The following is a 122,345-nucleotide window of genomic DNA, read 5'->3' on the forward strand; positions in this document are numbered from 1 at the left end:
CAGTGATTCATGCGTAATACTGTGCTGCAAAATCTATCATGTAAAACAATGGAAGCAACCTGAGATGCTACCTGATGTTCAAAATTGAGTATGAGTGTGTGTAAAGAGTTGAGATTGTGTGAGCAGCTCTGGTCTGGATCTGGCAGCGTTGTGTGAAATTCCTGACTGAAGTGAGAGGACATTAGAGGCCCGTCCTCAGAAGAAAGAAGGAGATGCTCTTAGCTGACATCAGTTAGAGGAGCTGTAAATAAATACTTAAACAAGAATAACAGAAAAGATCTTTACTTACTGGGTAGTGTTGCTGTCTTCTCATAGTGTCTGTTTAACGTGGCGTGCGGTTAGGCAGCTGAAGAGATTGTAGTTGGTTAGCTGGGTTAGCTTTTAGCCTTTTCAGCTGCTCCTGAGAAGGCTCTGTCCATATCCGTATTCCACACGCTGTATAAATGGGACTAGAGCATAGCGGGGGACAAAGCACTATTATACTTGATACATATTATACTTACCCATGTTCTCAGAAGAAATGTGAAATGAGCATGTAGTGCAGAGGTCTACAAATCTTTGGAAATCTAGGGCCAGTTTCCCAGGCCAGTGTAAAAGGTATGCCTAAACTGTGCGCTGGGGAGAAAGTAACTGGTAAAGCTACTACCACATTCCTTTGTCAGAGGTCTTGCTATGATACATACAGTAAATATGTGCAGTTTAAACACAAGCCTTAAAGGCTTGGCACACAGAGAGAGGCAGAGGGAGCATTTATCACCGTCTGGAAAGTGATTGTTCAGCCCAAAATCTAGTTTACCCAGTGTCCTTCCCATAGTGTAGTGTAGTTTACAAGCAATGTAAGTTTATATTTCACCTGTTAGCATTGTGCTAACCGTTTGCCTCAGATTGTGTGGAGGTGTATAAGGGAATTCCTTATAGATTTGCTTATGTGGACACTGTATGAGTCTTTGTTTTATATATATATATATATATATATATATATATATATATATATATATATATATATATATATATATATATATGGACTAAAGCTCATTTCAAAGCTTAAAATGAGAAGTAGCAGTCCACAGAAGACTATGAATTAACCATACCTTTGTATTTACGTGTTCATTTTTATATACATTAAGTTAGATACCATATATTACACTTAATGTACACTACAGTTGCAAAAAAACAAAAAAAACAATAAGTGAACCCATTGGAATTACCAGGATTTCTGCTTTGATTACTAATCAGATATGTGGTCTGAGGGAAATAAGGAAAACTGTAGACAAACACAATCTAACTAAAACTTAAATAACACACAAGCAGCTGCACATCTTTTATTGAGCACACTAAGCAAACATTCATATTGCAGGCTAGAAAACGTAAGTGAATCTCTGTGTTCATGTCTTGTCCAAGGTTCAGTTACAGAGTTTTAATTGGAAGTGTGGGTTTCACAGGTGTTTTGCTCATTAAACAAGGGCTCACAAAGCCTGGTTACTGACAAATCTGCTCTTCCCCAGATAGACTGTTTAGTGTGAATCATGCCTCGATGCAAACAACTTTCGGAAGACCTCAGAGAACGTGTTGTAGAGGCGCGAGAATTTGGAAAACCCTACAAAACCATTCCTAAAAAACTACACAAAGGCAAATGGCTACAAATGGAAAAACAGGACTATTGCTCCTATCTCTCAAAGAGTGTAGAAACCCAAGTTATATCTTGAATTTCTCTTGCATATGCTCTATAAACCGCTTGCATGCTTTAGGCCTGGATTCACAGCAGTTTACTGTATATATACGCTCTGTTTTCCAGCTAAAATTAAAGATCCCGAGCTGGCTTGGAGTGGAAATGTATAGATTTATAGCATAAACCAAATAGTATAAGCGTCTTTATAACAGGCCAGTTTTCAAAATGTAGCATATCTATATTCAGCTTAAACATTTTCTAGAAATTATCCAGTGTCTGGTTACAATGCTGAAGCTGTCGTTAAAGGAATACTCCAGTATTATTCAACAGCATGTATTCAGCAAGCTTAGGTTTTGAACTCAGATTCATGTTGTAATAATATGAGCAAGAAATGATAATACACAGCAAAATTTCAGTAAGAATATGGACCAAGACACAATACAAAGTACAATATAGCACTCCCTCATGCACTACACTGAATAAGAGTGCGTGGCAAAAATATCAAAATGTATCATACAATTAATAAGAAATTCTTAGGGACATCTTATATTGTGTCTTTTTGCATATTTGTCAGATAATTTAAATCTTTAAACTTCAAGTTCAAGACAAACATGAAAATGACCACTTAATTACTCAACTGACCCCTTAACCCAGAAAGGCTTATTACACACTATGGTGTATTATTTAGTAACTACTGAGACTTCTGTATAAACAAGTCGGGCTGATCTTTGGTATTAGAATTTTGGACACACACTTTCGGCCCATTGGCGGTCCATAGGCTGTTTAAGGGGATCAGATTTAGTTGATGAACGAAATGTATCTAGGCACACCCTGTGGTTTGACTGTTGGCAGCCCTGTACATGGAATGGATGGAATTTGAATGGAACCTTTTCAGCAATGTGAAGTAAAGCTAAAAGTCTCAACAAACAGCACACCATAATTAGAAATTCAAACAGAAGTCACAAAAAGATGGAGAAAATGGAGAAAATGTCATTTAAACCATTGTTGAATCTCCCCCAATGATCTGGCTGACCAAAATTCCTTCAAGTCGAAAAGTGTCGAAAAGAAACCAGGCGAACGCTAAGCACATCTTAGGGCTCTTTTCCACTACAGGACCAAATGGTTACTAAGGCCTCGCCATACTGCGAACCCATTAGACTGATTACTGGTTCTTTTCCCATTGCCAGATGGCATTTCGTAATAATTATGGGACAGCTTTGTTCCTTAGTCTTCCGCGACAACTACAAGGCCAATATAGTTAGCTAACACTAGCTAACTTACTGAACCTAAATGTATAAATCACACTCGTCTCAATCCATGTCAAGAACGCCCTTTTATAGATGTAATATTTTGATAATGATGGAATGCACTTGATTGACGTAAGGTTTTCAGCAATGTTGGACAAGGCCCATAGCTGTATGCTAAACTTTATTATGCTACAGTGCACTAAAGTGTACTTGTCGCCACACTAATGAAAAGCCACCACGGCAACTGTGGTAGTCTTTTGGCAAGAGGTATGTTTGCAGGAGTAAAGGTAAGGCATTGAACTTTAACAACACTGTACCAACTGTTAAGCATGGTGGTGGTAGCACCACGCTTTGGGGCTACCAGTGGGAAGCATGGCTGCCGGTCACTGCTAGATTGAGAGAGGGTCCACCACCCAAAAATATCCAGGCAAGAGCTCTGCGGTTTGAAACAGAGCACTAATGAAGCGCTGACAGATGTCAAACACAAACTATGCATCTACAAATGTCAGTTTTCCATGGAACGCTGCGTTCAGACGTCTGACAAGGTCACAATTATCCGAGAAGACAAAACCCAGACAGCCAGCATGAGCTTCACAACATCTCACTAAGGTGTTGTCTTTATGTTACCGTGGCAATATGCTGCCATAGTTTTCCAGAGTCCTTCACACAACAGTCTCCAGATCTTTGGAAGACTGGGAGCTGGAGCAATCTTCAGGTAGAAAGGACAGGGATGGGTCCTTCTCCATTTCCTCATCCTCTTCTCTAAGTCCAGCAACATTTCCCCCATTCAGATCGTACAGTACGCCTGTGCTGTCGGCTCGTCTCCAGATCAGCCCGGGCTGAGGAATTGTGGGTAATGTAGTTTCAGTGTCATTGGGTATGTACCCTGGTAGGTTAGCTACTGGTGGGCAATGGGCTTGACCTCTGACACCCAAGGCCCCACCTCCGAGGGCTAGGGCCTTAGTGCCGCTGACACTCAGGCAGACGCTCTGGGTGGTGGTGTGGGACATCATGCCACCGTAGTAACAGCTCCCACCCCCGGCGCTGCTGGTGACGCGAGCCTTCTGCTTGAGATCCAGGGCAAGGCTCCGCCTTAGCCAGGCCTTCTTTACCTCCGCCTGCACCTAAATTGGGATTTGTTCCAGTGCATTGAAAAATTCGTTTTTAAGAAACAAATCAATAAATACGGTATTCAGTCTTGCGCTACAACTACTAGGCTAATGTAGCTAGCGGAACCCATAATTCATCTGTTAGCATCGTGTAACCTGCATACATAAATCACACTAGTCTCAAACTGTGCCAAGGAGGCAATTTTATAGCTGTAGTATCCTAATACATTTAGGAATTCACTTAAACATGTTTGAACCTCATATTTGAAGGTCCACGCAAGTTAGCACCATGCTAACTGATAGCTATAGCCGTGGTCTGGCATGTAAGACAATATACAGTTATAAACACAGTCCAGAACAGCTGTTACACATCAGCTTTTAACAAAGAAAACCGAGTTCGCTTTTTATGTTTTAGCCTAACACTAATGCTAGTTTCCAGTAAGTAAGTTGACCGTGCAAACGTCATGGCAGCAATGTTGAATGAGCCTGGTGTCCATCATGCTAGCGCTGCAGTAAAGATGTTGGATGAGGCTTGTAGCCAGCTCAAGTATGCTAAACTTTATAAAAATACAGTGCACTAAAGTGTAAGCACAAATATCTTAGTAGCAGATCTCATGCATGCCAAGACTGGGCTAGAAAATAATAATAATAATAATAATAATAATAATAATAATAATAATTACTACCAATAAAGAAACTAACCTCTCCGTTGCAGAAACAGTAAATGAAGGCCACAAAAAAGCCCTGGATAGAGGAGAAAGAACACAGTAAAGCTTTCAAAGACAAAATACAACAGTACTGTTTCATATAGTTCACCACAAACGTTCTGGGTTCCTGGGAAAAGTAATTCCCACCCTCAACTTAATAACTGGTGGTTTAGCAGCAACAATTGTGGAGCAGTTTTCTCCAGCGTTCCATCATTTTGACTCTCTCCTTTTTACCAGAATAAATGACAAACAGGATTTTCTGAGCAAAATGGTTCTGCCAATTATGGCAAGGTCATTCAGGCCCTGAAGGAAAGACAGTGTAGCATCCTCACATCGCCACACTACTACAACTATGTTCGGCTTTTGGTATGATCATCTTATCTTAACTGGAGCTCCCTCTACTGTACCACAGCTGTGTACAGTATTCTCTACCTGAACGCTAAGCTGCTGTACTCATTACTTGCACTGTACACTTTGTTTACATGACCTATGTGATGCTATTTACAAACTCCAGAGCTGGTCTACCTCAACATACAGCACCTGAACTGCTGTTTGTAGCTAATATTTGTATTGACTATTGTACTTTGTCTTGTGTTTTGTCAATTGTCCTTGCACTACTGTCGCACATGTCCCCTTATCAATTACTGCACCAGAGACGTAGGGATGCTCATACCAGGTAACATGGTAGGGGGACACGTCGCTCCTTGTAGTCTCTCCACTGGCATTCCACAAGGCTTGGTTCCACAAGGCTCCTCTTCTTTTCTCACTCTATACTAGCTCTCCTGGTAAAGTGATATCCTCTCATGGATTCTCTTACCACTGTTATGCCGATGACATTCAACTCATCCCACCGTCTGACACACAGGTCTCCACCCGCATCTCAGCATGTCTCGCTGACGTCTCTTCTTGGATGGCGGCTCACCACCTCAATCCAACCCCAGCAAGACGGATCTGCTGTACATCCCGGGAACTGCTGGACGTAAAAACGATCTTGCCAATCTCCTTTGAGAACTCACTGGTCACTCCTTCTACAGAAGCTTGAAGTCTTGGTGTAGTCATGGATGATCAGTTATTGTTCTCAGGTCATGTTGCAAATGTACTCTAGAGAGTCGTCTAGGTACTTGTTCAGTCTCTCGTCACTTCAAGACTTGACTACTGCAACTCTCTTCTGGCTGGTCTCCCTCTGCGCACCATCAGGCCCCTGCAACTTATCCAGAATGCAGCGGCACGGGTTGTCGTCAATGTTCCTAAATTCAGCCATGTTACTCCACTGCTGCGTTCTCTTCACTGGCTTCCTGTAGCTGCTGCCCGCATCAGATTCAAAACCCTGACGCTGGCCTACAAAGCCAAGAACGGACCAGCCCCTCAGTAGTTGATGGCAATGGTCAAAAGCCGATCTGAACCAAGAGCCCTTCGAGCTTCAAGTATGGCTCGGCTCGACCCGCTATCACTCAAAATCCATGGAAGACAAGTGTCCAGGCTTTTTCTGTCCTGGCACCAAAGTGGTGGAACGAGCTTCCCCTGGGTGTCCGAACGGCAGAGTCGCTCATTGTTTTTGAACGCAGACTGAAGACTCACCTCTTCAGAGAATACTTGAGCTAATAGCAGAGTGGTTATCTTATTGACTTGTGTTTAGTAGTGTCTTAACTTAGAGGTATCTTTGAATTTTAGTCTATTCAAACTAGCTGAGGTTATTCTTAAGTAAATAGCAAAGCACTTTTGTAAATTGCTCTGGATAAGAGCGTCTGCTAAATGCCTTAAATGTAATGTAAATGTAGACTACGTATTGGAAAATACCCAGAAAGGTGCTAATTTACTTGTGTTAACATAAAGGGGTGGTTACCTGCAAACTGTTGAAGAACATCTCGTAGTGCATCTGGACCTGCCATAACAACCCAGTGACTTCAGTATAAGGCAGAGCCATGAAGACCATGTAGTGGACGCCAAAAAGGGGCATCAGCACTAGAGTGGACTTTAGGAGCTTCCTGTGAGCCAAGAAGAGCAAACACAGCACAACTCAATGCCATTCTGAATCTGAGGCTGGCTTTACATAATGAAACTTTATTGTAGCTTCAGACATTTTAGACAGAGACACCGTTAAACTTCACTGCCGGTGAATCGGCTACTATAAAGGCTCCAGTAGTTTCCTGTAAACTTGACTGGGAATAGTGGGAATAGTAAGAGACAATGGAACTAAATGAGACAATACTTGTGTTAATTGCAGAGTTTGATGTTATTAGAGGGGGATGAGGATGTGCAAGGATGCCGACCTGTACTGCTGTCTTGGGTCTAGTTTCCCTGTGTTAGTTTCCCACAGCTTAGATGCTAAAACCCTGATGATGTTAAGGAAGAGAAAAAAGTTTACCTAGAGGGAGAAAAAACAAGAGAATAAGATATCATAATAAAAAAACAGATGACTGACACTACCTTTCCACTTTATTGGAAACCCCTAACCCTACTGGTGTACAGTTAGAAACGATGGCCAGCGAGCTAAAGCACAACGTACAGATTTCTTATGAAGCAGCCCCTGAATGGAAGCACAAGGTAGAGATTTCTAATAAAGTGGCCAGTGAGTAGAGGCACAAAGTAGGCATTCCTAACAAAGTGGCCAGCAAGTGGATTCACAAAATAGATGTTTCTAATAAAGTGGCCAGTGGAAGTGATTAGTGGGTGAGCTTGAATATGGATATGGTTGGGTTTTCTACTGAAGTGGCCAGTGAGTGAAATCACAAGGTAGGTGTTTCTAATAAAGTGGCCAGTGAGTGAAAGCAAGCACATGGTAGGCATTTCTAATATAGTGGCCAGTGAGAAGCCTGTGAGCCATAATGTAAGAAGAAAGGACTTTCTTACAACAATGGCTGCCAGGATGGGAACTTGATAGATCCATTTCAGGTTTCCTGCGCTGATATCCCAACATCTGAAAAAACAACGTTAAGGGAGAGACAGGATGAATACAGTAGAGTATAGTACAGTATGTGTGTAGGTGTGATGTGTCTATGTGTGTGTAAGCATTAATTCAGAACCTACTGTGTATCAGCAAGTGAGGCTCGGACGCTGACCCAAACTGACACAAACACCGCAGGGACGCCTATAGTGGAGAAATATGGACAAAAACACCTTTACTGTTCCTTTAGAGTTGATGGACAGGTCCAAACTCCTTGGTACCACCGCCTCACATTAAAGTGATAGTTTGGGAGGGTATCAGTCACACACAGTTCCTCCCTCACCCCAAATGTAGTTAATAAGACCTAATACATTTGGTGTCTGAAGGTTGCTGGTTGGCTGCAATAGGCCTACATGTTCACCTCAACGTTAAGGTTAAGGTTGTTTAGTCATCTCTAATAGATAAGCATAATTATTGTGCTGAGATGGAAAGTGGTTCCTCACCCCAGCCTATGATGGTCAGAGCCCACAGGTAGTTCTTATCAGACAGGAAGGCCATGAAGATCAGACTGTGCAGGTACAGCCCCTCCACCAGAATCCAGTAGTGATTAGTGGCCAGAAAGTATAGGAAGAAGGTCACAGCCAGCTTACAGCCCACCTGAACCCAAAATATGTGGATTATGTGGATATGTGGTTACATTGGACAGTACATAGAAACAGTGGTCAGCACTACATTACACAATGAATGTACCTACAGATTCATCAGATCGGGTTGGTCAATTTCTTTAGTATGCATACATGTAGAGCAGGCTTCTTCAGTTCTGCTCCTGGAGGCCGGGTGTCCAACACAGTCTTGGGCTTTCCCGGCTCAAATAAACCAACTAAGCTTGGAAACTAACCTGGTGTTGAACCAGATATGTCTAAGCAGGATGAAATTGAAGAAACCTGGGCTACAGTGTCGGCATGTGTGTGTTCTGCATATACACTGTATGGACAAAAGTACTGGGACACCTGCTTCTGTTCCTGCTAACTGCCTGTACTGTCCAGGGAAGGTTTTTCATTAAATTCTACTGTAGCATTGCTGTGAAAATTTGATTGCATAGAAAATCGGGAAGTTGGTTGATCACCATCCTACTACATCCCCAAATCATCCCAAAAGAATTGGATGGAGCGCCAGCCATCATTCCAAAGAACACTGCTCTACAGTACAGGGGGCTTTATACCCCTCTAGCCCACACCTGGCATTAGGTGGCACAGTGCCAATAGGTTCTTGTTTATCTGCTCTTAATAGAGAGTCCTATTCTTTTGGCAGTGCTTCGCTACAAGGACTAAACAAGCTAGGAACATGGCACATCTGTGTCAGCAATTAAAGTGCAACTGAAAGTAACTGAATGCATTCATTATAATAGGGTGTCCACAAACATTTGAGCAGTATTTAGTTGTAAATACAAGTAGGAGCTAGAATTATGTCATAAGATGTATGTACCATCGGAGGTCTGGAATCCACCGGCCCATACTCTGCCTTGGCTTCCTCTGCAATGGTGTAGAGTACTGCGTCTTTCACAAAGATACTGACCGCTCGACATATGAAGGAAGTGAAGAGATGGGTGTGGATGTAGTTGCGAGTACAGTGTAGACGTCTAAACAGAGAGAGAGACTGTGTTGATTACTAACCACCAATACGATGGCTTGACCCAAGTGAGTTCAGTCCAGCATGTGGTGACCGGCCAAGTCATTTATTTAAAGTGAATTTTTTATTGGTCTAATTTAAAAAACAAGATTTTCAGCCTAAACGTGTTTTGTTCAGTTTCTCCAAGAGCAAATGGTGGCAGTGGTGGCTCAGCGGTTAGAGCGCCGGGATATCGATAACAGGGTTGTGGGTTCGATTCCCGGGCTCGGCAAGCTGCCACTGTTGGGCCCTTGAGCAAGGCCCTTTACCCTCTCTGCTCCCCGGGCGCTGGAGTTGGCTGCCCACCGCTCTGGGTGTGTGTGTGTACTCACTGCCCCTAACACGTGTGTGTGTGTGAGTGTGTGTTCACTACCAGATGGGTTAAATGCGGAGGACACATTTCGCTGTACAGTCCACACTGTACAGTGACGAATACGTGCACCTTTAAATAACATTCCCCAAGAAGAAACTCAGAAAGTGTTGTATACAAGAACTCTTTTAGACAAGGTAGGAATTCTTTGAATCCTGGATCATGCTGCCTGCCATCAGCAGTCGGAGTCAGAGAGAGCACAACTGGCCTGGCTCTCAGGGGGTGGGTTGATGGCACTTCCTCTTCACATCACTCCTAGTGTGATGTTTGTCAGCACAGGCGTCGGTTAGTTGTATTAGAGCTGGGGTAGGAGCTGCGCTTTTCTACAGAGCGTGCCGGTAGATGGTGGGGCCTTGACCTGGAGCCACCACTTACACAGAAAATGTATTTGAGTATTTGGTTTTGGTCATGTTGGTCATGCTGGTTGTCCAACCTGCCAATGCTAGTCATGCTGGTCAACTAGCTTAGTCAAGTTGATCATGCTTGTAGACCAGCAAAATCATACCCTATGTTGGTCAAGAGTTAGGCTAAAGGCTGTTGTACATACCTTTGTACTAAAACGTAGTGTGTGATACTGTACTGTGGTGAGTATATAATAATATGGCTAAACAGTGTTCTATTCAGTGCTTTTAACACTGGTAGCTACCTTAGCCATCATGCTAATTGCAAAGTTAGCTCCAAGCTACGCACAGCTCCTCACAGAGACCTAGCTGTTCTGCACTGTTTTCATGTGACTGGATTGTGCAGTACCGTGCTCATGCCAATATCCAGTTATCAAGTATTATTACTTTCTCTGTGCTTTTACAGTTTATGTTTGGTGGCAAAAGATAACTCCAGTCAAGCCCATTTCATTAGGCAATGTGAACTGGAAATGACTACCCTGCTAAAAAAAAAAAAAGCATAGCCAGCTCAAGCTTAGCTCTTGACCAGAATAAGGTACATTTTGTTTGAGTTTGATGATTTAGCTGGACAAGACAACATTCTATATAATCAGTATGATCATGCGTGACCATGCTGGTTGACCAACATGACCAGCAAGACCAAGCTGGTCTTATATTCCATAAGCTGGTATGTTTTCCTCAGGATGACCAGTTTTTCAACCACCTTAAACACCTATGACCAGCTTGGGCCATCTAAAACCAGCTACCAGCCCTGAGCTGAATATTTCAGCAGGGTAGTTTTGTGGTAGTTTAGGGTAGTTTTGTCTTGACGCTATCTCACTTGGCACAAGGCATTAGTCATATCATATTACTGGACAAGCTGCTTTTATGACAGTCAGTAAAGTAGAAGGATGAATTTTATATACGTACTTGAAGTAGCAGAGGATGAACACAGCCACCAGTAGAGAGGCCAGGGAAATGGAGTAGCCCGTAGTGTACATCATGTGAAGTCGCTTAAACACCTCCTGAGAACAAAAAGCGTAAGAAATAATGAAGTTTCTGGATTGGGTTGACACTGCTCTCTCTGGAAGGTCCTCCCTCTCCCCCATTACTTAGTGCGGTGCTAGCCATCATGGACATCTTTTAGCTAAGGTAATAAAACTGGAGTTAGTGTTCTCCTTCAAGCATGTTGAGCTGTTAAAAGAGTTCAAGAAAAGAAGCATTACACCATTGCGACAGCCCACAGCAGCTAGGCTTGTCCTTTCTGGCCTCACACAGAATTTTTTCAATTATCCAAGTCCTGGCAAATAGCATTACTGTCCTCTCTGGATCATCTCAGTGTCCAGTCGGAACGGTGTGCAGATACCTCGCAGAAGAGATTGTGGTAGCGTCTCATAAGGTTAGCTTTTAGCTTAGCACCGACTTACTTCAGCGTGGCCTACTCTTCTTGGCCAGGTGTCACCTGTCAGGTGTAGCCCGCCCTTATCTGAGTGGTGCTTTACCCATTTGATCGAGCATTCACTTTTAGCCTTTTTTTCCATGTTCCCATGTTCCTGTGTAAAAATGTGTTTATGTTTATGCAAACACACACACACACAAACACACACCTTTACCTCCTCCTGGCTGCCATGGTTGGAATGTAGGTAAGTCGTACACTCTGTGTAATTGGCCCAGGTTCGATTAATGATGGGCACCTGCTCCCAGTTCCCTGACACGTCACAGTTACGGTACGCATAACCTGATCCACAGAAACAACACAAATAAATGACCAGTGGGGCATTTGTTTCTATTTAAATGCGGGAACCACAATGTAAAACAATGTGGTGCCAGTCTTCTTTCATTAACACTCAGTTCACTACGCTTAATTAAGCTAATACATGAGGTGGAGAACAAAGAGTTGTATGAGCCTTCCTCAGAATTTCAATGCAGCAGTGCTGGCTCATAGATCAGTTTAAATATCAATAATAAAACTGTGGCATAATCAGAACAATGTTCTCCAGGTTAGGCTAAACTATGGGATCCTTGTACTGGTACCAGTTCCACACAGTATAGCATCTTACAGGCTTCAAATGTGTATGTTTAATTTAGAATGGCTGAATGAAACAGGGGCTACTTAAAGCAACATACTTTAAGTAGCCCCTGATTACAGGACATAGCAGTATGAACCTCGATGGTTGAAGTCATAAATGTAGTCAGGGCAAAGCACAGCCACCAGCTGACCAGGTTTCCCTCTGGGCCAACAAATAATCCCGTCCCACTCTGGCACACAGTCATTTTCTGCAAAACAAGATTTAAAACTAATTTTAAACAGTTTTTCTTGTATAGAATGTTTCTGATAGACAACAAAGTACTTATCAAAGTACTTATTCCCCTATATTTAGCGATTTCGAAAGTAAATTAAATGTTACTTAAACATCTTCAGTTTATCTGAAAAACTATATAAAAAGCCAAAATTCACCAATATTAGCTTTATGTTAACATATCAGGCAAATCCCATTATCAGGGCTAGCATGGCTAGCATGTAAAGAAAACCTACTATGGAAGGAAATTAATTTTATTTTAATCAATTCACATACCTTATATATTTATAGATTTTCATATACATATTATATATCATACATTTTAATATAAATATATATAAACAATAAAACAACATCAGATCATTAATGGGAGTCACTCTTGCATCGCAGCATGATTAAGTCATAAAGCAGCCCTGTTAGACACTCTGTACAAATCCTCACATAGGGTACATGCGGCCTTCACAGTAAAAAAAGCGTCCACAGAGACCTACAACTCCCATAGATCCACCTGAACATAAAGCTATCAGCCCCCAAAAGTTATAACAAAACGAGATCAATAAATCTTGCGTTCGTGCGCTGAACAACGGGATCAATGTGGCACCTACGCGCACAGCGTACGAGGTTAATCCAGAAAAGATATGGCTACAGATCTTAATCAATACATGCCCTGCAGTTTCATTTCCTGTATTTATGGACGCACAGTTGGATCCAGGAAATTGGATCAGCAGGGCTTTGGAAAAAGCAGGAAGCTCCTGGTGCTCAATCAGCCCAGCTCAATGTTGGCAGGGTTAATGGATGTTGTGACGCGTAAACGAATTTCACTAACGAGTAGAAACACCTTTTAGAGGATGGTCAAGGTCAGGATCTCACTGATCACTGATGATCTATCAACGTTTCCCTTTTCAACGTAGTCCAGCACTACTACTGGCTACTGAAACATAGCTAGCTAATGTGTTAGATTGAAAGACTATAAAGCACAGCTTTGGTTTCAGATATTGTACATTTAGAATGTACTTGATGAGGTTTGATTGAGAAGATTAGATGTTGCTATCTAGCATGTTGGCTAGTATGTTGGATTGGAGCTAATATATTAGCTTGTGTCTAAAGCTTCAGCTCAAGCAACTTGGTGGTTCGATTTTTTTATTTCATCTTTCAAGCCTTTAAGTTTTTAGTAATAATTATTTAATACACACACTACTATTGGACAACAGGAGGCCTCCAAAGATGCTTGCTTCCAGAGGTCTCACAACACCATGAACCACTGAACACCACACAAATAATACCTGGCAAACGGCAATCCTGTGGTCATAAACTAACCAGAGATCAATGGCTTAGAGGGAGGGTGATGATATAGTGACCTGCAAATTAGGAGGAGCTACTAAAGTGATCAGTGACTAGCAGTACAAAGTAGGAGTTTCTAATAAAGTGTACATTGAGTGGAATGTAGGGTTTACCAATAAAGTGGACAGTGGGTGGACTGTAGGTGTTTCTAATAAAGTGGACAACATTCAATACTGCTCAACATTCACTGCTCTCTATAAAAGTCTCTCAGAACTAACTTTCTCTTTTTACCTTCTCCGAGTAACTGGCCACCCAGCTCAACCTGCTGGAAGATTGCCCGCTGAGGTCCCCTCTACCTGCGTCTAACCAGCTGCCACCTACCAGTCCAACCAGCAACTGGGGGTCTTTGATCCTTCATGTCTTGCATTATTTCTTCTTTCTTCTTTGTCTCTGTCTTTTATTAATTACTAATTATGTAAAGCTGCTTTGTGACGACAACAGTTGTAAAAAGCGCTATACAAATAAATCTGACTTGACTTGACTTGACAGATAGTGGGAGGTAGGGGTTTCTAATTAAGTGGACAGTGAGTGGAAGGTAAGGGTAATAAAGTGGGCATTGAATACAATAAAAACTCCAGGTTATTGTCCACATACCTTGTACCAAGCCCTGCTGGGAGCGGATGCTCCTCTCACACTTCGCACGTGCTCCAATCAGGAGGAAGATTTGCTCATCTCGAGTGATGACATCATCAGAGTCTATCTATAAGGGCAGCAAGAGAAAATTATACATACTTTAAATGACCTAATGAATGTCCACCAGGATGTGCATTGTACAACGAGTGCTAGTAATGTTTGTATTGGCCTAGGAATCAGTTCCAACAAGAACTGATTCTCCAATTGCAAGCATTTGGGATTCAATGGTCGATTCTATCGTTACCCCACCAGAGCTATTACACTGCTTGAATATCATGGTGCTATGCATGTAGCCTTAGGGGCTCCCTGACACACACAAAGTACATATAATATCCTGGAAATTGGAATTCTGTTCATCAAGATGGAGTAAAACTACTGATTTATTGATGTCTTTTATGAGTTATAATAGAATACAAATAAAAGAAACACTTGAAGAGTTGAATAATATAATAAGTACATATTTTAATGACACATTTTCTGAATATAGCAACTGTTACTGTTACAGATTAGACAAAATTACCAAAAGTATCAGATAAGAAAAAATAAAGTTACATCTTTTTTTCAGGGATTGTTGCTTGGTGCTACCACCCTGAAATTAGTGACATCTGGCACAGTGGAGTCCTTTTTGTCTGCTTCTTTGAGATGCTAACTGATTTCAAAAATGGCAGGCACTACCATTTGGGTGTACATTCAAACTAATTTTGCACATTCAAAGTCATTTTCTTTAATGAACATCTAGCAGAGGCTACCTCTTCTAGCTGACAAATCAAAACAAGAGCAAACCACTTCCACACTGGATGCTGATGGGGAGTCGTAATTTTCTGCATAAGATCTTTTCTCCTTAGTGGACAATGTGCCAACATGTTAGTTGATCAGAGAAGTATATTTTTTTATACTGGACCTGCTAACAATTGCTAGAATAGGTCTGACTTTAATTGCAGTAAATCCTCAGCAAAAAAAAAAAAAAACTGGCAACAAAATGCATGTGTTTCGGAGTTAGTAATTTACATTCTTACTTGCCAATATGAGCAAAACCATCACAGTCTACAGCCCTGTTAAAAGGACTGACTTTTTAGCCTGTACGTTTTCCTTCTGGGATGGAACACAACATACCTGAACAGTTATTTTGGTATTCAAAAATACAAGTACAGATACCTGGGTACCAGCACCATACTGGGAAATGCTGTATATAGCAATGCTACTGCTGAAAACCTTCGCTTGCCTACCCCTACCCTTTTATTGGGGAGGCCATTTGTCTCTAGAGACAAGTCTGGCGCACTCTTCTATGCGCTTGAGCTGCTGCCTCCAGCTGTTGTGAAATAGTTGCACCGCGCTGCGATATGTGGCGATCCGTCTTTAACCTTTTGCCTGGGACACTCCTTGTCCCTCTCCCATTGCTGCTTGGCCCAGGGTGTCTTCCTTGCGGCCCGAGGTGGAGGGGGCAAACACAAGAGGCTTTGTGCCGCAAATACATTTCACAACCACTGAGCAAAAGTAGCGGAGAGGCAACTGCCTCAAACACACGCTGGTCATTTGGCGATGGCTGCTGGAAAGAGTGGGAGGCGTGTGTGATTGTTAGATTGTTAGCACGAAAGAAAAGCTGTGCATGAAAACATCCTTTTTTTACTGTAAGAGGGGAAAAACATGTTTTTATGAAACGCAATCCGCACTGCAGAAAGCAGTGGCTGGAAATGCTATTAGTATTGCCTGAGACAATTTCAAGGAAGTTTTTGCCATCCAGCCCTTTATTTCTGCCAAGCAGTTAATCAAAGCAGCGGGTGGGAGTCCAGCTGAATGTTTAGTAATATATGTCAATTTGGATATCATCGGCATAGCACTGGAACTACAGGCTGTGCTGTTTAATGATACTGGCCAGTAGTAGCATAAATATAATAAACAGTAATGGGCCAAGAAATGAGCCCAGGGGAACACCATGTAAAAGGTAAGATGGGTCAGACCTAAACCTGCCAAAGAAGACAAATTGCTAAACCATGCCAACACTGTACCAGTGATACCAATCAAGTGTCGGCACAGTAAAATACACTTAGCATGGCCGCCAGGATTAAATGTGAGGTATTAGTGTAATTCCAAAATTCAGCAAAAACACAGCAACAACTTTTCCAGAAACTCAACAAAAGAACCCAGGCCAACATTGAAGGAACTGCAGGCCTCTTTTGCCTCAGATAAGGTTAACGGTCATGATTGAACTTCATTAGAAGCAGACTGGGCAAAAATAGTATCCATGGCAAAAGATAAGATAAGATAAGATAAGATAATCCTTTCTTAGTCCCACATTGGGAAAATTCACAGTTCATAATTCATTGCAAGATACTCAGATGCAAAATGTAGATAAATTACCAATATATACCCAATATAAATAATAAAAGTCAAAAACTCTGAGGAAAAAACATTATTTACCGATAATTGCAAACTGACCCTTAATTTCACATGCATGTGTGTGGGGGGCGTAGGGGTACCACTAGGTACAAAGCTTTGTCTCATATTTGCCAAAACCCTATGCAAACCACAATAATGTTCTGTAGACTGAAGAGTTGAAAGAAGTCAAGTCAAGTCAAGTCAAGTCAAATTTATTTGTATAGCGCTTTTTACAACTGTTGTCGTCACAAAGCAGCTTTACATAATTAGTACTTAATAAAGAACAGAGACAGAGAAGAAAGAAGGAATAACATGAAGCGTCAAAGACCCCCGTGAGCAAGCCAACGGCGACAGTGGCAAGGAAAAACTCCCTCAGAGCTGGAGGAAGAAACCTTGGGAGGAACCAAGGCTCACAAGGGGGACCCATCCTCCTCTGGCCAGACTGTTTTAAACATTAATGATAAAAATTACCAAAGCAGATACAACAGAAAGTTAATAGTGGCAATATTAATAGTGTCAGACAGGCACGAGTCCATCTAGGTTTCAGCATGGCCACCAAACAGGCAGCAGCAGCTGGCGGGTGAGCCATGGGTGGTGGCGGGTTGGGGGGGACCCGCTGGCCGGACTGGTAGGTGGCAGCTGGTTAGATGCAGGTAGAGGGGACCTCAGCGGGCAATCTTCCTGCAGATCGGGCTGGGTGGCCATTTACTCGGGGAAGGTAAAGAGAGAGAAGTTAGTTCTAAGAGGAATTTTATGGAGTGCAAAGAAAGTTGAGAATCAGCATCTGGGTATGTCTGACGACTCCGGCAGGTCTGATTATCACAGCATAATTAAAAGGAGAGAGCCAGAAGGTAACACGGACACGGGCGTACCCTGAGAACACCAGCATCTATCTGCTCCACCGTCAACAAACCTGAGTGATCGCGTGTAAGCAGCGAGACGACAGCTCCAGCATCTCAGTGTACTACAATTCCCTGGGTCCGCGAACCCCTGGACCTGCAGCCCTTATCTAAGAAACATTAATTACCAAAAGCTAAACTAAACATATAAGTTTTCAGCTTAGATTTAAAGATTGAGACTGTGTCTGAGTCCCGAACATTATCTGGAAGGTTATTCCAGAGCTGGGGGGCTTTATAAGAAAAGGCTCTTCCCCCTGCTGAGGTTTTCAGAATTTTGGGAACGCGTAAGAGGCCAGCACCCTGAGATCTAAGTAGTCTTGATGGTTCGTAATATACAATAAGATCCTGCAGGTACTCAGGAGCGAGGCCATGTAGGGCTTTATATGTTAATAAAAGAATTTTGTATTCAATACGGAATTTAACTGGGAGCCAATGAAGTGCTGATAGAAGAAGGACATCATACCAATAGTCAAAAACTGCCAGACGGTGCCTGAGTGCTCTGCAAGGTAAGTCGAGTCATGAGGCCGTGATCTGAAGCATAGTTGGGTTAGGCAGCAAAGCAATGATCCAAGACAAAAGCGCAAGTCCAGGTGTCTAAGTGTTGGAGCGGCCTTGTAAATGTTCTCCCTTGAATCCTAATGAGAAGCTGTGGCAAGACCATAAACTAGCGCTGGACGATATGACAATACAGATCAGTATGAGGGTTAATTGAACATTTTACCGATTTACGATTATGATTAATGAATAATTACATAAGCTGCTGAAGTTGCTTAGCTGGCTCAGTGTTTGAGTTCTTCTCCATGTTGCTTTCATGCTGCTTCCATGCTGCACACTGGATGTGTACATGAACAAACACTGTGGGGCAAGTACCAACAAGCAAAAGCAACGTATTAACAGAATTTAAAAATATATATATTCAACATGGGTAAGGTTATGTCGATAAGGTTCTGAATGTCAGTTTCAATTACATTTTCAATTAACTGCCCAGTCCTATCATAAACAAGCAGTTCATGCTCAAAAGCTTTGCAATGTGGCTGAATTACAGCAATTTTGTGGGCCAAAATTCCACAACAGAGAGCCTGTGTACACCTTGCATTAACATGCGTTTTTGGTAATAGGATCACAAGCATCTGGTTGCCGTTGCTTTTTCTTAAATTGGCATCTGTAATATATAATAATATGATCTAGGGAGATTATAATGCATCATAATGCATAACTAAACATTAAATAATCCTCTGCTGTGGGGATGATGTAATAGGTTATAGATTAAACAGCAAAATCAATCAGGAGGTGTCATAATGAGCTTGTGTCTTAACTCGCTTTGGCCTTCCAATCTTCTTCATGATCGAATGATTTTCTGCTCCACTGAACAGAGACCAGTATTTGTAGTAAGGGCAGGAGAACACCCTCTTCCAATTAACATGTACCATTATCAAGCACGGAAAGCCATCAGCTCACAACACCTAACACTGAGCCAGTCCACAGGACAAATAGCCTCCAACAGTTCCATGCTAACCCAATACCAGACCTGCACAACCTGAAACTCTTTATGGAAATAATGAAATTGCAACACATTATCAGCAGAAAATATTATATCGGATATCAGAAGGGAAAAATATTTAATCATGTCCAATCCCTGTAACCATGGGTGCACTAGTAAGAGCAGTCTGTGAGTGATGTGTAGACATATGCTGGTAAGTGTAGTTAGTAAATGAAGTGTAGAAGTGCAGTGGTTAGTGCAGTAAATGTTGTGTAGAAGTGTGCTGGTTAGTGAAGTGAGTGAGTGGAGTGTAGAAGTGCAGTGGTTAGTGCAGTAAATGTTGTGTAGAAGTGTGCTGGTTAGTGAAGTGAGTGAGTGGAGTGTAGAAGTGCAGTGGTTAGTGCAGTAAATGTTGTGTAGAAGTGTGCTGGTTAGTGAAAGTGTAGAAGTGTTCTGGAAGTATGGATGAATAGAAGTTGGAAGGTCTTAGAGTTACAAAATGATTTCAAAGACTTTAGAAATTCACCAGTCTACAGTGAGGCAAACAGTTGACAAATCGAGACAATTTGGGACCGTTCATGAGTCTACAGTCTGTAACACCTTGAACAAGCAGGGTGTCTATGGCAGGACACCACGAAGAAAGCCACTGCTTACTAAAAAAGTGCTGCACGCTAATTTGCAAAAGAGCACATCGCTACTCCACAATGGTACTGGAAAAATGTTTTGTGGACCGGTCAAACTAAGATTTAACTATTTGGAATGAACATGCAGTGCTGCATCTGGTGTAAAAATGGCACTACACGTCACCATTTAAATTTCATGCTAACCTTAAAGTATGGTGGAGGGTAAAAAGGGTACATCATGAATTGGGCCTGCTTTGCTGCACCAGGGTCTGGCCAGCTTACAATCATTGACGGGGAAATTAATTCCCAAGTGTATCAAAGAAATCTATAGGATAACTTGAGGGTCTCTGTATGTCAGCTAAAGCTCTGTAGAAGTTGGGTGATGCAACAGGACAATGACCCTGAAGCCAGTCCACACCGAATGGCTTGTGAAAAATAAAATGCCTTTTGGATTGGCCTAGTCAGAGCCCAGATCTCAGCCCTACAAAAATGCAAGGGATTGACTTGAAGAAGCAGTTTAAAGCAGTTTTGCCAGGAAGAATGGGCTAAAATTCCTCCTAAACGATGTGTAGGTCTGATCCACAGCTACAGAAAGCACTTGGTTGAGGTCATTGTGGCCAAGCTAATAATTCCAAGGGTTTACTTACTTCTCCCACTACCACTTTAAATGTTGAATGAGCATGTTCACTATGTTCAAAATACCTGCAAGATCATATTTTTTTTTATTATTATATTAGGTGCAATATATTTGTCAATACACTTGACACATTTTATGACAAATTAATGCAGAAAACCATAAACTTCCAAAGGGTTCACATACTTTTTCCTCCCACTGTAGTTCAGATAGACAGGATATCTCATCCAATGGCTCTAATGGAGAAACACCTTATCAACCGATTATAATGCCCTGATCAGTACATCATGGGGATGTGAGGAAAGGCCATGGTGCGGAATTTCTGTTGAAACCAAAACGTTTGAAGAAGAGTAATTTTGAATGCATTTGTATTTCCTTGCCAATAAATAAAGTCAATGAAAACATAGATAATATTAATAAGAAAACTGTGGCAAGCTGTTTTTTTGGTCATATTCTGCACACTTCTGAGCTTTATTGGCAAGTTTCTAAGCAACAGTAAAGGTGCATGTGGTATATTTAGAAAGAAATCTGATTACTGAGTGACTCATGTAGACTTCCTTTTGTCACTATCAGATTATTGAAGCACTTGTAAATGTGTTGAACAGATTATTGCCAAAATCTGATTTGCTGCAGTTATCAGATCATGATGTGAATGTAAATCCAAATTATTCACTGCTTTCTAAAGCCACATTTTGCCAGAGCTGTTGTTCCAGAAATTTCCACCTCCCTAAAACATACATTGTTATGAGGAGGGCAGCGTGAGAAAAAACACAAGGAACATTAGGAAGAACCATGACTCGAAATGGCGAGAGCATGAAGCTAAATAACTGAGAGGAAATAGACCCAGACAGAAGCAAGAACCACTGAGAGCAACCAAGACTCAAAAGGAGAACCTACATGGAAACATGAGAAAGAACCACTGAGAGGAACCAAGATTCAAATAGAGAGAGTCTTAAGAAAAACAACAGAGAGGAGAACCTCTATAAGGGCATGAAGAAGAATAACAGATAAGAGCTAAGAACCTTAGGAACGAAACAATGAGAGGAACCTAGAGTCAGAGAAAGAACCTCTGTGAAACATGAGGAACAAAGTTTTTTTTTTTTTTTTCTTCTCTAAAATTTGTACTTTGGAGATTTTGAGTGACAGTGACTATATGTAGGAAATTAACTTTCATTATATCTACAAAAAACACTTAAAAAGACTTATTGCCTGTAAACTACAGCCTACAACACATAATTTAATGGATTTTGTCCCAGATAAAGCATTTTCTGGGAACTACTAAAACTTTTACTTTCCCTTCCCAATTCAGTTCCAGTTCAGGCTCTGGATCCAGTGTGTGTTTGCTGAACTGACTATTTAGGCCAGTATTTGTTTGCGTGCAGATCAGGGTCCACACTCCACCTGCCTCCCAGGTATTGACCTCTTGTAGTAACTTTGCCAGGTCTGCTAGACAAGTTGAGGGCTGGTTGGGTTGGGACTTGGCGCTAAAGCAGGGGTTCTTAAATATGCATCCTGCAGGTCCACATAACAAATTCCCACTGGGTCGAAGGTCCATATATGACAAATGAGCTATATAAACTCAATGCATTCCAGTACAAAACAAAACAAAACTGACCAAAGAATAGTCCTCAACTACACTATATGGCCAATATGTGACACGCTTTTGTAGGAGTAACTGTCTCTACTGTGCAGGGAAGACGGCTTTCTATTAGATTTCAGAACATTGCTGTGCAGATTTAATTGCATCCAGCAACAAGATTTAGTGTTAGTGAGGTCAGGATGTTGGATGATCACCACTACACTTCATTCCCAACTCCTCAACTCATCCCAGTTCCACAATTCAACTGCTGTTTCATTTTTGCCCTTTATAGCCCACACCTAGCATTAGGCATGGTGACAATATGTTCATGAAGTTTATCCACTCCAGAAAGTCCTATTTTATTGGCAGTACTCTACAGGGACTAGATAAGCTGTCTGTGCATTTGCACATCTGTGTCCGCAATGGGAGCAACTTAAAGTTGCTTAATGCATTCCATAGAAGGGGTGTCCACAAACATTTGGACATGTAGTGTACCTGCAAAAAAAAAGCTGCGATTCAGAGGGAGAAATGCCAACATGTTGGAAACAAAGGGTGAAAAGGCCAAACGGAGACACTGCAGCAAGTCATCATTTGTGATGTGTGCACTGCTGTGTTTCAATGTAGTAGTGATTTAAGCTGGTTACTATGTGTGGATCTTACGTCCGTGTGCTGTGGGTGACAGTAGTAGTTGCATGATTGGTCTCATAGCAGTGCTACACGTTACCACTTTTTACCAGCCTTGGTTTCATTGCAGATTAAGCTCATGGGCTGAATGTAGATGCCTCAAAGTTAATAATTTCCAAAGTTCAAGTCTGGACCCAAACCCAGAGTCATATTGAGTACCCCTGCACTACAGTAATAGGGCTAGATGTCTGATCATGGTGCAAGCACAAGTTTTCAAAATTTAAAGGGACTGTCAATAAAGTCTAGTCTGGTTGTAATCATGAAGAAACAGGAGCACCAATCCCAGTACTAGCTTTCACTGATTTCCATCCAGTAGATCAGTCACTCTGCATGAATTGAGACTGCTAGTTAATTTTCAAGTAAACGACTTGAAAATCATAAAAAACAGAGCAAATGGGTTATAACCATTACCAGATACAACAGATGCAAAACCAATAGGTTGAAATATGTTTGGTTGTAAGTTCATAAAGGTGGGCAGTACTGCCAAAAGCTTGGATAAGGTGGAACTGACATTAACGCACCAGTACTCTTGTTTGGCCTGAACCTTTTGACTTTTCAGCTTGGTCCAAACCAAAATAGCAGGTGTGAAAGGTGAAAGCATGGTCTGGACCATGGTTCAGTTTGTTTGCAGTGTGAAAACACTGGATTTTTGGATGGTTCAGACTTTCAGACCAATGACAGGAAGTTGAGGATGGCTATCGTCACCCATTATTCAAAAGAAAAAGAAAAAGAACCAGTGTTCCCATCGCATGCACTAGCATCATGCAGCAGTATTGACGCAACAGATTTGTCTGGAATAAACGCCCAGTGTGTAAATATATAGTGCCGGGAATCAATGGGAAAGATGTTTGAAGTTTCACACAAAGGTACAAAGAAGTCAAGTTTCTCTTTTTGAGAACTGATTAATTCTCTGTAGAACGTTAAATTAAAAATTCTGTAAATGATTTGTTTTTCCACTGAATTTAAAAAAGGATATTTGACATTCATTTTGTGTTTTTTGTTTGGCAGCCATTGCTGCACTCATTTGACATTTTTCTTTACTTGTTTCTACCTGGAGAGCATTGCAGGTTTTTAGTCTATTAAAAGATTTACCCCAAAAATCATAAAGACAAATAATTCTGTACTAATAAAATGTATTATTAATAGTACTATAGTACTATACTATTAGTACTATTAATACTACATTATTATAGTATTAGTACAGATATAAACCTTTATATCTTTATGACTAGCTGCATGTTGCATTACTAATAATAAGTGATCAATATTGTTATCTTACCACAAAAAGAAAGCAGACAAATACTTTATTTACTGTATACTGTAGTTACTCAAAAATATCACAATGACCAGCCAGTTAATTCCCAGCTATGAGCTTGTTTAGACTTCTTTTATAATAATAATAGAATAAATGATTCTAAAATAGCCACTCTAATAGCCACTTAAGCCACTTGAAGCCTTATCCAGATTAAAAACGACTCACCAGTGCCTTCGCGGTCATTAATATACTGCAAAGCACAAACGTCACAGATGCTTCCACCACCATGCTTTCCATGCGGAATCTTCAGACACTGCAGATCTGCCCCCAAAAAGTCCACTAAGCCTCGGCCAATCCTCTACACCTCAGTTCAGCATGCTGTTGTGGTTTCCTCAAGCCATTGAGAGGTACTCGGCACCCCTGAAGCTGTTACTGCCACTTTTTTTTCTCATATCCACAGTCAAAATGGTCAGGTCAAACGCATTCATTGCTCCTTTAATGCAGCAATTGACAGCAAAGCAGGGAGGGTCTTCTGCTGGTGCTCTCAATATGAATGTAAACAGCAATGTAAAGTCACACTGATTCTAAAGAGGTGTTTATCCATTACCAATGATCCGCCTTCTTCAGAGGTGGAAAGGTCTTAGAGCTGGTCTTCTCCTTCCCACTTGAGTGGCTCTGCTGGTGGATGAGTGTGTGTAGTGTGACTGTTCAGGCTGGAGAGGGGGATAAATCTCACGCCAAAAAAAAGGATGGACCTTTGGACTCTGTTAACTCCTTGCTGCCTGACAAAGACAGCTCTTGATCTCTCCTCCTCTGCCTTCTCCTCCTCGTCCTACCAGGGATCTCCATGACTACAGCACAAATATAGATATTTATAGAAATAAATAAGCCACAACCTTCTAATAAAACTAATGAGACAATAAAGTCTAAGAGATTTCTGTGAGGGAGCTTTCAGAGGCATTAACTCCAGCCATGACTATTAAACTCCATCTTCTTCACATACCCACATTACCCAACACTGATCCCACCATTGCCTGTCACTGTCCCAACTTTACCCAACATTGTGCCCACTAAATACCTACATTACCCCCACTTTGTCTTACATACCCACATATCTTTGTCCCCACCTCAACTCCACATAACCCAACACTGCCATGTTAACCAACAAGGTCCCCTACCCACCACATACAATGCCCCATTCCCAATGCCCCATTCCCTTACCCATAGCTACATTCCTCAGCACTGCCTCCACTCCATACCCACATTACCAAACACTGTCCCCTACCCATCCTTACATTACCAAACACTGTCCCCTACCCATTCTTACCTTACCAAACACTGTCCCCCACCACTCCTCACTTCAATAGCAAACACTCTCCCCCACTTATCCTCAGATTATCAAACAGAGTCCCCTACCCTTCCAGATTAGCCAACACTGTCCCCTACCTACTCAACATTATCGAACACTGTCCTCACCCAACCTCATAAAACCCAACACTGTCTCCTATCCATCCTTCATTACCCAACACTGTCCCCGACCCATTCTCACATTACCCAACACCGTCCTCACCTAGTTCCCGCCCAACATCCACATTGCCAACACTGTCCCACACCTTTGCCACATCTCCATCTCTGCTCCATATCCACCAAAACAGATTTACTGCTGTAAAGAAAATGTCCTTTCATTACCATTTCCACAGGAATAGTGTAAATTTACTGATATTACCACTCGGAAAAGAAGGCACTTAACCCTATACCCCACTAATTACCAAAACAATCCATGGTGTCACTGCTATCCCCATACCAGGGCAGCTTTCAGTCTGTTGCTGCATAGTTTGTCAGCACCCCTCAACCCCATTCATCATCGGAAAAGGTCCACCATAGGACCACTACTGACCATATACCATTTGAGCAGTGGACCATTCCCAGCACAGCAGTGACACTGGCATGGCAGTGTGTGCAGTTTTTTTTCCCACATTAGTGTCAGATCTAGGCTCAGAGTGGTCTACCGTCTAAAAATAACTAACCACTGATGACGAGTACAGGAAACTCATGGAAAAATACGTCTCAGGCCGCACATATGATAATATGTTCCAGGTATGTATGATGAAGTGTCCAATAAAGACACTCTTAAAACAAGCCTAGCCATACCACGTGCACTGGGTCCAGAGGGTTATACATACATATTCCATTACAGATTACTAATTACCTGTTCAAAAATGGACCTGTAACATGTCATTTTAAAAACACTCAATAAAACTCAATAAAAACTCCACAGATAAATTCACATGAAACATTTCTGTCCTAAAAATCTGTATTTATAAAACTTTATAAAGTGGAATGATTTTATTCCAGATATTCTGGAGGATTTTCATTGGTCCATTGATCATGAAATGTTCAAATATCCAGCTGAAAACAAGCAGCTTAAACCAGCATGAATTCCATGTTCATCTAAAGTGGTCTAAAGTGGTTTATGCTGGTCTGCTGCTGGTCTGGTTTGCTGGTGTATGCTGGTTTTGTCAATCAGGCCAGTGTAAAAGGCAGCTGGCTTTTTAAATTATGTAAGAAAGTAAAAAAGTCAAAATGGAGGATTTGAGAAGGGTTCATTCTGTCAGTGAGAATCTAGAAGATTTAGCTTACAGGTTATTGTAATTAATTTAATTAATTTATTAGTACTAAAATATCACACACCTGCACACTCAATCAACCCCAGAAAGAAAGATTTAGACAACAGCGCATCCAGCAGTCAGCTAATCATACAGCAGTGCTAACTTGTGTACATGGATTCAAAGGCCATTTTCTTCATATTCTGCTTGTAATCACTTGGGTGATTTTTTTTTTTTTTTGGTTGGTATCCTGACTAAATAGCTAACGCCTTTATCCAAACAAGCCTCTAAGGTGTCCTTTGGCTTCTGTATTTGACTAAGTTTGTTTGTCACAGATTTGAACAACAGCGCCACCACACTTGAAAAACTGTGAAAACTCCTTTTCCACAGGATATGATAGAATATTTACCCACATGTGGATTCGCATGGGATTAATGTCAACTGAGCTTGTTTTTATGGCTTGTTTTACAGAATGATTAGGATTTAAATAAAAAAATACAAAAAGTGATTCCTTACCACCTAATTTACCTTATATTTACCCTAATACAGTTATTTACACTATCCAAATATCTTTCCCATTCTACTGTTGGGAGCATTCTCTGATATGATGCTATTAGCTTATCCAAAAATCCTACCTCCAGGTTCATTTCGGCAGCTATGCCTATACACTATGCTTTGAGAAGTTAGCACAAATCTGCCGAATACCAATATTGTTACTGACGCCGGAGCGCACAGTCCGACGTACTGAAATCACTGAGAACCTCTGGTAATGATTACATTAAGACACGACAACCATATTCACCATCGGTGTTGAATACAGATGGAATTTGGCCTCCACCTTAAACCCATCTGTGCAGTGAACACACACAGAGTATTTGAGCACATATGAGCACATATGTCTGGCACGGTGGGCAGTCATTGCTGTGGCTCATGGTAAGAAGGGAACATGAAGAACCTTGCTCAAGGGCCTGACAGTGGCAGCTTGCTGAGCCCAGGTATCAAACCCACAACCCTGTCCTCAATACCTCGGTGTTCTAACTACTGGGCCCCACTGCCCCACCTCCCCATGGAAAACCGATCCTATCCGAATAGGGCTTTTGATAAGAATACATCTGCCTCCTTTGGCGTGTTCTTCACTTGACTAGGTGTTGGGAAGACATTTTTCCTTCACCAACAAAAGAATGCTGCCATTATCTACTTTAGTCTTCTTCCGTGGTCTTCAGCATCAACTCACCTCAAGCAGCAATGAGAACCAAACCATTTAAACTACAGCTTAGTCAGAATTGAATACAGAAAGTATAAGAAATAGAATTTCATAGAGAGTCTCTAACCGTACACCTACAAAAGTACACCTATGTGGTAGGTGAAGCTGTTCAAAAATGTTGTCAATGAACGTAACAATGGAATAAATGAATGCCACAGCTAATGAGAGAATTCTTAGGCCCATTCTGTGTTGCATCTTCATATATTATACCAGTATGGAGTTTTAGACAGTTAGGCTGAGGGTGTGCAATTGTCGAAAGCTTGCTCCACTGGTGGGCAAGTCATCACACTGGGTTTTCCAAGAAATAAGAACACTGTGAAACACAAAGTCACTGTGATTATTGTGTTTTTATTTACAACTCAAAGATGTACAGATCCTCCCATCCCAGCCCCCCAACCATTCCCTGTCAATACTTCCTGACAAACAACAGTAGAAAGCCACCCCCAACCCCCAACAACAATCAACAGCAAAGTCATCTAAATGAACACTCTGTGCTCCATTTTTCCAGGGCACACCACATGCAGAAGGGACCACAGTGTCACATTTTCATCTCCAGAACATCAAGCCTACATTTTTAGCAAAAGGGTGCTTTGACTTCTTGACAACAGTAGAACACTTTTTGGTGCTATATACAACCATCGACTGAAGGGTTTCCACCAATGCAAGTAACTCTTTACCCAAGTTAAGAAACATCAAAGCATCCAAAGGGTTGTCTAAGTTGCCACGATTACACCAATCAGCTGTAAGTTGCAACTGATCTATATGCATCTCTATGTACCTGTATCTACATGCGACACAATCCATTTCTTGTAAATAATTATTTGGTCTTGTCTCGGGATGATCCAAGAGGGCCAAATATTCTGGAAGATCCAAAAGTTTTTAAATTCAAAAAAGAATCAAATGAATTACACACAGACACACACACACACACACACACACACACACACTCAGCAGCAGTGTTTCTGGAAAAAGTGAACAATGTCCAGAGGCCTTTTAATTTATGGCATTTAAAAAAAAAAATTAAGATTGGCATGAAAATAAAAAATGTTCTGTACAATTTATTTTAAATAAATGTTTTAAATTAGTAAAACAGTACATGTAAAAATAAACCTTAAACAGTTGTAAAAGTAATTGTAAAAATTACAGATCTCTTTAATTCGACTTTTTAGAGGGAGATAACATACGACAAAATTACATTAAGCATATGTTCTCTTGGCAATTTGACTGGTAAGAATGGCTTTATAGATCTGTACATCTGATATCACTAGTAAACAAATATATAGTTATCTGAAATAGAATTTGTATGAGGACATATTGTTTTGAGATCCTAAATGTGAGTTTTCACAAGTAAAAAATACTATTATACCGGGTTATACCGGTGGCATTTAGGCTAAATCAGTTTGTCATAGCAAATGCTAGTGCTAATTCAAAACATCTCAAACTTTTACTAGCTAGCTAGTTGTATTAAACTTAAGCAATATGTTTAAGATTTCAGATATTACAATTTCAACTAGGAAAATCTGGATTACAGAGATCCTGAAATTGAGTTTTCACAGTTACTGTAATTTTAGGTACCGGCTTGCTATAGAAAGACTTTTATTTTGATGACCGTTATTAGAGCGCAAGGGGTGTCCCCTTGCAGAGGGCTCGGGTTGGAGGTGTGTAAAGCAGCCTAGTTTAGAGCTTCGGCTGCAAATGTAGTGCAACATTTCGTAAGTAGAGGCAAATATTAACGCAGATAATGCAGAAAACAGTGTGATTCAGGTGCTGACCTGCAGTAGAGAACCGATAAATCTTATAGCTAGCTAGCTTAAGCAATCGCTACTGATTTAACGCTTGGATGCTGTAAAATAGAGAAAACCAATCGAAGCTGATTCGTTAATATATAGCCCTACCGTTCTACTGAGTTTGTACTGCTGTTTTGTTTAAATGACTGTTACGGAATTATCATTTATCGGTCAGTTTTTAAACCTTTTTTCCTCTCCTATTTCCACTCAAGGGCATGGCAGCGGCGTTGCGGGCTTTCCTGTCCGGGTTCGCGCGTCAACTGGCGCCGGAGGTTCTGTGTTCGGGAACGCGCCGCGTCCCCCACACCCGCGCGCTCCATGTGTGCCCGCCGCTGTGCGCAGGTCACAACAAGTGGTCCAAAGTGAAGGACATCAAAATTCCTAAGGATGCAGCTCGAGGGCGAACCATCGCTAAGTTCACGATGATGATCAGGGTGGCCGTGAAAGGTGACAGGGTTAACAGGGTTAATATACTGCTGTTGGCTTTATATACTGCTGTGGGGCATAGAAACTATTGAGTACCACTAAAGCAGCTGTGCTTTACTTCCCCTCTGGTCATCATAGAGCAGGCTGCATAGGCTGTCCCTTCAAGAATATTGACAATATTGTCAGTGTTGTATATGCGCTCGTTCCTGTTGTGATGACTTCTGTAGCTAACTTCTCTTTTGCTGCCTGTGTTTTATTGTTTAGAGGGAGGATCTGACCCCAAGTTTAACATTGCGTTGGCACAGATTATAGAGCAGTGCAAAAGCAAAAGTATACCCAAGACCACCATAGAGGCTGCAATCAAAGGAGCGGTAAGGATTAGCGTGTTTGTTCATGTTCACTTAGAAATAAATGGACTACTGTATAGAATGGTCCAACATTGACCTGTGAGGACGTTTGATTTGACCTGCCAAAAGACTCAAGCCTGGTGCACACTACATGATTTGTAGCCCCATTTTAACCCTCAATGTTGTCCAGAAAAAAAAAATTCTATTGGAGATGATGTCCTGGTCGGGAGGCGAATAGGAAGCGATCATTGCACAGTTCCTCTGGTAGTGTGAGAGCAGTCACTAGCCAATCCCATACCTTCTGATCAAGCTCCCAAGCTGATCAGTGGCCCTCCGCCATTGAAAACTAGCAAAGAGAGCAGACTCATCCTGTATGCCATTGACTCCAGAAATGGAAGCTAGAGCTCGGATCTTTGGATTTTGGATCAATAGATTATAGGTAGTCCATGCCTATTTAGTTTATATCTTAAGTACATATATTACAGTGCACTAAAAATTTTACCAGACACTGCTACAAAATGGTAGAACCCTAAAGTAGTACACAATATAGTCAATGGGACACGGTTTGGGACTTCTTTTCATGTGTGCGTCATTTGGATACAGAAGACCTGATAAGTGCGAGATGTGCACCCATTTTCAAAATCCAGTAGTGTGTACCAGGCATTACCCTCAGTTCCTTAAGATGACACATTTTTATATACATGTAACTTAATTCCATTTTGAAGGAGAGTAAATATTTTAGCATCAAACCGTTTTCAAAAAAAGAAATTCTAGCCTACAGTTGGTCAGAGGTGTACATACTACATACATACCTGCTTAACCCCCCCAAACACCTCAAATCTTCCCCAGCAAACATACATGCACTCTTTGTGGGCTAATTGTAGACGCTGTAGAGCAGGGGCTAGCCCATTCTAATTCCAAAACAGGCCCAATATGGGTTTTCTGTGGGCAGCCTGAACTTGGGAATGCCCACTGAAATCCCAAGAAACTTGGCCAATGCATTTTTCCAATGGCATGGGGCAAATGCACATTGGCCTGACACTGACTGCCAAGATCACGCCGATGTGCAGTGGTTCAAAGTGGGCTGACCACACAAGGCCAATGGGTTTGGTCTTATGGTAAAACATTACTCCAGACGACTTTTTTTAGTTGCCCGTGTGGTCCACTGGGTCCTTGCCATGATCTTCATGTCAAAGATATGTGCATGTAAACAACTGACCAGAACTGTATGTTCCTTAATGTTTAAAAAGCTCTTAATTTCTCTTCGCTGTTCTTTATAGGACAAGTCAAAGACCTGCGAGCAGTTCCTGTATGAGGCACAAGGACCTGGCGGGTGTATGCTGCTTATTGAGGTTCTGACGGACAATAACACACGGACACACAAGGATATCAAACACGTCCTGATGAAAAATGGGTCAGTCTGGAGTAAGGAGTGATATGGTAGTCCACACTTCTTTTCAAATAACAAACAGCATAGCTCTTACTTGACCTCATAGTAAGGCTACGTTCACATTACCAGGCTGAAGTGACGCAGATCTGATGTTTTCAGGGCTGTGCGAACATGTCAAATCCGATCTTTTCAAATCAGATTTCATGCATGTCTTTTTGGCAATATGCATGGGCCTAACAATGCCATTATCAACTGGCTCTGGCAGCACAGCAAAACAACAGGGGGAGAGAAAAGGCTGATGAGGAAAAAGCTGTGGTGGTGCTTTAATGTGCCTTGCAAAAACCTTGTATCTCCAAAATGTCAACTTTACAGGAGAAGGAACATTGGAGCATTTCTATTGGTCCATTCATTATGAAATTCTGACCCAATGTAGAGAGCAACTGCCGGATTCACATTTTGCCAAAAAGTATAAAATGCAAGGATGCAAATGGAGATAAAAAAGTGTAGCATGACTGCTACAGTATGCTTACCTCCACCCTTCCATCACTGGCAGTAGGGAGATTTCTGTACCTTGGCACAGCAAGAATTGGGATCCCCTCCCCTTTCAGTAGGGGAATAAATAAAAAATGGCACACATGCAATAATTTTAATCAATTATAATAAAATTCACACTTGGTATTTAAAATAAATCCAGTCATATCTAATTTATTATTATGAGATAGTTGTTAGAATATTTTAGGATTAACTTATATGCCTGAACAGTTTTAATTAACTATTGAAATATAACTTCTAATTAAATTGATTTTAACTTTAAAAAGAATTATTAAACAAGCTGAATTATTACACTACCTTTAAATAACATTACTTGTAAATTGTAAAGGAAATGTCTACAAGTAAAAAATCTTAATAGTCTGCAAACTGCTGGATCTGATATATAGTCTACTAGATATTTTGTCTGGATTCATAATGATTTACTGGGCTGAGATTTTTTATTATTTTTTAAATTATTTTTTGTTTCACATTTGCATATTTTCTGTGTTTTAAAAAAAATAGTTCTCAGTCATACCAAAATTTGTAAACTGAGACTTCAAGACACACTGAATCATAATGTAATAGTTGTGAAATCATAGACTGATGACCAGCGGCCAACAATGATGATCATCATAGAGTGCAAGCACCAGTCCAGCCATTGTCCTTTAATGGCTCCATTTGTCCACAGAGGGGTGATGCGTAATGGAGCGCTAAACAATTTCGACAGGAAAAGTGTGGTGATGGCGGACAGAGGTAGCATCTCCACTGAGAGAGCACTGGAGCTGGCGATCGAGTCAGGGGCTGAAGATGTACAGGAGATTGAGGACGAGGAAGCAAAGCCTATTCTACAGGTTCGACAAGCCGACAAACTACTGCTTAGATTAATTATGAAGAAATATAGGGAAAACAGATAAGTGGTGCAGAGGATGTTCCTGTGTTGGATCTTCTATACATGCTATTGTTAGATTGTTATATTGAGATTAGGACTGATGGAGATAATCAGCATTCTTTGTGCACTTGTCTGAATATGACGATACATAGACCTTTATAAAGTGTTGACATTCTTCTCCTCAGTTCATCTGTGACTTAAACTCCACAAAGGCGGTGCGGACGGCACTGGAGGATCTTGGCGTCCACACACTGTCCGCTGGGATGGAGTACATCTCCAACAGACCCACTGCTCTACCGCAGGTGCAGCTGGAGGCCAGCGCTGCACTGCTGGAGGCTCTCAATGACTACCCAGACGTCGTCAGAGTTTGGGACAACATTGAGGCACTGGATTAAAAAGGCAGAAAGAATGAATGCATTGATGGCGCAGACCAGTAAGACTACTGCTGAGTAGGAAATGGACCGTAGCTCACCAGAAGTGTTGATGTGCTCAAACTCTCCTGACATTCGGCAAGGGTATGACGCTGTCTGTGAATTTGTGCAAATAAAGCAATATTTATAATAAAAATGAAAGATGACCATTTTTTTCGGTGAAACTGTCGCTCACATAAAACAAACATATTTAACTGAAATATTAAAATAAGTCAGTCAACCAAGTCATGTTCGTTGCCTGAAATGCACTTATTCAGTTCTGCCTCATATAGCGTTGTAGAACCCTAACCCTGCTACACAATGGACAAAGTACATTGCATAGCTGTGTCTATATTTATGCCCATTTTTGAGATGACCGTAAGCATGCACTTCTAACTGTTAAGAGAAATTCAACCCCTAGCACAGTGCACTAGCTGATAAGCATGGAGATAGTAGCATCATGCATGAGGGCTGCTTTGCTGCCAGTGGAACTGGTACATTGCACAACGTGGATGGAATAATAAAAAAGGCTACCTCAGAATTCCCTAGCATAACATCAAACCACTAGGTTCGAACTTGGATGCAAGGGCGTTCCAACAGGACAGTGCACTCGTGAGTAAAGAAGTGCTATACTTACTTATTTCAGTTATGTCAACCGGGCCCCCAAAACTCATTTGTTGATTCAGTTGGGAAAATATACAATTAATCACAACAACACTGTGGAGTTATTATATTGTGTTAATTGACCTCAAGTTCACTTTACTAAACACAAATGAGCTTTTTTGATTTGTTTTAGTTTTATGTTGATTGCACCTAATGACTGATCCCTAGTTACACTGTAGGTCAACTAAATATGACGCAAGTATCTTTAATTCAACCAGACGTAATTTGTTTGACTTACTTAATCCAACTATGTAAGTTCCACTTAACTGAGTTGTGGTAACATGATTTAATTATATCTAAGATGCAAATAACTAACATTTGTAGAACCCACATGACTCTGCAACAGCTTCTACCCCCAAGCAATCAAACGTCTCCATAACACAAAAGGACTGAGCTGAGAACCCCTCTAACCTCACTCACATACATACTTCATACGCAATCACCTTCACATCCACATTGATGCTTGCACCATGTGCCTACACCAATCAGGTTACTGCTGCCAAATACTGTATTACAAATAAACTGTTCTCTTCTACCTCAACAGGTTACATACCTCCACACCTGATCCCCACCACACCTGATCCCCACCACACATATTAAAGTACTAAATGCTGGGTCAGCGCTCCACTGTCCTGTTTGTTTACAGTGTCTAATGTCTGATTGTATTAATCTTATTTATTATATTGTTGCACCATAGTCCAGAAGGAACGCAATTTCGCTCCAATGTGTACTTGTACTCAGATGGAATGACAATAAAAAGCCTCTTGACTTGATAGCTTACAACACCAAGGCCAAGCAGTCAACCATTCAATATTTCAGTGACCAATGAAATTCGTGACCATAAATGAATTATATTGTATCCACAATAAATAATGTATTGCAATAAAGTATTGCAAACCCACCATACATTTATGTTTGGATAACAAAAAATGTTATTGGTGTCACACCAGCACATTTTCTTTACTCTAATCCCTTTTGTAACAATGTTACATTGACCAGCAATATAGCTTACCGATATTTTAATATCTACATTTACGACCTCGTACTATTGATATTTGGGTGTTTTTTTGTTTTTTGGGTTTTTTTGCGTGTGTATTTTCCATTCAGGGTTTTTTAATGCATTTTTAAAATGCTGATCTTGACCCTATTGAAAATATATGGACCATGCTTTAAAAGAGGGTGTTTCTGTGCCAGGAGAGTAACAAATACAATTTTTCTTTTGTATAAACTTTTAAATAATGGTGAAATAACCCACCACAATTCTGCCAGAAGCTTGTTGATGGATACCAAAGCATAGTAAAGCAAGTGCAGCCTTTCAACAAAAAAGTCCTAGTCATTCCAACCAGTAAGTGGTAGAAAAAAAACACATTCAATGCATTGCCTATGTAGTCAGAAAGGGTTTGCTTCTAAATTCCAAATCAGTCAGTAGTCAGAGGATAATTTCAGCATTTCCGAGATCGAAGACCATTTTCAGAGTCCAACTTTAAAGTTAACTTCTTGCTTGAACGTATAACTTTAATGTGATGTAAACATTGTACGTGGTACATGGTGTTTTCTCCATTGACATTTCAAAAGTTCCATGCTTCCATGCATCAATTACATGTACGTTGTGTGTATTCTGAAGGTCATTCCAGGCGTAGAATCAGGCCACTGTGCTGATCGGACCTATATCCAACCTCTCATAAATGTGATGAACTCATTCAGTCAATACCCTGCTGCATTAACTGTGTTTAATGCAGCCTAGATCTGGTGTGACTGGTTAGATGCCAACTCAAGCTCTTCTTCCCTTCCTTTGTTCACTTACACATTTTAGACTTTTCTGTGTCATATCCAAAAGCGAATCCAATCCAGGATGCACGACAGGCATTGCTTCAACAGATGCAGCAAAGTTAAGTTGGACATTGATCGAGTCTTCATGTCTGTTGTTGGCTGGCTGGGTGGGTTCTGTGGCATTGATTTGTTGGGTGAGTGTCCCCTGTTGTAGTATGTGATTGATCCGATCACAGTAGCAGGGATGCATCTGCGTGAGGGTGACCGCGTCAACACATAGGGGTCGAGTCACAAGGGGGCATCCCAAGTAGATGACTCTGTAGTGCACAAACAAGGAGGACATCTGGCTTCTGTACCATCTGAGGTTGGATCTATAACGGACCACGCTGCTGAAAAACAAGACTGCAGTGGACAAAATTAAGCACTTCTGAGGTAAGAGCAAAACGGTTATGCAACCTGCTTTAGAGCTTTTCGGTTTAGGTCATATGTGAAACCAAACAGCAAGCTGTCCCCTTGGGTGCAGTGTGGCTTTGGGGAACCTACTTAACCTTTATTTTATCTTTCCATGAGTGGATAAGATTAGAACACTTCATTTGCACATGAATTATTAAGATAAACTTGGACCCAATATGATGTCTATTTGTTTTTTTGGGGGAGGGGGTCCAAAGAAATTCTGCCTTTTGCCCTGTGGTTGCAATGGGGAATGGCTTGGTTCCTCAGTGACATTAGGGCAGACTGGAGCCCAGACGTACATTCCAACAAAAGTAAGTGTTTTTCAGAAGATAAAGTTATATATAGCAGCAGCTGGTAGACCTTGCCAAGAAATCATGTCTTCCATCTTTTTCAGTTGTTCAAAGGCTTCTTTTCATCTTTTCCCTTCCCTTCCCTGATCCTTTCCTCCCTCTCCCATGATCATGCAGGCTGGTGTGCTGAGCTCTACGTCCAAATTTGACCAGATGAAGTGCGGGGCTGCCAACCGTTTCCCACAGTTTTCCCTCAACTTCTGCCGTCCCAGGCGGTCTGTCACTGTCTCCGACTCACCCCCCATCATAGAGCTCGCCGCCAAGCCCAAGGTGAAGCAGCGCATGCAGAACATCACAGAGAAGGTCACCCAGGTAGGGTGGCGGGAGACTTGTGGCAGGTGCAGGGAATGTTTACTTTTTGACCACTACAGCTGCGGAATCTAGGTAATTGCTGCCCAACTAGCATGGCGGCCGGCACGTGTACGGCAGTGTGGTCAACACTTGCCAGCGGAAAGATCATTAGGACACAGAGATACGAGGCCTGTGGCAGATGGAAATGGCAGTGCGCCATAAAAACGATCCACAAGCTCAACGCCGCATGTGCCTATGATGTCGGGTCAGGGCCATACTGTTTCCTCTGTGGTCTTGTAGGGGTACATGCAACATGACCTCTGAAACTCCATCTATGTATTCTGCTATTTGACTTGGCATTGGGACTATGCCTGTGACTGTTCAGTGAGTACAACTGTCCTTATTCCTAAAAAATTACACTGACCAGCCATAACTTTAGCACCACCTAGTGCTGCCACAACAGATCTGACCAAATGGACCTCAATCATTAATAAGCCTTAGGTGCCCATGACCTTTTCACTGGTTCACAGGTTGTCCTTTCTTGGACTAGTTTTGGAAGGTACTGACCACTGCATACCAGGAACACCCCTGGGGTCTCCGATTTGTACACTGGCCAATTTTTCCTGCTTTTAACACATCATTACCTTTAAGAACTGACGGTTCACTTGCTGCCTAATATATCCACCCCATGACATATGCCACTGAAGATCAGGATAATCACTGCTTTTCACTTTACCTGTACTAATGTAATGGCTGATCATTTTATACTAGATATATCACTAATCAGACGAAATGTGGTGTGCAATGTCAGAGAACTCTTCTCGATCAGCCAAAACCTTCAGCACATCTGTCTAGGAGCTAAAAGGCCTAAGGCCCCAGTGTACTTCCTGTAGATGATGTTAGCCTGACTTAAGCAAACAAAATGCTGCAAGTCTGATGAAAATAAACTTCAGACGTAACATTGAGGCTTCGTTTATAGTATTATAGCAGCTGAGAGAACTGTTGTTCAGTGTTGTTCTAAAAGGGACTCCTGAGTGAGTCCAAAATGAGTGGATTTATGTTGGCGCTGGTGTTCATAGTCTGCAAGTGTGTTTGTATATTATTGATCTCTTTTATACAGACAACGTGCTGATCGAACCTCTCATGAATGTGATGAACCCTAGATCTGGTGTGACTGGTTAGATGCCAACTCAAGCTCTTCTTCCCTTCCTTTGTTCACTTACACATTTTAGACTTTTCTGTGTCATATCCAAAAGCGAATCCAATCATACTTTAAATATGTATTGACTTTCTGGAGCTAGAACTGCATACAATATTTCAGTACTGTAGACCTTTCTCACAGTCACTGCGTTATCACATTCGAATAGCAGTGCTATCAAATCTGCACCATTTAACAGAGCGCTCCCCAGTTTTCGATCTCCCAGACTCCCACTCAGTCCATGTAAACATTAGCAATGGGAGCACCTGAACAACACAACTAGCTAAGACATCGCATCATACATTGAACTGCTCACCATGAGCCGGCGCTGAGGGGTCTGTTTCTCAAGGGTTTTAACCAAACTTCGCTGAGAACAGCTGGTGTGAATGCTGAATGAATTAATGTTGATCTTTGAGTTTAACATGCTAACATTTAATTACAAATCAACTGCTCAGCTCGCCAGCCAGTCAGGAGAATATAGGAGCACCTGGTTCTGCTTTTAAAGATGTCTTTAATTAAAATGATAGTTTATTCTGCTATGTCATACAGCCAATTTAAATAGGTATCCTATGTTCTTGTGTCCTTGCGAGTTCGTTCTTGCACAGTAAGTCACAGGCGTTCTTCCTATGAACACAAGTCTGTTCTTTGCATTCTTGGTATTGACAAATACCCTAGTTATGGTGGCACTTTACAGTATGCAATCATCTTCTAATAGCCACGACAGCCGTGGCCGTAAAATGTAACGCCACCATCTGCAGTTTTGGAGTGCATGTGCCCATCAATTGCAAGCCCTGTTTTGCTAAACGTGCACTGAAGATTTTACAAGTAATGGATGCTCATGCCCCACCAGTCCCGCTAGCTGCATACTTACATCACACAGAGTTGCCTGTTAAATGTTGATTGTTCAGTAATGTCAAAAACAACTTGCATATGTGGCTTCTGGTTACATACTGTGTATTAATAAATGAACAAAATTCAGGTTTCCAAGTAGCTGCTTTTAGCCTGTGACCCCCGTTTTCCCATTTTTCTCCATAGAGAACAATATGCCTGTTATGATCATGCTAAGCTATGTCACACTGTGATCCCTCTCTGCTCACAGGTGTTGTCTCTGGGCGCAGATGTGCGGCCCGAGTACAAGCTCCAGGCTCCGGACGTCCACAGGTGGATAATGCTGCACTACAGTCCCTTCAAGGCGGTGTGGGACTGGGTCATCCTGCTGCTGGTGCTCTACACGGCCGTCTTCACTCCTTACAGTGCCGCCTTCCTGCTGAATGAGCTGGAGGAAGAGCGCAGGCGTCCCTGCGGCTACACCTGCAACCCGCTCAATGTGGTGGACGCCGTTGTGGACGTCCTGTTTATTGTGGACATCATGATCAACTTCCGCACCACCTACGTCAACCACAACGATGAGGTGGTGACGCATCCAAAGCGCATCGCCATCCACTACATTAAAGGCTGGTTCCTCATTGACATGGTGGCCGCCGTCCCTTTTGACCTGCTCATCTTTAAATCTGGGTCAGATGAGGTGAGCACATTTCAATGATCACCAGATTTGCTTGATCCTTGAGGATGTGTACATAAAACTACAGTTTTTCCTCTTTTAACAGTACTTGAACTTGTCATCTCTTTTTATGCACTCAGACAACAACCACTCTGATTGGCCTTCTGAAGACAGCACGACTGCTGCGGCTGGTCCGTGTGGCCAGGAAGCTAGACCAATACTCTGAGTATGGAGCTGCGGTCCTCGTCTTGCTAATGTGTACATTTGTGCTGATCGCCCACTGGCTGGCATGTATCTGGTATGCTATTGGCCATGTGGAAAGGCCCTACATGAAAACAGGCTGGTTGGATAACCTGGCTGACCAGCTGGGGAAGCACTATAACGACAGTGATGCCAGCTCAGGACCTTCTATTAAGGACAAGTACGTCACCGCACTCTACTTCACCTTCAGCAGCCTGACCAGCGTGGGCTTTGGGAACGTCTCACCGAACACCAACTCTGAAAAGATGTTCTCTATCTGCGTCATGCTTATTGGCTGTAAGTCATCTCTCACCTGTCCAAACACCCTGACAACAATATTATAGTTGCTGTAGAGGGTAGCAGGTCCCCGCAGCAGTTCCCAAGCAAGTCGAACACATCACACTTCACCTGTAAGAGACTTCTAAAAATTACATTCTCCTACCTGTGTAACATGGCTCATGTAGGTCAAAGCCTAGACAAAGCCCATAAATGTAAATAATAATAACCCATACAACATGAAGCAATGCTTTTTCAGAAAACCAATGTACATACAGGGGGGCTGAAGTTTGATTCCTTTGTTTTGCCTTGCTTAGAAGGCTAAATATATAAAAATAATGAAAGCTTATCCCCCAGCAATCTGCATGGATAAATAATCAATGTGAAAGTCCAGTTCCATCATTCTACATTTTTGTTGGTCAGTATAAAGGAACCTGTTTACACCTGGCATTAACATGTGTTTGGTTTTTTGTTTTTTTTTTCAGCAGTGGTATTTCCACTTTCCCCAACGGAATCCAATCACAGAAAACACACTCCCTTTACACCTGGCTTGGATGTGTAAACTCTGAACGTGATCCGATCACTAAAACACACATTAATACCAGGTGTAAACAGACTCAAAAGAAGTTCTGCTGCATGAAGCAACATTGTGTTGTGCTTTCTTTTGTTTTTGTCACTGTTCCCCACCCTTTTAGCCCTTATGTATGCCAGCATATTTGGGAATGTGTCAGCGATCATACAGCGCCTTTATTCTGGAACCGCACGGTACCACACACAGCTGCTGCGAGTGAAAGAGTTCATCCGTTTTCACCAGATACCCGGAGGACTAAGGCAAAGGCTGGAAGAGTACTTCCAGCACGCCTGGACCTACACCAACGGCATTGACATGAACGCAGTAAGAGATTCCTAATCCTAAAGAAACACAAGCAGTATAATTACTTGATCTATCAAAGCATCAGAATGAAAATTAACACTTGGCCTAATGTGTCAGTGGGGTTTCAGTGCTATTTTTGAATTATCTAATGTTATTTTGGAGTCTTGCATAGGCAACAATATTCTGATACTACTTGCAGCTGACTGGCTAATTTAACACACAGGACTCTGGAGCCGATAAACATGGTTTCATTGATTCTACTGGCACCATGCCGAATGCCAGGTGTGGGCTAGTGGGCCAAACCCTCCCAACATTATGCTGTGTGGCAGTGGACCTAACTGTTGGTGAATGATCCAATACTTTTGGGATGAGTTGAGGAATTGGGGATGATTAGGTGGGGTGGTGATCATTCAACATCCTGACCTTGCTAACTCTAGCTCTTGTCACTGAACGCAATCAAATCCGCACAGCAATGCTCCTCTAAAACCTAGTTTAAAGCCATTGTTCATAAATTGTATAAATGGCCAATTTATTGAATTTACAGTGCCTTCTAGAAATGTGAGTTTTTTGCAACCAAATGCAACCAAAAATGGTTCTTCTATTGCCTCACTCAAAGTGTATAAGGAATTACCCAGAGGACACTGGGTAATATTTGGTCTTAACCTGCACATCTACATTCATGCACAGTCACACACACACATGTTGACATGTACAGTCTGGTTTACATACCGTTTAAATCTACAGTACAGTTTGAATTCAAAGCCATGCTGCTCTGAGTCAGAGAGAGCACAAGCAACTCCAGGTGGGTAGATGGCGCTCTTTACCCTCATCACAACAAATAGATGTTGGCTGACGGTTAGTGCAGAGTTTTCCTCAGAGCCTGTCAGCTGTCTGGCAACACCTCATCTGCTGCAGTTTGAAAAGAGTCGGTGGCTGGCTTTGCATGTATCGGAGAAGACGTGTTAGGTCCTTACCCTCTTAGTGTCGGGAGCATTGCTAGTGCAAGGGGGAATTACGAAGTCCCTTAAGGAACCCTTGAGGGTTTATCAATGTGAAACTAAGGAGGAAACCTCAAGTTCCTCAAGGGACTTTTATCACTGTGGGTTAACTGGCAGTACCAAATTGGGAGAAAAAGGGAAAAAAAACTCCAATCTCACCTATGTGACACTATTATAATAATACAAGTAAAATACTACAGAAAAAACACACAAAAATAATCCTGGATTACACATAGGGCCTAGCTCTTCCCTTCACCCAAATTGTAGCCACCCACTACATTGCAAGCTCTTCACAGGGATCATTAGCTAAGCACCTCCCTTCGTCAGTGTTTCAGGGGTCAAATAAACCCATGACCCCTCTGGAAGGCTCAAAAGTGTGGTCTGCCGTCCCAGACCCACTCCCCTCCAAGCTCACTTCACAAAACGATCACTAAACCAACTTCATAACTGTAGGACCACATTGGCCTACCTGGTGACTAGGGCTGTACCTTGCCCCACTGGCACAAATGGTTCGTTCATTGTCTGTTCTAGCAGTTCATTGATGCTAGTGTAGTTCTGCTCCTAAAGAACCAAACCATTCAAAGGAATGAATCATTTAGTGATTCCTTCTTCCACAAATCTTATGTGCTGCTCGCCACTATTTCCATAATGCAGCTAATCTTTTCCTATTTCTGTAGGTTCTGAAGGGTTTTCCTGAATGCCTGCAGGCCGACATCTGTCTGCATCTAAACCGCACCCTGCTGCAGAACTGCAAGGCCTTCAGAGGAGCCAGCAAAGCCTGTCTGAGAGCTCTTGCCATGCACTTCAAAACCACACACTCCCCTCCAGGAGACACCCTCTACCATCACGGCGACATTCTCAACAGCCTGTACTTTATCTCCCGCGGCTCCATTCAGGTGTCCCGCAATGACATGGTACTTGTCGTACTGGGTGAGCATGCAGTCAGGGCGCACATGATTGATTATTCACGACATGCCCAGATCTTTGTGGACACCCCTTCTAATTAATGCTACTTTCAGCTACTTTAAAGTTGCATCCTTTGCTGACTCAGATGTGCAAGTGCACCCAGAGCTGGTCCCTGTAGAAAAGTACTGTCAATGGTATAGGACTCTCTGGAGCAGATAAACATGAACCTATTGGTGCCATGTCTAATGCCAGTCATGGGCTAGAGGAGTATAAAGCCCACAGGAGTATTACATGAATACTGGCCCACAATTCATATTTTAGGCAAATATGTACCAATACTGCTTCCTCTATTAGTAAAGCATGAATTAAATTTTAAATAATTTTCTCCCAATTTGGTACTGCCAAATAACCCACCCATTCATTTCCTGTGCAGACAAGAATGATATCTTGGGTGAGCCCATTAACCTCTATGCTGAGTCTGGCCATTGCAATGCTGACGTGAGGACACTGACCTATTGCGACCTTCACCGTATCCAGAGAGATGACCTTTTGGAGGTGCTGGACATGTACCCAGGCTTTGCTGAATGTTTCTGGAGGAACCTAGAGATTACATTCAACCTTAGAGAAGTAAGCATTCTTTGTAAACCCCTCAAGATGTCAATGGTCCCATATAGCCCCATCTAATATGATATTAAGCTCAGAGTTGTAATGAACTTGTTCTGTGTAACCAGGCAGATCCAGTTGTGCACACAATCCACAATGAGGTTTCTGACTGTGTTTACCATGCCAGCTGTCCACGGCACCGCAGAAACCCGCTGGACAGACGCAACAGGCCAGGTAAGTGCCCAACCTACCACAAAATAACAGTGAAGCTTCACAAGCAACTCCGTACAAAAGTGTCCATCTTTCTTCTTGTTTAACTGGATCAGATGGGATGGATCAGGAGGATTCGTACCCGCTTCAGACGTGCACACTTTTGGGTCATCAATGTTCCTCAGGCCCTCATGCCCACTGGGACGAAATGTGCAGCTGTGATTCCTCCACATCCCAGTCCAGCGAGGAGCTTAAACCACCACTGACCCACAGCCAGATGTGCACGTCTGTGGAAAACCCCAAGGATTACCACCCGCCTGTGGTGCGGTTGATGCCACCCAGCAGCACCTCAGGGGTGGGCATGGAGCCTGGCATGGACAGAGGACACTCAGGTAGGTAATGTAATCGATAGGAGTTGTCCCACTCCTATCCCTGGAGTGTAGCGTTGTGCGCAGTTGATTGCCTGTGTGAGTAACTCTAAAGATATCTAATAACTAAAACATATTTGGACACATTTGGACATACAGCATAAAGTAAGTTGCCTGTCAAGCTTCATTCCTATTCATTCCTGTCGCTCTGGCTATAGGAGCTCATCTCTCAGGACTGTACCATTACTGGCCAGACTGTCAGGCTAATCCATATGCAGAGCGATGCTGTCGTTCCTCGACTGTCCAAGCTTCGTACCATCAGCCGCTGTTTACGGAAGAATGTCCCTCTGAGCTTGAATCCCGACTGGAGTTACTGCAGAGCCAGCTTAACAGGTAATCACTACTTGTGAACCTTTTCAAAATAGAGTCTATGGATTATTGTTGGTTTGCTCTGGTCTGATAAACTTGAAGCGTTTTCCCTTGTTTTGGTTTGTCTTCACTCTGGGAAAAATCCAGTGCACCAAAATGAATCACAACAAATCATGTGAGAACCATGAGTAACTTTGAGCATATTTCTGTGCAGTTTAACATAGAGGAGCAGCAGGGATAGTGTTTGTTTAGAGCTGCAATAATGTTAACACCTGGCTATGGGAGCCATTAAGCTGAAACATGCAGTGTACAACTGATAGCAGAGTCAGTTCGAGGTCAGATCACATGGTCACCACGAACATACTGATCCAGAGTTTGTTTGGGACTTGACGAAGACCACTTTTTCTTAAGGTTCTTGGTGCTGGTGTTTTGGTCCGCATTGGAGTGCAATTCACACCTGCCCAAACGAATTACACCAAGGTGTGAAATGATTTAACTGGACTAAAACTAGATCTGAAATTAGATTCTGTCCAAACCTAGATGTGGACCAAAAAAAGGCTGTCTGAACCCCTCCACCACCAACTGAAGACCTGTCCTGATGACAGCACAGTTTCCTTGTAAAGACCACTGACAGCAGTCATCAGGCTATGCTAAGTTTCCAAATACAAAGTTTCTGCTGTCCTACAGCCCTGGCCCATAGCCATGCTCGGTTTATATGTGAAGGGCTGTCAGAGACCAGGGTTACATCAACTTGCACTTCGTGTACCAGGTATTTAGTTTTTGATTGACTGGTTAGGTGGATTATCAATTCTCAAGTTGACCTACTGGGTTGGGAACTTAATAAGGAAAAGCTTGGCTAAAATTTCCCATTGGGCCCTCATCAATCCATATGTTCTAGGCTGGAGACAAGAATGACTGCAGACATCAATGTAATCCTTCAGCTCCTGCAGAGACAGATTACCCCTGTGCCTCCAGCCTACAGCTCTGTGTCTCCAGCAAACCACACCCCAGACCCTTCCATCTTTTATGGGACCAGTGCACCAATGCTTCACAGTCTGTATCCAACTCCTAATCTTCAACTGGAGGGCAGAACAACTGCCATACAGGTAAATGTCTCGCAAATCATATGTTCTATCAAATTCTTTTCAAATGCACAACACAAGAGTGCTATATTTCAGATATAGATGCACACAATCCTGAGTGTAATATATGAGCTATAGGCCCAACACAGCATTCTAGTTCAAATTTCCTACTTAAAACCTGGACATCCCAGTTCAAACGAAACGCAGCATTAAGTGTTTCCCTGCTTCAACACTCCCAACTTATCAGCCAGTTAACGCTGAAGCGAACAGGTCAAGTGAATCAGGTGCGTCGAAGCAATGAAAACACCCAAATGTGCAGGTCAGACTGCACCACTGCCCTAAAATCCTCAATGAAGCCACAGGTCATGTCCCTTACAACTTTATTCCTTGTGCCCCAGCAGAGTGCAGCCCAGCCGGACTCAAAGTTCAAACCAAAGTCGCAGGATTCCTTGCTATGTGGCATCCAGGAGACACTGGGGTCGAATGAAGACGAGAACCTTCCAGTTAGCTCAGAGACAAATCTGGCTGTGACCTCCATCCACCAGGTGTCTCCCAGTGTGATAGATGCGGTATACCTCCATTCCTCTCTTCGGTTCCCATCGCTGCCCGGCAACTTGGATGCCTCTTCATGTCTGGCAGAAATCCACAAGCATCTATCCGACCCTGTTTTACCGATCAACTAATGGCTGCCTAGAAAACTTCCAAATTTGACCAAATTTGCCATCAGGAACTTATCTTCTAACATCATCACACATCATGACACACTTGAAACCTTAATCAACAGGACCTGACAAGCTTGGAATAGTAATGAACTGAGGTTCTGTCTCTATGTGAGCATTTAGATTTAACCTCTTTGCCAGAAGAAACCATGCCATTAAATATGGTGGACATTTCACCAAAGGAAACCATGTCTATGCTTTGGTTCCACAAGAAGACACCATGACACTGCTGCAGTGCACTTTTTTTCAGAGAAATGCTGTAAAAGTCAGAATTCTCAGGTACATAATGAGTATACTGTCCTTTTTTTACATCCCTGAATGAGGGTGGGTCCCTGGGTGAGATGAACTTGGAAATTGATGTTGAGACTGACCAAGTCAAATCTGTCTTTCTGAGGTAACGCTAATTAGAAACTTTCCCCCCATTCTTATTGAATAATAGTCATGTTAAGGGTGTACGTGCTGAACAGCTCAACTCCCTACGCTCTCCATTAAAGCCACCGCAGATGGGTAGCAGATGCACTGCGCAGTGCCGTTTAGCATCACTTAGCTTAACATAGCAGACGTGGGACAAATCAGGCCAATAATCAACAACAACAACAAAGCCAGGTTCAGGCTGACACTTATTTCTCATCTGCGTACAAGTTCACTGACCTTCCTGAACCTCACTGCATTTGAGGTTAAGATACAAAATAAATGTGTTGTCTCTGATTGGTGGGCTGGTGACCTATAACCATGGTGTCAGAGTGTGAAGGATTATAAGAGTTGTAGGCATTGGGAGGAATAAAAATGTATAAAATGGACGCTGTAGGATATTAACGGGACGCAGAATCAACACTATTCTTGCTTTATTAAAATATTAACTAATGACCATTTCAGCTATATCCTATTTGTGATGTATACAAATAATGTTTCATATAGTTTGTGAAATATCATGTGTAATGAATGATAAATGTACTGTGAATAACAAACTTTATTCATTTTCTCTTTTTTTATATGATCAAAAAACATCTGCTCTCTGTCTTGACTATTTAAAGTCTTGGTCTTGACTCAGACTCCAGCCTTAGTGGTCATGCTCTCGGGCTTGTCTCAGACACAACTACTGAAAGTCTTGATCTTGACTCAGGCTCTGGCCTAGTGGTCTTGACTATAACGCCGCCATTTAAGCTCATCTTAGATTTACCTCATAAATGCTTATTGGACCAGCTACTGCATTGTTTAAATGCATAACAAGCGCTCCATGACGCTACACAGCAAACGTAAGAGAAGCTGAAGCAGATTTACTGAGACTAGGAGTTGACCAGGGTCATTACTGGCATTGCATTAGGAACAGTTCGAAAAAATGCAGTAGGCCTTCCTGTGCTTCGTCCTCACAGCACTGATAGTACCATGTGATGATTTTGGAGGGAGGGGCGTTTGGGGAACAATGAAAAAACAATATAAAGTCCATAATAATCCTAATAATAATAATAATAAAAGCCCTACATCCAGGGTGGTTGCCGTGTGTATGATTACTGTACAAGTCTGTCAGTGGTATAGAGTAGAACTCGGTTGTCTGGAAAGATGGCGCTCCATCTAACTTCAGTACCTGACCCAATGCTGTTGTGGAATGCAATCAGAACCTCACAGCAATGTTCCAACATCGAGTGCAAAGCCTTTCCAGAAGAGTAGAGGATGTTACTGCAGAAAAAGGGGGGGGAGGGGGGCAAATTAAATGCAGTTGATTTAAGAAGAAACTCTTGGCAGGTCATGCCTCTCTAGTTGACATTGCTGTATTTCTCGGGTAGGTGGGTTTACACAGTTGTTAATTTGAGAACCGCTTCTCCTGTGAGGGCTCTTCATAAAAGCAGTTAGCCGGACTAACAGATTAGTGATGCCAGGCGGTCTTACGTGGCGAGTTTAAACGCGAATCTGACGTGTTTGCTAAATGTTCCGTTCCACCTTAAATGTTGCATGCAGTTTACGCCGCAGCTGTGCAGCCGCCAGCATGGAACCGCCGCACTATTTAAGGTGGATCGGAAAATACTAATAAGAAGAAATAAGAAGCGTCGTGTGTTATTAAATGTCTCGTTGAGTCGAAAAGCTAAACCGATTAGTAATACTGCGAGAACATGATTGTGCACGGGATATTATTTAAAAAAAATTAAAACGATTAAATAAGCTGCTCTGGGAGCGTAGTGTTTACGACAGTTGAGATTTGTTTTCGACAGGCCAAAGATATTTTAAGGGTCGCAAGACCAACCACTAGTTCTAAACTTTTTTAATGCTTTGAATGATGAATTCAGTAAATGCTAGCAAATTCCGAATGCAAACATCGCACAACCCCAATTTAAATAAAACTACGAAATAATTCAAAATAATTTATACAATAATTCTAAAAGGCTGAAGATGAAAAGAGAATGGCGTCTACTGCAAGGGAATTGTCCTAAACACACCTCAAGATCCACAATGGACTACAAGATTTCAACAGACAATCCGAAGGTTTTGCCATGGCTCTCACGGTCCCCTGGGTCCCACGACCTAAACATCATTGAAAATCTGTGGCTAGACCTGAAAAGAGCAAAGCAGCAAGACAACCCAGGAAAGGGAGAAATTCAGTGGAGGTGTGAGCTAGTAAGTACTGTCCAGGATCGGGCCCAAAGACCGAAAGTTTTTCATTTAAGACCGTAAACTAGATAAATAAATTAGAGTATTAATATATATATATATATATATATATATATATATATATATATATATAAAAAATTATAGAACTATTCCATTTGTAATGAAAATTTCTTTATTGCTTATTTTTAAAAAGTGTGTGCAGTATATACACCACACACACACACACACACACAGCAAATCAATAATCAGTATAACTGATCCATCATAAACGCCTAAAGTGTGCAGTGTGTGCAGTTATCACCATTGTTTTGCAGCTTGTATAACTTAATAAATGAAGCCTCGCTTAATTAGCTCTTGTCAATAACGTTCACACACACACACGTGTAAACGATCAGTCGTTTTGGGGGGCAATACACTTTCAGAATGAACGGTCGATTGCTGACTGCGGGGGTACCGAGTGGGGCTCACCTCTCCAGGCAGACTTGATAAAGGACCATCGTGCAGGGCTGCTGTCATGCTGCTGCATTTTGCTGCTTTTTAGAATGACCCCATATAAAACGCTGTGGAAGTCCGAGCACCAGCTAAGGGAGTCGTGAATTGCCTGAGCTGAACTGTGGAGCTCAGAGTGGAAACAATGGAAACAAACCCCAGCGGTGGGCTCTGGAGTCTGAAAGTCTAGACTGAGGGATCCAGCACACGGCGCGGACTGCAGCGCTAGTTTTAATGGGGCTCTGAAGCCGCGCGCGAGCTCAGTGTCTGTCTAGCTTGCTGTGACTGAGGAGCCACGCTGTAGTCCTGAACTCACCAGCATGAGCCGATGAGCTCTCAGAACCTGCTATTTACCCAGATATGCTCACCACGGATATCATATTTTGTCTGATCCCCATGCATATCTGATCGATTTATCCATTTCTAGGTGAAATGAATATGAGGATTGTAAAATGTAGGCTATGAGAGAGTGTGAGAGCTGTACTACAAAATTGAACACACCTGAGGCCTAGTAACACTAACGAGTCACATGACATTTTGGAGGGAAAATGACAAGCAGTGCTCAATTTGGACATTTAGGGGTGTGGTCTTTTAGGGGTGTACTCACTTTTGTGATATATATATATATATATATATATATATATATATATATATATATATATATATATATATATATATATATATATATATATATAATAAATACACACACATTTTATTAGACAGGTCTAAAATACAGGTCTAATAAAATGTGTGTGTGTATATATTAGCTTAAATATTAAAATTCCTTAAAAACACATTTCCAAATAGAAAACAAGTCACTTACAACTATCTCATTTCCTAATTCCCTCACAGTGAATGATCTGCTTGTGGACTTTAACAGAGTCTTAGATGATCCACGTTGGACTCAATACACCAACACACCAATATTGAAAAGGTAAAAACATCCTCCATTATTGACCAATACAGTGTTGGATTGTCCGAGTCGCCACAGAAGACGCTTTCATGCTGGCTCTTTACTCTTTATTCACGACGGACAACAGGGTGACAGGACTGGTTTTGTGGCTCATTTCTGTGATCCAGAAGAATGTGCGCTCGGAACTGGCTGGACAGAAGGCTGGTCGTCCCCCGCCCCCTCACTCAGACACAACCCGCCCATTGTTTCGTCTGATATCAGGAAAATTAACATGCACTGGAGTACTACTGGCTTTCTCTCCAGCAACTCAATTCAAGGGGTTGCTCTGTAAATATCAGCGGCGGCTCTACAGTCACGGCCAGTGTTGAAACAAGGCACACATTTAAATATTTGGAGTCATATGCATATTCAACACATTCCTCCTCCAGCCACTGACGTCCACAACTGTCCTGAAGTCAATAATATAAGATGCAGATAAATGTAAAAAAAAAAAAAAAAAAAAGATTGAAAGAGTCCCTGTACAAATTCACAGATTGTAGAGCAAACCTGTATGATCTATACATAAACATATGCAGTATGATGTTCTAATAAAATAATATTCAGAATGAATTGAATAACATCATCCTGAATTAGGTTCTAGTAAAAATAATACCCAGAAAAGTTCATATTCAGAATGAATTTCTAATCAAATTAAAATGCAGGAAAGTTCAAAACTATTAATCCACAGTGTTTTACTAACAGTAACATCCAAAACAATCTTATATAAAAACATTTGCCAGAAAATATCCAGAATGTTATTTTAATGAAGTTAATATCCACAATGAAGTTCTAATAAAATTAGTATCAGAATTAATTTACTAATTTACTAAATAATGTTTAAAAGTTAATATTTAGAATATATTTCTAATACAATAAACACCTAGAATTAATTATAACACAATTATCATCCATAATTTGGTTATATGGTAAACACCCAGAATGAAGTTTCAATAAAAAAAAAACCAAGTTTTATTTATATTCCTACTAGAGGGAAATTCTCATTTGTATCCAAATGAATTTACTAAAATGCATCAGTCAGAATTTATTTTTAATGAATTAATTTAGAATGTAATTTAGAAAATTATATTTTAATCATATTCATATCAAGAACAATCTAATAAAATTGTTAGATTTAGAAACTTTTTTGTCTAAAAGTGAACAAATCCTGAGGCAGAAAATGTACAGAAGAGTATATATGTATATTATTTATTATTATTTTAAATGATTAATAAATTGTTCTTGTTTCCTACTTGTACTTGAATAAATCACCAAAAACATATTGAAATAGTTAGTATTAATAAAAAATATAATTGTACATAACAGCAGTTAAAAATTACAAGTGATTTCAAACTTTTGAACTTTAGTGCAGAATATTGAAACCTTTTCACAGACTGCTGTGTCCTTGCCTCTTTTATTGTGTGAGAAGGTTCAAAGTGACACACAGTGATTGGAGGGTTGGGGGTGGGAGTGACGCATTAGCTAGACACTGAAGTGAAAAGCACATTTTAACAGGAGTCACACGTTGTAATTTGGAACAATGGACCCATTCAAGGGGCGTAAGCTCACTCAGGGGTCACCACCATTCTGATACGAACATTAGATCATGCTCCCAAACACTCGTCGTGAAGTTTCAGTTTGGCTTAAGTTGCAAAGCCAAAATATGAAAGGATGGATAGGTTGAATTAAAGGAATAGTTTTCCAAAAAGTAGTTTATGAGGCCAAGATAGTTGAAAATTATATCCCAACAATTAGCAATTAGTTCTAACTGTATGCCTAAATTAGCACACACTACCTCAAACTGTAATCTCACCATGCACTGCACACTTCATGATTAGTTTAGAGGCTCTCTCTTTATCCCATTGTACCAAAACAACTGAATCCTCAATAACTGGGGTTCAATGGAACCAAATAGCCCAAACCTATATTAAATAAAGGCAAAAAAGGCCATTCCCAGAGCCCAAGCAAGCATCAGCACAATCAGGCCTTATGAGTAAAAAGGTTTAACAGCTGGAATGACTGTTTTAGTGCCTCCTGTCGACACATCCACCAGTTTTTTTCCACCAGACTATTTCAGCATTATGCCATGGCTAAATACATTAAGTTTAGGGGCAGTGAGATGGATGGATGGATTCCCATCCCTGCAATACTGTGTGTGAAATACATCACTGATGTCCAATGAAAAACATGCATCTCCATTTTCCGTTTTTAGTTTTTTCAATCCTCTGAACTCTGTGGCTGCCTTGTACCCTGTGTAAATCATTCTAGATGAATGGACCAATCGAAATGCTCCACACTGACTTGAGTAAACTCTGACTCTAAACATTGACTTGTATTGAAAGTTGCTGTTTTGGAGATCCATGTTTTTCTTTGGACAGCAACAATATATTTAAAAAAATATAAATCAAAAAGTTAGCTGACGAGTACAGTGAAATCTATGAAAAAAATATATATCCAAAGTTGCATAACATTTTGAAAAATCAGAGTAGGCAGAGCCATATGGTTCTTGAGGCATGTTGTGGGAAATGAGACAAGAAATCAGTGGAGGTTTATAAATTCTTCACCAAACTACTACTCACTTTAAGTCCAAAATTCACAGAAGTGGGCAAGACATTCAACAAATCACAAGCCAGATTTATCAGATATGAGGTTTATCCGATATATCAGATTTATCAGATATATCAAACTGTTTTACACAACACTTTCCAATGTTGCACAATGTATAACAAACTTGGAAAAACCATCCCAATGTGCTCATAGTCTGCTCATATAAAATACCACACTTTTGGAAAAAACAAAACAAAAAACAAGACATTACATGGTAACCATTGTCGTGTTTAAGTTAAACAACAAACAAGTGGCCTTACAAAACAAATCCAAACCAAGTCTCTCTTCATACTGACAAATTAAAAGCACCAGACATAAAGAACTTGGTCTTGTGCTAGAGTTTGAGTCCTTAATGTGAAACTAATGTAGTGTACAGAAGCCTCTGGTCAAACATTTCAGAGTGGAAAAAAAGAAAACAGCTGCACAAGAGAGAGATTTTAAAAACAGTTTCAACCTAATCTCTATCTGCCACAGTTGTTAGCATGTAGTCATTTAGTATAAAATGATTGCAATAGAAGCAAATGTGCAAATGCTTAAGCAACTGCCCACTGACCTCTATTATAACTTATAACGTTTTTTTTCTGGCTTCTCCTAAACACCGGAAAATGAGTTAAAAATGACTATCCATTCAATCGTATGGCAGCAGATCAGGTTAAAAAATGCTGGTTTACTTCTTCAACATGCCATTTCACGTTGCTTTTTGGATGCAGCTCCCTCCTCCATCGCTCTCAAAGTCCCCGTCTTGGACGACAAGAGAGTCTCTTATTCATGCATTCCCATAATGGCCCAGCTGCTCCGGCTGTGTCTTTGATTGTGCTGTTAGGTCTTTGCGGATTGTTCCATGTTGCCTGGACATTCTGGGGCTAATGGCTCTATGCTAGCTTTCCGGTTTGGAAGACTTGAACGGCGCAATGTGATTGGATATAGAATAGAGTCAAAGTACATAATTGATCCCAAAGGAAATGCGTTCCCTGACCGGACATTGAACCCGGGCCCTGATTTCTAGTCACTAGACCACTAGGAAGAGGTTGAGGGGAGACATTACGAATAGACAAAGAACTTTAAAATGTAATTTATAAAAAAAGCGCAAAATAATAGTTCCAGTGTCGTTTGGTTTTTACATTCTTGTTCATTTCATTCACGGTGAACGTCTTAAAACATCCATGTTAGCTCGTACCGTTCAATGCTGTCCGTTTCTGTTTCTCTTTGATAGATCAAGCAATTTCTCCAGCTTCAGGCGACAAAATCCCTCCGTGAGAGTTTACATGAAAGGTGGCCACATTGCCTTAGTCCACATAAAAGTTGCTACATCAGATTTTGGGGGTGACTTGTAAGGACATTCTGAAGAAATTGTGAAAAGTTTCCCTGTTGGTTGGAACTTCCATCACCATAAGATAAACGGTAAAGCACCGAAGACGTTCATTCGTTCATTCATCCATTCTTTTAAAAGGATTCATTTATACAGTTACACGCGCACACACACATATACATTCACAGATACATACATACATACACACTCTTAAAATCTCTCAGGTGTATTCCCTCTGGCCACTCCAGGTCTCCGCCAGTCCCAGATATTCAGGGTTTTCTGCCGTCGGGGTGACATAGCCGTTCAGCTGCCTGTGATGTGGAGCACCTTCGCTCGCCGAAGCGCCAACCACCGCCTTGGCCTTAGCCACCAGGTCCAAGTAGTATGGGTTGTCAAATGCCGGTGATACAGGAGAGTTTCCCATGGGCACCAGGTATTCTGGGTTTTCCACGCTGCGCCCCGGCCCGAGGCCGTTAGGGAGGCGTCTTTCACCTGCTTTGCGTGGCAGAGTGCTGGGGCGCTCCGACCTGACCTCCTGATTCACGTACTCTGAAGAGAGAACGGAGACGAACCGTGGTTTAGAATTTGACTGACTTTTTGACTTCATTGTGGTGCACAGTGCTTGGTTACCGATGATTACCATATATCACTCATAGATTCTGGTTAAGCTCTCATAACGTTTCCTACGTCCCACATAAATCAAAGTGTACATCAATTTAAGTTGATCATCTTCATTGTTTTTGAATTTGATTTAGATTTAGATTTAGACCCTGAGTTTTTTTCCTGCCCACCCTAGGTTTGACAGACCACCACTGGCACAGAATCGTTAATGGCACACATTTACTAGTGTGTTACCTTCTTGTTCTCTCCTTTTAATTAGGCTGTTATAGTCAGACCTGCCGGAGTCGTCAGACACTCTGATACTGCTCAACATCCTCTGCTCTCTATAAATCCATTCAGAACCAACTCTTTACTTCTTCGAGTAAATGGTCACCCAGCCTGACATGCTGGAAGACTGCCCGCTGGGGTCCCCTCTACCTACGTCAAACCAGCTGCCACCTACCAGTCCGACCAGCAGCCCCTTGTCAATGACAAGTGTTTAGATATGATGGGCCCAGGACTTCATTAACATGGCTTCTGACTAGCATTACATTAGCGATGCTGGTGTGGCTGGTGGCCGGCATGCTAACACCGCTTGCTATCGATACGAACTTTGACACACACATTAATGCCACAGTATGTCTTGACACCACTTCCCTTTGCAATAATATACCAAGCATGGAGATCAAACATCAGCTTACCTAAGATTACATCTCCTTTCAGCAGCACAGAGACTAATTAGCTTTGAGGCTAAATGTAGGCTTTAGACCATTAGTACCAGAACATGTGCTATAGGCAAACAAGAGGTCCGTCAGTCAGCCACTCACTGAGTGAAATTGCCTCCTCTAGGCTGATCACTTTTATTTGTTTTAGAAACATTATCTTAGTTCTTATTGGCCCATAAAGATAATCAGTACATCTACGGAAAGGATGGAGAAAAAAAAAAAAAAAAAAAAAAAAAGTGAGCTGCTGCTGTGCTATGTTTCAGGGCTGAGGAGTGATTCTCCCTCAGACTTTTTTGCTGGCACCAGACCAAAAAGAAAAAGAAATGTCTTATTCTGGTGTAATTTTACTCCATCAAACTCACTGTCTTTTTACAGTAAATAATGTAAACACTGACAATCACTAGAAAAACTCAGAAGCTGTTATGACAGAATGCCTAGATGACCTCCCCTTACTTAGGGAAAGCATTTAAGGTACAAATAGTTCAGACCTGCTAATACTGTATTAATAACAATACTTCAAAATGACATTAATATGGTCAGGTTTCTTAATAATTATTGTTACAGTTTTATTCCCCAGGGATACACATTTCAAACAGTTGTGTACACATGCTCACCAGGCTGTGTGTGCGTTTTCCGCGGTAGCGTGTGCGACAGGTATCCAGCAGGACCATCCGTCTCCACTTCTCCTTCGATGCCAGTGGGCAAGGTAGGGTCCTTGCTGTAGCGCCCCGGGCTGGAGGGTGGGCCACACTCTTCCGCTCCGCCATCCAGAAACACAGAGTCTGAGTGGCCACCAGCCGAGCGGTGGGAGATGCTCCGGGCCAAAGAGGGGTACATGGACCCGCCCCAAATTCCGTTAGTAGTAGCCCCTACAGGAAGTGTCGGGTATTGGCTCCGCCCCAACGTACTGACGGATGAGTAAATGCTCCGCCCACTCACTGGGCCGTCCACCTCCAGGCCCAGATCTGTGCTCTGAGAGGGTAAGAGAGGGGAGGGTTACAAGCAGATGTTACAAGTTGTTAGCAAACAGATTTAACTGTGGAAAGCTATGGAAAGCATAGCTGTTGTTCACTGCTCAGCATTTGGTTTCAGACCGTTTCCACTGTTGCATTTAAGTTGGACAGGGCTAAACTGGGGCTAAACTGAAACTAATCAGAATGAAAACAGATTGTTTTGGCACAGAGTCATTAATACAGCCCCACCCCCTATAAACTTGTGCCTGACTGAATACCAGAATGAATGAATGAGCATTTAATACAAACACATGCACAGTTGCATGATTACAACCATAGAAACCTAGCCAAAGAATCAGATAGAAGAACAGCAGAAAGGGGCTTACCTTGTGGGAGTGGTGTCTGCTGGGTCCGTTGGTCAAATTCTCGGACTGCGGGTTGAAAAAACCAGGCTGGGGGACCAGATACTCCTCAGCATCCAAAAGCTCCTTCACATTTCCTCCCTCCTCTGCCAGTAGGGTGCGGAAAAACTGGCTGTTGACCGGACTGGAAAGACTCATCTGCTCATCGTTCTAACGGAAGCACATGTGAGAAAAATGAACAGGGTTTCAAACATCTGACCACTACTGTAGCACACCAGAACCTCAATCCAAATGTGGACACTTTTCTGTAGGCTCTACAACTGCATGTGGGAGCTGGAGAAGTTTAGGGCTAAGCCTGGATACCTGGATGACCACATAACGTGGCGGATCTCGTGCCATATAGGTGAAGTCGGTCACCAGGTCCTTAAACTTTGGACGGCTCTCAGGATCAATCATCCAACCTGTTAATAAATCAGATCAATCAACTTTTCAACCCTTTAATTAACAAGGGCAAATATTATTGCAAACAAACAAGGAGAAAAAAAACAAAAAACGACAAGACGACTCACATTTGACCATGATCATGTAGACGTCTATGGTGCAGATGAAGGGTTGAGGGAGCCTCTCTCCGCCCTCCAGCAGCTCTGGGATATCCCGTGCCGGGATGAGGTCATACGGCTTCATGCCAAAGGTCATCAGTTCCCAAACGGTCACTCCTGCGTCGTAAATACACAAGTCACTCAGCTTATTTTAAATGCAAGGGCTTAGGACTGACCACGGTGTAATCTTAAACCCATACAGAAACACTGACACAAACACACACAGATAGCAGGGAAAGGTTTGGATGCCAAGTAGACAAACATGAAAACTGACCATAACTCCACACATCACTCTGGTGAGTGAATCTCCTGTGTAGGATGGACTCCAATGCCATCCATTTAATGGGAACCTATGGAGTATAGTGAATTATGATGAGCAGGTTTGGTTTGTAATAAAATGGCTAAAAGTGCTCCAATTCTGTGGGATTTACGGAAGCATGTTGAGTATGGTCACACACAAACACACACCTTTCCCCCATCAGCGTGGTACTCCGTCTCATCTATGTCCAGGAGCCTGGCCAGACCAAAATCTGTAATCTTTACGTGGTTGGGGCTTTTTACCAGGACATTCCGGGCGGCAAGATCTCTGTGAACCAGTCTAACGTCTTCAAGGTAGCTCATACCCTGAAGATATTAAATTAAACACAGATAATGGTACATAATAAAGTCTGAAAATGATCTGAGGAACTGCATGTAGGTCCACTATTTGGTTTCTTTCTCTTGCTGCTACAGAACCCACATTAGATTCACAGTAGTTACAAAATGACTACTTAAAGGAACAGTTCAGCAAAAAATCTAATGCACATGATCACTGACCCCAGATGCAGTCGATCTGCCAGGACATGTTTGGCTGACTGTTGGTGTGATTTGGTGGGGTTCTTTAGTTTACAGCTGGAAATGCTAGTCTAACATTGCTAACAAATACTGGACAGAATTGAGATTGGTGACAGTCTAAGCCCAGAGTTTGTTAGCAATGTTAGCATGGCCTCTTGTTTTCCAAACTATGTCTAAATACACTACACTGCCAAAGGTATTCACTCACCCATCCAAATCATCGAATTCAGGTGTTTCAATCAATTCCATGGCCACAGGTGTATAAAACCAAGCACCTAGGCATGCTTCTACAAACATTTGTGAAAGAATGGTTTGGTCTCAGGAGCTCAGTCAATTTCCAGCATGGTACTGTGATAGAATGGCAACTGCACAACAAATCAAATTAAAAATTTAGTTGCTACTAAAAAGTCAACTGTCAGTGGTATTATAAAGTGGCAGCGATTGAAAACGACAGCAACTCAGCCACATAAAATGACAGCGGGGCCAGCGAATGCTGAGGCGCATTGTGCGCAGAGGTCACCAATTTTCTGCAGAGTCCGAATACTTTTGGCAATACAGCATATGTTGATCAGCCAAGACTGCACCTGGGTTAAGTGAGGAGTCATGTTCATTGGATTGTTAGCCAAACGTTTCCTAATATTAAGCCTATAGTTAAGGGGGTTGATTACACCATAATGTCAATCTAATACTAATTAGACTAAAGTTCTGTTGTAGATTATACACACATTAAATGTTGGACATTTGAAGCTTAGGAGTGGTCTACACCCACTAACTTTTGTATTGATCACAATCTGACTAAGACTTCGATTCCAATACATATTACAGATGTATAAAGGTTAACAGGATACAGAACTGAATTCTACTTGTTTTTTTAAATTACAAGGAGCTTCTAAACAATTCATAGTGGATACTGAATAATGCACAGATGATACTAAATAGTTGGTAGATGGTACATGATTAATTCATAGTGGATACTATATAATTCATAACAGACACAGAATAATCCATAGTTGATACTGATTCATTCATAGTACATATTTGATACTGAATAACTCAGTGGATAATGAATAATTCATAGTACCTTCTGAATACTGAGTAGTTCATAATCTAGACTATTTACTCATGGCAGTGAACAATAGGCTTTAAAATGAAACAAAACAAAAATAACTCAAAAATTCAAACAGGTTAACTTACTTTCGCAATCTGAACACACCAGTTTAGGAGGTACTGGGAGCCGATGTGGTCCTTGTTTTCGCGGACGTAGTCCAGGAGGCAGCCGTATGGCATCAGCTGAGTGACCAGCTGCACAGTAGATGTCAGGCAGATACCCAGCAAACGACACACATATGGACTAGCTACCCCTGCCATCACATAGGCCTCCTACGTGCAGACACAAACACACACAATGCAAGACAACGCAAGGTGAGAATAGAATAGTCTGTTAGACGTCTGGTTGTTAAATAGCCGATGTTTGCTCAGGCCTGACTCACATCCAGAATCTCCTTGTTGGCTTTAGGGGATGTGTTCTCACGCAAAACTTTGATGGCCACTGGAATCCTCACATTCTCCCCATCAGGAGCCCAGATCCCCTACGGGTGGAAAACACACAAAGTTTGCTTCCACACAAAACACCTTAACCTTCAGAAGCTGCCATTTAAGAGCCTTCACTGACCTTATACACAGTGCCAAATGCGCCGGAGCCCAGCACTCTAAGCTTTTTCAACTCAGTCTCCTTTAGGATGCGCATCTGAGCCTGGTTTGGCATGGCTCCACTCGGGGTCAGTGGCTCCACCAGCTACAGTAAAAATACATGCGTATAAATAAACAAAATGAAAGCAAAAGCTCAGTGACAACAAATCTGTATTCGTTCTGAATCATCGGGTTCTACCAGTATTTATAGGATCTTAGAGGAGGGGCTTCAGGCCTTCCTAAATGTTTGTTACTTCAAAAAATTACTTTGTGCATCAAATCATTTGCTATTTTATTTCCATTTTTAATGTCTAAGTGCCACTGTAAATAACATCATTAACTCAACTGCATATATTTGAAAATGAGGAAAAAAAAAGTTCATATAAATAAAAAGGGGGAAAAGATAAACACACAGTGTCGAATGTTTGAAGGTCCTGTAGTCTTGGTCTTTAGTAAATAAAGACCAAGTAAATTCATTTGTAGGGAGACAAATTTCATTTGTCTTTAGTAAATTCATTTGTAGGGAGATAAAAAAAAAAGCAGGGGACTTTCTGTTGCGTGTTGAATTTTTTTTCATTTTAAAAATACCATCCAGTCCTTCAGCCATACCACTGCTTTTGGAGAACTAGGCGATTTCCATTCAAACAATATTCTTCTACAGGCTAACAGAGAGGCAAAAACATAGACCATTTTTCTTAAAAAAACAAACAAACAAATATGGCCATTTCAGCACTGTGTTGTACAACCATCTTAGACAGTTTTGCTTTACTGTAATAGAACTGCTAAACTGTATTAGATTTGGACGAGTGCAGGATGTTCTTCCATTCACTTTCCTCAAAGATGACCAGATGTTTCCTTACCTAGTTCCTCTACCTAGACATTTTTAAGGGACACAGCTGCGTTTGACATATTTGAGATTTAGGCCCGCAACCTGAACAGTTAGAACCACAACCCTTATGATGCTTTGAGCCTCTGACCTCGTGTTCCTGCAGGATCCTCCTCATGGTTTCCTTCTTCTTCATGTGTTTCTGCCGGCGCAGGTAAAAGACCAGCAGAGCCAGCAGGATGAGGAAGAGGACCACGCCACCCATTGCGGCTGCTATGGTTGTGCCAGGTCTGCAGGGTTAACACGGCAATGACGACATAAACAATGACTGCTTCCATCAGAAAGAACTAGGTTGTACATGCACTAATGTGTTCTTGGTACATCGTGAAGCCTATATGACAGTATTTAAGCTGGAGGATCATACCCAGTTTTCTGGTGAATTGGACACCCTCTGTCATCAAGGGGACAACTGTGAAGAAATCAAACACTTCATAATCAACATAAATTACAACATCTCGGCTGCAAAACACTTAATACGAACAAATGATTATTTTGATAGTCAAGTAACCTGTTGATTATTGAAACAAATAATCGATTATTCATATTATGAATCTCTGAATTCCCAAATGATTCTTATGTGGATATCAGCTACATAATTAAGTCTGAGATTGTTTTATGCATTTGCTAACTAATGATGAAGACAGTAAAGATGAATATCTTAGACGAATACCTTATTCAGAAATTCACTGCTACCTGAAATTGTTACTGTACATTTTAAGGCTGCAAAATGCCTATGCACAGACCATCAGTCATCACCTCCTCCATTTTTTTTTTTTGGACAAAGATCCATTCAGACTACTATCTCTGTGAGAAGCCCTAATGCTGATGCTTACGACAAAGAGCAGTTGTTGGGACAAGGCTGGCAGTATCCGCTCTCATTTCTGAATTTCCACACGGTATGCTGATCCTCTTTCACACCGCTGGGACAGCGCTCCACACACATGTCTCCATCCTGGACATGCAAGCACTCCTTACACTGATCTGCACCCTACAGAATAAAAAAAGCAAATAAGAAAATTCACTACAAACAGGTCGATTACTTGATCTGAAATGATCAAATTACTTATATGATAGATTTTTCTACAGACCGCAACTACCCGCCAAGGGAGCACGATCAATAGTGATGTATATAGCTAAACTGCACGTGCAAAATACATGGCATTTGCGTGAAAAGTGTGTAAAATGTCTTACAGGGCCAATGCAGGAGGCGGAGCCATTAATTGGTTGGCACTCAGGGTGACAGGGAACGCAGGAAGAGTTATCCACGAACTCCCTCATCAAACTACACACACAGAAAGATGAGACTGACATTTTATACAGGCATAGCTGTAGCTTCAGGTGTATTAGTGTGTACTATTTTTAGTGCATTAGGGTCTACGATCATCTAACAGTCATCTACTGTCTACATGGCTGTATGCATTAGAACTAATCTGAAGTCAACCAGATCTGACTATTCATGCTGATCAGGCTCAAAATCTGGGTTCCTCACAGGCAAAACTCCATAATTCTCATAACTGACAATTACACCGCATTCCAAATGATTATGCAAATTATATCTCCTCAGAGAGATCCTTTTTCTTTCCCATATTGCTTGAAACCTGTGGCCTGTGTCCTTCTTAAGTAGTTTTCCTTTAATTGGGCTAACCAGGCTAATTAACACAGGTGTCAGAGACTGCTTTCAGTGATTCATAGATCCCTAAGACACAATACCATCCATAGGTTTAATTGAAAAACAAAAAATATTTGACACTTAAATCAAATGTGCATAATAATTTGGAACGCGGTATGGACTATGATTGTCTTCTTTTGTGTGTACTGAACAACAGAATCTTGTTGGGCTACAATAGGGTCTATTTTTAAATTTCAGCCCTGATAAATAATCTAATCCACAGTCAAAACCTAAACACTACACTAAAGCTGAATCTTAAGTTGATAAGTTGCTCCACATTCGCTAAAGCAGAGATAAATCTGACCAGAAATGTACCAAACGATAAACATAGGACGGCATAAACTTAACATACATGCTATACGTGTTACACATGCTCACCCGCTCCAAACGTTGCACTGCTCCACACACTCTGTGCCCCGCTGATAGGAAATACACGATGCACACTGGCTTGGCCCAGGACCCCAGCAAGCTCCATCTTTGCAAAGGGGGTCACATGTGTGCCCCTCTGCCACTGAAAAATGCATAGTGAGAAAAATCTTATGAAACGGGTGCAACGATTCACAAAATTGATCAATTAATTTGATCTGTTTATTAAAGAACCATTTTATAGAATCTTAAATATCTTCAAATGTAAACTGACTGACCTTCCTGAACTTACATTTACGGCATTTAGCAGACGCTCTTATCCAGAGCGACTTAGAAAGTGCTTTGCTATTTACTCAAGAAAACCTTAGCTAGTTACAATAGACTAATAATTCAAAGATACCTTTAAGCTTAGACATTACTAAACACAAGACAATAAGGTGACCATAGTACTCTATTCGTCCAAGTATTCTCTGAAGAAGTGGGTCTTCAGTCTGCGTTTGAAGACAGCAAGCGACTCGGCTGTTCGGACACCCAGTGGAAGTTCGTTCCACCACTTTGGTGCCAGGACAGAAAAAAGCCTGGACGCTTGTCCAGACGCTTGTCCAGGCAGGTCGAGCTGAGCCGTACTTGAAGCGCAAAGGGCTCTAGGTACGGATCAGCTTTTGACCAATGCCATCAAGTACGGAGGGGCTGCTCCGTTCTTGGCTTTGAAGGCCAGCGTCAGGGTTTTAAATCTGATGCGGGCAGCAGCTACAGGAAGCCAGTGAAGAGAACGCAGCAGTGGAGTGACATGGCTGAATTTAGGGACATTAAAGACGACCCGTGCCGCTGCATTCTGGATGAGTTGCAGGGGCCTGATGGTGCGTAGAGGGAGACCAGCCAGAAGAGAGTTGCAGTAGTCAAGTCTGGAAGTGACGAGAGACTGAACGAGCACCTGGGTGGCCTCTCTAGAGAGGAAGGGTCGAATTCTCCGGATGTTGTACAGGAGAAATCTGCAGGACCGAGTTACGTTTGCAACATGACTTGAGAACAATAACTGATCATCCAGGAACTTTTGCCTACCAGTAACTTTCAAATGCGGAGGTAAAATCATTTTCTTCTGAAAATGCACCTTACTGTTGCAGCTTGTGGATAATGTCTGGTGCCTCAAACACAGTGGCACAGTGGTAAAAACAGAATCGGATGTGGATCAGGCTTAATCTAGCTGATAGCAAATTCATGAAAAAATGCCACAGGTTTTCCCCCGATCCTATTCCACTCTCTGAGGTTGAGCTGTTGCAGGGACAGTTTCCATCTCTCTTACCACAGGCTTGTGGGTCTCGGTTGTTGTTGCTGATGAGGTTGTGCTCTTGGCTGGGGTACAGCAGGCTGGACCAGGGCAGTGAGGTGGTATAACACAACTGAGAGTTGTTGTGGACCAGCACCAAACCACCACTTACACTGCGCAGAGAGCGCAGGCCCAGGGACTTGATCTGCAGAGACTGAACTCCCAGAGAGAATACTCCCCTACAGAGACAGAGTGGGAGAGAATGGTTAATACTGACAATTTCCCTTACGTTTAAGGACACTCCATAAATACCTTTATATTTAAACATATTTGATTTTTATATGAACAATAATAGGAGGTAATAACTAAAAATCTCCAGGGCAAGTCGCACGCACATTGTTCTAGATGTCCTGGTCTTTGACTACATGTTCTCTGACAAAACGTGAGTCTTAACAGCAATGGCACAACCTCCCATGAAAATCAATTCAAACCGGTCTAGTCTCCTTCTGGTGGTAGATTCTGTACTTTGACCTCAACTGCAGCAGCAAGAGCTACCTGTAGATCCTGTGATGACATTTTAGGACTGTTGGAGGACAGCCTGATCAGCCTGATCTGGCAATGTTGGTCAGTTTCATTAAATGATGTGGTCAACAGTCAAATAGCTGATTTCTAACTGTTCTGATATCTTTCTAAACCCCTTCCAAGACTCATCAGCATCTGCAACCTTCTTTCTGAAGGCCTCCGAGAGCTCTGTGGATCTGGCCATGGTGATAGTGACCACTCACTTCGACAATCAAGAGCAAATCAGACTAAATTTCAGAGGTTTAAATAAGTCCGGCTCCTCCAGAATTCTCTTAAACCATGTTCTGATGATCTGCAGCCGATTTGCTGCACCTGGTTCTAATTTTAGGCATTTGAAGTAGTAATATTTATATTTATAGATTTAATACAATTTTTAAAAACATTTCTTTAGTTGTATGTGTTAGGTTATATTACCTGTAAAGATCAAATGTTCATATGTGTCAATATGCTAAAAAAGGTTGTCATGAGTGTCCTCATTTTTTTACATTTTTGTATAAACAACATACAATGTTGAAATATCAATGTTCAGTTTCAGACCTGCTGACCAGATATTATTTGGATATTTTGGAGATGGAGCTTTCCCAGCTTGAGATGAGGGATCCTTTTTCCAAGTTCAGATTGGGGGAAAAAAAAAAAAAAAAAAAAGGCCACCTTTCAAAAATACCCGGCCAGGGCTGGCTCAGAAACTGACCACTAATGAAGTAGGCTACTAGAGAATGACCAACACAACTTATACATCAGCAGGTGAGATACAGTCTTGGAGTGTGCACAAGCAAGATGGCGCAATTTCTAACACAGTGCCTTGAGGGTCTGTGAGGCAAACACCATAACACGATGTTCCGTCATTTCGCCGGAACACTGATGCACTAAACAGAAGGCAGCCACGCAGGCGGTGCAGAAGGGCAATCATTAACTTTAATGACTGGTGAGTCTGATAAGCTGGGCAGAGTTGGACAAACAGACAGACACACAAACATTACAAGCTCAGGACAGGGACAGATAAAAGAAGAGATGAAGAAGAAAAAAAGCTAAAGGAAGGAGGAAGCGGGCTGAGAGACGTATCTGAGAAGAGAAAAGTACAGGGCAGGCTTACTTGTATAGCATTCGTCCTCTGATCACCTTCAGGTTTTCAAACACGCTCAAGTCTGTCAAGTTCTGTGGCCAAGCGTCGATGTACAGGTAGCCTGAGGGAACATACGAACTCAATTAGACTTCTACAGCAAACCCGCTGTCCTATAAAAAGCTAGCTGAACGGCTACGCTACCTGTGATTTCCTCCAGCGTCCTGAACACCTCAAGGTCACGGAGCTGCAGGCTGGACGAGTTGGAAAGCGGGTCGCTGGATAAGGAACAGAGAAGAGAAGACATATGTTCATGTACATGTACATATCATATACTTGAGGTTTTCACAGTTATTAAAATATATTAATTATTACACCAAAAAAAAAAAAATGTATTTATTTATTATTTATTAAATACTTATCCATTTATTTTGCTACTTTGGTAAAGGGCCCAACCCAGACTTTAAAACTGCTTTGTTCCAATAAAATACTTATAATTAAATAAAAACATACATTTCACTTTTTTTTTTTTTAAACAAAACATAACAAGAAAATGTATTTATTAACTTTCACATCCATCCATCCATCTTGTTTGTCCCCAACATTACCATCATTAACAAATTGGTCTGTAATCTCTGTGAGGAATTTATTTTAAGGTTTTAAGTGTCTAAAGTTTGGTGTGCAAAAATCACATCGATCCATGACTTGGCTTGACTTCAAAGTGAAAAAGCAAACAAAAAAGCTGCTTACCTATCACTAGTAACTCAATCACTTTGAATGTGATTCCTTGAGCTTTCTGACTGTTGTTTCTGTACTTCTGGTGGTGGTTTAATGTGGTCTGCACAAGAGTATTTAAAATGCCAGCTAGTTATTAACCCTTTCGCAACTAAGTTCTGTCTCTCCGTAACGATCTGCCCAGAGGGAGTTCTTATTCAGCTGGACATCATCTCGCAGAATGGTGTGAAGAGTCAACAGGCAAGAACTGTGCAGACCAGATCAGATCATGAATCTGGGGCATATTTTAGTAAAGTGGTGACAAGGAACTGCAGTGTCCTGTGTAATCCTTAACATCGTCTGATTGTTGATCGCATATTTTGAATGCAAATCAGCCGAAACTGATACACAGACGATAGATTTTCTTCATTCACCATCTTACAAACATCAACACTGATCGATTTCAGATATGCATACACATATTCCTGTTATTCTCAGAATTTAAAATTGTACTTTTCAGAGATACAAAAACCCCAACTAAAAAGGAGCTTTCAGTTAATACAAAAAAACCCCACCAAAAACTAATAAATAAATAAATGTATGTGTCACACTGATGTCCATAAGCTACCATTATTTGTTAGCCTTACCGCTCTGGTGCCAAACTTCAGAAACGACAGAGTAAATCTGGGGTAATAGGGCGAGTGTGTGTGTGTGAGGGTGATTATCTGAATTATGCTATTCTTCCTGGGGGCAGGTGAGAGTAAGAGCGCATGACCAGCTGAAACTCACCTTTTAAAGGACTGTGGGAGGAAGGCCAGACTGCCGTAGATTTTCTTGCAACCTTCAAACAAGCCGACGTTGGAGGAGTTCACTACCGACACCCCCTGCAGACTTCCCATGCCTAAACCGTAACACACTGACCAAGAGAGACACACACAATCAAAGAAGAACTACATAAATACATGTGTGGTAAAGTCGTCTGTTCATTCTGCTCTGATTTCTTAGATCAGATGATTGCTGTTTTGAGGTAGTTTTGAGTCTATACAGCACCATCCGCTTTTCACTGCTTGACAAGAATGGGTAGCTTGGCTACATTACAAAATCTATTGTTTAGGCTCCAGAATAATTTGGACAAGTGGACAAGTCTTACCTGCACGCCTAACGTGGGCTGAATGTAAATACGTACAGTCTTTACTAACGAACTTAAATTGCTACATATGGAAAGTTTTTTACAGTTGTAGTTTTAAAAGTTTTTTTTTATTTTACTTTATTTTATTTATTTCTCTCCCCATTTTATTCTTGCTGTAACTGCACTTCGTATATTTTTATTTTGTAAAAATAAAAATAAATAAACAACTTATTTAGTAATTGTTCTGAAATTCAATAAATAAGTGAAGTCAATAAAAGAAATGCTGTTTTTTTTTTTAAAATAGCTCAGTAAGCAGGTTTGAACAGTGTTGATATTGGTACCTGTGTTTTTACAGTGCAAATGCAACCAGATAAAGATGAGCACTAAAAGTAAAAATACATAGGGCTAAACCCTTAGATGACCCTTCTACGTCCAATTTGTTAACGTCCGGCATAATCAACTACGGCGACTTATCACGGCAGCCCTATTGGAAACATATTTAATGTTTTCTCATTTGCTTAACCAGCCTGTCAAACCTTTCCTGATCTTCTTACATACTTTTATTCATGTGGACGAACTGTCTTGAAACAGGTTTACCAGAGTCTCAGCTTCACAAAAGAATGTCTGAATTATATAGCTTCTAAACTGTGAGTTAAATAAGATATGTTTGAGTGTCCATTGGTCAGTTTCACACAAGAATCCACCAATTACAGATAAGAGGCAGCTGATAGACACACAAATCCACTAGTTAGACACAGTGAGAAGCAGAGATGAGTGTCTTATCCCGCATTCACAGACTTATTTCTCCGGATGTGAGTCATGTAAGATCTGACAATGTGATGTAAAGGAAAGGACAGAGTCTATAGATTCAGGAAATGGTTTAACCATATTCCTAGGCTGTATTATTGCAAATATACATTAAACATCAAATTTGACATGTTGTTGTTTGTTGGCAAGTGTACAATACAAAGAACCTGTACAATATTTTGAGCACTCTTTCAAATCTACCTACCTTTTGGACATTCCCCTTCGCACGTTTCACACTTCTGCGTCTCTCGTCTATCTGGTAGGACGGTGATGACTTCCTGGTTAGCTTTGGGGCACACCATTGTACACGCCATTTCCATGGCCAGATAGTTATCTACACACACAGACAGAAAGAAAGAGGATTTAGAACTACTCAAATGATCAGTAGCCATGGGCTCCTCTTAGCAGCTCATCACTCTTAAGTGATGTTGGGCAGCACAGACTTCTGTTAGCTGGTGTGGTTGGAGCTTTCCTCAGAGTGTGTCAGCTGCCCAGTAATGCCGAAAACTAGAGACCACCAAAAGAGGAGTTGCTTGCTTCACATCTATAAGAGACCAGTTAAGTCCTTACCCTCCTAGTGTCGGCAGGAGGAGCTCTGAATGTGTGTGTGTTATTTGGCAGTTTTAAATATAGAGCAAAAAGGAAATTCAAACTAAATAAATAAATAAATAAAATTCACTTTGTCTCCCATTGAAAGTTCAGGCGTTTTTTTCCTGCTCATGTAAAGCTGGAATTGTCACTGTAACAGTGACAATATGTAAGTATAGCAGGAGATGCAAAAGGGAAACGTACGTGGACACTGTTTTACACAGGTGGCTCCAAAGCTGAACTTCTTGTTGGGATTGGGTTTGGACTGATAGATCATGGAGTCGTAGATACTGGGTGGTGGGCATCGGTCTTTGCACGTCCCGCTGTCGTTAAAATGACGGCATGCCTGTGTGGAACAAATACAGAAGCGTTAGTACTCTGTACTTACAGTACAACATATTTCACTACACTTGACACTCACTGAACAAAGCAGATAATCTTATCTGAAGGTTTCTATTTTAGGACTTTATAATCCATCCATAACACAAACATAACTCACTCATAAATCATATAGATGGTTACGAACTGTAATGTCATCAACCTAAGACTTCACACACTGCCTGTAGTAATTTCTATTGCCTGTGTTTGCTGACAATAAGCAACTACTGTATACTGTAGATGAATGGTATTATATCATATTACATGGCTTAGTTTCTGAAGCCCTTTCCAAAATATATACAGTAATTTCCATATTTTCTACACACTATTTATCACTGGTCATTGGTTTCAGAGCACAGAATCACTGGTGAGCAAAGATTATTTGGGTGGTGGACCTACTCATTTATACACATTTAGGTCTTGCCCAAAAACTATAAATGAGGTCAGGCTAAAAATATTGCCCATCATTTGTGCTCTACTGGTTCAATAAAAGTGCATAGTGCTTGGTCAACGATGATTGCCACTTGCATTGTAATCTAAAGAAGGACGCTCAGTTCTCATAACGATTATGATGAGTCATAGAAATCATGGTGTTACACATCAGTTTCAGACCAAAACTAACTAGTAGCTGATTGTCTCGGTTTGCTGCGAGGATTTGATTACACATAGCAACAAGTCAGCATTAGTGAGGTCAGGATGTTTGATGATCACCACCTCACCTCATGCCCAACTTCCCAACTCATCTGAAAAGTACTGGATGGAGCACAAACCATCATGCCAGAGAACACAGTTCCACTGCTACACAGCTCAATGCTGGGGGCCTTCATACTCCTCTAGCCCATGCCTGGCAGGTCAATCTGCTCCTATTCCGTCCTATTCAATTAGTGGTACCGATCTACAGGGACTAGGCAAGCTCTGTGTCAGCAGTGGGTGCAACTTACCATAGCTAAATGCATTCATTAGAAGGGGTGTTCACAAACTTTTGGACACATAGTGTATAAAGGTTTTGCATGTAGTAAATACAGCCAGTTTAAATGGGTACTGTTAGATGTTCTATGGTATATGTTTTAGGGAACTATGGTATAACTACACACATTTTTAATTAGTCATCACACTCATCAGCAAAACCAAAACAAAACCAAAACAAACAAACAAACAAACAAAAAACACCTACCAGACAGTCAGAGTCTTTGGGTCCGGAACAACCAGAGGCACACTGGACATGACAGCAGTCACTGGCATTAGGACCCTTGCAGCGTGTACAGCCGGACGCACAGAGTATGTGGGTCACTACGCAAAAACACCCAAAATCAAAGAGGTAATTACAACTGCATGTGTTCAGAGACTGTTTACGATTCTACTTGTTCTGCCGGTTTAGTGAAAATTACAACAACTAAAAATGCAAGCAGCACTCACGTGTTTGGCAATCTTCTGCGGAATGTCCCCAGCACCCTCTGGAGCCACAGGCTGCTGGACAAGGTGGACCTGAAGCAACAAGAAAAATATTAAACCACAGAATGAACTAAGCACACGTCAAAGGTTAGAAGTTGCAGTCGCAGTTCTTGTTAGAAATACATCCTATTCCCCCGTCTGATATTGCTGAGCCAATAAACCCACTCACTCACCAGGACTACCCCGAAGATGCTGCTCTGGCATCAGCATCCAGAGCCTGAAAGAGCACAATTGGCCATGCTCTCTCTGGGTAGGTAGATGGCGCCCTCTCCCCTCATCTCTCCCATTTCAATGTCTGATGCTGCCATTACTTGCAATGCTCCCAACACTAGTAGGGTGAGGACATGTACATGCCTCTGACGCATACAAGTCAACCACTGGCTCTTTGCAAACTGCCACTGATTCAGCATCGCTAGGCAGCTAATACACTCAGATAAAAGCGCCACATCCCCAGATCCTTGGAGCCCTGGACTGAAGTTTTGATACGGAATTGTTTGGTTTAATAAGCAATTATTTACTAATCCCTTTTGTTTTTCTATCCATTTCGGGACCCTATCAGGCATAGCTCAGACTAGTGTGCTGATCAACGGCACAGTGACTGCATGAATAGTTGTGCTGTAGTTATGTGTGAGTTATATAGTTATTCAATTGTGCTGTAGTTATGTTTTACAAATCTGGGACACTCCGTCCACTGCTTTGGGCTGGTGCGCTACTGTTGTACTTACAGTACGGCACTGCACGCTGCACACGGATTAACTTGCTGTCATCTTGCTGTTCGCCAACAATGTCCTTCCAGTTGATGTTCTGAGGGTAGCAGAGCTGAGGGTTGCCTCCAATAAACACAAAACCCAGCAAGATTTCTGAGAAAAAGCAACACAGCAGCAGTCAGCAAATCAGACACAGAGTACCTGCTCACCTTGTAAAATATGACAAAATATAAATTTGCATCCTCAAACAATAACTGACACTCCCGACCATGCAATGCTGTGGCATCACCGATGATCTGACCAGCATTTTCCTGATGACAGGGCCAATGCTTAGATGGCTGCACCATTCAGAGGCCAGTTTTTATGATCAAAAAATGGCACTTTGAACAATGCAAAATGCACTGGTTGCAAGACCAGTTTGGTTTGTGTAGATGTTTGTAGTTGTTTAACAGCCATCTGCAAGTCAAATACTGGTGATACAGATTTTGCGCTGGGCCTTTTCACTAAAACTTGAAATTCCACAATGCTTAATGGTATCAATGTTCTCTACTGCTGATACTGAGACTGTATTTACATATCAGCATCAGTATCAACGCAAGATCGATACACAGTATCAGTAAATAGAATTGTATTGGTGCAACACTACAAATTCCCCTTCCCTCTCATCGGTGTGCCTTTCTTTACCTGTGAGGCTGCTGAGCTGGAGCTCCTTGACTCCAGAGTTTTCCACAGCGGCCAGGGCATAGCTAGAGTTATACAGCTGGCTACCTCGGATGATGCGCAGATTCTTCAGGGGAATCACAGGAACAGAGACGCGGGCAATCAGCACATAGCCCTGAACCTCCACTATACCCTACAGAGAGATCATTAAAGATCATCATCATCATCATGACAGTCCTGAAATTCCATTATACCCTACAGACAGAGCATGATCGTTGTCATCATCAGCAGCAGCAGTAGCACCAGCAAATAGCCCTGATCTTTTACTATACCCTACAGACAAACCATCATCAACATCATTGGCAGCAGCAGCACACAGCCCTTGAACTCGACTATACCCTACAGATAGACCATCATCAACAGCATTGGCAGGAGCAGCGGCAAATAGCACTAAACGTCTACTATATCCTACACAGAGATATTCCTAATCTTTAACAGCAGCAACAGCACATAATTCTGAATCTCCACTATGTCCTACAGAAAGATCATTTTCATCATCCTCATCAGCAGCAGAAGCAGATAGCACTGAACCTCCACTACACCCTACACCCAGAGAAAATATCATACAATCCTGAACCTCCACAAAAACCTACAGAGAGACCAGCATCAACAGCAAAATCATTCCCTGACCCTTCACTTTACCCTACAGGGAAAATAGTCATCATCAGAAGCAGCAGAAGCAGCAGCAGCAGCAGCAAGCCTTAACCTCTACTATACCCTACAGACAGACAATCATCAACATCAGCACCATTATCATCTTCACAATCATCTTCGGCAATAGCTACCCTGAGCCTCTATTATACATTAGAGAGACGGTCATCAGCATAATCACCATCATCTCAGCATCATCATCATCATCGAAAGCAGCAGCACAAAGTCCTAAACCTCTACTATACCCAACAAAGAGACCATCAGCAACATCACCACCATCATCATCAGCAGCAGCAGCGGGAGCATAGTCCTACTATACCCTACAAGCAGAGCATCATCAAAATGATCACCACCACCAGCAGCAGCAGCAGCAGCACATCATCACAAAGCCTGAAGCCCCCACTATATCCTACAGAGGGATCATAATCATAATCATCATCATCATCAGTGATCACCTGCACATTCCAGGAAAGATCAGCCTGCTCATAATAGTAATTAAGAGGATGGTCAGATGAGTAGACGAAACACCTAAATCAAACACAGCCACTCTTACCTGCAGGAAGGAAAGGTCTGGCGTCCCCTGTAGGTGTGTGATTTCCAAGTTGCCATGGACGACCTGGCAGCCGGTATAAAGGAGTCGTAGCATTTCATAGTGATTCTCCAGACTGGAGGGTAATGCCAGCTTCATATCCGTCCCCAGGCATACTGTGCACACACAGACACACAAAGATACACACTAATTAGAATTTAGGATGAGCTTAAACCTATGCCCCAAGGGACGTCTAATCTGTCTAATCTGGAATCCAACACAAAGGCTGGTTTCCTGGCCACCAGTTAATCCCCGTCCAACACCAACATCAACACTACCTAGATGCTGGCGTTCGCACAACACCAACATGTTTAGCGTCCAAACTTGTATCAGCGTTCCCTATAGCAGATATGAACACTATTTAGGTACCAGACAATGCATGCAGGCGCACACACACACACACACACACACACACACACACACACACACACACACACACACACAGCACTGCAACTGATGTCACATAGGGACTGAGGAGTTGGGACTTGCCAAGCGGATGTTTCAGTCCCTCTTAAAGCCCCAAGACTGCAATCCACATGAAGATACGGCCCTGTTCTTATCATGAAGTGTGGGTGGGTGCATGTGTGCACATACGCATGCTTGTGCTTCCTAAGAGCTGTGCACTGATTATCGTCACAAAGAGTTTAAGTGTGTGTGTGTGTGTGTGTGTGTGTGTGTTTATTTCCACAAGCACACCACCCCATATTCACACTGGACATGGATGACGCCTCTTAAGGTCAATTTACAGGAAGGTACTGGAGTAGCTTGGCCATACACTCCAAAGATGGACTAGATGCTAGATGGACTAGATGCTCTGAAGCAGGAGAGAGAAGCTGGTTAGCATTGGGTTAGTTAGTGGTCCGTGTTTGGACTGTGTTAGCCAGCTATCTAAGCTTAGATAAGTTAGCTAGCTGGCAGGCTAAACACTACAGCACAGACCGTGTTCCAGCTAACTGAGGAATCCTCTAAACCTCACACGTTTAGAGGATTAAGCCTCATATCTGAGAGGTAAGAGTAGAGTGAATGGAATTAGGAGTATTTGCTACTGGTTTTTTATTTAGCTGACTTATTTAGCACACTAGTTTGTCCAGGTTTGCTTGCTCCGTCTTTCAGATTCGCTAAATTCGCAACTATGGCTTTCACCCCACAAGGTTGTCAGATTCACTCAGCAATTGAAAATGTAGTCATGGGAGTTCTTTTTGAGTTACTTTCTAAATGAACTGTGGTATCAAAAAGATCTGAAACTTTAAGAACAGCTACGAATTACCTAAAAACTGTACTTTTTTAAACGAGTAAACACATTGCAAAAACACATAATAAAAAAACTAATTCTATGAATTTATTAATTGTAACCACAGACCATTCAAAAACTCAGCACTGCTAATCTTTTACGCTGTGCTGGCTTCAGTAGTGCTTGGTCTCCAGCGATTGCCACTGACAATGTAATTAATTGCTTAGCTCTGATAGCTCTGGATATGGCCATCCACAGAAATGAAGGTCTTCTACATGCAATTCTGACGAAAACTGAATTACAACTACAACTGCACTGCTCATGAAATTCAGCTCCCTTCAATCAGATTGGCTCCTAAATTGAAACAGTACATCTAAGAATTGAGCAAAAATGTCTACGAACTGCTAATTAACTGTGTTGGGGGGGGGGGTCCAATTCTCTATTGGCTCCAAAGGCTTTTCTAATCATAATGTGCTCTGAAGTCTTTAAAGAACTTTTCAGAGAAGTCTTCTGAGTGCTTGGCCAGCTGTCGGGGCGAAAAGAAAAAGTGCCTGTCCACACTTCCTGTCCAATGTCCACCCCCTTACACCCCCTCCGTCCTCCATAAATTCCCCTCCGAGGCCTATCTGTGCGTGTTTGAGAGCGTGTGTGAAGGGGCCGGCTGGTGGCCTTGAATAGAATCCAACTCACTTCCTCCCTCTCTCTCTCAGTCTCTCCCTCCGTCCCCCTCTTCCTCATTTCACTCTTTCTTTCCACCTCTCTCTCTTCCTCTCTCTGTCTCCAGGAGTGAGAGAAGCACTGCTGTGGGCATTACGCACGTGTCTGTACAACACTAAGTAGCCAAACTTACCGCTTAATAGTGCTCACCATTAGTCCCTTCGCAACTGACCACTGACAGCCTCTTAGCAACTTCTCTGTCACTCTGGCTGAGCTCCAAAGATCCTGTGTGCAGATGGGAGAAACTCCGAGGAGGTCACCAATCACTGCAGAACCTCACAAGACTGGCCTCAGTAAAAGCATCTAAAGGACTTAAGATTCCCAAAATTGAAGTTCTAAGCGTCATCTCTGGAAGAAAACCAGGCACTGCTCATCAAATGCCCAATACCACCCCTACAGTAAAGCATAGTGGTGGTAGTATCATGCTGTGGGGGTGTTTTGCAGTGTCTGGGACAGGGAGACTGGTCAGAGTTGAGGGAACGCTGAATGGAGTACAGAGATGTTCTTAATGAAAACCTGATCCAGAGCACTCAAGGATCTACAGAGAAAAATGGCAGAAAATTCTCAAATCTAGGTGTACAAACCTTGTGGCATCATACCCAAGAAGACTGGAGGCTGTAATCACTGCCAAATGTGCTTCATCTGAGTACTGGGTAAAGCGTCTGAATACTTACGTCAATGCAATAATTTAGCTTTTCCTCTTCAATAAATATGCAAAAAAAACGTTAATGTTAATCATATATCCAACAAAAAAAACTGACCTTTCTGCTTTTGCTATTTTTTTCCTCATATGCTGATTTTTCTTAAGAACAACATGTCTAGAAGTCAGGACCAGATCAATGTCCTAACTTCGGCATATTTCTGCTGTCCTGTCAGTGCAAGGACATTTGGTCCTCACGATGATAGTACTACAAGAACACACATACACACACACACACACACACACACATACACACACACAAAGCTATTATAGTCTTGCCTCAAACAGACAGGATAACTTTATTATGTCTGGTTCTCTGAAGCATTTTGCCACACAGTGTAAAAGTATAAGAGATAATACAGGAGAAGAAGCTCCAACAGTGCACCATTTCTGCTAATATAATTATTTTTTAACTAATATTATAATAATTAACTAATATATTATCATATATTAAAATTATATTATAACAATTAACCCTTACAAGCCCAACTCTGCAGTTTAGTACTGACCATACATTCAATTCTCAACTTAATATCAGTTTATTGTCTAGATTTCTTTAATTGGCCAGACCTAAATATATTTAATTGGCCAGGCCAATTTTTTTATTTTTTTTTAAACTGGCCATGATTAAAATTATTCATTAAATCAGTCAGGCCTAGAATTATTTTATTGACCAGGACTAAAATTTAATTGGCCACACCTTAAAAAAAAGAAACATTTAAACAATAAAATTATGTTTGATAATTTTCTTTATCTTAACAGAAAAAGCAAACCGTGTTGTATGTTTTTTAATAAAAGTAATCATTCAAGATACACTCAAGATAAAGTTTGTGATTAGATTCAACCATGTTTCTGGGGAAGTTCAACAGGTACAACAGGCAGGCTGTTGACAAAGCAAAGAGAGAGAGGCAGTGAGAGAGAGAGAGGCAGTGAGAGAGAGAGAGAGAGAGAGAGAGACAGACAAACACACACACTGGATGTAAATGGCCACTATTTACCCGTGCTGAAAGCTGAAGCCGCACCTGCACATGGCAGGAGGCCAGGGAGGAAGCAGTCTTGGGTCGCTGACCTCACCACCAGATATCATCGTAGCAGTCAATTACTGCAAACTGCTGGCAGAGATTGAGCTCACGGATGGTGATAAGGGGCACTCCGCATTTTCTGCTTCCCTCAAACCACTGAACTGCAAAGATCTCTAAATCCTAAACACAGCTAAACACGGCGCAACAACTTACAACTACAACGAGGTCTTACATCTCACAGGTCATAAACCAGTACAGTCTCGCATGCCCTGTAAACCCATGACATCAAATTAAGCACGGATATTTAAACTAGGAATATAAGAATTCTGAACTTCAGAACTTCAAAAGAAGCACATGCTAACCTTCACCCATTTATTTAAAAACACAGTTTAGGCCACTATTAACTAATAAAGAAGGCTGGAATTTAAATAAACAAACAAACAAACAAACAAACAATTTCTCACTACCTTGGGCCTCTGAACTTTTGATTTGTCCCTAGCTTTGTAGGAGCACCACTTGGCATCCTCGCCGCAAGCTATCCACTGACCATAAACTGAGAATTTAACAGGTCAGTGCATGGGGGGCCATAAAGCGTCCATTAACGTGACTAAAAGCGCTCAACCAGCAAGCGGCCCGTAATGATTTTCTTTCATATCAGATGCATCTCAAATACATAATTCGTAATCTGCAGTATCCATAGCGACCAGGCAAAGCAACCTTCTTAAACCATCTCGGCTGTGTGGGATCACTACAGCATTATTTTCTGCACCTTCACGGCTGCTTCTCTTCTCACTTACACACTCAAGCACCCAGTTTTTGAAAAGGCCTTGTTGAATGGCCACATTCAAAACACACACAGACACACACACACGTTAAACAAACGAGTATTGCTCAACCGACAGGAAGAACAGGATCTGGACCGGTCGCTGTGTGTGAGCACAAGTGATGCATGCATGTACACAAGCGACACACGAACACACACACACACACACACACACACAAAGTGCGACGAACCATAAATAACACAGTAATGCATGCATACCTGAACTATGACAGGCTCACACGCTCAGCAACCAGTCTGTCTTACAACTCTGTCTACCAGGATGAAGCCCAAACAATTGCAAGAGCTTCTGTTCTGAACACGATTGACCACTGAGCCCAGATTCAGAAGATCTGAATGTGTGGTTTTTGACGTGAGCTCCTTTAGTTTAGAACCAGAGATGCTAGACTAAAGTTGGTAACAAACACTGGACTTAGGCTGTAACCAATCTCCACATCTCTGTAAATATACACCAACATTTTATTTTACAAAGTCAGTCAGTCAGTCAAAAAGTGCAGAAGGAGTGCACAGTGTAAGAGGTTCCCACTTCCAGACAGTTGACAGGCTGTTGCTACACTGTCACTAGAGTGAAACTGCTTGTGCTAGATGGTTAATACGCTGTTGTTTAGTGGGTTGCTACGCTGTTGATAGCATCCACTACACAACCGCAACCCTGACCTGGAAAAAGGAGATAAGATGATGAATGGATGGATGGATGGATGGATGGATAATGGGACTTGGGGGCTCCCAAGTGGCACAACTGTCTAAGCATTGGTTGCATCAGCAGGAGCTGGTTTGATGCCCAATGACACCACAGCCATTCATGGCCAGGAGTCCCTGGGAGCCAAAACCTAACCCTGGCCTCACACCCAGTGGGAGGGTAGGATAGGCCTCCATTTACTCAGAGCAGCAACAGTATTAGCACTCTTCCAAGCATGTTGAGCTCCAGTGGCACTAAATAAGTGCTTCTATGGCTGCATAGTTATTTTACGTGGTGGCTATGGTGTTGCTTGGTGGCTGAAAGGGTATCCCAGATGGTTGGCAAAGTGTTGCCAAATAGGTGCTGTGTTAGGCTGGGTGTTAGGTGTACTGTATTTGTATTTTTGTGACATAAGAAGGGTGCACCAACATTTGCACGCCTTTCATTTCATTTTCACTAATCATCTTTATTTGGAGAAATTTTATAGTGTGTAGATTCGAAAATTCATCTGGTTCAAACAACACTTTTTAGCCACTGCTGCAACCAGCCTCTCAATGTTACTATAGACCCAACTTATAGGGCAAGCTGTTAAATTTGCACTAAACTGTGCTCGGTTGTCAGCTCTTCTATTACACTATTCCATTCCAAAATGAGCATAATTAGTTATAATATGAATATCCCTACCCACAAAGTCCAATGTACTGAATGTAGGAATCTCAACATAAAGAAAAAGCAGCTGTCCGAACCCCGTAGCATAAGGCAGTTATGCAGACCATTTAGCTGTATCTTGAGCTGCTGTTGGTTGAAAAACACACAGCAAGCACAGATCGGAGTCCAGTCTGTGTGTGCGGAGAGCATAACGGCATTACTCAGAGAAAGAGCATGGCAAGGAATTCCAGAAATGTCCCACTGCATGCTGACCGATCCTCAGACTGAGCGCCCAGCTGAGTGTTACAACCAATCACACAAATTCACGGGAACTTTGTTTGCACTTGGTTCCATTTCATCCATTTCAACCATTTCAAGTTTCGATACTCTGTAAAGCAGGCTTGAACTTTCATGAGATCACTTTGAAAGCCCTGCTGCTTTTGAGCAATCAAAACCTCTGAAGGTGTCCTGTGGTATTTGGCACCAAAATTTTAGGAGAAGATCCTTTAGGTCCTGTAAGTCAATGAGCCTTCCTTGGAGCACTTTTAGTAGGTTCTGACCACTGCATACCAGAATAACCCCACAAGACCTGCCTGATGTTTTGGAGATGCTCTGACCAAGTTGTCTAGCCAGCTAACCAGTTTGGCTGGCCCTTATCAAAGTTGTGGTTCAGATTCTTAAGGGATGTCCAAATAACATTAAACGAAACTTCACAGACCAGGACACCTTTTTTTGGTGGACAGGGGTCAGCAATCTCATAACTGAACATGCCACAAGCCTTGCTTTTGCACCAACCTAGTTATCAGACTATATCAAGCTGCCTGCTTCTCCCATATCCAACATGTGGGATGTAAGAAACCAACTGTTCTGTGTGGTCATCATGTTGAGGCTCACCTGTGCACTACACTTGTGTACTGCTGCCGGTAAAACTCCAGAGAAAACTCAAAGACCATTCTTTCCACAAAATCTTAGCAGAAGTAACCAGCTTCATTTAAATGCCCACAGTTTTTGGAATAGGATGTCCAACAATCTTACATTAGTAAGAACGTCAGTTGTCCACGTAGTTTTGGCCACACACAAAGTGTTACAAACTTGGAGAGAGCGAACAACAGACTTAACGCACTGCACGCAAATGTCCTGAAAGGCTATTTACTGGTCAGCGCTCCTCTACAACTCGTCATGCACTTCGGCACACTGCTGACCAGAAGAGCTTCTCAAGGACGGCGTGCGTCAGTCAGTTGACCGCATGCCGAAAATACTTTGCCTGCACAATGCACCGTGACGTTCTGGCTTTTCTTCTTTCCTAATTCAATAACACAAGATCTCACTCACACACACATAATCTCTGGGTTTGTTCGTGAGCAATCAAAACCCTCACACAGTTAAAGGCATAGCCTTTAAACTAATGACCTTTGAAACACCTTCCACTCAAGCAGTAGGGTGTGTGTTTGTTAGTGTGAGGGACGGCGCATGTTCTTAAGATGCAATTTTATTTGGCTTTTGCCACCGTCCATAACGGCAAGGGCTGTTTTGATTGGCCTGTTTGATTTTGGTACTCTACTAGAACATATTTTTAAGCACACTGATTGGACAGATATATGCAGCAAGTTGTGGAGCAAAACATTTTACCACCATCAATGTCCTATATAAAGCTCACAACACACTAGGCGATGGCAGGGTTACTGGTTGCTTTAGTAAGTAAATCAAATAGCTAGAGTTGTGTAGTCATGGTGACCCCTGGTTCCATTCACCACCACTGTAAATAGTCACAAGGCTTCACAATAAGTATTTCACCACAAAGCCCCTCTGAATGACTTTGACTTGTGTTTACCCACTGAATTAGGTGGGAACTTAGAAAAATCTATAGAATTTCCCCTTATAACTTCTGGAAACACAATTTGTTACCAACCCTGGGTGTTCAGTGAAGCGTTCGGTAAAGTTTAAACAGAAAACACAAAGCAGACATATGATCAAACACTCCTCAAAAATTCCCAAAATGCTCTCCTCACACCTCTCTAAGAACCGTCTGGGCGTGGGACGTGCATGACTGGCAGCACTCCATTACTGGCCAACAACATTTGTTTACATTACCATGGCAATGCTCACAGCTCTTTTCTTTGAACCGAGGTTGTGATTTCACAGATCTTTAGAGTTTACTGAGCTTCTGATATCTGGAACCGAGTTACCAGCCCATATATAGATACAAGCTTGAGTATTTGGGGCTGCCCCACATGTCCAATTGTACCTTCGATCTGGCACCCATCACCCTGACGGACGGGGTACGAGTGGTTGAAGGGCAGTGGATCTCCCAGCTATGGTGGTGCGTCTGAACATCCTGTCCATTCTGGCACCCAAACACACAGGTGTAAGGGACGGTGGAGCATGCCGGCTGTTTTAGCTTAAGCGTTAGCTCTCCAGGTTGCCCAGATTTGAAGAGAGGGTGGAGCCTTGTTAGCCTTGTGATTAGGTAGGGGTATGCTGAGGTATGTCTGACCCACTTTTAGGACTGACGTTTATTAGTACTCTGTTAGCAACTCAACATAGTGATCCAACCCCAAAGAATCCCACCACTGGAGAAGAGCTCGCAGGGTGGTGCAATTTAAAATCATCTACAAAGGTTTTCCAGGTTTCTGAAGAACACTCTAACCAGGAAAACAATCATTTAAGCTGGTTATGGGAAGCACAAAAGCTGTCGCAATGACATAACAGAGGAAACGGAAGGTGCAGGGTGATCCAAACCAAACTAGCATCTGCATTTCTTGGAAATGTTAAGAGTCAAGGCCACTCAGTTTTGGTCTCGTCACTGTTTGCACTCTGGTCTGCCCAACTCTTGAATCACAGCAGCATACAGCGGAGAGTAAAGAGAAGAAACCAAGATAAGATGAGGTTTGTTATGGAGACATTTAGGTGTTAAATTGCACCTGCAGTTTGCAAAGTTTTGTTTGTGTGTTCTGAGATGTTGGAGATCAGCCTGGAAATGGCAGGTGCCATGTAGTCAAGCACCAGTCTTACAACTGAGAACGGTCATGAAACGGCCTCAAATTCGTACACCATATTGTGATGTTAAGTAGCCTTAAGATTTTATTTCCCTCAGGGTTCTTCTATCCTGGAAGTTTAGGTATATCCCTCAGAATCCAGGCTAAAGCCTAAAGATGGTTTAATCTACGCATGGATTCTTCGGTCTTCTAGTTTGAACATCTAGATTAGCTCGGGATTTGTAGTCCTTTCACAATCCTGAATAAAAACCAAGGCTTTCGTTTAGTTTTGGTCATATTCCTAAGACAGTTGTTTAGATATGAGTTTAAGTTTGGTCTAGAAATGAAGGTTTCTTCTCTTTTTCTTGTAAAAAGATACCTCCAAACCTGTGTAGTTGTCATTTGCATACTTGATTAAAAAAATCTAAGGCCTGAGTTTAGCTTTGCTTTATAAGAGCGAGTTTTAGAGTTTTCTAGGTCTAGATACTGACTAAAGCTCTGGTCTAAAGTTTTGGTCTGCAAATAACCATTTGTCTTATTTTCCAGACAGAAAGCCTTAAACGTCTACATCAGTTTTTGCTGTCCTTTGCATACCAGTCTAAAACCTAAAGCTTGAGTTTAGCTTTTGCTTAGAACATATGTTTTTCTACCTCTTTCTACTCAAAAACTTGAAAAAGATCACTCTTCGTGACCAAGGCCTTAGTCTTGGGTTTTGGTCTAGGAGGCAGGTTTTCTGAGTGTGTTGATTGCTGCCTGTCACCTTTAAGGGCTCTTTGCTGTCAGTCAGAAAGTGGCAAAGCCGGTTTGCTGTGGAAACACTAGTGTAAAAATCTCTGTAGGCAGACTGGAATTCCTCAGAAAATCCGTCACAGCCTTTTCAAATCTTCCATATGGACTACAAACGTCCTGTTTCTGGTCCTGAGAGCCTAATTTCCAGTCAAAGCCCGGAGTCTGGTTATTTGGAGTTACTTGTTTGGGTGAGGAATGCGTCGGTTTGACCCACCTTCTCTCCCCGCAGTACTCGCCACGGCCCCGACCAACAGCACCCACACCAACCGAAAACTTCTCACCGCCTCCATCGGTCTCCGCCGGGCTTTAGTCCATAATCAGTCACTCATTTAACTCCTCAACGGCTCCCAAGGAGGCTCGCTAACCACACGCTGCGGGACTGGCTTAGGAATATCCCCTTTGGAAAAGTGTATTCCCGTGTATGTCCTTCTTTTCGCCCCGTTTTCAATCTCTACAACTTCCTGTGAGCGCTATGAGTAAGCTCGACTTTGGCAGTTCGGGAACGCGCTTCCCGCAGGCGCGCTCCTGGGCACGGGAGGGGAAGGGCGTGGTTTCCAGCAGTATTCCGACAATCCACGCCCACCGCGCTGGGATTGGCTAGGGTACGCACCGTGAACTACTATCCAATCGCAGCGCAGGATGCAAAATGAGCTCTCTAATCCCAGAGCCGGAGGTGAGATACTGCAGGCCAATCTTTGTGATCGAGGCAAAGTATTAGCCAATCACAGAGCGGGAGGCAGGTTGTGACTCCAACAGCTGCCTCTGGTCACTCAGTGTTGGTGTCCATTGTGATTGTGCGCTGGGTTAATTGAGTGGGAAATTAAAGCTGGACTGGTCACTTTACTCACGGGCAGCTGCACAGATTGCGCGCAAACACACGTCTTTACAGTCAGAACGTGGGGTCATACGTGCAGTATGCATACATACTAACATATACAGGGGGGGGTTATTACTACTTATCATATTTGTATATATATATATGATATATAGCTATATATATAATGACCTATCATATGTATAACGTGAGTTATAAGTCCCATATAGATATGTATATAGTACGAATTTGATGTATATGTCTATATACACTTTTTTAGTAAACTTTACAGACAAATACACACAAGATTCCAGTTTACAACTGGTCCACCTATGAAGTGGTTTAAGCTATGCGCGCACACACACACGCTGATCACAAGTATGTTTGTATCTCTGACTTTCAGCACAAGACGGAGGGAAGAGGAGGAAGAATAAACTCCATTCACACAAAACTGCCCAGCCTCCTCCCACGCTCCTGCTGACCACAGTCCAGCCCACTGTGTGCGACTTGCAACTCCTGCCTATAATGGGCCTTTATTGTGTTAAGTGTGAAACGCTTTGGGGTACACTGACTCCATTCCGTGTACTTCATTACAACTAGAACGGAACGGCTGTCAGTAAAAAATAATAATTATAATAATAATTTACTCTTACTTGTGTATTTGTGAGGAAAAATGAATTCTTTTAGCAACTTTTAAGAAACTTTAGTTCCTTTTCTTTTCGCTGGAAAAGCTGTGTCTCTCTTTTTTAGTGGTAATGTTATTTGTTTGTTTAAGAACCAAATTCATAGTTTAAAAAATATTTAGCAACTACTGTGAATTAATCAGTGTCTACTATGATTTAATTGGTGTCTACTAGAATTACTTAATTACTATTAACTATTCAGTAGCTCCTACAAAGCATTACTTAAGCAGTATGAATTACTTGAAATTCCAAATAACTGAATATTTTTTTAGCAACTACTGTGAATTATTTCATAATTTATTCAGTACTAATATAAATATTCAGTACATACAATTTATTATTCAGTATGAATAATAGGGTCACTACAATTAATTGTTCTGAACTACAATCAATTCTTCATTAACCAATATGACTTATTCAGTGTCTACAAATCTTTTAGTGTATACTATTAATGATTCAGTTACTACTATCAATTATTCTGTATCTACTATGATCTATGCAGTGCATACTATGAATTATTTAGTCATTAATATGAACTATTCAGTAACTTCCACAAAGGATTCATTGAACAATATGAATTATTTATAAATGACCAATTACAAATTTCTGACCAATTATTCTCCTACTACTATGAATGAACCGGCATGAACTACAATCAACTCTTCATCAACTTATGAGTCAGTATCTACTATTAATTGTTCAGTATCTATTATGAATTATTCAGTAACTAGCAGAAATTATTCAATAACAAGCGTTATTCAGTAAATCCTATAAATTGTTCAGTAAGTACCATTAATTATTCAGTTACTAATATAAATTATTCAGTTTGTAGGATCAAGTATTTAGTAACTGCACTGTGTGTTGACCACCTTGTACTTTTACAGCAGCTGGTATGGAAGTTAGCTGGTGATTGTTTACACTGAATCACTGAATTCAGACAAACAACAGCATGTGTCAGTGCCAACAAACCAAACACCGGTTCTGAAGGATCTCTGTGTGAAAGGACTCTTCAGTGATGCCACCAAAAAAAGAGAGTCGGACTAGGCCAAAGATTAATAAAGAACAACTTTATTTTTATTCCTTCTTAAAACATCTTTTACACACATCTAGGTGTAGTGCAGTCGAAGGGAGAGGAAGGTGCATCACCATTCAGATAGAGTAAGAAAGAGGGACAGAGGGAGAAGAAGAGAAAGACAGAAGGATCGGCACAGGGCAAAACCACATGGAGCCTTCGGGTGGTCTCATTTACAGACGGGCTGGTGAAGAAGGAGGTGAATCTGGTGGGATCCTGGAGTAATAATTCAACACTGAAGCAGTGATTCAATCGTTTTTACTCAAAGTGTAGTTTACACTGGCAGCACCATCAACTTTAACGTCAGTTTAATTAATGACAACAGAGAACAGCAGCTAACAATAGTTAGCTAAATAACACAGCTAGCCAATAATAGCTAACTAACAGCAGTTAGCTATCTACAGCTAGCTCTACCCTAATAAAAGCAGAAACAGCAAAACCAGATTTTGTGTTTTGGTCGCATGCTAGTAAACCAATAAGCAGCAAAAGGAGGATATTTTGTGTATGTTGGTTAACAGGCATTACCATGCTGAACAACCAGCACTGGCTTGGAATGAATGCTAGTCTTGGGTTTATTCTTTCCAGCAGTTTGATTGGTTACCTACCAAATTCAGTCGGCTTAGCACAGCTTGCTAACCATACATATAGCTAACCAACAGTAGCTAACTAACTATGGCTAGGCAACAATAGTTAACCCATCATAGGTAGCGCACAAAAGTTAACCAACAGTAGTTAACTGGCCACAGCTGGCAACAATAGCTAACCAACAGTAGTTAACCAACCATAGCTAGCCAGCAATAGCTAACCAACCACAGCTAGCTAACCAACAGCAGTTAACCACAGCTCACTAACAGTAGCTAACCAACCGCAGCTAGCCACCAATAGCTAACCAACCGCAGCTAGCTAACAGCAGCTAACCAACAGCAGCTAACTAACCATAGCTAGCCAACAATAGCTAACCCATCATAGCTAGCTCACAATAGCTAACCAGCAGTAGTTAACCAACCATAGCTAGCCAGCAATAGCTAACCAACCACAGCTAGCTAACCAACAGCAGTTAACCACAGTTAACTAACAGCTCACCAGCAGTAGCTAACCAACCGCAGCTAGCCACCAATAGCTAACCAACCGCAGCTAGCTAACAGCAGCTAACTAACCATAGCTAGCCAACAAATAGCTAACCAATCATAGCTAGCTTAGAAAAGTTAACCAGCAGTAGTTATATAGCCACAGCTGGCTAACAATAGCTAACCAACAGTAGATAACCACAGTTAGCTAACAGCTCAACAACAGTAGCTAACCAACCAAAGCTAGCCAACAATATCTAATCAACCATAGCTAGCTTGCAATAGTTAAACAACAGTAGTTAACTAACCATAGCTAGCCAACAATAGCTAACCAGCCGCAGCTAGCTAACCAACAGCAGTTAACCACAGTTAACTAACAGCTCACCAACAATAGCTAACCAACCACAGCTAGCTAACAAACAGCAGTTAACTAACAGCTCATCAACAGTAGCTAACTACCCATAGCTAACCAACCATAGCTAGCTTGCAATAGTTAAACAACAGTAGTTAACAAACAGCAGACGTTGTTGTTGTAATTGAACATGGAAGAAAAACGTTGACATTAAAATGACAGAGAAACAAAACCAAAAAAATTGCTGTACATGAAATACAATTTACAGACTCGCATCCTGTCATGTTTCATTGTAACATGTCATTGTTATTTATAACAATCATATAAATCATTAAAATATCATTTTCAACCCTTTACTATTACCAAAACACAGTAGCACTGCAAAACCCTTAAACTGCAGCCTACAGTTCTTCACTTCCATAAATTCATAGTAGTTAGCAAATAATTCATTGTGGGTGTTACTGAAACTACAAGTTGTCTAAACTTGTAGAAAATATCTTTTGTGCAAAATGTCTTCAGTGCTATCGTCTTTAGTGTGCCGCTAAAGTCTCAACTGCGTTAAGTTTCTGAACTGCGATAAAGCACTGCAGTTAACAGCTTTAGTGGGACTTTCCTTGCTTCAAAGGTTTTTTGCGTGACATGCCTTGACTGCAACAGTGTGTCACAGTCTATGTCTTGAGCTTGACATGTCCTTTATACAGCAGAGTTTGACAGAAAAAGCATTTATGTTTTTGTCAACATGTCCTTACTGCAACAGTGTTGTGGTAAATGTCTTTAGCGTGATATATCCCTACTGCAACAAACCATTGCAGTAAATGAGTTTAGCACAACATAACACTACAAGCCTAGGCTGCATTTCTTGGCTGCTACATCATAGAAGGCCGTCCCAAAGCTACCTATTGCAACCTATGTATGGAGACATAACTGATGCATCCTTTCCGGCCCTCGGTTACCCATAGTTTTCTGTGCACATACAATATGAGGAAAATGTTTAAATACAATATTTAGAAATGTCAGTTTTTATTTAATTAAAAAAAAATAATCCCATTTGTGCCACAATTGCAAAGGGAGGGACCTTTTTGGTGACACCACCACACAGCCTGCTTAGACTGTTCCATTGGTGTGGCCAATAGGCTATCACAGGAGGGGTTTTCATAGGACAGACCTACCGAGGACCCGCCCCACCTCGGCTCCAGCCTGGGCTTTGGAACGCAGCTAAAGTGTCTTTAGAGTCTTTAGAGGCACATGTCCTTCCTGCAACATAGTGTCATCATCGCAACATAAATATTAAATTGCTTTAAGGGTCTGGTTACAAATGTATTATTTTTAAGCTTTGCACTGAGGACATGCAGACTACTTAATAGAGCCAAATATTAGCTAGTCTGCTTTTTCGTGAATCCAGCCACACCTAACTCGGACATACATTAGGCTGTAGGCCCTTACGGTGCTTATCTACAGTGTTTACATTAAAAAGCTACTTTATTGTCCTTAATTTGGTAAGAAGGACATAGAAATGTAGGACAAACATTTATAATAAAAAAGACAAATGACTGATCAACAACAATATTTATTTAAATATAATTTGATTTAACATTTTTACAATGCAGTCTCAATTAAAATATGTCATTTTTGTAGCTTAGGTACTTCTTTTCACGCATTGAATTACAGTTGTAGGACGAGGATAAATACATTAAAATTAACTGAATTTTGCAATCATTTTGTATGTGAAAATGGGTCATAACGCTAGTAGATTCTTTTGGTGACACTTTACTGTTTACAAAGCTACATGACACAGACATAAGACTTTCAGGACAACTGGTATAAACCTACATAAACATTTTATAAAAACAACAAGCACCCGTTAAAGGATCTATGAGGGCTGCTTTTCTCAATTCTGATGTCATTTCACCTCAGCAAGTGTGGAAATACGCCACTATCAACATCTACATCAGTCATGAAAGTTTTAAGTCTTAGGTCATGGGGCCTTATGAATGGTGTTCAAATCTGTGAAGTGTTTTTATTTTCTGTGTCATGCTTTAAAAAAACAAACAAAACAAAAACACAAAAACAAACAAACAAACAAAAAAACATGTGAACATCAGTCCAAAACAAATTACTCTCAGGACATGAAAGTGCCCATAATTGCAGAAATGCCCAATCACGGAACAATCTGTAGTTACCGATCTTCAGTTCCTCATGGCAGTTTATAGTAGTGTCCCTGAAATTCAGTCTGCAAAATTCCGAGACCACCCTTTGTTGATTTAATGTCCGCTCAAAACATGCCAAAGATTATATTTTTTTCTGAGGAGATTATAATAAAAAAATTAGGGACGTCCCAATCAAGGATTTTTACCCTGATCCAATCCAGTATCCAACTGAATATCGTCTGATTCCGATCTAATCTTTGTGTTTCAAAAAATGATACATCTTAGGTAAGAAGTGCTAATCCACAATATTAAACAGCATTAAAATCACTATTTTTGATAAGTTTCTACAATCAGACTAAAAACTGATTACGTTGTTTGGAGCAACTTTTTAAACTCTTTAGAGTTTAACATCTTACAGTCCAGTCTGACTGACCTACATGACCATTCAGCTCCCAGTTCCTCTACAACTCCGCAGTCAGATCACTTAGCATGTGTGCATTAGCATCCTAAAGTTTCCGTTCCATCTTAAGTAACACAGCAGTTCCCCTCTGCGGTTGAAATATATACAGTGTAACTGAGGCACTATTTAAGGTGGAAAGGAAAGATAGCATAGAAAACTAACTCTTGCTTTCGTTTTCTGCTGCTAATCAGTAACGTCACCATACTTATCAACTCAAATAAAGCTCTGTTTTGTTTTGCTTATCGAAATAAGGTCACAGATGATGAACTCCTGCTGCCTCTGCGAGCTTTCAAATGAGAAGTTCATCTGCAGTAGCTGAGGATCATGCCTATAAGAAGCCAGATAGCACTCTGCTACAGCAAACCGCTGCAGCAAACCGCTAAGGAGTGGAAGTGGATCAGAACCTTAAAAAAAATGGATCGGATCGGGACGTCCCTAATTAGGATCTAAGAAAATCCACTCACATAAGGTAGGAGAAAGACAAAAAATAAATAAATGTAAAAAATGAGTTGTAAATAAAAGTTACAAAAAACAAAACCCCACAGATAAAACAGCACGTTCCTCATTTCTCTTTGAGAGCAAGGAGAACAATCAAGCTCCATTCCAACTTTAAAACTTAACATCTGAAAGGATGTGGTGCTGTTCGAGAAGCTCTTACTGAGGAAAGCAATCAAACCAAACAAAGAAGCTGCTGCGGTTTTCTAAACAACAGTGACTACCCCAGAGTCCAGACCTTACTATCAATGAATGTGTTTAGGAGGACTTCGATTGGAAGAAGGTGCTGAAGGTTGGTTGGAGGTGATGAAACATCTCTATCTGACGTTTTCTGCAGAGCAGTGAAAGTGAGAAAGGCCAGAGTAAACAAGGCCACTCTCTGGACTGATTCTGGGTGGTTTAGGGGAGGGAAAAATTATGACTGGTTTGCTTTCACACAGAAGAATTCCATTCCAACCGTGGATCAACATGTCACTATATCAAATGTCCCTTTTCTGTGCACACTTTTGCAAAATGGTAGGACCTAGGTTCAACCGTCCAATGGCTAGGTTCAATCGCTGTTCATTATTTTCCTTGGATACAAACACTCGGGCAGTGACAAACAGTGCTTTCAGGAGCATTTCACCCTGCATGAACACCTTCAAACACAAAGCCGTTCTCGTAGGAAAAGATATTTAGCCATGCAGGCGATATGTTGAAGCAGTCAACCAATGAATCAATGACGCAACCCCACACACAATCCTAAAGGCAGAAAGCTTCCACACCTGCAGCAGACTGTACCAGAGTTAAGAGCTAAAAGCGAACCCCACACCACCGAATTCAGCTTTCGCACTTGACCGTTTGGACCTGGCCTGAGGGGGTGGGTCTCGGGTTGTTCCTAAATAAACTCTGGTGTGGTTTGTTTGAGGTATGAACACAATGCCAACCAAAGGCATCTAAACGTGTTTAGGTGTTCCGGCGTTCCGGCAGCTAGGAGTTGAGCATGGGTAAGTCTCAGGGCAGATCTGCCCTTGTTTCTGTGCTTTAACTTCTTCTGTTTGATGCTTTGATGGAGCAGGGCTGTGTCCCAAACCACATTCTCTCATTTACAAAAATGATTCTTTAGGAAATCCATTGTCCTGACCAAACGAAAAAGAACAACATTTTGACTGGAAATAAAAGAAATAAATGGTGGTCTGCGGCTCTTATAAATCACTTGTATGTTTCCTAGACATTCGGCCTACTCAACAATAAGTCCTACTGATAACCCAACACCAAGCCTGCGGTATAAGGGGTTCAGAGTCCTTGATATTCCCTCTGTGCTTAAACATTTAGAGCGTTTCCACTGTCGCGTTTATGAATACCCTGGGAGCCCCCACCTCCCCTTGCTTCAACATATCTATCGCCTCTTCTACCCTTTTTAGCCTCTCGCAGAGGCTATATTTACCCACCCTCCAAACATGCTTACTCACTTGCACACACACACACCCGCACACACACATACACACACACACACACAAAAGTGCACAAGTGGCAATCTGGAACAAAGACAGGCGGTCAAACGTTTGTGGCGTGTTGACACCGGGCGTTAACTCCTCTGCAGGAGAAAATAGCCGTACGCGTCTTTCCGAGAGATCAGAAGAAAAGGCAAGAGAAGCTACATGGCACCAGAAAGTGGTGGTTTGTGATCAGCGAAAGAAACGAGACACGGGTCGCCGACACAACTGCTGTATTCAACAAGACCAGATAAGGCATAGGCGGAAAGAAGACATTCTGTTGAGCGTGAATGTACGAAATCGACCAGGTCCAAAATCCGCCGCCAAAAACACTGTACCAAACTGCTGTAGCTATGTAGCAATGATAAGTTGGACAAGCTTTACAGTATGTTAAATAAAGAAACATCATTAAATTAATAAAAAAAAACATTCTGTCCAATTTTGGGCGTCTAAATGTTTGGTAAGACTGTAAAAGTGCCCTCACTGCAACACACGCACACAAACTGGAATATATCTGAATTCATTTGAACAAATATACCGGGTTTTAAAAGTATATTGTATAATATACTTTTACTTACTTATATAATATTGTAATGCTAATACCTCCAAAAAGAGCTTGGAGAATTACTTTTACCTGATGATCAGTGAGGAAAGGACTATTTTCTACTCACATTTCTTTTATTAACATGTAGCACCTATTTTTCCTCGTGCAACAGAATCAGTCAGTCTAGAGATTACCTCAACATTTGGGGTTTTACTGCCAACTTGCTAGTCACGCTGCTGTCACCAACCACATTAGTTACGTGGATACATCTTTGTGCAGCACTATACTGTTCTGAGTATGAGATTATTTGATAGAATTACATTTTACTTTTGTATTTTTACTGTTCCTGCAATTTTACTGTTACTGCTAGCCAGATTAGCTTCTCGGCTAAACGCAGTTCCACATACCAGTCACCAACTACAGTTGGTTACAGGTAAAGGTAAAGGTAAAGGTGCACGTATTTGTCACTGTTCAGTGTACACTGTACAGCGAAATGTGTCCTCCGCATTTAACCCATCTGGTAGTGAACACACACTCACACACACACACATGTGTTAGGGGCAGTGAGTACACACACACACCCAGAGCGGTGGGCAGCCAACTCCAGCGCCCGGGGAGCAGAGAGGGTAAAGGACCTTGCACAAGGGCCCAACAGTGGCAGCTTGCCGAGCCCAGGAATCGAACCAACAACCCTGTTATCGATATCCCGGCGCTCTAACCGCTGAGCCACCACTTACCTACTCCATTTTGCTAGTTACAATTCAGTGAAGCGGTATGATTTCAGTATTTGGCAATTTGGTGTAATTGTACTGTTCCTATTTAGGGTAGGCGAGTCACACAGCTTGCTAATGGCCAGTTTAGCGCCTTGGCTAAGCGCAGCTCCTCACACCAGCCCACTGCACCAAACATACCAGTTATCTACGACTTTGTGCTACGACTCAGTACCTAACACTATAAAGTTGCAAGTCTAAAATTATGTAGTATAATTGTACTTTTCTTGTTTAGGGTAAGCGATCTAGCCAGCTTGCTAAATGCTAACTCTTCGGCTAAGCACACCTCTATACACCAGGCATGTCACTGCTGCCAACAACAGCAGTTATTTTCCAATATATGAATATGGTTACCTGGTTTAATTATGTTTTTCTGTTTATGGTAGACAACTGCTAGCTTAGCACCTTGGCTAAGCGCAGCTCCTCTTACCAGTCCACTGCTACCAAACATACCAGTTACATTAGTAGTTTTGGTAAATGAGTAAAGGGTAAGAACATTAATGTTCATTAACGTAGGTGCCAGTGTTGCCAACTTAGAAACTTTTTAGATGTAAGAACTAGGGCTAGGCTGGATTACGTTCGCATATCTTCCATACAATCGAATCCTACCTTATTTTAAAACAGAGAAATGACTAAAACACATTGCTCAGTTTGCTCACAGGGTGACAAAATCAATTCAGTTTCAAATCAATCACTCGATAAATATTAAATCTGACCATTACCGATGTTAAACCGCTCTGAATCAGGAAAGAGACGTTGGTTAGCATTAGCTTAGTTAGCAGGATTGCTACCAGTCTGGTCACGACATAACAAATTCAAGTCTGGCTGACTGAAATCCCACTTTTAAAAATGTAGATGATAATGACTCGAGGGGCTGCTAAATTTGAAGTTTCCCCACCCTGTGGTTTTAGGTCTGTAGCCCACTCGCTAAGCTAGCCTTTGCTTAACTAACTTGGCTACAGATACACAGAGTTTCAGACAGCTACATACAGCTCAGTACAGTTGCTGAGCTATCAACACAAGTGTTGGCGATATAAGCTTTGTGTCGTGTCTGAAAGAGCAATGTCAAGCGACTGGTGTTGCGAATAACAGAAAGGGTAAATGAGAGACCGGTTCTGACGTGTTTGGACTGTGTTAGCCGGCAATTTAGGCTTAGATGAGTTAGCTAGCTAGCAGGCTAATCACCACAGCACAGACCGTGTTCCGTCCCAGACATATCTGAGAGGACAGAGGCCGATTTTTGCTAACAGTCTGCAAAGCTTGACCAACGGTAGCTACAGAAGAGTACAAATGTAGTTGGACCATGGAGAGGTCAATTAGCACCCGACTGACTGTGACGATCAGTTAGGGTTTAGTTATGGTGAGCGTGCAAGAGCGAAAAAAAAGTCACAGAAAAAGTGGGCAAAACCACATTGCACAGAAAAGGCTAAAATCACACAGGTATTCATAAGCAGGAGCACACACACGCGCACACACACACACACACACACACACACACACACACACACACACACACACACACACACACACACACACGTCATATATCCCACAACTGATCCCTCCTTCACCTTCTCTTTTAAAGGCATTCCAGGTGAGTAAAATGAAACCTGAAGAATAATTTAAATAAAACAAATTAAAGCACCTTGTGATCGGCTGATTTTTTTTTTTTTTTTTAAATAGCATGAGAGTGTAAAAATAAAAAAAATAATGGAATGAAAAATGAAAGGCAGATAAAGCAGCTAAAAAATAAACCCACCAAATAACAGTGGCAAAGCAAAATTCAAATTAATGGCAAAAGGTCACAGGCAAAACAAAAATGTCAAAAGTCTTGTTCGTGCTCCTCGCAAATCGAACTCTCGGCACCTGTTCATTAGCACTCAGGTTTGCATCTTATATGGAAGGGCACTGATAAAGCATGAGTAAATCAAATATACTACAATTCTCCACACTTAGTCTTAAAATAACGTTTAAAAAAAGGATCTGAAAGGTTCCTCATGGGTTACCAAAAATGTTAAGTTATTAGCAATTCAGCTAATCTGCTAACTAGTCTCTGTTGACACACTAACACCAAGTGGACCAACAAAGCAAAACGCTCTGTATCTCAGCAGGAGAAGAACTCATCTGCCCTCTGCTGGTAGTTGCACCCGGCACTGCACCCGGCACTGCACCCTGAGGACATCCAAACCTCACAGTGGGGGCCTCAGACCCCAAGGACACAACACTGGACTTTTCACTACAGCAAAACCCCTCCTGAATTCCAACATCCACTGCGGACACTAAAAACGCTAAAGCCAGACCCCCATAAATACGTCTCCAAGCTGAGACTTTGCATAAAGACAAAGCTTGGCAGATGCAGACGTCAATCAAGTAAGACAGCATTTGTGAGGGGGGAAGGGGGGGTTAAAAAAATAAAAAAACATCAACAGCAGAATACCGAAATTCAGTAAAAGTGTAAACAAACAAACAAACTCAGATGGAATTCCTAAAGTCGGCCACGGGAGTCATGCAGGAAACCACGGAGACTGAGACCCATCCCACTCCGGCTCCCGCTTGCCCTGACTGAAAGGAGATGAGAGGAGGGGGTGGGGCTCTGAGACCAGCTCCTCCTATTCCAACTTGACTCCGATCTTCTCTGTGTTGAGGAGGTGGAGGCTGTCGTCTATGAGGAAACTGGTAACACAGGACAATGGAGGTCAAAAAGATGTGAACAGGTAAAGATATGTAACTAAATCTAACAAGCTCCAACCCATTTACTCCACTGGTCCCACATTGCTCCAAATGTAGTCAGCCAGCCAGCACATGCAGATAATGTAGATAAGTAACTGAACCTTATGGTCCACCATTTAATGCTCTGCTGCTTCAGGGTCTGGGTGACTTCCCAGAACAAACAGAGGCATGAATTCTGTATTCTATCAGAACACTCTGAATGCCCAGTCATCAGTCTGTGATCCGAAGCTCAAGCACATTTAGACTATGCTAGCCCACCTCTGATTGGCACAACAGAAAAACAAGGTCATGGAGTAGGAACCCTACTGAGATGTTGTGGCAGGCTCCAAAGCAAAACTACAGGACAAAGGCTTGCTGACTACATTTTGGGACGGGGGATAGGGGGTTGTGTAAATCATATTTTGGTGGGGTCTAACTACAGAAAGAGAAATAGGGTACCTGTAGAAGAGGAAGTGGACGGGTACAGTGCTGAGGTGCCAGACGGCGTGGGCGTCCAGCACCCAGAAGAGTGGTGGGAAATCTAGGAGCTCCAGCAGGGCCAGGCCATGCAGCAGCACCACCACCACACCACACTTCCACCAGTAGGGCAGCGTCCTCCGGTTCTGCCAGCACCAGCCCAGCCACCACAGCAGGTTTACCATGCCTGGAGGATCAAGGACACAGTAAGACTATCGCAGACTACAAATATGATAAGATATTTGAAAGGCTGTTCACTCAGTTTGCACTACGTTTTGAGCTCTACCTACCTTATGTAAAATTACAGAATGCAGCTTGACATATTATTATGCATATGGTTCAGAAACCATAGAAGAATATTAAGATGAGCTTCCAAAAGAGAGAAAGCATCAACAGCATTACAGGATTTACAGGTAAACATCAAAAGCAACAGCATTTTTATGCGATCCTGCCTGGTAAAGCCTTGTCCTCAGAGCCTTAAGATGTAGATCACATATTTACTAGTGTTTAAATGTGAAGGGCCCAGAGCGGCATGAATATGGCTTGTGACTAATAGTGCAGTAGCCATGCTTAGCAAGGGCGGTGGCTAGCACATTAGCAATGCTAAACCCAACCTCAGCTTACCTAAGATTACAGCTACTCTCAGCAGCACAGATACCTGTTAGCTTGTTAGAGTCTCAAACAGTCAAGTAAGCAAAATTGCCACTTTTAGGCCCAGCCCACTAGATAGCCTTAATTGTATTTGTTACTACATACTTCACAGGCAGTGTTTTGTTTTAAATCTGGAGTTGTGTTGGTGAGCATTTACCCTAAATATTAAATAACAATATCTCAAAGTAAAGCAATTAAAATCATAATCCTTTAATTCAGTAGCTCTAGAGAGCTAGTCAGTGTTCTTACCGGAGTTAGTGTACTAGTTAGTGTACTAGTCATTCCTGGACTAGCTATAGTGTACTGACCTTTGTTCTTCCTGGCCTAGCTATAGTGTACTGACCTTTGTTCTTCCTGGACTAGCTATAGTGTACTGGGCAGTGTAATAGCCAATGTGCTTCCTGTACTAGAAACTGTACTGGTCAGTTTTGTCCTTCGTACATTAGACAGCGTTCTTACTAGACTAGCCAGCATACTACAGTTTTGGTACAAGACATGCTAGTGCCATTTTATTTATTGAAAAAGCCAGTGTTCTTCCCAGACAAACCAGAGCACTGGTCAGTGTTTGTCTTGGACTTGCTAGCCAGAGTTAGTACCTAGCCAGAGTACTAGCCAGAAGCGTAGTTCACCAAAAGCACCTCAATCTTATCATCTTATAGAATTCTCACTGGTCTAGCCAAGTAGTAAATCACCAGAAAATCAGTCAGAAAACAGCTTGATCAAATCAGCCACTCCAAAAACTTGAAGGATGCTTTCAGTTATGTGACGCCAGAAAACCTAACCTATAGTCGCGTTGGCAGCCATGTTGTATCCATAGTCAAAGCTGACGAAGGTGAGATAGGAGACGTGGGAAGTGAAGGCAAGGATGAGCAGAACTCCCACCATGCTGGACACCCCTGGCCGCCGCAAACCCAGCGTCCTGCAAAAAAAAGTTAATTATTAAATATTATAACTAAGTTTAAACACAATTATGCTCAACTAATGTCTACAAAACTGATCAAGTATTTTATTTACATACATTCACACACGCAATATGGACAAGTATTGGGACACCTATAGAAGCCTGTATGTCATCCCATTCTAAACCCATTAATATGGAGTTTAGAGTCAGCAGAGCGTTGGAGACTTTTCTGCACTATGCGCCTCAGCACTCTGTGACCCCGCTCTGTTACTTTACGTGGTCTAATACTTGGTGGCTGAGTTGCTCTCTGTTGTTCCTAAATGCTGACACTTTTCAATAATACCTCTCACAGTTGATAATGGAAGATCTAGAAGGGAGGAAATTTCACCTTACTTGCTGTTGCAGCGCTGGCTCCAATTCCAGCACCACACTGGAATTCAGTGAGCTCTTAAGAACGACCCATTCTTTCAATAATTTATGAAAAGGCAGACTGCATGGCTAGGTGCTTGATTTTTTACAACTGTGGCCAAATGGGACTGAATGAATATGAATATGTATATGTAATTGTATACCACACCTTTAAAGGCACAGTAACCTTGAATTTAACTGAATAAAAAACTTAATTAAAAAGTGACAATTAAAAACCCAAGCAAATATTGGAAACAATATGAAATATGCAAAATATTTCAATGAAACCCAAGAAAAACATTGGATATGGGCTCCTTTAACAACAACAAAAAAATCTCACTTTTGTTGATTTGTGGATTTATTTCCCTTACCTAACACAGCATAGGTAGATGGAATAAAGGATCACAGCTGATGCACAGAAATAATCCATCTTCTGCAAGAGAATATCACAGTCAGGTTCAGGTTCAGGCCGGAATGAATTGCCAGGTTATAACACTTCACACTGTTTTAAAGCAATAGCATAAGGGGAAGGGAAAAAAAGAAACTTGTTTCACTGTAGTTGTTATTGAAGCAACCAGTACCTCAGTTAGATAGGTGTCTCTAGTGTGGAATACTGTAGACCAAAACCAGGCATTCAGGGACACCTACAGGATACAAAAAGAATATACCATTCATATAGTTTTAGATACTTAATAACATTATGTATTAAACAAATATTTTTACATATTTTTTTAAGCATGTTCAAGAAAATGTATCCAGAATGTTTTAACCAAATGAATATCCAGAAAGTTCCATCCAGAAATACGTTCTAATAAAGGTAATATCCATAATGAAGATTTTGTAGCATTAATGTCAAATAAATAAATAAAAAAAATCAAGAATTCCTCATATTGTTAAAGTGGTAATCAAATCCAGAGACAAGAAGTAATTGTACACTGATTAGCAGTATAAATGATTAATAAATAACATGCAAGTTATCCGTTATTATTATTTAATATTATTGTGCATCATGTAATTACAAAATCTAAAATATTGTTCATTTGGAATACCTAAAGCTAGGGCTGGGCATTTAACCATAAACCGACACACAGAACCTCAACGTAATTGCCCAAATTAATTATTTTATTTACTTATTTATTCATTAATTCTGTTTCCCCACTGTAGGTGTTCATGTGACACCGCCCAGTCCAGTCTGCTACATGGAAGCCACATGGAGGAAAACTCAATTGCTGAGCCAACGGACAAACTCGAGCAGCTTATATAATCGATCATTAATCGTAATCGAGGTAAAATGTTTTAATACTCGTGATGTTGTGCTAAGGTCCCATCGCCCAGCACTACTTAAAGCTACTGGCTTTTTGTAAGAATACTTTAACTACAGCTAATTAAGTGAAGTGATCTAAGTAACTCCACACTTTCAAATAGCACACGCACACACACACACACACACACACACACACACACACACACACACACACACACACACAAAGCAGGTCTCACCAGTGAGAAGGCGGTGATGGTGTGATACATGGGGCTCTGGCGGGGGACGGAGCTGCGGTAGCGGAGCAGCATAAGCAGGCAGGCCAGGCCGTTCAGCAGAGATGCTAACGCCGATGCCGGCTCCTCAAAACACAGGAACCGAGCAAATGGCCACTAAATACAGAGAAACCATGAATGAACAAACAGACAAAAACAGACAAACACAACTTCAATGGGTATTTCACTCACTCTGAACATTAAAGAAAGAAAGAAAAAAAGACTAGCAGAGATGACTTAAAGGAATATTCTGGCACCAGAGACATGTTTGGTCTCTGACGTGGGCTTCATTAATTAACAATAAGAGATACTAGGCTAACAGTGCTAAAAAGCATTGGCCTTAGACTTTTACTAACACCAACCTTCCCGTGGAACTGGGGTACCCTGTAGCCTTCGGCCTGGTATAGCCCCACTGTGGTCCACATGCACTGATACCGACAATCATCGCGACACGTCCAGCCTGCATGAAAAATAAAGGCTTGGGTCAAATATAATATAATATAAACTTAATACTTAATATAAAAACATATATTGTGTGTGACAATCCAATATATTACATTGAACATGAAATACATTTTGTATTTTTTATTTTTATTTTAATGAAACACTGTATATGTACAGTCTACGCTGGTATGAATTTGGCCTCCCAAGTGGAGCATCGACAACTCAACCCAACCTGAGGGACATGCTGGTCAGGAAAAACCAGAAATTCTGTGTTGTGGGTGAAAATATTGTAAAAGCGGGTGGCACCATCAGCTCACCTGCGCCGCCTACCTGGCTGTGTGCATGCCATTTTTAACAGCATGTTTCAATCCCCTCCCAAAACCTGAACACAAAGTGTAAGGGGTCCCACCCAGCTTTCAAAATGATCTGAAAAGCCTCCCTGCTGGCCCCCCTTTGTAGCCCCCGCTTACCTGGTGGCTTTGCTTATGTCAGGGTTTCCAGCCCCAGGCCTGCTGTCCACCTTCTCTCAACTGACCACATCATTAGTGACAGCAGCGAAAATAGTAAAGTGCAGCAGAAGTGGACACAGCACTGGAGCTGGAAAACACTGACCTGTGTGTAAGCCATCAGAGACTGTAGACCCACAACACACCACACTTCATATATCCATATATACAAACACACACATTTATATAGTTATCTTGTTGAAACCATGACAAATTACAACCCAAAACAATTATATAGCACCAATAAAATAAAACACATAAATACATAAAATACATGCAATAAAAGCACCACATAATATAAATAAATCTATTATTAATATTACTTTAATACTTTATAGTATAGAATTTTATTTGTAGTTTTTTGTAGTTAGAAACACAAATCAAAACATTATCACAATTATAAATCATAACATAATATATTTACATATTATATATATATGCACACAATTTGAGACTTTATACAAGGTATAATATTAAAAATATATATATTTATTAAAAGTAATAAATAAAACACAGATAACAGACAGTGGTAGACACCATCTACATTGCCTTTGATGAACTGACTCCTGTAAGACAAGAAAGATGAAAACAGCACATTAAAAACACCTCTGTTATCAAAGCCACCCCTCACCTGTAAGTGCCATGTACGGGGGCTGGGTGGACTGGAAGCCTCTCAGCCTGGCTCCGGTGCAGTTGGTTCGGCTACACTGTTTCACGCAGTCCCGGTACACCGGTTCCTTGTCGCCCTGCGAGGCGCCGCCGGGGCCCGCCAGCAGCAGCGCGGCGGCCGCCACGGCCCACAGTCCCGGAGCCATGCTGGTGCAGCCGCTGGAGCTGTCAGGCCTCTCTGAACTACAAGGCACGGCGAGACGTACAGCAGTCCTTTCAAGCCATTGGACCGAAAGGCGACACGGACGGGCGCTTACCGACACATGAGGGTCGGTGACTGAAAGGGATAAAGAGCGGATAGAAAGCACAGAGGTGCAGATATGAGCGTTTATTCGGCTTTATTCTCGTCGCTGTAGCGCTACACAAACAGCAGCGCTAAGATAGTCCGAGAGAGCGGCGAGAGGAGCCAGAGAGATCACTCCGCTTCGCACCACAAACCCGGAAGTACCGAAACCTCTCGCTGTTATCGCTGTGGAGATGGGTGCCAAATCTCTCTCGCTCCCTCACTCTTCTTTCAGCACATTTATTATTAATATTATTAGTAGTAGTATTATTAAAAATAAAAAATATATATATTATATCTTACTGACCTCTTCAACATCTCTCCGAGCACTGTAGTAGTCCCAATGTCCACCCAGACCACCACCATCATCCCCTTGCTGCAGAGGTTCAAGACTACTACGTTGCGCTTACACCTATCATCATGAAGAGCCATCTTCACCACACTTCACCTAGCTCTCATTCACCTGGACAATAAAGACACCTATGTCAGAATGCTGTTCACTGACAGCATACAGAGAGGAGGAGCAGTGGCTGACAAACTGAAAAAACACTTAACTTCTCAACACTGAACTATTAGGAGTTATTGTAAAACCATCTGCACCTCTTGGGTGAATCACTGGAACCCAGGGACTCCTGGATTGCAGGGGGGAATGTTGCACACAGTTGACAGACCAGGGCATATGCTCCCTTATTAAGATCACCAATGTCACAGTGTGTATGTCAACTAAGCTCACTGTTTGTGTTGTACACCTAGATGGCACTGTCCACCTCATTTAAGATTTGAATAATGAGGATTCCTATGGGATCCAAGTCTGATATGATGATATGTATATATGTATATATATGTATGTATATATTGTATACCTCAAGTATCCAAGTATCATATTTGACATATGCATAGTATAGGAATCATATACACAAATTTTTAAATTGGCATGTAAATATATAAACATTAAAAATCAATTATAGTACACACACATTATTATGTATTGTCGCTGTCCAATGAAAAACCTGTATCTTCAAAACAGGAATTTAACAGGAGGCAGAAAATAACCTGTTAAATCAATTTGGAGCATTTCCATTGGTCCATTCATCTAGAATTATTTACACATGGGACATGGCAGCTAAAGGGTTAAAAGGGAACACTAACAATGGACATAAATGGAGAGATGGAAAGGTTTTCCATTGGACAGAAGTGAATAAATGTATATAGAAATTTGTAGCACTTACAAATACTTTGGTATTCTCGTGTTTATTTCTTTGTTACATTTGTTTACATTGGAATAACACAAAAACAGATCATATCTTATCTAATATCGTTCCACACAGAACTCCAGGAATGGACTGGACAAAAGTATTGGCACATTTTCAAATTGTGCAGAGCAGCTTCATTACGAGCAATTCAAAACTCATGGCCGTAACAGGAAGGGGTCAGAAAGATTTCGCTTAAAAAGAGTCCTGATGAGTTAAGAACTTTGCTATGCTTTGAACTTTGCTCCCTAACTTTGATGGTTTTTACCTTTTAATTACTCAGTATGGTCAGCAAGACTGAATATGGACCGTATTTATTTATCAATTCATTTATTTTTTAATTCTTCTAAAGCACTTTAGGCTAAATACTTTATGTGAACGACTGTTGGATTCAATCACAGGTCACTCGCTAGCACAAGTACAGCTGGTGGTTATGTGTTTGGTGGTTTTTCTGCTCAAGTGATGATGTGTTCAGTAGGTATGGATGCAGCACATATCTCAAAACCAAGCTGATCAAACCGGTCCTGACACAAAAGCATTGCCCTGTGTCGCGTCATTGGCATCATCGAGTCATTGGCATCATCTCCTGTCATCGTGAAACTTAAGCTCTGCTTCTCACCACCAAGAGAAAGCATGGTTGCGGGATCGAATAGAGCCTTGACCTGAAAGAAAACAAAAGAAGAAAAAGGTGCTGCTCTACCACCAACACTGGACAGTTTACCTGTTTCAACAAATAAACATGAAAGTTACCTTTAAGCAAAAATCTTCAGCAGGAATCTGAAGAAATCTCTGTCCAAATATGGCTGACAAAAGAACATTTTGAAGGAGATACAAGCAGTTGACCATTTTCCATTTAGACCTGTTGAAGTACATAAAAGACTATTTAGTAGACTGGCTCCATCCAGGTTTGCTAGCTTTCCCTTTGACCTAGCGTAATTTAAACATTTCAGATGTCTCTTGAACTGATGATTCTCTTTCAGGTGAATCAGTTCAGTTTAAATTCAAATTCCAGTGAACTAAGGATTTTGGGTTACAGGCTTTTGCTGGCAATCTATTATATGGTGCTGTTCATACAAACTGTTTTGAGAAATGCAGAAAGATCATGCTGATTGGAAAAGTGTGTTTGGTGGTTCCTCTGTTCCTGTAAATCATGTTATGTGCTACATCAATACCTAATGAACACAATCCCGAAACCAAGCTGATCAAACCAGTCCTGGCAGAACACAAATGCGTTGCCCTGTGTCGTGTCATCATAGTACCATTGGCATCATCACCTGGCATCGTGAAACTTTTTAGCTTTGCTCCTCATCACCAGGAGAATGCCCGGTTTCCATAAAGAGCCTGACCTAAAAGCCTCCCTTCAGAAAATGAAACAGAAATGCTTGAAGAAACAAAAACACTATCTAATTAACATAAAAGTGACTTTTCAGAACTAATTCTTTCTCTTTACCTTCTCTAACTTAATGACTGCCCATTTATCTGGCCTGACTTGTTGGAAGAATGACCACCAGACCCCCCGTGCCACCAATGTCAGACCAGCTGCCAGCCCTCCTGCCACTTCTATCTGCAACCATGTTAAAGTTTACATGGACTCTTATCGGCCACTACTATTATTACAACCATTAACTCCCATTACTTCTATTATTCGTATAATACTAATAATAAGCATCTCTACTATAATTATATAAGTTATATTATAGTATGATTATTTCAGCACATATGAGCAGTAGAACAGTTTAATGAGGTGGTACAGTAACTTTTATAAGTAATTTAGAAATAATTATGACCATAGAAGGATGGGACCCCCCATGTGAGTCTTGGTTCCTCCCAAGGTTTCTTCCTCCAGCTCTAAGGGAAATTTTCCTTGCCACTGTGGGCTTGATTACCAGGGGGGGTAGGTTTGTATTGTTTGTTGATCTCTTTGTTGATCTCTGAATACATTTGATTTGATGGCTTTTAAGTTGAAATCTTTAGCAGGAATCTGAAGAAATCTCTGTCCAAATATTGCTCATAAAAGGACATTTTAAAGGAGATAGAAAGAGTTGCCAATTTTCTATCTGGACCTGTTGAACTAAATAAAAAGATCTGTGTTCAGTTTCAGCCAGTGTTATTTGGCCACGCTCTGGCCTACCTGTGTGCCTACCTGACTGACTACAAGGCCGTAATGATTGTATAAACACTATACAAATAATTAATTTCTCTCTCATCGACAGTTCAAATGTTCCTTCCAGTGATTATGTTGTGTTTTTGCATTCCATCGAGATGAGAAAGTGTCTATCACAAGACTTAACTTTGCTCCGCCTTTTCAAAGTTGGTGTCATTGAAATACGGCAAATGTGATCCTGCCCCGCTAATAAAAGTCGATGACTTAGCGTCCAAGCAAACCACAAAACATTTTGAGGCAAGTGACTTAAAAAATTGTTTGCTTATATTTTATTTTCATTTGTGTATCTATCAACAGAAAAATACATTAATTTGTGGGGCATTCTCTTCCTAGTATAGATTCGTTCTTCACAACACTCAGAACAACAATACAAGATGCCTGGACGTAAGTAGAATTTTTTACCACTCAGTATGGGCAATGGGAGGGTGAATCTGAGTTCTTCATAGGCACCGTCTCACCAGCACTTCAGGCCGAATGCTTTATGTTAACAGGTGGATTTACTTACAGGTCAATCTAAAGTATGGTCATGAAATTTAAAATGTAAAAAGGTCCTGGTGGTTTTCTGTTCATGTCAGTCATGACACATGCTGCTACATCTTTACCTACTGATCAAATTCTCGAAACCAAGCTGATCAAACCGGTCCTGGTAGATGGAAAATGCATAGCCTTGCATAATTTCCTGGAATTTCATAACTTTCTAGCTCTACTCCATATCAGCAAGAGAATGCAGAATTGCCAGGTGCACACTGTTAAAAGTATACGTTTCTTAAGAAATACTTAGGGGCTCTTCAACTTGAAATCGTGAAGGAGCCTTTTTCTTCTAAAAACTTTTCTTGAAGGTTCCTCAAAGCACTTTAAGAGGTTCAAATTGAACAACCTACAAACGTTCTAACAATGCAGAAAAGCCTGACATTTTCAGTCTTCTATCTAGTGTTACTCATGTAAAACTTTTAATTAATAGTTGCCCATATCGATTTCCAGATCTTTACCAGAAACTGTGGAGGCTTTTAGAAAAAAAAGGTTCCTTGAAGGTTCATCAAAGCACCAAAGATCAAAGATCAAAGAGCATCAAAGATGCTCCTCCACAGTTTCAAGTTGAAGAGCCTCTAAAACTTTCTCAAGGAATTTATCCTTGTGCACCTGAAAACCCACATAGGGTAGAAAGGGTAGTAGAAAGGCATCCTGCCCATTACTGACATGAAGGTGGTCATACATATATGTAAAAATAGATAAAGATCTGAAAATCAAAATGGGTATCTATTAATTAAAAGAATGTTTTACATAGACAATAAGAGAACTCATGAGTAAAACAAGATAGAAGACTGAAACAGAAAATGTCAGGCTTTTCTCTTAAAAGGATAAGTTCATTGAGGCACCTTTGTATTACCTTAAGACGTTCCTCCACAGTTTCAAATTGAAGAACCTCCAAATGTTCCTCAACAATCTTATACTATTAACAGTGTACTGAACGGCAGGACTTTTTACAAGATATTTACAAGATGGTTTGCTTTTAAACTTTTAAAATGGCTCAAACATGTCAGCACAGGAAGAAAAAGAAATAACAGAGAGACTACTAGACTCTGCCATACTGTTCATATGAAATGTTTAATCTTGAACTTTAATTGCAATGATGACTTTCCATATTTCCTTATATGACTACATGCTGCCGATTATTACATAAAGCCTAACAGTTAAAATATACATAATAAATGACTGAATTTTTGTAACGTAAAGGGTAAAGACCTGTAACTTGCAAATGCAGGTTGGAGGGCCTATTAGTGAAATGATTATCAAAGTGTTGCCATGTGTGTTTGACTCCTTTCTACTTTGTGAAAAGAGAGTCCCTCCACTGGGAAAGAAGACAGTACTGGTAAAAATTACAACATGACTGCTACAACAGCCAGCCCTCATCATCTACAGAACACTGTAGAAAATCCTTCGTCTAATGAACAGTGAGTGCTCCTGCTCTCTTAAGACTGATACGCCTCCAAAGTGTGTGCCTTTTGGATATTTCTTTGTGCTTAAACAACACGTAGCAGTAGAGATTACCTTACAAGGTTTTAGGTCAGTTATGGCTGGTCCAAATATTCAAAATATACAAAAGTTCCTCAGCATTTAAATTCACAAAGGGGCCAAATAATTTTTATTGAGTAACCAATTTCACCGCAATGACTCAGGAACCAGATAATGACATAATGACAGTATGTATCACAACTCACTTTTTTAACAGGTGCAGGCTGGGTGAGAATGCTGCCACTGAAGCTTCAAGTGACAATGAAGAAATGTTCAATTTGGATATGCCTGAAGATGTAAGATGAGCAAATATGACTCTGTGGCAGAAGAGTATTGCTAGCGTCTAGTGCTCAAAATGCTACCATTGGTGTAGCTCAGTTAACTCTCCTGGAAATAGTGAATTGTCTAAACGCTGGGCTCTATCATATCCTCTCCCCATCACTCAGGGCGACGAGTTCGTTAGTGGATATAACAGAACTGGTAGTTAGGGCTCTCCTTCGTGACTTTACCTTCTTAGCACTGATGGGATCATGTGAGAGGGGCAGCTCTAGGGTAATGAGTGGGAATTGGCAATGATGAAATTGGGAAGGAATCACAAAGAAAATTGTGTTCTTACCAGATAAATCATTTTAAACATTTGAAGTTCAACACACTTGAATGAATGGGTTATCAATTAAGGCACTTTTGAATAATTTTAACAATGTGGACCCTGAAAATAGGCTTTTCATATGATTTCCGTTCCTTTTTTTAGTTAGAAAACCAACTTGTGTTGAACTTTCCATCTTTTTAAGCACCAGGAAAGGCAATGGCACAACAAACAATTTTCTCTTCTTCTTTTTTTTGAAGGTTCTGAGGTTCTTAGACTGGAATTCGGAAGAAAACACCAGTGAAAACGTGAATCGAAGGGAATTATTTCAAAAACTACTAACATGTGTTAATAAAGTATTATTGAATGATCATAATGAACACATATATAAGTTCTGCTCTATAACAAAAGAAGATATTAAGATTTTGGAGGATGCCAATCGAATATATAACATAGATATGACCGAAAAGAAAGCTTTTGGTATAATAGTGTACAATAATGACGAGACAAGGATTTGTGGGCCTGTAGCTCTTAAGAAAAATAATCAAACTAATCATAGAGAGCATGAGAAATATATCCACAGAGAAACACAATTACTTGAATTGATAAATAAGGAAATGTCTGATAAAAATAATGTAACAAAAGTATATATTTACAGTCCAGACAGTCCGTGCCATCATAAAAAAGATGGAGGGTCATGTTTAAAAGAAATAAATAGCAATGCGAAGGAATGGTACACTAAAGGCATCCTAACGATATGTTTATTTGATAAATACTATGGCATCAATGGCACAACTGAGAAGTTTATTGATACATCTTTTGATGAGCTTGTGGATGAATTACATAAAAACAAAAAGACAAATGATGAAAACAACATCTGGTATATTACACTAAAAGCATTCCTTCGAGCTGAACCTGGATCATTGCCAGTCCATAAGCCACTTGAAATTGTCCAAGGAAAAAGAAAAAAAGCAGATGAAGACATTTCAAAAGATATGGTACAAAACTTTAACCAAAAAAATGAAAAAAGTCCTAAAACTCTACAAGAGTATGTTGACATGGGTGAGTCCAACAATATAATGCCCCCATTCTATGAAAAAAAATGTTTGGAACAGTACAAGAAACACTGTAAAGAAATAATCTCTGAAAAGTTTAATAAAATAATATTCCACCTCACTGTAAAGATGAATGAACAACCATATTTGCGGTTTGGATATCTGGGTGATCTAGAAAAAATAGGACAAATAACAAACACATAAATACATTATATAAATTAATCTGTTTAATTCATATATTATATTTTTTTATTACTAACCTATGGCAGCCGCCGCTCAAAGAGGAAGTCTGGGCGTAAGTGCGGGGGGAACGCATTAGGCCCCCAGGGTCTAGTACCCTTTCCTGCATGGACCCCAGCAAATGCTCTCATGCAGCTGACATTTGAGCGAGAAGAAGAGTCTTTGGGCATTTAGGGCTTGCCATTAAATTGTCCCCTTTTCTTTTTTATTTAATTGAAACTTGCCTTAAATGTCTCTTTGTTTTGATCCCAATAAAAATTGTATAATTTTTTTTAAAAATGTTTAAGTTTCTTGTTTTAATTCTGTCTGTAGTTTGTTTTAGTGTTTCACCCTGTTGTTTTACCTCAGAATTAAACACACTGATTTTGAGGGAAAAACTAAACCCAAAAACATTAGGAGCTTTGATTTTGTTGGCTGATTTTAAAGATCTAAAAAAATTTTCTGTGTCTTACTAGATAGTATTGCTTTCCTCTCTGGGTCCTCTTGGTGTCCATTGGACATAGTGTGCTGTTAGCTAGCATAAGGGATTTTTAGTGTTGCAACTGTACAGCTGATGAAAGGAACCTATTGCCAGAAGGAACCTACAACTCAGCCACAACAGCTGTGTCATTAGCATATCTTTGCCAGAAGTGGCCCACATCCATATACTATCTGGGCTTTCATGTAAAAGTTTTGGGGTTTTGCAATCAGCCCATTTTACAGCTCTAATTTTATAGGGCAGCCCCAGCAGGTGAGGGTGGTTGGAGCTCCTGCTAATGTTGTACTAGAGAGCGGAGCTGTGTTTTCAGTGGTTGAGGAGCTTGCTTCTTGCTTTGAGATGCTACAAATGGTGGGTAGACTTTATAGGGCAGGGGCTGGAGGATGAAAGTGGAGATATAGCAGGAGATGAGGATTGAGCTGGGATGATTTTTCACTGTAACCGAGGGCTGGCTGACAGCTTTGTCCCGGCTGACATCTGCTTCTCTATGGTTGCTTGGGGACTTAGGTGGCCATGGAGGACACTGTGGATTGCACTTTTGGGTTTCGATGTCTCCAGCAGCTGATAAAGTTAATCATCATGGCTCTCAGTGAGAATGTCATCAGTGGAAGGAGGGGGTGGTGGCACTTGAGTGACATTAGCTGGCACGTCAAAGTTTCTGTTCTCCATGCAGACACAGGGTCATTGACAAATGGCTGCAGGTTAAGCTTTGTGTGTGTTCAAGATGCCTATAAGAGTCATCCCAAAAACAAGGGTGTCCTGCAAGGGGGGCAGCTGTCCTGCATGTGAAGTGAGCAATATTCGAAACTGACTGAGGTCTGAGATAGGACAGCAACAGTAAGGCCAATAGTGGAAAGAAAGATGCGTAGGGATTTTGCTTGTACATGAAGAGGCACAGTAAAAATCAGGGACGGCAATGCCCTGTCTGTAACAGTTCTGACAGCATGTATTTTGAAACTTGAAGAGGCATTTTGTACGTCTCTGATGTCTCCTAGTGTCTACTTCCTGCATCTGTGGCGCTATCTCGTTGCCCTGTTAAAAGATCTCAGATAAGATAATGGATGAAATGGTCAAGTCAGACTTATTTAGTGTCCATGTTCTAAAGTGAGTACAATCACCCAGAAGCCACAACATAGAGCTGCTTTGGAGTTGCAACATCTGGGCTGGCCAAAGCTGCAACAGCAGGAGAATCACATCTATACCGAGTTTGCTTTCAGTTTGTTCTTGCCTGCTCTTTTACCTCACCCACCCAATCCAATATCATCACTGAAAAGGCAAGTCCCTTTACGCTGGCCTGCAGTATGTACCTGGATGTTTTAACATTTCTGAAATAGACTAATAGACCAATAGAAATCATCCAAAATACTCAAATCATTTGACTTTTCACAGTCTTTTTACGCCAACTTAAAAAAATACAGGATTTCCCCCCCTTTCTCTGTGAAGTTCCCATTTTGGAGATCAGGTTTTGCTCCAGCAGTGATGGTATATATGATTTAGTAGACAGGGGCTTTGCTTCATGAGGTTTGGTTTTCGGCGTAAACACACAGGACGGTTTCATGTGAAAGAGTCTTTATTTGAATAATTTATTCTTTATTTTGTCACAAGAATGGCCTAATAATAACCAGTTGATCTCTTAAATCTATATAAAACAATTATAAAATAAGAAATACATTTAAATAACTTTATTTGTATGTGTATATTAATTTTATTATTTATAGATTTTTTATTTTTGTGACACAACCCAAATGTTTTCAAGGTATGTTTTAATGCCTTTTTTTTATGATGGTACCCTGACCCCATGCAATCAGAAAAGTTCATAAATAAGATTAAGCTTGCAGCAGTGAAAGTAGTAGAATTACACATACATATAAAAACTAGTTTATCTTTATGAGCAAGGCAGCACCACAGCTCATTCACTTTTTCAGCAGCAGAACTGTGTACAGGTATACTGCAGAACTACGCACTCTCTGCCAGGTTAATTAACCAGTACATAGATCAGTCGAACCTACTCAGTAACTTCAGACTCATCAGAGTCTTAACACTTTAGCACTGAGAATTGTGTTTGCTCGTTGCACAGTGATCTTTCAAGTGTTGGAAAGGGGCCCTGATGTCAGAAACCACCCAATCTGGCAACACTGGTCGCATAAACAGTCTGAAAGTCGCTTTTCCTTAGAGAAGGTGCATGCAAATCTTCAAAACAAACAACACAATGGATTATGGGTGTTCCATGTCCATGTAGTGTACATCATTTTTACACTATAGTACTAAATGACAGTGCACTGAATGCCCCAATGTAGTGCACTACATAGTGAATAGGGCACAATTTTAAGCTGAAAACCCAAAGGGGGACAGTATTGCCCTGACTACAAAACACTCCTGGCACTGGAGCAGTCCTGCCTGCCATATATGTTCAAATGTTTGTGGACACCCCTAATGAATGCAGCTACCTAAAGTTGCACCCATCGCGGACACAATCCCTATAGACCTAGTCCCTATAGAAAACTTTGCCAGAAGAATAGGACTCACTGAAGCAGATAAACATAAACCTTTTGGCCCACACCTTAATGCCAGGTGTAGGCTAGAGGGGTATAAACCCCCCCCTGCATTGAGCTGTGGAGCAGTGGAACTAACTGTGTTCTTTGCAATGATGGTTGGAGGCTGTTGGAGGCCAAATACATGTAGGCTGTCTAGCTATATATACATATATATATAAGCTTGACAGACTATCTTCCATTGTCACTGACTGTAGATGTTTAACACGATGTTACTATTATAATGAATGTACAAATTGTACATGTTTATTTGCTATTTTACCGGTGAATAAATATTCAGCCATGTTGAAAATAGCCTTTACCTCAAAACTCGGCCAGTTCGTGCTGCCACATCACTGACATCTTAAATGAACCCCAGACAAAACGATTGAGCTGCTTTCTTCATTTACAAACAACAATTTTGCACAACAGCTAGGCATTAGGCATAGTACCAGTAGGTTTGTGTCCTATTCTGTTAGCAATGCTTTTCTATAGGGACTAGATCTATAGGGACTGTGTCAGCAATGGGTGCAAGCCAAAGTAGCTGTATAAGATACTCAGAAGGGGTAACATTTGAACATATATAGGCAGGACGGTTTTATAGGGCAATACTGCTCCCTTCGGTTCTGTGGTGGAAATGTCTAATATTTATCCAGAATTTGGCTGAAACACTTTTCAGTAGTGACCAACATGAGCAGAGACAAGAATACGAAAGACTTCAGTGTTTTTATTCTGAGTTTGGCTTTGTTTTTTTAGTTACAGTGGTTTTTGGACAGAAAGATGAAAAAGGAAAAACAAATGAATGAAAAAAAACTGCAGAACGGAGGAGTGAGTGAGGGAGTGAGAAAGTGAGGGAAATCAAGAAGCCAAAACAAAGATCTTCTCTTTTGTTTTGATTTCTGATCTCCCCCTCAGACTGTCCTCTTCCCCTTTCCTCAACCTCGGTTTCCATCTCTTTTTGTCATCTCCACCTCCAGAGGGAATAGAAAGGGAGGGGCTGAGAAAGCAGGGTGGAATTCTATTGTAGAAGTAAGTGAACCCTACTCTTTAAATCTCCTCCCTTTCAAACAATTTCAAGGAAAAAACTACTGCTCCACATATTCAGTAGGTCCAGACAGACAGCCCTGATTGGTTGAGGCCTAATTGCAGATTTGTTTCAAATGAGCAGCTGGGCATGCATCATTATAGCACCCAAGAAAGGCTCCTCTGCTTCATGTTGTACGCTGAGACCGAGCGTAATGTTGGTATGGTGCATGCAACTGACTGTCTAGACGAGGAGGTGTAGACTACAAAAGAGAGTGCAATGGAAAGACTGTGAGCAAGAGAGAGAAAGAGCGCAAGAGCGAGAAGATAACAGTCTTATTTTTTATTGAACATGATCCCACTGTCTCCAAGGCTAGCTCACATTCAGACAACCCAAAGTCCAACCTAGTTCCAACCCAACCCAAGTCTCTCTATTGGCTGGGCGAGCAAGGGAACGTGGCCACATGGAGAAAGGGAGCGAGTGAACGCGAGCATGTCAAGGAGGAGAAGGAGGAGGTAAGTGATGTTGTTTGGTGGAGAGGTGAGAGGTGAGAAGTAAATGGATGGATGGATCTGATGGAAGGAGATTTACTCCTCTTCCTTCTCCTCTCCGTGTGTGATGACGTAGCAGATGTTCTTGTAGTCAACGTTGCCAGCCACATCTGGGGGGAAGGCAGCCCACAGGTTCTTCATCTGAAAGGCAGGTGGGACAGGGTTGAGACAAGTGGCATTCATCAGCCATGAGCAACAAGATAACAGTAGGCTACGTTCAGTAAGTACTGTAATGTGTAGTACAGAAGTACGTATTCAGAAACTACTGTAAAATCTATGCTAAGAAGTAATATGTAGAGTGTCCTAACAAGTCCTACCAAAATGAATATCCAGTATGAAGTTTGAAGAAAATGAATATCCAGAATGAGTACTAAAATATCCCAATAAAGGCTCTATAAGTGAGTAGTATCACTGTTAAAATCTTTGGAAATATTTTCTTATAATTATTATAAAAAAGCTGTACACTACCCAGTACGAAGCTAAATAAACAGCAAGAGTATTTTTATTAACCTTAATATTTAGAATGACATTATGACAGAGGTTATATTTAGAGTGTTATTATGAATAATTAATATAAAAATAATAAAACTGTATGACAAAGCTGGATGATATTTCTATTAACTTAAAATGAAGGCCTGCTAAAAAGTTCCAATAAAGGTGAGCAGTAGCACTATTCATAAGTTTGGCATATTTTGTTTCACAATAATATAAAAATATGAAAGCTGTATAATATCCAGAATGAAGCTGAAATAAAACTAATATGAAGAGTGTATTTCTATTCAAATCAATACCCAGAATTAAGGCCTGCTACAATCAATCAAAACTGGAGGTTTAAAGAAAAAATACTAATGCCCCCAATGGCATTATGATAGAATTCATATTCAGCTAGAAACAGGATTTGTTTTCCAAAAATACATAAAGTATGGCAGATGTATAATATCCAGAATGAAGCTCTAATAAAATTAACAAAAATACAATTAACACCAAGACTAACGTTCAAATAAAATAAGGATCAAGAATGAATTTCCAAGGAAGTGAATAAAGTTATTTTATAAATAAATTATATTTTATAAAGCTGCGTAATATCCAGAATCAAGATATAATTAATATTGAGAATAATCTTATAATAAAATTAACACGTAGAATGAAGTTTGAAGTATTACATAACTTCAATCATTACATAATTTAAATAACTGAAACTGACCTCCTCAGCGGTGAACCTGTCACACTGGGTGGTCAGAAGCTCCTCAAGGCTGGAGAGAGAAAGAAAAGTTTTGTCCATTAGCGCTTATCCCAAAACAAATCTTCAGCAATAAAACCAAAGAAAGCTTTCATTTAAGTTGTTTTGGAATCAGGGGTACGTACAATTCCTTCTTGATTGTGCCAGTACCCTCAGGGTCCAGGACCTTGAAAGCGCTAACGATGACGTCCTCGGGGTCAGCACCTTAAATAATAATGAGATTGTGGATTTGTTATGTACTGCATATAAATAAGCGTGGGTAAATGGTGAAAAGCAGGCATAGTGTCCCCAAACTTTTGACAGTGACAAGTGCATGATGTAGGAAAAGGCTGCATGAAGACATTTAACAAGAGGATGACCTACCCTTCAGCTTCTCGCCGAACATGGTGAGGAAGACGGTGAAGTTGATTGGGCCGCTGGCCTCCTTGACCATGGCTTCCAGCTCCTCATTCTTCACGTTCAGTTGACCCATGGAGGCCAGCACGTCCCTCAGGTCATCCTTGCTGATGATGCCGTCCCTGTTCTGGTCAATGATTGTGAAGGCCTGTGTGTTTGGGAAGACAAAACACTTACTTTGTACACTTGGAACAGTTTTACTAATGTGGCAATAACATGCAAGGAATTTGACAGTATGCATGTTAAGATTAGACATGGTCCTAGATGGATATTTCTCATTCCTAGGCTTCCTATTCTTGGAGGTCCTACTCATGTACCAGGGAAGACTAGGAAAGAATGTTTCAGCAGTCTGAGAGAATGACATTACTATTGGCTTGTAAACATTTCCAGAAAGCATGAGGTGCTTTCATTGGTTTACTAAGGGTGGCTGCACGCTTCAAGCATCAAAGCAGGGTCAACCCAGTTTGACCCTGAGCAAATCACAGTAGTCTTTTATATGAGTACCGGTGTAAACAACAGGCCGCTGAGGGAATAATTAAGACTGAGTTAATCTGTCAACATAAATATGAAATGTGTTTATTCTTATGGTGCCAGATCTTCATGTGCCTGGTCACCAAGACCTCCTGAACTCAGAGAAGAAAACTGAGACGGAGAGGACTCTTGGCAGCTGCCGGCCACTTGTCTTTCTAAGGCGTTAAAATGGTCTTGGAATTCACGACAAGCCATTGGGGACATTTAAGGAGAAGGGTTCGATTACACTTGTCCCCTCAAACCCCCCACTCCACCCACTGCCAAATCCTTCTCTTTTCCTTTTCTTTATATTCAGCCTCTTTTGGTTGCACCTTCTCCCACTTTCCTTTCATCTCAGTTGGAAAACATTATCTTTAAAATCCCAAAATCTTTTGGATGCCCAGTCAAACATTAGACAACATGGAGGTAGCCAAAAGTCCCAAGAAGCATTCTTACTTATGGGAAAAGAAATCATGAATCCTAAAAGTCATCAGAGGTCCCTCAGAATTCTCCTGAACTTGGTAATAATCAGGGTTCCTAGTCATGCTAACCATTTTGTTCTTTTGATACTCTTCCAAAGATTATCCTTCATAATAAAAAATAACTTGCCACTTTGGGACACATTGCCATATCTATCAACTGCTGAACCACACATTCCAAAGGTGTCATCTGGTGAAAAAGCTGACCTTCTAACATCAGTGGTTCTAGGATTTAGAGCATTCCACATTAGCTAGCATAAGCATGACCACTACCAACAACTCCCTTGATAAACTGTATTTTTATGAGGTCATTTAATAGAGCAATAGAGGAAGTCTGGCATAAACTATCACAACATGGTCTATTTTAGTACTGGCATTTGGGGGGGACCCCCTGCAACAGCAAACCTATGGGGTACATGGAAAGAGCCAGCAGATCACGAGGTATGCTTGGCCAGCAGAGCTAATCTTTACTGTCGCATACACAGCAAATGCTCCATGCTGAATTAACACCTGCTGTGTTGAATCGACACCTACACAGAGCAGAGTCGTCACACTAGGCGTTTGTATCCTACTAGACTGCAGGTGTTATTACTGTCTGAGTACTGTACTGAGTATTGAGAAAACTTGCTGTGAGAAAATTTCCAGTGTAGTCAATTGTGGTCTTATTCCTGCCCTTGTGTTAAAAGCTGGTCTAAGTGAGGAGTGGATGGTGTGGAAGCTCACAAAGCTGTGGCAGAAGTCTGTTTGCAATAAAGTGTGGGAACAGTCGCTCACCTCCTTGTACTCCTGGATCTGGCTCTGCTCAAACATGGAGAACACATTGGAGCTGCCTCCCTCTGCTGCCTGCCTCCTCTTGGCCTTCTTGGGTGCCTGAAGATGAACAGAGAAAGCATAAGAAGGTAAGAAAAAGTCTCCACCAAGAACTTACTCAAGACCAATCTGCTTCTGTGCTGAGATAAGTCATGGTACCTATTGGGCAGTTTCATTTGAAATGGGTCCCTAAACCCAGACCAAACATCTCAAATCTTCTCACCATCTTGTAGAGCAGAAGGTTTTGCTACAGGTTGTACATATTACATATACATATTGCATCACAGGCCAGCAAGCATAGTAACCATTAATATGGCCTGGCACTGACTGCTGGGGAATGGGCTGCTGAGGAACCCCTTGGCTTCTAAAGCCATTTTGGTCTCAATCTGCTTTCAAGGATCCATGTCTAGTAGAGCTGACTGGCACACTGCCGCTGCACGGCTTGCCAAGCTTCTGTCTAGCAAAATAGCAGGGCCTGTGGGCACCAAACCAAAGACCCAACAGACATCCAATGTTATCCTAAGCAATATCCTTTTTGGCATTTAGCTTTCTTGGGCTACATTTTAGCTTGTTTAGCAATTACTTCTTTTTAGCATTCCTTGATGCTGTTGCGAAGAACCCCTGCACCTCAACATCGCCAAATGTCCCGAAGATGTCCCTGCAAACACTCACCATCTCTCAAGGTTATGTGGAGTTTTGGGGATTGGTCAAGAGAGGAGAAGCCTACGCCAAGCTGGTGTGACTGACATGTAAATGCTGATCCTATGGGCTTATATACTGCCTTGGCTGGGCTAACTATAGCCTCACCATCAGGTTTGGCAGTGAAAGAGAGAGCTGGGGAAAGTAATAGAGAGGAGGCGTGTGGAGGTCTTCAAGTGTCACCTTTCACTCTCCCCAGCCAAAATAGGATCTGAACGCCTTGGAATGAGGTGAATTCATAGTTTGGTACAGCCTGCAGACGTATAAGGAGAGATGTTGCATTTAATGTTGCAGCGGGTCTAAATATCTCAGCTAGCATTTTTTTAATTTATAAACTTTTATTTGAGAAGCTTGAGAATTCCAGCTCCTAAACTTTGCTGTCTTCAGAATGACCAAGGACAACAATGGTCTGCATTCCTTGAAGTGTTTTTTTCTTCTTGTCAGTTATAGTGCTGATATTATCTTGACATTAGCATGATTGCCTCAGATTAGCCAGAATATTTTAATGAACCCAGCATGCATCAGTTGATAGGTCCAATTGATATGTCAACACTTGGCTTATGAATAGGCGAGCTATATATTAGAGCTCATAACACACGTCATGAAATTTTAAGAGTGTTTGCTGAAGGCTGCTGGTTCAAATCCAAAACAGAAACAGACCTGGATGACACCATCATAGTAGCAAACAGTGCCAAATAAACAAGTAAACAAGAAGAAATCTGACTTTATTCCCTTCAGTTTAGGAGTTTAGAAGACGACTAAAGGACAGTGGTCAATGTACTTTAATTCAGGACTTTATTAAAACCCTGTAATGTTGTAGTTACATGACTTACATACTAATATCTTAGTAGTTCACCATTAAAATGGCCTAATAATATCAGAAGTGTTACCAATCATTACATATAAGGGGTTATACACCGCAAACCTACATGAACCGGGCTGGATGGTAAGCTTATATCTACAACCTTAAAATACAGGGGGGTCTCCACAAGTTCTTTAGTTATATATGCAATATTGTTATATATAACAAGTTGAGATAGTTCTTTAAGGAACATTTTCTGTTACAAGTTAAAGGTACTTCCACAATCCTTCAATCAATCTTTCAGTTTGTTCGTAAAGCTGTAGGTGAGGCATGATATGGATTTTCACTGAGATTGATGACTCAACTAATGGTGCTATACCACCAGTACTATGGCTCTATATTGGGGTGCACGCATAGACCCCCCCCCCTCCAACCCCAGCCCACCACCCCAGTTTAGCGTAAGACAGTGAAAGACTGCAGCCCACCTACTCCACACCATATATGAGCTCCGTTGCCAGCCATCCATCATGGTTTGAAATGTGTAGGCATGTACTGAAATGCAGAGCTGTGAGAACCGATATGGCTTTTTTCAAAGACTTGGAGGTCTACTTTCTCTCTCTATGTCCCACCGCCCCCCTCTGTCCTACATTGCCTGTATGGATGGCATTGTGTCAGCATCAGGACTTTTTTTATTTTGAAAAATTTTTCTCTCAGAACATTTTTTTCTAACAAAAACATGCAAATAATACATTTTAATAAATAACCTGCTAATTAAAAATATCAGTGAAAAAATCTCAAATCCAGTCAAGATATCTAATGTTTCTGTTTTGGGATTGTTGGAATTCTTTGGTTGTTGGATAAGTTTGACATCATTTTTACTGTTTAGATTAAGTTTGCAAATATTTATCTTTAAATGTTTAAAAATAAAAATATGTTCTTATGTTTAAACCAAAAATCATAAAAAATACACCCATATATTTATCACTGTCACACCCAACAGAAAAAGCCCACTTCTAAAGCTCCAGGCCTCCACAAATGTCCATGTGGGGCCTGTACTGCCAGCCCAAATAATAGCCAGAACATTTTGTCCTTGCTATGTTGGCCCCACATATGGATGCCCACTAGGGTCAATGGTGGGACCACGAGGGGTTAAACATGGGCCCCAACTGAGAGGTACACTGGACATGGGGCCTAGATGGGACCCATGTAAGATTAAGTTGGGGCCTATTTAGAAAGCCCAGCTGGGTTCTAGTAATAAAGTATGTACAAACCCACTCAGAGCCCTTGCCCACCTGGAACCCATCTAGCCCATATGAGCATTTAGTCAGAGCCATACTGGCCAGTAGGAGAATGTCTGGAACAGTGAATCTTCCTAAAACTAAACAGCCTTTCAAAATCATCTGGGAAGTTACAAAGAACATCAAAAGGCCTCAAGCATTGTCCTGAGCAGGTCTTTAAATTCTGGGTGTTTTCCGCCTTTGTATTGTGTCTAATAGTTTATCTCCTGCAGCACTTTAATTTAAAGTGCTCCATAACTCCAACTTACTGTATTTAAAAGCAGAATAAAGCTATAATAATAATAAGCCTCTCTTAAAAACACAGTTCACGGGCATAGCTCAAAAAGTAAAAAAGCAGACAGGGTAAGAAAGACACTGCAGGCATTCTTTAAAAAACTGTCAGCTGTTGCTGTTGAGACTGAAATAGCCGCTCTCTCCGCTTCCCTGCAGTTCACAGACCTTTCTTTTTTAGTCAGTCTGACCAAACTTAATTGCGAAAGGCCATAAGTAGCTTTATCTCGCTGCCTCATGCACACACAGACTTCCTCTCTCTCACAGTAGTCTTTAACACTGTGTTTGCTCAGCCATGAGGCCTACAGAGCTAGTGGCATTCAGTACTGGCAGGGTAATTTGGAAGGTAACCTTTTGAAGGTAACAAGCAGCAATACTCTATTCTCCTGAACACTTTAAACTGTGGAAATAATTAAAGTCAACTTAAAATCAAATCTGACCATCTTCATTCCATCGTATCATTAAAAACAGAAATTTCAAATGCAGCTGCTTTGACTTAATAACAGCATGCCACAGCATCTCAGTGGGCGTCTGTGGGTTTAGGACTTTAACTAGGCCAACCAAAAACCTTTGATTTCATTCAGATGGCCTGCTCTTCTGCTTTGGATTGAGACCATCATTCTTGGTCCTGTCATTTAGGGCACTTCACTTAAGCCCTGAGGCAGCAAAGCATCCCAACACCATTATACTACCACCACCATGTTTGACTGCTGCTATGCTATGTTCCTTATAATAGGTCTACACTGGATGCAAGTCCAGGAAGGGTCCACTTTTGACTTGTGACCAGTCCACAGGGCATCCTCCCAGAATGCTTGAGGGTCATCAGGTTGTTTTAATGGCAGATGTGAGATGAGCTTTAGTACAGTGGTTTTGGCAGTGGTTTAGGCCATGTAGCTGTTTCACAGAGACCATTTTGGTCTTTTTTCTCAGTATCTACTGACATGTCATGACAATCATGAAAATACAATTATTCTATTTCAGCTGCCTATTAAAGGCCAGAGCACTGCGACCAAATGAGCACAAACAAACACGAATGTTGCTGTTAGCGTTTTCCGTGTTTGTCCGGCAATGTTTGGTCGAATTCAACATGCTAAATGTGTGATTGATGGTGTTCGGGCAGTTGGCCAACAGGCTTTTCCACTCTCAGCTCAGACTTTCCTGGTTACCATAGCAAACAGCTCACTGATTCCACTGTTTAGCTCATTTTTCCTAAGCTAAGACTCAGAAAAGGGCATTGTTTTAGAGGACTTCTTGCCAGGAACATCAAAGTGCGCTCCCCTGGGGCGATGCAGTCCTTACTGGTGTTTTGCCATCTTTTTTGAGGTGTAGCTAACCTTTTTTTTAAAGCTGGTGGTGCTGCTCTGGTGCAAACCATGAGAAGAAAAAGACAAAAACAAGTGTGTCTTCATTTTCCATTTTTTAGTGATTCAGAATGTTCTTAATATCCACGGGAGGAGCTTGGATGCCTGCACCTGCGACTAAATATGGTGCAAGGCCAAAAACCTTCCAACATGAGGCGAATGTCTGGAAACATACAGAGATTGAATCCAGTTGAGTCTAGAATTATCATATGGCCGCTGTTCTACCAACCTTAAATTTTAGTCAGTGTGCTCTGGCTTTTTTAGCCAGTTGTTTTTTTGATCACGGATTGGCCACCAGATGTCACTGTGGTGCGGTGATCCAACGTTTCAAATTTTTCAGAATCATTAGTCTCATTTGCTTGGATCTCTTAAAAGCCCCACTTATGCCATCACTGCTACTGGATTATGAACCAGTGTATTTTCTGAGGTGAACAAAGCCGGCAGACCTTGAGAAGTTTACAAGCTGGTGCACTCTTTTAATGGGGCTTCTAGGAAGAGCCACCACTGTTTTTATTGATTAAATAAACACCTAATTTAATTTTAGAGGTGCCTACAACTTTTCCACAGTACTGTGATACTTGTGATACACTGTAATAACAGTACACGTGCTGTATTGGGTGTTGACAAGTAAATTTTTTTTACATCACAATTGTCCCACCATGTTTCAGTTCCACATGTTCCATGTGGTCACCGTGTTTTTAGCGTCAGTGTAGCTCTGCTTTCTGCTGTTCACTTTCTCTCCTCTATTATCCTTTGGCCTGAAAGCATGCTTTTCATTCAGGCCCACCACAGGTGCGCCTCTTTGGCATGTGGAGGGTGTGTTTTTGTCATCAGCTTTTAGGAGCCATAAAATTCCACCTGTTACATCAGACAAGCCAGAAT

General features: G+C 41.3%; 6 protein-coding genes across 8 annotated transcripts; 2 read left to right on the forward strand and 4 right to left on the reverse strand.

Annotated features, from left to right (window-relative positions):
- Positions 1–3,578: 3,578 nt before the first annotated feature.
- Positions 3,579–24,126, reverse strand: pth3r (parathyroid hormone 3 receptor). Its single transcript, XM_072667389.1, has 13 exons — positions 24,064–24,126; positions 14,270–14,375; positions 12,201–12,311; positions 11,648–11,772; positions 10,965–11,059; positions 9,102–9,255; positions 8,120–8,273; positions 7,760–7,820; positions 7,583–7,649; positions 7,003–7,097; positions 6,576–6,717; positions 4,728–4,769; positions 3,579–4,040 (listed from the first exon to the last, which is right to left on the reverse strand). Exons 1-13 carry the CDS (start codon positions 24,124–24,126, stop codon positions 3,579–3,581), a joined length of 1,677 nt encoding a protein of 558 aa, XP_072523490.1.
- A 5,205-nt stretch (positions 24,127–29,331) lies between these two features.
- Positions 29,332–33,644, forward strand: taco1 (translational activator of mitochondrially encoded cytochrome c oxidase I). 2 transcript variants are annotated; one of them, XM_072667361.1, is made up of 6 exons: positions 29,332–29,420; positions 29,708–29,942; positions 30,186–30,292; positions 31,549–31,682; positions 32,878–33,040; positions 33,264–33,644. In XM_072667361.1, the coding sequence occupies exons 2-6, from the start codon at positions 29,711–29,713 to the stop codon at positions 33,471–33,473; spliced, it is 846 nt and encodes a 281-aa protein (XP_072523462.1). In that variant the 5' UTR covers positions 29,332–29,420; positions 29,708–29,710; the 3' UTR covers positions 33,474–33,644. The 2 variants fall into 2 exon arrangements, with proteins under 2 accessions (XP_072523462.1, XP_072523463.1); XM_072667362.1 differs by having other exon boundaries at positions 29,344–29,366.
- A 3,185-nt stretch (positions 33,645–36,829) lies between these two features.
- kcnh6b (potassium voltage-gated channel, subfamily H (eag-related), member 6b) lies at positions 36,830–46,323 on the forward strand. Its single transcript, XM_072667131.1, has 11 exons — positions 36,830–37,036; positions 39,313–39,738; positions 39,855–40,251; positions 40,926–41,125; positions 42,780–43,032; positions 43,442–43,635; positions 43,740–43,845; positions 43,938–44,213; positions 44,408–44,582; positions 45,457–45,664; positions 46,039–46,323. The coding sequence occupies exons 1-11, from the start codon at positions 36,830–36,832 to the stop codon at positions 46,321–46,323; spliced, it is 2,727 nt and encodes a 908-aa protein (XP_072523232.1).
- A 6,712-nt stretch (positions 46,324–53,035) lies between these two features.
- On the reverse strand, positions 53,036–83,749 carry erbb2 (erb-b2 receptor tyrosine kinase 2). Of its 2 annotated transcripts, none has more exons than XM_072668083.1 (27): positions 83,461–83,749; positions 73,609–73,760; positions 72,369–72,537; positions 71,703–71,807; positions 70,942–71,010; positions 70,700–70,815; positions 69,352–69,493; positions 68,765–68,893; positions 67,413–67,539; positions 66,114–66,187; positions 65,943–66,033; positions 64,304–64,506; positions 63,013–63,145; positions 62,157–62,247; positions 61,799–61,953; positions 61,330–61,374; positions 61,057–61,195; positions 60,063–60,185; positions 59,881–59,979; positions 59,585–59,770; positions 58,025–58,180; positions 57,831–57,906; positions 57,527–57,673; positions 57,321–57,418; positions 56,982–57,167; positions 56,257–56,614; positions 53,036–54,866 (listed from the first exon to the last, which is right to left on the reverse strand). In XM_072668083.1, the coding sequence occupies exons 1-27, from the start codon at positions 83,534–83,536 to the stop codon at positions 54,538–54,540; spliced, it is 3,774 nt and encodes a 1,257-aa protein (XP_072524184.1). In that variant the 5' UTR covers positions 83,537–83,749; the 3' UTR covers positions 53,036–54,537. The 2 variants fall into 2 exon arrangements, with proteins under 2 accessions (XP_072524184.1, XP_072524183.1); XM_072668082.1 differs by having other exon boundaries at positions 71,703–71,837.
- Positions 83,750–88,785: 5,036 nt separating this feature from the next.
- pgap3 (post-GPI attachment to proteins phospholipase 3) lies at positions 88,786–101,843 on the reverse strand. The gene is made up of 8 exons (XM_072668128.1): positions 101,386–101,843; positions 100,167–100,264; positions 99,769–99,921; positions 98,850–98,912; positions 98,640–98,701; positions 97,742–97,878; positions 96,291–96,495; positions 88,786–95,795 (listed from the first exon to the last, which is right to left on the reverse strand). The coding sequence occupies exons 1-8, from the start codon at positions 101,567–101,569 to the stop codon at positions 95,732–95,734; spliced, it is 966 nt and encodes a 321-aa protein (XP_072524229.1). The 5' UTR covers positions 101,570–101,843; the 3' UTR covers positions 88,786–95,731.
- Positions 101,844–113,634: 11,791 nt separating this feature from the next.
- LOC140543558 (myosin regulatory light chain 2, skeletal muscle) lies at positions 113,635–117,048 on the reverse strand. The gene is made up of 5 exons (XM_072666641.1): positions 116,998–117,048; positions 115,202–115,382; positions 114,964–115,042; positions 114,803–114,851; positions 113,635–113,739 (listed from the first exon to the last, which is right to left on the reverse strand). The coding sequence occupies exons 1-5, from the start codon at positions 117,031–117,033 to the stop codon at positions 113,635–113,637; spliced, it is 450 nt and encodes a 149-aa protein (XP_072522742.1). The 5' UTR covers positions 117,034–117,048.
- Positions 117,049–122,345: the final 5,297 nt, after the last annotated feature.

Source organism: Salminus brasiliensis, chromosome 22 (assembly GCF_030463535.1).
Source record: "Salminus brasiliensis chromosome 22, fSalBra1.hap2, whole genome shotgun sequence".
Taxonomy (NCBI): Eukaryota; Metazoa; Chordata; class Actinopteri; order Characiformes; family Bryconidae; genus Salminus; species Salminus brasiliensis.

Bases quoted from the DNA above. Each gene is read 5' to 3' on its own strand.
- LOC140543558 (XM_072666641.1), bottom strand. From the start codon at position 117,033: ATGTTTGAGCAGAGCCAGATCCAGGAGTACAAGGAG. The intron at 115,043-115,201 runs GTAGGTCATCCT...TTATTATTTAAG, and splicing joins GTTCGGCGAGAAGCTGAAGG to GTGCTGACCCCGAGGACGTC. The intron at 114,852-114,963 runs GTACGTACCCCT...TTCTCTCTCCAG, and splicing joins GGCACAATCAAGAAGGAATT to CCTTGAGGAGCTTCTGACCA.
- pth3r (XM_072667389.1), bottom strand. From the start codon at position 24,126: ATGGTGGTGGAAGCATCTGTGACGTTTGTGCTTTGCAGTATATTAATG. The intron at 11,060-11,647 runs GTAAAGGTGTGT...TTTTGTTCTCAG, and splicing joins ACCATGGCAGCCAGGAGGAG to GAGGTGTTTAAGCGACTTCA. The intron at 7,098-7,582 runs GTAAGAAAGTCC...TTCTCCCTCTAG, and splicing joins CCATCCTGGCAGCCATTGTT to GTAAACTTTTTTCTCTTCCT.
- taco1 (XM_072667361.1), top strand. From the start codon at position 29,711: ATGGCAGCGGCGTTGCGGGCTTTCCTGTCCGGGTTCGCGCGTCAACTG. The intron at 30,293-31,548 runs GTAAGGATTAGC...TGTTCTTTATAG, and splicing joins AGGCTGCAATCAAAGGAGCG to GACAAGTCAAAGACCTGCGA. The intron at 31,683-32,877 runs GTCAGTCTGGAG...ATTTGTCCACAG, and splicing joins CACGTCCTGATGAAAAATGG to AGGGGTGATGCGTAATGGAG.
- kcnh6b (XM_072667131.1), top strand. From the start codon at position 36,830: ATGATCATGCAGGCTGGTGTGCTGAGCTCTACGTCCAAATTTGACCAG. The intron at 40,252-40,925 runs GTAAGTCATCTC...CCACCCTTTTAG, and splicing joins CTGCGTCATGCTTATTGGCT to CCCTTATGTATGCCAGCATA. The intron at 43,846-43,937 runs GTAAGTGCCCAA...TAACTGGATCAG, and splicing joins GGACAGACGCAACAGGCCAG to ATGGGATGGATCAGGAGGAT.
- pgap3 (XM_072668128.1), bottom strand. From the start codon at position 101,569: ATGGCTCCGGGACTGTGGGCCGTGGCGGCCGCCGCGCTGCTGCTGGCG. The intron at 96,496-97,741 runs GTTAGGTTTTCT...TTGATCCTCCAG, and splicing joins GGCTGCCAACGCGACTATAG to GCATGGTAAACCTGCTGTGG. The intron at 95,796-96,290 runs GTACCCTATTTC...CTGTGTTACCAG, and splicing joins GTCCACTTCCTCTTCTACAG to TTTCCTCATAGACGACAGCC.
- erbb2 (XM_072668082.1), bottom strand. From the start codon at position 83,536: ATGGAGGCGGTGAGAAGTTTTCGGTTGGTGTGGGTGCTGTTGGTCGGG. The intron at 60,186-61,056 runs GTCAGAGGCTCA...TTTTTACTGTAG, and splicing joins GGATCCTGCAGGAACACGAG to CTGGTGGAGCCACTGACCCC. The intron at 57,419-57,526 runs GTGAGTCGTCTT...ATTTATTAACAG, and splicing joins CTACATGATCATGGTCAAAT to GTTGGATGATTGATCCTGAG.